At 46.2% G+C, this 130,819-nt stretch overlaps 3 protein-coding genes across 6 annotated transcripts in view; 1 reads left to right on the top strand and 2 right to left on the bottom strand.

Annotated features, from left to right (window-relative positions):
* Window positions 1-10,798: 10,798 nt before the first annotated feature.
* Window positions 10,799-55,640, top strand: RPGRIP1 (RPGR interacting protein 1; the record flags this gene model as incomplete). The annotated part of the gene is made up of 24 exons (XM_083378786.1): window positions 10,799-10,883; window positions 12,749-12,808; window positions 13,381-13,519; window positions 16,015-16,331; window positions 17,411-17,501; window positions 18,970-19,095; window positions 21,348-21,453; window positions 25,051-25,197; window positions 28,159-28,232; window positions 28,679-28,809; window positions 30,159-30,262; window positions 31,305-31,478; window positions 32,569-32,686; window positions 35,200-35,652; window positions 37,676-37,839; window positions 38,944-39,280; window positions 41,458-41,624; window positions 42,936-43,067; window positions 44,771-44,894; window positions 47,545-47,636; window positions 48,360-48,555; window positions 49,958-50,042; window positions 50,131-50,261; window positions 54,679-55,640. 24 exons carry the CDS (start codon window positions 10,799-10,801, stop codon window positions 54,915-54,917), a joined length of 3,792 nt encoding a protein of 1,263 aa, XP_083234912.1. The 3' UTR covers window positions 54,918-55,640.
* SUPT16H (SPT16 homolog, facilitates chromatin remodeling subunit) lies at window positions 55,039-88,100 on the bottom strand. The gene is made up of 26 exons (XM_083377657.1): window positions 88,020-88,100; window positions 83,114-83,206; window positions 82,821-82,991; window positions 82,117-82,269; window positions 79,850-79,996; window positions 78,884-79,035; window positions 77,906-78,078; window positions 77,690-77,780; window positions 77,530-77,603; window positions 75,503-75,615; window positions 73,015-73,080; window positions 72,175-72,270; window positions 71,624-71,739; window positions 70,613-70,766; window positions 69,133-69,260; window positions 68,513-68,648; window positions 68,206-68,332; window positions 66,446-66,564; window positions 64,914-65,039; window positions 64,705-64,817; window positions 63,323-63,398; window positions 61,454-61,623; window positions 59,940-60,069; window positions 59,137-59,266; window positions 58,352-58,429; window positions 55,039-56,405 (listed from the first exon to the last, which is right to left on the bottom strand). Exons 1-26 carry the CDS (start codon window positions 88,083-88,085, stop codon window positions 56,254-56,256), a joined length of 3,150 nt encoding a protein of 1,049 aa, XP_083233783.1. The 5' UTR covers window positions 88,086-88,100; the 3' UTR covers window positions 55,039-56,253.
* An 8,268-nt stretch (window positions 88,101-96,368) lies between these two features.
* The window catches only part of CHD8 (chromodomain helicase DNA binding protein 8), a 103,584-nt gene continuing 69,133 nt past the window's right edge, over window positions 96,369-130,819 (bottom strand). For 2 of the 4 annotated variants that reach the window (XM_083377611.1, XM_083377612.1), the window contains exons 20-38: window positions 129,248-129,427; window positions 127,714-127,824; window positions 124,537-124,748; window positions 120,199-120,398; window positions 119,663-119,855; window positions 117,596-117,685; window positions 116,580-116,683; window positions 114,635-114,749; window positions 114,292-114,367; window positions 111,397-111,451; window positions 111,062-111,257; window positions 109,923-110,131; window positions 107,256-107,825; window positions 105,671-105,819; window positions 103,325-103,576; window positions 102,439-102,546; window positions 101,869-102,048; window positions 99,299-99,421; window positions 96,369-97,685 (exon numbers count right to left, since the gene is read on the bottom strand). In XM_083377611.1, coding sequence (XP_083233737.1) covers window positions 97,206-97,685; window positions 99,299-99,421; window positions 101,869-102,048; window positions 102,439-102,546; window positions 103,325-103,576; window positions 105,671-105,819; window positions 107,256-107,825; window positions 109,923-110,131; window positions 111,062-111,257; window positions 111,397-111,451; window positions 114,292-114,367; window positions 114,635-114,749; window positions 116,580-116,683; window positions 117,596-117,685; window positions 119,663-119,855; window positions 120,199-120,398; window positions 124,537-124,748; window positions 127,714-127,824; window positions 129,248-129,427 — 3,603 coding nt within the window. In that variant the 3' untranslated portion in view covers window positions 96,369-97,205. The remainder of the gene's footprint in view (window positions 97,686-99,298; window positions 99,422-101,868; window positions 102,049-102,438; window positions 102,547-103,324; window positions 103,577-105,670; window positions 105,820-107,255; window positions 107,826-109,922; window positions 110,132-111,061; window positions 111,258-111,396; window positions 111,452-114,291; window positions 114,368-114,634; window positions 114,750-116,579; window positions 116,684-117,595; window positions 117,686-119,662; window positions 119,856-120,198; window positions 120,399-124,536; window positions 124,749-127,713; window positions 127,825-129,247; window positions 129,428-130,819) is intronic. The other 2 variants (XM_083377613.1, XM_083377614.1) reach the window with 1 other exon arrangement.

Here is a 130,819-nt window from a genome sequence, read left to right as displayed (position 1 = left end):
TATCTGTCATCCATCCATCCATCTCTCCCAGCCTTCTCTCTGTGTGTGTCTCTTTCTCATCTATCATTATCTATCTATCTATCTATCTATCTATCTATCTATCTATCTATCTATCTACCTACCTACCTACCTACCTACCTGTCCGTCCATCCTCCGTCCATCCGTCCATCCGTCCATCTATCCATCTATCTATCTATCTATCTATTTATATCCTCTATTGAACCATCCATCCATCCAGATATAATTCTGACATATTATGGAAATTTATTTATTTTATTTTAATTTTATTTATTTTAATTCCATTTATATCCCGCCCTTCTCCGAAGACTCAGGGCGGCTTACAAACTTAGCAGTAGCCTTCATTCTATGTATATGCCTGCTTATTAGGGCTTTCACACACACCCCAAGCGGCATTATTACAAAGTCAGCTTATTGCCCCCAACAATCTGGGTCCTCATTTTACCTACCTCGGAAGGATGGAAGGCTGAGTCAACCTTGAGCCTGGTGCGACTCGAACCTGCACTAATTGCAGGCAGCTGGTGTTACTTAAGGAGGCATTAGCCCATTGCTCCACCAAGGAGCACAGTTGCCTAGAACAAGCCTTGTTAGAGCTGTATGTTATTGGTTTATTTTTTATTTCAGTTTTTTTCTTCCCTTCCCCAGGAATTAAACAGGTTATTTTACGGCCTCTTTTTTGTCATTGTTTACGGTCTTATGGCTAAAAAATAATAATCCAAACCTGGGAATAAACCAATGTGCTTCTTTTTTTTCTTGCTATCGTATTGAAAACGACAAATCTTTGCGTTAAGATCAGAATAAAGTGTATCTCAACTGGAAACTGAAAGCCAAGCAGTAAGATTTTTTTTGTCTTTTTAATAACTGGCACATTTCAGTTTTTCTGCCTCTCTTCCCACGTATGAAAGTTTTATTTCAGTTCCAAAGAATGCAGCTTCTAGGTATCACCCAGCCATCCTTGTGCTGATAACATTTAGGAGGACAAATTTGACTTTACAGCATCTCAGCAAGGTTCATTGATGCTGAAAGATGTAGTTAGGAAAGTAAGCTAAGTTCCCTTATTTACTTAATTCAGAATGTTTGGCGGTTTCACTTCAGGTCTATAGTTCTTGTGGCAAAACGTCCTGCCTTAATGGATTTTTTTTCTAATGCAGAAAAACTAAAGGACTTCACCCCATAATTTCAGGAGCTAAACATTAAATTCAAGATTTGGCTAAAAGCTCTGCACATGAAATGAAACCATATTTGAACATCTTTGCCTCCAAAGCATGGGAACAAGGTTTTGTTGCCCAATCTGTGAACCAGACAGTTCTGGTTTGCTCAACAACTGCAACTGACATAAATTCTGGTTCAGGATGCTGTGTGATCAAAATCATTAAGCAATAGAAGATTTGGGGGAAAGCTCCCTCTTTGAGAAAGAAAAGGGGTTCAGAAATGTGAAAAAGAAAATAGATAAATGGATGAGAGAGAGAGGAAGATAGATAGGTAGGTAGGTAGGTAGGTAGGGAGAGAGAGAGAGAGAGAGGGGGGGGGGATAGATAGATAGATAGATAGATAGATAGATAGATAGATAGAGAGAGAGAGAGAGAGAGAGAGAGAGAGAGATGATAGATAGATAGATAGATAGATAGATAGATAGATAGATAGATAGATAGATAGATAGATAAGGAGATAGATAGATAGAAGATAGAGAGAGAGAGATTGATAGACAGAAAGACAGACAGACAGACAGACAGACAGAGATAAGGAGATAGTCAGAGAGAGAGAGAGAGACAGACAGAAAGACAGACAGACAGACAGACAGACAGACAGAGATAAGGAGATAGTCAGATAGAGAGAGAGAGAGAGAGAGAGAGAGAGAGAGAGAGAGAGAGAGAGAGAGATTGAGAGAGAGACAGACAGAGACAGACAGAGACAGACAGACAGACAGACAGACAGACAGACAGACAGACAGAGATAAGGAGATAGGGAGTCAGATAGATAGATAGATAGATAGATAGATAGATAGATAGATAGATAGATAGATAGATAGATAGATAGATAGATAGATAGACAGACAGATTTGCACTCTTGTAAACAAGGCGTCAAACTGCAAGCCTAACAAAGTCAGGGATTCCTATTGTTCTTTCTAAACAAAAATTTACCTTTTGAGAAACAATTGAAGCAAATTATGACTCCTAGCTACTTTTCACTACAGGACACGTAGTAGCCTCCCTGTTGGGCTTTGAAGCCGAGTCAAGTTTTATTCCACAATTTGAGAGAGAAAGAGAAATGGGCTGCAGAGTCAATCTGAATTGCTTTTATTTTTTTTCCTGTTAGGTTTTCCCCCCATATATCAGTAAATACAAATTAGGCACTCACCCAGCTTTTGCTGTCCCCCCAAAATAATTTTCCACCTGCTCCCTCAGGTTCTCTTCATCTCTACTTAGTCACATCCTCCTTCTGTGGTTCTTCAGCCCTACTGATTTGTGATGTGAACTTGCAGCTAGCGTGCAGAGGAGGACCAGTAGTTCCAGACCTTGTAATTTAACCACAAAGCTTTACAGAAGTGGTCAGGTTTGCTTGTTTTCATAAAATGAGGCATCTGTTTTTCTGATCCTGGAAGAGGGAGAACCGCGGGCTGTTTTGCCTAGCGTGGCTTGTTGCAAATGGGTTTTGCATGGCGGCGGGTTCATCTCAAGCCATGAAACCACGTAGGAGTGAAGTCCGACCAGATGCGTTTTTCCAGTATACCAAAAAGCAATCCAATTATGATGCAGGAGATCTATGAGAACCTTCTACACACCTGACCACAACTTACAAGAGGCTAAAACAATGACCTAGTCCTAGAGGAAGGCCTCCCAAGGAAAAACCAAATGCACAGGTATAGTCTAGGGGGCACCTTGCTCAATAGTAGCAACTGTGAAAGGGATCTCGGAGTACTAGAGGACAATCACTTAAACGTGAGCCAGCAGTGTGCTGCAGCTGCCAAAAAAGCCAACACAGTTCCAGGCTGCCTTAACATGGATAGAATCAAGATCACGTGAAGTGTTAATTCCACTTTATAATAGCAACAAAGATGATTAGGGGACTGGGGGGCTAAAACATGTGAAGACAGTTTACAGAAACTGGGCATGGCTAGTCTAGTGAAGAGAAGGACCAGGGGAGACATGATAGCAGTGCTCCAATATTTGAGCGGCTGTCACAGAGAGGAGGGGGTCAACCTATATTCCAAAGCACCTGAAGGCCAGACAAGGAATAACGGATGGAGCGATACAACCTAGAAATAAGGAGAATTTTTCTGACAGTGAGAACAATCAACCAATGGAACAGCTTGCCAGCAGAAATGGTGAGAGCTTAATCATTGGAGGCTTTCAAGAAGAGACTGGACTGCCATATGTCAGAAATGGTGTAGGGTCTCCTGCTTGGGCAGGCGGTTGGACTAGATGACCTACAAGGTCTGCTGGAATTAGGTACGCTGAGCTTGTTGATCAGAAGGTTGGCAGTTTGGCGGGTCGAATCCCGAGTGCCACGTAACAGAGTGAGCGCCTGTTACTCGTCCCAGCTTCTGCCAACCTAGCAGTTCGAAAGCACGTAAAAATGCAAGTAGAAAAATAGGGACCACTATGGTGGGAAGGTAACAGCGTTCCGTGCACCTTTGGCATCTAGTCATGCCAGCCACATGACCACAGAGACGTCCTTGGACAAGCGCTGGCTCTTTGGCTTTGAAACGGAGATGAGCACCGGCCCCTAGAGTCGGAAATGACTAGCATGCATGTGCGGGGGAACCTTTACCTTTACCTTTAGTTTAATGAAAAGAAGGGCTAGGGGGTGGCATGATAGCAGTGTTCCAATATCTCTGGGGTTGCCACAAAGAAGAGGGAGTCAAACTATTCTCCAAAGTGCCTGAAGGCAGAACAAGAAGCAATGGATGGATGGAAGCCTCCCTCTACATTTCTTTCTCTCTCTGCTATAGAGAGAGTAGATTCCACCGACTTTCCCCATCCTGCTTCCATTTGCTCTTGGGCTGATCCAAATCTTTCCAAGCCAGTGTTAAACTTAAAAACCTGGTAGGCAGAAGGCAGATCTGGTTTGAAAGTACCAGACTCACCAGCAATGGAGGGCAGCGTCCAGGAGTTGGAGAGGAGGAGAAGGCATGTGCATATCAACCTCAAGGGGTCAATAGGTACGGATTGACACCACTCATTAGATGTCACCTGATTGCCACACTGACCAAAACGTTGTGGAAGAATTAAATTGTATCCACAGCAAAAGCAAGGTTGAACTTCTCTGCCTAAGGAAGGACAACATAAGGCTGCCTCAGATATGGGCTGGGGATCAGAGGAAGGCCACATCATGACGACACAACCGAAAAAAGAGGTTGTGGGTTCAGGCCAGCATGAGATGCAAAGGAACAGAACAGAATAACAGAGTTGGAAGGGACCCTGAAGGTCTTCTAGTCCAACTCCCTGTACAAGCAGGAAACCCTGTACCATTCCAGACAAGTGGCTGTCCAGTCTGTTCTTAAAAGCCTCCAGTGATGGAGCACCCACAACTTCTGAAGGCAAACCATTCCACTGGTTAATTGTTCTCACTGTTAGGAAGTTTCTCCTTAGTTCTAGGTTGCTTTCTCTCCTTGATTAGTTTCCATCCATTGTTTCTTGTCTTGGCTTCAGGTGCTTTGGAGAATACGTTGACCCCCTCTTCTTTGTGGCAGACCCTCAAATATTGGAACATTTCACCCCTCATCCTTCTTTTCATTAAACTAGAGATACCCAATTTCTGCATCCATTCCACATGTGTTTTAGCTTCCAGTCCCCTAATCATCTTTGTTGCTTTTCTCTGCACTCTTTCTAGAGTCTCAACACATTTTTTACATCATGGCGACCAAAACTGGATGCCATATTCTTACTAAGGTATTATATAGTGGTACTAATACTTCACGTGTATTCCTTCAAAGGGAGGAAAGACCGTTTAAGTCTCATAAGTAACATAAGATAGTGTTGAAAGAAAAATTTTCATCAGTCCAAGCTGGGAATAAACAAAATGGAGACTGCTTTAGAAAAAAGGTTGCAGTTTATTGGAGAGCCAGAAAGCAATGTGGCTCTGGGAAAGCTGAACACATGTAGTAGGGAATGGTGGGTTTTTATACCTTAGTGGGCTTTTGTTTGGAGTTCTTCCTGTGGCATGAACTTTGACCTCAGCCTGAATGTGCCTTTCTGGTATTCTGATGGTGGTGGGTTAATCCTATTATGTCCCAAAGGTCATATCCTGCTTCCCTTGGGCTGTGGCTGATGGCTATGTCCTGTGTTGGATTTTTGGTGTGAGGGATTGTTGATTCTAGGGATCTTTGTCTTTCTAATCCCAGTTTCCTGGCTCCAATCTTTCTGACAAGATTATCACATCTGCATTTCTGCAGACCTGGTTTTTGTTTGGGGCAGAGAGACTTGTGTGTGTGTGTGTGTGTGTGTGTGTGTGTGTGTGTGTGTGCTGCCTTTAAGATCCTTTGGGGAAATATAATATTCTGCCTTTTAATATTCCCAAAAATATTTGTTTCTCGGGGGAGAGCTGACTTCCCACACTAGAGAATCCATCAATGTCACATTGTCCAGAGTCCTCTGGCAACCTATCCTTTCAGTCCCACGTTAAGTTGCCTTTTTCGTCCCTTAAGGAGCTTAAAGGAGGCTGGATTACAAATGGATTTTTCTCATTCGTTCCAGGAAGTGCCGGACAAGGGTGAGTCTGAGAAAGCAAAAGGCCAAACTCTTGTGAAGACCCAGCAAACAGAAATAAGGAGAAAGAGCAAGAAGGTGAATCAGCTGACAGTCCCAAGAGATTGGACAGGGGACAAACTCTCCCCTTCTCCTCTGGGTCTTCTGTGGAAATGGGAGGTGAGCCAATGAATGTTTTATTTCAATATGTTGAATGACTGTTTCAGATGAGCCAACAGATGGAGAGGTTTTCAACCTGTGGTCGTCACAGGGGGTCTGCGAAGGCTTGAAGAAATGTTGTGATTTAAATCTTGAGTCTTGGAGGGGGGGTGTCCGTGGCCATGGTCCATGGCCACAAAAGGTATTTAAAGGGGGTCCGTGGCAAAGGTTGAGAACCCCTGCAACAGAGGAAATCTAACTTTCTTTCAGAATTTCAGTTATTTCTATCACATTTAGTCCCTAAACATTACACAGTTCACGATGAATCGCAGCTGCCAAAAGGTTTTTTTCGCACACAGGAATCATATGACTGTACGGACTTTAGATTTGGCGGGATTTTCTATGGCAGGGTTCATTTTTCGATTGATCTAGCGGACGAGTCAATTGCAACACAACCTTCTCTTTCCACTCCTCACTGTCTACTGAACTACTGCACACAGCGCCATAGGACGGGGGGTCGCTACCCTTGCCTATTTCTCGCACACGCTCAAATGGAGTTTTATTTTTGAATTACCCTCCTATATGCTACTGGCTTGCCCTGTCAGTGTTGGTGGGATTGTTCCTGGCGTTTTTCTTGATTAGGCTATTATTTACTGTTTGTCTGTCTGAGTTGGTAGTTCCTTAATTGGAGTATTATTTGCTTCTTGATTGTTAATCTAGTATTAATTTTTTGTTTATCTGGGTGAGGAGTGGTTCTTTTTTGTTTCCTTTTTGGCTGATTGTTTCCTTTGAATGCTATGTACATGTTGTTTATCTCTATGTGTCTGTGGATGGCAGATTTGTCTGAGTGCTGGGCTTTTGAAGCTGGCTTGGTCTAGAATGCTCACAGTTTCCCAGCTGAAACTATGGTTAAGTCTGTCGATGTGTTGTGAAATTAAGGAATTTCATCGTGTCTTCTGGCTGCTAGTTGGCGTTATTTGATTTCCCTTTCAGGAACTTGAAAAAGGTTGACTCAGCCTTCCATCCTTCCAAGGTAGGTAAAATAAGGACCCAGATTGTTGGGGGCAATAAGCTGACTTTGTAATAATGCCTCTTGGGGTGTGTGTGTGAAAGCCCTAATAAGCAGGCATATACATAGAATGAAGGCTACTGCTAAGCTTGTAAGCTGCCCTGAGTCTTCGGAGAAGGGCGGGATATAAATGGAATTAAAATAAAAGAAATAAATAAAAATAAATAAAAAATTGTAGCTTTTTTCAGCCTTTTGGAGAAAATTTAGGTTTAGCATCTGTCTCTTTTCCTTATAGCAACCCTTGAATGATAGTGCAGGCTTGGATTAACTTGTCTAGACAGATGGCAGCTGATTATCAGACAAGAAAATCTCTAGGGATTCTCATGAATCTGTGGGGATGGGAAAGCCAGATTTTCTTTCGGCTTCTCTCGTGTAAGAGAAGAGACCTCAGTTTGCCAGTTGAAGCAGAAATAGAAGAGAATCACCAGCTAATATGATTACTCTCCTTTAATTAACTAGACGCAGAGAGAACTTCAAAGTATTGGGGGGGTGTCATAAACATGACAGTCACGTCTCAACGCTGCCTTTGTTCGTCATGCAAATATGGACATGTCTCTATGAAGACATTATGTCTGTTAGCGCCATAAAGAATCTCTATTTGCAGATTATACACTCCATGCAAATTCATGTTGATTTTCCAGATACCCTAAGACTCCCCCTCCCCCCCCTTTTTTTTTTGCTGCTGTTCCAGCAAGGCCAACTTCAGGGAAATTTACTTGTTGTTGTTGTTAGTTGCGAAGTCGTGTCCGACCCATCGCGACCCTATGGACAGCGTTCCTCCAAGGCCTTCCTGTCCTCTACCATCTTCTGGAGTCCATTTAAGCTCACGCCTACTGCTTCAGGGACTCCATCCAGCCACCTCATTCTCTGTCGTCCCCTTCTTCTCTTGCCCTCAATCTTTCCCAGCATTAGGCTCTTCTCCAATGAGTCCTTCCTTCTCATTAGGTGGCCAAAGTATTTGAGTTTTAGCTTCAGGATCTGGCCTTCTAAAGAGCAGTCAGGGTTGATCTCCTCTAGGACTGACCGGTTTGATCGCCTTGCAGTCCAAGGGACTCGCAGGAGTCTTACTTGTTACAGGTACCAAACTAACTCTAACTATCAGGATTCTGGGGAGATTTGGATTTAAAGGCCAATTTTTTTTAATTTTTAATTTTAAAAGAAAGTACTTTGGGGAAATGTCTACGGAGGTTCTTAGTCGACCAGGTCACGATTGTCCCAAAGGTGCTTTTTCAAAAGGCAACTGGACTTTTTTTTTTCTCTTGAAGACATTTTGCTTCTCATCCGAGAAGCTTCTTCGGTTCATCTGCATTACTGAGGAACTGAAGAAGCTTCCTGGATGAGAAGTGAAACATCTTCAAGAAAAAAACAAAACAAAGGAAGTCCAGTTGCCTTTTGAAAAAGCACCTTTGGGTGCTCTGGAGCGAATGGCACCCACGTATACTCCCTGTCTGCAACTCTCTGGATCAAGGGTACCTTTTCCTGGGATCTCGTAGCTTCCCGCTGATTGCAAAGCAATCCCATTTATATCCCGCCCTTCTCCGAAGACTCAGGGCGGCTTACAATCTAAGAAGCACAAATCAATGTGCTTAGCAATAGCCTTCATTCTATGTATATGCCTGCTTATTAGGGCTTTCACCCCCCGCCCCCAGCGGCATTTTTTTACAAAGTCAGCTTATTGTCCCCAACAATCTGGGTTTTGCTTCTGAAGCGGAAATATGGCCCCACACTAGTATCTAGGTAAGGCAGGTCTCCTTTGAACTGAACTGACCTCCTGTTGACTTTAAGGACAGGTCCATGCAATTTTCTCGAGAACAAGAAGGAAGGAAGTGGTTTGCCCTTCCTTGCTTCTCACGTATTGGTTGATCTGCTAGTCTAGCCAAAGCCTTGGACTTCCCGAATGTACCAACAAGGTCGATCCCATTTAGCTTTCCTGATCATTGAGATGGATGGAGCAGCTGCTGGAGGCAGGAATCTGTCTGTCTGTCTGTCGCCTGCCTGCCTGTCTACCTGTCTACCTATCGATCGATCGATCTCTATCTTTTGTGTTCCTTCACACAATGTGGACTGCTAGTAATTGCCTGGACAATAGTTTTCTTTGGCAGGATTTCAGAAAGGTCTGCCACTGGTTCCTTTCTACGGATGAAAGAGGGCGGCTGGCCTAATGTCATCCAACTGGCTTCATGCCTAAGATGGCACTAGAACTTACTGTCGGCTGGTTTTCAGCTGGGTCTCTTAAGCTGTCTCTCTGTTTATCTGTCATCTATATATCATCTGTCTGACTGCCTATCTATATCTGTCTCTATCTGTCTTTCTGTCTCTATCTATCTATCTATCTATCTATCTATCTATCTATCTATCTATCCATCCATCCATCCATCCATCCATCCCCCTCTCTCCTCTCTTAAATCAAACTCTTATAAAGATTATCTTAATTGCCTGGAAGATATTGGCAGTCCTTCAGATCCCTTGGAGACAAACATTCAGGCCTTCAAAGGTCCATATCACTATTTGAATTGCAGTCATCAAAAGTAGATACAAGTAGGGTAATATGTAATAGGGACAGGAATTGGATGGAATGGAATGGAACAGAACAGAACAGAGCAGAACAGAACAGAACAGAATAGAATAAAAATTAGGAATGGAATGGAATGGAATGGAATGGAATGGAATGGAATAGAATAGAATAGAATAGAATAGAATAGAATAGAATAGAATAGAATAGAATAGAAATTAGGAATAGAATAGAATAGAACAGAACATTACAGAACAGAACAGAACAGAATAGAATAAAAATTAGGAATAGAATAAAATGGAATGGAATGGAATGGAATGGAATAGAATAGAATAGAACAGAACAGAATAGAATAGAATAGAATAAAAATTAGGAATAGAATGGAATGGAATGGAATAGAATAGAATAGAATAGAATAGAATAGAATAGAATAGAATAGAATAGAATAGAATAGAATAGAATAGAATAGAATAGAATAGAATAGAATAGAATAGAATAAAAATTAGGAATAGAATAGAATAGAATAGAATAGAATAGAATAGAATAAAAATTAGGAATAGAATAGAATAGAATAGAATAGAATAGAATAGAATAGAATAGAATAGAATAGAATAGAATAGAATAGAATAGAATAGAATAGAATAGTTTTATTGGCCAAGTGTGATAGACACACAAAGAATTTGTCTCTAGTGCATAAGCTCTCAGTGTACATGCAAAACAAGAAAGTAATAGTAATTTATTTATTTATTTATTTGATTTGTATACCGCCCTTCTCCCTAAGGACTCAGGGAGGTGAACAGTGACATAAATATCAAAAATGCACAAATACAGAAATTGAAAACAAATTAAACCCTAATGCCGAAATGCAGAAGATAAGTTACATTAAAACAATAATTACAACAGAACCCGTCAGACCAGACCGGATTGCTCAAACAGATAGGTTTTTAGGTAATCATAATATCAGAGTAATAAGTTGTCATAATAATGATACCAATAAGAAAAAGTAGTGGAACATATGAGAAGGATAAAAGTAATACTGCCACACTACGTAGGTAAGTATGCTTAGACAGCACTGTGGGAATTAGGTGTTCAGGAGAGTGATAGCACAAGGAAAAAAACCCTGTCTCCGTGTCTAGTTGTTCTGGCATGCAATGCCCTGTAGATACGCGCTACAATAGATGAACACTATGGAATGGGCAATCCGCCAAAGGAAGCTTCGGGTAAAATACAAATGTCCAACTTCATTCTATTTCTTGCAGAGGTGTTATTGTCGGTGTTGTGTTTGTGGGCTTGTACTTTAGCCTCTTTGTGGGTTTTGTTTTTACTACAGCCACTTCCCACCTGTCCCAAGCCATGTCGGTTTTGCTGGATGAAATCGCAGGAAACATGCCTGTTCAAGACATGGATCAGAAGCCCTCAATACTAGAGGCCCTTCAAGGTTAGCCTTAAAGATAAAGAATTCCAAACTGGTAATCTCCTGATGTCTGGAACTGCAGTGTCTGTCCTGTGTGGAATCCCAGAAGGGGAAAAAAATCCTTAATTTCTTGCTTCTCCACACTATGGCAGTATCTCTGTCGTACGACTGTTAGCTTTGACGCGAAAAGTCAGACGGAGCCTCCTTTAAATTGAGGCTGACTCCTAGTGGCCCAAAGAGTACACTTGTGTTGTTGTTTTTTTGCAATAATACAGAGCTAATTTGGGATGTTTTATGAAGTCCCTATTGGCTTGGGATTTCCTTGTGGTCTCCTATTCAAGTATGGATCAAGTCTTCTGTCCAAGGATCAGCCACGGCTGGTTTGATGCTGCCAGCTGCTGAGACAATGACACGTCAACCATGATATCATTAACTGTAGAACTGATTGCAATGCGTAAAAGAATCTATCTTGCTCTTTCTCAAGAAAAATTAAAAAGTGCCATCCAGACAAATGTCATGCAATTCTGTAACGATTTAATGACTTGACTTATTGAATCCCTGAAGCAGAGAAGTCTACTCTGCAAAACCCTGAAATTTTGCTTATCTCCCATTTCATTATGTCCCACTCAACATGTCTCAAGTGACTGTGAAATTGCTTTTAATTTTTGCTTCTAGTCTTTGCCTTCATAAGGACATATTTGGCAAGAAGGGTAACAAAGCGATCAGTATTACCCCGTGTGTCCAAGTCTCAACCTGATCTTTATACACTATAATCCAAGGAACCACAGTGGAATAACAGGCAGCAATGTATAAACAATATTTGTGGGAGAATGCTGCAATATTTCGATGAAAATCTCTTGAAGTGTTTGCTGAACTGCATTCCGAGTCATGTATACATGGGCATGTATATAAACTAGATAGATAGATAGATAGATAGATAGATAGATAGATAGATAGATAGATAGATAGATAGATAGATAGATAGATACAGTAGATAGATAGATAGATAGATAGATAGATAGATAGATAGATAGATAGATAGATAGATAGATAGATAGATAGATAGATAGATAGATAGATAGATAATAGGACAGATAAATGATAGATGATAAATAACTAACTAGCTAGATGATAGATGATAGAGAAATGATAGATGATAGATACAATGGTGGGATTCAGCCGGTTCACACCACTTCGGCAGAACCGGTAGCTAATTTTTTGTTGCCCAGGCCCAGAATGGACTTCTGAAGTGCACAGAGAACCAGTTGTTCACATATTTGAATCTCACCACTGGATAGATAGATAGATAGATAGATAGATAGATAGATAGATAGATAGATAGATAGATGATAGATAGATAGATAGATAGATAGATAGATAGATAGAGATAGATAGATAGATAGATAGATAGATAGATAGAGATAGATAGATAGATAGATAGATAGATAGATAGATAGATAGATAGATAGAGATAGATAGATAGATAGATAGATAGATAGATAGATAGATAGATAGATAGATAGAATGATGGATGGATAGATAGATAGATAGATGAGAGATAAATGATAGATGATAGAGATAGATAGATAGATAGATAGATAGATAGATAGATAGATAGATAGATGGATGGACAGAGACAGATGAGAGATAAATGATAGATGAGAAGATTAGATAGATGATAGATAGATAGATAGATAGATAGATAGATGATAGATAGATAGATAGATAGATAGATAGATAGATAGATAGATAGAATGATGGATGGATGGACAGATGGACAGATGAGAGATAAATGAGAGATGAGAGATGAGAGAGAGAGAGAGAGTGATCTCATTATAGGGTTATAGTTCATTCACTCTAGTTTCTCTCTTTGCTTCTTTTTTCTCTAGGTGTGTCTTCTTCAGCACTCATTCCTGCTAAATCTGAAAGGCTGAAAATACAAATGACAGGTGGGCAGTGAGGGGATCTTAATGAAAAGCTGATGCTATTGATCCAATGGCTGACTGAGTGGGAGGGTGCAACTCACAAAAACCCAGAGTTCAGATAAATCCATTGAAAAGCAAGAATAGGAATTTATATACATGGAGAAATCAAGAAGCAATCAGGTTTGTTTCTGAGTGTTTAAAAGGTAAAGGTAAAGGTTCCCCCGCAAATGCGTGCTAGTCGTTTCCGACTCTAGGGGCCGGTGCTCATCTCCGTTTCAAAGCTGAAGAGCCAGCGCTTGTCCGAGGACGTCCCTATTTTTCTACTTGCATTTTTACGTGCTTTTGAACTGCTAGGTTGGCAGAAGCTGGGACGAGTAACAGGCGCTCACTCTGCTACGTGGCACTCGGGATTCGACCCGCCAAACTGCTGACCTTCTGATCAACAAGCTCAGTGTCGTAACCCACTAAGCCACCGCGTCCCTAGTTCTGAGTGTTTAGGGCTGAGCTAATGAGGAAATGCTAGATAGTCCCTAATTTTCCATTTCTTTCCCATGGCTTCCAGTTCGGATGCAATTATCACCTCCTCTTTCTTCCAGGATCGAACTTGTTAGCAAAGACTCGGCACCAGATCAACCAAGTGAGCCGTGCGGAGTTGACTGGCAGTTTTCTACGACTTCGTGATGAACATTTGCTGCTCAGGCAGCTCACTCAAAAGCAGGAGAACAAGATCAAAAGGTACTGGGAGGAACATGTGAATTTATTAAACCCTGGGGATCGATCTGATAGACCGGGGTTCTTCAAACTTGGCAACTTTAAGACTTGTGGACTTCAATTCCCAGAATTCCTCAGCCAGTCCCGACTGGCTGAGGAATTCTGGGAATTGAAGTCCACAAGTCTTAAAGTTGCCAAGTTTGAAGACCCTTTGGGATAGACTGGGTACCACCATTGACAGTACGATCTTTAATTTACTTGTTGGACCTGGATTTCATACTGAAATGAAGACTTTCAGAGGATGAATGAAGTATTATATGTAAGGTTTCTTCCAGGGTTAGTCCAACCATCATAGAATCATAGAATTGGAAGGGGCATAGATATCATCTATATCAACCCACTACAAGAAAAGAAATTAAACTAAATTAAACACGAGAGAAGATTGTTCAGTCTCTTCTTGGAAATGTCTCCATAAGTAGCACAGTTTGTTCCTTTGTTCAGCGGATCTTTTTCCATGAGGAAGTCAAACTGGTAAAGGTAAAGGTAAAGGTTCCCCCGCACATGCGTGCTAGTCATTTCCGACTCTAGGGGCCGGTGCTCATCTCCGTTTCAAAGCCGAAGAGCCAGCGCTTGTCCGAGGACATCTTCTGTGGTCATGTGGCCGGCACGACTAGACGCCAAAGGCGCACGGAACGCTGTTACCTTCCCACCGGAGTGGTCCCTATTTTTCTACTTGCATTTTTACATGCTTTCAAACTGCTAGGTTGGCAGAAGCTGGGACGAGTAACAGGCGCTCACTCTGTTACACGACACTCGGGATTCGACCCGCCAAACTGCTGACCTTCTGATCGACAAGCTCAGCGTCCTAACCCACTGAGCCACCGCGTCCCTCAAACTGTTAAAACAGCATACAAAATTGTACTCGGCTTACAACCACAATTGAAGCCCAAATTTCTGTTGCTAAGTGAGTTTTGCCCCATGATTCGCTGCAGTTAATTTAGGAACACAATTGTTAAGTGAATCTGGCTTCCCTATTGACCTTGTTGGTCATAAGGTCTCAAAAGGGGATCACGTGACCCTGGGACACTGCGACCGTCATAAATATGAATCAGTTGCCAAGGGTCTGAATTTTGATCATGTGACCACAGGGATCTGAAACAGTCCTAAGTGTGAAAAATGATCATGTCACTTTTTTCAGTGGTGTTGTAACTTCAAGCGGTCACTAAACGAAGTGCTGTAAGTCGAGGACCACCTGAAAGCGAAAACCAAAATCAACAGTGCAAACGTCCTCTTGAAAATGACATATTTTAAGCATCTTTTTAAAAAAGGATTAACGGCAGATGTTATACAACTCTTTGCAAGTGCAGTAGATCTTGCAGTAAATCTAGCTCTAGTGACCTCTTGGGGCAGAAAACAGGAATTGCAACATAGCATTGTCATGGAAAAGGGACGCAGTGGCTCAGTGGGTTAGGACGCTGAGCTTGTCGATCAGAAGGTCGGCAGTTTGGTGGGTCGAATCCCGAGTGCTGCGTAGCAGAGTGAGCACATGTTACTTGTCCCAGCTTCTGTCCACCTAGCAGTTCGAAAGCACGTAAAAATGCAAGTAGGAAAATAGGGACCACTACGGTGGGAAGGAAACAGCGTTCCGTGTGCCTTTGGCGTCTAGTCATGCTGGCCACATGACCACGGAGACGTCCTCGGACAAGCGCTGGCTCTTCGGCTTTGAAACGGAGATGAGCACCGGCCCCTAGAGTAGGAAACGACTAGCACGCATGTGCGGGGGAACCTTTACCTTTTACCTTTACCTTTACTGTCATATAAAGAAGTTACAACTAAATTAAGGAGGCAGGTGTTCCGTCCCAAGTTTATTTAAACACATATTTTGATGATGAGAGACATGAAATTCACGTTGTTTAGACTGCTACACAAAACATATAACAATAATTTCACTGGGCAGTGTTTGGGCATGTCTAGTTTATTGAAAAGAAGGACCAGGGGTGACATGATAACAGTCTTCCAATATTTAAGGGGCTGCCACAAAGAAGAGGCGGTCAACCTATTCTCCAAAGCACCTGAAAGCAGGCAGGACAAGAAGCAATGGATGGAAACTAGTCAAGGAGAGAAGCAACCTAGAAATGTCTTGACAGTTAGAACAATTAATCAGTGGAATGACTTGCCTCCAGAAGTTGTGGGTGCTCTAACACTGGACGTTTTTAAGAAGAGATTGGACGACCATCTCTATGAAATGGTATAGGGTCTCCTGTTTGAATAGGGGGTTGGACTAGAAGACCTCCAAGGTCCCTTCCAACTCTGTTATCCTGTTATTCTGCTATTTTCATTCATTCAAAGTTACTTGTTTCTTCTATCTTTTCCTACGTAATTCGTATTTGGCTTTTGTCACCCATGACAATTTTAAATAATGCTCACAGTTGAGTCCCTAAAGCAGAAACCCTGGCCTAACCCAAACCCAGAACTCCTTCAGAAGACCGAGATTGGATGTTCTTTCTTTGTTCCTCCAGGATGGGCACCAAACTATCAAGACTGAGTCACAAGCGAGCACAACGGGAGACCCGGAACAGGAGACCCAGAAATTTCATGCAGAACTCTATGCGGAATCTGGACTTAGAGGAAGGCCTAGAAGACATGCAGGAACGGGTTTGGGAGTTGGAACATCTCAACCAGCGTTTGAAGAGCCACCTGTTCTTCTACAAGCAACAGCTACAGCTACAGGGTTGTAGCCGTCACTGTCCCTACGGCCACGTCACAGCCAAAGTCAACACAGGCTTTCGTAGACCACATACCTCTCCTAGACCAGGGCCCAAGAAGTCACTGAAAGGTAAGAAGGTTGGAGAGCTTGATGTGTTCATTGCTGGGAAGGTTCTAGCTTGCCAACACTTTTGGGGGGAGGATGGGGTGGGAGGAGAATGGAATGCAGACTCCAGATACCAAGATGCCGGTCCGTGAGAACTAAGGACGCTCAATAGTTGTTGACTGAGAACTAAAGACATTCTCTCACAATAACTATCAGACTTATAATTGGACCATGTGACCTGTACTAATAGGGGGAGGGAGACCTGATGCTTTTAATGTAGTGATTTAGGCGGGAATTAACCGGAGCTGCTTGTTGTGATTCAGGGTCAGCCTGTGGGTTCGGCAGTTGGGTCGGATGACTCAGAGGAGGAGGGGGGTGTTGAAGAGCTTGCTGAGGGGGTTGAAGATCTTGCTGATGAGAGCCCTCAGCCAGGCCCCTCCCACTTGGTCACCACGGAGACCCAGCTGTGTGAGCCTGACAGTGTGGATGAAGATGACCCACAGCTGGCCCTGTTCAAGGACGCCCGACGCAGGAGGCAGTCAATTAGGAGTAAACAGAGGAAGGCAATGGGTCTTCTTGGAAGGAGGCAGAGAGAAGCCACGCCCTGAACTCTATATAAGGGGAATGTGTGGGGAGGGCTGGTTTGCTGAAGGCAACCACTTGGATAGTTCATGTTTCTTAAAGCTCCTGTTTCTTGGTTTGTCTTGTTCCATTTGTTTTTGTGGTAATAAATTTGTCAGGCGTAATTCCAGCCTCTTGCCTTCTTGTAAAAGGGTTTGTCCCTGTCTTTTCTGCAGGGCCGGTAGCAGGCTGGTACAGAACACTGCTTTTCCTTTCACCTGTGCCGAAATGATGTACTTAACAAAGTTTTGCATTAGAGTTGGATGGTCTCAGCTGTGCTTACTTTGTCGGGCTCGTCAGTCGGAACCTTGACAATAACAGCATTTAGATTGTCCTTGGAAATCATCGGGGGCTTTTTACGGATGCTCCCTCTTTGTTGAATGGTGGGAAGTCTATAGAGATTCAAGGACATTGCAGTCAGTCCATCCTTCTCTCTCTCTCTCTCTCTCTTTTTTTTTTCTTTCTTCTTTTTTGGGTGACAGAGATGCAGGTATCAAGAATGGCAGTCCGGCCAACCTCTCCCAGATATGCTGATGATGTTCTGGAAAGGTTCCAAGCAGAAACCGAAAGACTGTGAGTTCTAGTCCCGCCTTGAGTATGAAAGCTGACTGTGGGCCCATCACAAGGAGACTGTGCTTTCTAGTCTTGCCTGAAAGGCATGAAAGGTGCCTAAGTGACTTTGGGCCAATCATCAGGGAACAGAGAATTCTAGTCCTTCCTTTGGCATGAAAGTCAACTGGGTGTCTTTGAGCCAATCATCAGGAGACTGTAAGTTCTAGTCCCAGTTTAGGCAAGGAAGTTGACTGGGTATCTTTGGGCTAATCACCAGGAGATGGTGAGTTCTAATCCTGCTTTAGGTATGAAAGGCTTATGGATGACTTTGGGCCAATCACACTCTCTCTCAACCCAGCTCGCTTTACCAGGCTGTTGTTCTGGGGAAAAATAAGAAAGGAAGGAATATTCCCTACCTTGAATTATAAAAATAATAAAGGTGGGATAATTTTTATTGTGTCGTGGGTTCTTGGCTGCGTGGTCAGACAACAGACAAAGGACTCAGCATGGCAGCTCTTTATTGGTGGTAGTACTGAAGAGGACAAAGGGGTTACCTGTACCCCTTTATATACCTGGCCAGGTGCACTGGCAGCCAATCCCTTATTTGGGTTTTCCCGCCGAGCGCTTAACAGCCAATCCTGTTAGAGCACAGCGCCACCTGATGGTAACAATGAACTGCTGCTTATATTTTATTATTTATTTATTTTATTTATTTAATTTAATTTTTATACCGCCCTTCTCCCGAAGGACTCAGGGCGGTGTACAGGGCAATACAATAAAATACAATATATAAAAATTAAAAAATATTAAATACTACAGCCCAATTCAATAAATTAATACAATAGTGTTAAAATACCCCTAAACCCATCAGACCAGGCCGGCTTGTTCAAATAAATATGTTTTTAGGTCACGTTGGAAGGAGCGAAGGTCGGGAGCCATCCCGAGCTCCACCGGTAAACGGTTCCAAAGGTCTGGCGCGCCCACAGAGAACGCCTTCCCCCTGGGGGCCGCCAGTCGACACTCTCTGACCGACGGCACCCTGAGGAGGCCCTCTCTGTGGGAGCGCACTGGATGAAGGGAAGTTGATGCTGGCAGCAGGTGTTCCCTCAGATATCCCGGACCCAAGCCATTTAGGGCTTTATAGGTCATAACCAGCACCTTGAATCTTACCCGGAGGGCAACCGGAAGCCAATGCAGCTCACGGAGTAGAGGTGTTGCATGGGAGTATCGGGAAGCCCCCACCACCACTCGCCCGGCTGCATTCTGCACCAGCTGAAGCCTCTGAGTAGTCCTCAAGGGCAGCCCCATGTAGAGAGCATTGCAGTATTATCCCCATACATAACAATTTTTTTTTTTAAAAAAAATCTTGTTAGCCTGCAAGAAAGAAGACCAATCTTTAAAACAGTGGCGTGCATTTTAGAAACATCAGTTGTTTTCTTCTCTCCTTCCTATTAATGACAGAAAAACAAAACTATATTTCTTCTTTCAGGTCCCACAGTCTGGTGCTGGCTGAGTTAGACAAGGATCATCAGCTGCTGAGTTTCACACCTGATAAAGAAATTGATCTGGAACACATTCAACCTCAGAAAAGCTATCTAAACTTGCAGGAATACCGGTAATGTTTGGTTCTCTATTTCCCTAATATTCATACCTAATATTCTGTGGTAAGAACACACACACACCCCAAGCGTTTTTACTATGCCCGCCAAACCCTGGCTATTGCAAAAAGCAGAAACGTTGAATCGTGCCTGTTGATTCACAAAGAGAGCTAAATGGAGGCAATAGGCAGACTAAAGATAAGGTAGAATTAATTACATTTGTTTGACAGGATTAAAACCCAAGGAAGCCAGTATTTTAGACCAATTGTTAGCCTTTGAGAAACAAGCTAAACAAATAATAATAAAAGCACAACAAAGCAAGCCTTCAAATTACAAAGTGCTGTAAAACTGTGTAAAAATCCTTGTACTCATCAAATCAGCTGTCCCAGAACAGCATGCTGTTGTTGGTTCTGCTCATCAATGAACCTTCTTTCTTAAGCAGCCTCCATTTTATTCCCAGCTTGGAACTGGACCTGATTTTTCTCTCAACAATTCCTTCCTCTCTTATTTTCCCCAGAACAACAGCCCTGCAAAGTGAGCGGGGTTGAGAGAGTGATTGGCCCAAAGTTATCCAGGAGTCTTTCATGTCTAAAAGCAGGACTAGAACTCACCATCTCCTGGTGATTGTACCAAAGAAAGTCCACTTTGATTCCGCACAGTTCAATATTTTCTGAATTACTATTTGGTCGGGTGGGCTAACATCCATGTTCCAATATTGGGCCCATGCCAATCTTGCAGCAGTGGTTATATGTAACAACAGGTACCACGCAGTTCTGTTTATTTTTTGTGGTCTTATCCCCAATAACTGACTCAGCCTTCCATCCTTCCGAGGTAGGTAAAATGAGGACCCAGATTGTTGGGGGCAATCAAGCTGACTTTGTAATAATGCCGCTTGGGGGTGTGTGTGTGAAAGCCCTAACAAGCAGGCATATACATAGAATGAAGGCTACTGCTAAGCTTGTAAGCCGCCCTGAGTCTTCGGAGAAGGGCGGGATATAAATGGAATTAAAATAAAATAAATAAATAAATAAATTAAAAAAAATACCTCAGGACACAATTGTATATGGTATCCCCCTTACTATAATGTTAAGGGGACGAGGGGACACAGATTACTATTTGTCTTGGAGTCAATGGTACAATTGGATGTCCAAAAGAGCTATTAATTGAATTTCATTACTTGTTATATGCAATGATTTTTCCTTTCTTTGTGGTTGCTTTCTTATATGTAACGGGACAACCTTATTTCCTCCTCGCAATGTGATGTAAAGCGCTATTGACTTAATGTTTGCTTGATACACAAATAAACAAAATTGGGGGGAAAAAAAGAAAGTAAACTTTATGCCTAAAATGGGACTACGGTAGAACTTACTGTCTCCTGATTGGCTCAAAGACACCCAGTTGACTTTCATGGCAAAGGCAGGACTAGAACTCACTGTCTCCTGATGATTGTCCCAAAGTCGCTTAGGATTTGATCTAGGATTACAACTAAAATGTCTCCCAAGGCCTTGTTTTCTACAGCGCTCTTGATTCTTCTTCTGCTTTCGTTGATAAATTCAACGAAAGCAGAAGTTCGATGTTGGGTGTGCTTGTGGTTTTTGAAGTTTGGTTTAAAAAGAGAAAAATTCACAGGTCAAGGTTAGGTAGTTATTTATAAAATGGGGGTGTTATAAACGTTTGACCTGGAACAAGGAAATACAAGTCGTCCCCGACTTACAACAGTTCGTTTGGTGACCATTTGAAGTTACAAAGGCACGGGAAAAAGTGACACGACCGTTTTTCACAGTTACGACCTTTGCAGCACCTCTATGATCAGGTGATCAAAATTCAGATGCTTGGCAACCGGTTCATATTTATGACCATTGCAGCGTTCCGGGTCATGTGATCACCTTTTGCAGCCTTCAGAAAAAGCAATGGGGAAGCCAGAATCACTTAACAACATTATTAACTTAACAACTGCAGTGATTCACTTAACAACTGGGGCAAGAAAGGTCATAAAATAGGGGCAAAATTCACTTAACATCTGTCTCGCTTAGCAAAATAAATTTGAGGCTGAATTGTGATCATAAGCTGAGATCTGCATAACATCAAATTCTTGCAGGCTGCTATAAGTTAGCAGGACATTTCTGGAGACTAACCCACGGTTTTAGTGCCTGCTCAGCAAGAAATCTTTTCTCGAGGTATTGATTTTGCATAGATGGGGCTGATTGTGCATTTGTGCAGTTGGGACGAGATCACCGATCGGTGCCGATTTGTTTCCCTTGTTCAACAGAGCTGCCATCCAGAAGAATGTGGAGCTGATTCGTTTGCAGAAGCTGTTATGGGAGAAGAATTCAGAACTGGTGATCTCCAAAGCTCAGATTACTGTCTTGCATGAGGTAAGTCCTGGCACTTTCAGAGAGTGGGATCCTTGGTGCAGTCTGAGCTTGCTTCTTTTCTTGAAGACATTTCATTACCCTAAGGTTCTACATTTAGGCAGGAAAAATCAAATGCACGGGTATAGTATAGGTGGTACCTTGCTCAATAGGAGGAACTGTGAGAGAGATCTCGGAGTCCTAGTGGACAATCACTTCAATATGAGCCAGCAGTGTGCTGCAGCTGCCAAAAAAGCCAACACAGTGCTAGGCTGCATTAACAGAGGGATAGAATCAAGATCAAGTGAAGTACTAATACCACTTTACAATGCCTTGGTAAGGCCACACCTGGAATACTGCATCCAGTTTTGGTCACCATGATGTAAAAAAGATGTTGAGACTCTAGAAAGGGTACAGAGAAGAGCAACAAAGATGATAGGGGGCTGGAGGCTAAAACATATAGGGAACGGTTGCTGGAATTGGGTATGTGTAGTTTAATGAAGAGAAGGTTGAAGGGTTACATGATAGCAGTGTTCCAATATCTCAGGGGCTGCCCCAAAGAAGAAGGAGTCAAGCTATTCTCCAAAGCACCTGAAGGCAACGGATGGAAACTAATCAAGAAGAGAAGCAACCTAGAACTAAGGAGAAACTTCCTGACAGTTAGAACAATTAACCAGTGGAACAACCAGCCTCCAGAAGTGGTGAATGTTCCAACACTGGAAGTTTTTAAGAAGAGACTGGACAGCCATTTGCCTGAAATTGTATAGGGTTTCCTGCCTGAGCAGGGGGTTGGACTAGATGACCTCCAAGGTCCCTTCCAACTACTACTACTACTACTACTTATTATTATTATTATTATTATTATTATTATTATTATTATTATTATTATTATTATTATTATTATTATTATTATTTAACATCATCAATGATAATGTTAGGTAGGTACTAAGTAAGACCAACACTTACCTAAAGGTAAAGGTTCCTCCGCACATGCGTGCTAGTCGTTTCCGTCTCTAGGGGCCGGTGCTCATCTCCGTTTCAAAGCCAAAGAGCCAGCGCTTGTCCGAGGACGTCTCCATGGTCATGTGGCCGGCATGACTAGACACCAAAGGCGCACGGAACGCTGTTACCTTCCCACCATAGTGGTCCCTATTTTTCTACTTGCATTTTTACGTGCTTTCGAACTGTTAGGTTGGCAGAAGCTGGGACAAGTAACAGGCGCTCACTCTGCTACGCGGCACTCGGGATTTGACCTGCCAAACTGCCGATCTTCTGATCGACAAGCTCAGCGTCCTAACCCACTGAGCCACCGCGTCCCAACACTTACCTAGTTGAATAATGAAACATCTGCAAGAAAACAAGGACCCCCAGAGAGCATCAAAGACCCCACAAGTCAACCCTGGGCCTCAAATATTCTCTTCTCTTAGTATTTTCATGGAGTGTTTCCTAACCCAATGGACTTTGGGACAGAAAAATCTGAAAATGTGTTTAGATAGGATAGGGTGAGGGACTTGTTCTTCAGTTTTCTTTACCTGTATTTTCCTGCCAATTTTTCCATCCTGTCTTCTGCTAAGCCTGAGAGAGGCATTCCCTCTCTTTTCCTAAACATTCTGAGCTCCACCATTTGTGCTGAGTTGCTGCAGGTCCACCCCTTGTTGACGGCATCTTCTTGTTCTGTCCACCAGTGGTGGGATTCAAATATATGAACAAGCGTTTCTCTGCATGGATGCCGCTTCCAGAAGTCCATTCTGGGCCTGGGCAACACAAAATTAGCTACCGGTTTTGGCGAAGTGGTGCGAACCAGTTGAATCCCGCCACTGCTGTCCACCCGTTGTTTTTTTATTACAAATTTGCAGTATTGCAGGACAAGAAGCAACGGATGGAAACTAATCAGAGAAGCAACCTAGAACTAAGGAGAAATTTCCTGACAGTGAGAACAATTAACCAGTGGAACGAATGGCCTCCAGACGTTGTGAGTGCTCCAACACTGGAAGTTTTTAAGATGAGTTTAGACAATCGTTTTGTCTGAAAAGGTGTAGGGTTTCCTGCCTGAGCAGGGGGTTGGACCTCCAAGGTCCCTTCCAACTTTATTGTTGTTGTTGTTGATGATGATGATGATCATCACACAGTCAGCCAGATGTTCAGACTGGGTTTGGCATTTTTGTCTACCTATTGAGTCCTTACCAAGGACCTGGGATAGGCAGATGTGGATGTTTGATGGTTTTACAGATATCGTTGCAGGATGGAAGCAGTTCCTAGTAAGGCCGCCTTTTGCAATTTACTAATGGCAAATTTGACAATGCCAATGGTGTTTTTATTATTATATTATTATTATTATTATTATTATTATTATTATTATTATTATTATTATTATTATTATTATTATTATTATTATTATTATTATTATTATTATTCAGGGCTGGGAATGTTCCTGTTTCTACATTCTTGTAAAACAGAGGTCACATTTTAGGCCTCAGCGTGAATGCTAAGTGCTGCTGAGCATCTAACTGAAGGCTCGAATATTCATCAGCCTGTATTTCCAGGAATTATGGGGGAGAAGAAAGAGAGAGAGAGAGAGAGAGAGAGAGAGAGAGAGAGAGAGAGAGAGATCTTATCCACCCTTTCATAGCAACAAGATCCTTATTGTAAGAAATGCTGAATTTGACACCAGGAGATCTACAGAACAAAGAAAGTTCCTCTTGTCCTCCTTAATCTGTAATCTGCTCTCCTCTGTTTAGGCTTCTGAGGTTCACCTCCAGCAAAGATCTTTCTCAGTCATTATTTTTTTGGGTAGTAGATATAAGAATGGGACTCCTAGTCCACGGCTTTTCAACCTTTTCACCCATTGTACCACTTTTAGGATATGGCAACATCCGAGTTCTGCCAGTCGCCTAGCAAGGGGTCAAAAACTTGACCAAAAAAATAAATAAAGGAAAAAAGTGTTGAAGTACAGTTAGTCCTCGACTTACAACAGTTCGCTTAGTGACTGTTTGAAGTTACAATGGCACTAAAAAAAGTGCCCCCCAAGCCATAGCCGAGCAAGACACCTGCCTGCCTGCCTGGTGGCGCTTTTCCTCCTGTCCGAGGTTTTCATTGTTGTGACCATTTATGTTGAGGATTTGCAGCGGGGGTGGGGTGGAGGGTGTTTGGTTTTTATTCCCCACCTCTGCTGGGTGGTTGCAGCAGGTTTTGGTCACTTCACATGACCCTGGGACACTGTGACGGTCATAAATATGAATCAATTGCCAAGCATCTGAATGTAAATCACAAGACCCTGGAGATGCTGCAACATTCCAGCTGATCGGCGCTTCTTCTGGGCTCAGCAGAAGCGCCAGGATTAGTGCTCAGCTTCACCTGGAGCCTGGCACTGATCCTGGCACTTCTGCTGAGCCCTGACAGCCCTGCAGCTCCAGCCGTCTCTCGCTCAGGCTTGTGCTGTGCTGCCACCGGTTCAGCTCATTCCCCTCCCCCACTACCCCTTTTCTAGGATGGTCGCGTACCACCTGCTAGGTGCCAATGTACCACAGGTGGTACCTGTATCCCTGGTTGAAAAGCCCTGTCCTAGGCCATCCAGGACGCTAGATCTTATGGCCCCCTTTCTTTTCTTCTTGTCTACACCAGAACCAAGAGGCGTTGAGGTCAGCCAGTGAAGCCTTGCTGTCTCAGCTGGATGATCTGAATGCCAACCTCAAGGAGAAGACCCAGAAGGTGGCTGTGCTGGAAAGCCGATTGGAAATCCTTTTACCCTTGCGGGGAAAACTGGAAGAGGTGAGGAAGTATGGAAAGCCATTGATTACTGCCACACATTCGCCCTGGGGTTGCTTTTGAAAACTCCTGGGAAGCTTCAATTGCTTCAAAGTGCTGTGGTCTTTCTGCAGCTAGATGCAACCATGTGATGCCTATTTTATGACTGCTAATTTGCTCTGGTGTCCAGGTCAAATGCTGGTTATTCCCCCTTAAAAGCCTTTATGGCTTGTCTCCCAGTATCTAAAGAATCATCTCTCTCCTGCTGATCTGCTGTGCTCCATGCGTTTCTACATGGAGGAATCCATAAGTGTCCTTGTTATGTATTAGGCTTTTAAGAACACCTAAAGCATTGTATAAGAGTCACCACCAGGAGGCGCTGAACTGTAACTGTTTTGGCGGGAAGCAGTTTTGGCGGGAAACAGAGGTTCAATCCGATTGGTTAGCTGTGTACTTGGCCAGGTACTGGCCACGTATATAAAGAGTGCAGGTAGCCCCTATTCCCAGTACAGTCACTTCCACCTAATAAAGAGCTGTTATGTTGTACTCATCATCTCGGCGTCCTTCCTGCTCTCCAGAGCCCACTACACACAACAGTCCTCACCTCACCTGAAATAAAAAGAATGTCTTAGCTGGTGCTCTAAATCTAAAAATCTAAATTTTTCAAACCGGGCAACATTAAGCTGTGTGAATGTCTCCTCACAGAATTCCCCAGCCAGCAAGTTTCAGAGGGATACTTTACTTTTAGTCACTGGGACCCAGGCAGGATGACATGATAGCAGTATTCCAGTATTTAAGGGGCTGCCACAGAGAAGAGGGCATCAAACTATTCTCCAAAGCACCAGAGGGCAGGAGAAGAAACAACGGTTGGAAACTGACCAAAGAGAGAAGCAACCTGGAATTAAGGAGAAACTTCCTAACAGTGAAGACAATTAACCTGTGGAACAGCTTGCCATCGGAAATCGTGGGCACTTCATCACTGGAGGCTTTTAAGAAGAAACTAGACAGTCACTTGCCTGAAATGGTACAGGTTCTCCTGCTTGAGCAAGGGGAATGAAAATCTCCAAGGTCTTATTCTATTCTATTCTATTCTATTCTATTCTATTCTATTCTATTCTATTCTATTCTATTCTATTCTATTCTATTCTATTCTATTCTAGTCTAGTCTAGTCTAGTCTAGTCTAGTCTAGTCTATTCTATTCTATTCTATTCTAGTCTAGTCTAGTCTAGTCTAGTCTAGTCTAGTCTAGTCTAGTCTAGTCTAGTCTAGTCTATCTGATCTGGTCTCAGGAAGAATTAGAATCCCATCTTTCTAGGGTCTATAACAGGGGTAGGCAACCTTGGCTCTTTTATGACTCGTGGACTTCAACTCCCAGAATTCCTGAGCCAGCATGGCTCAGCATGGAAACCTCTCCATTTCTCCTCAGCGTGGCTGGCTCAGGAATTCCGGGAGTTGAAGTCCACGAGTCATAAAAGAGCCAAGGTTGCCTACCCCTGGTCTATAATATCTCAAGATTTAAAATGGACACCTAAACATCAAAAATGTCAACAAGAAAGCTCAACAAAGAAAGTTCTTCCTGCACCAACTCTGGAAGCCCAAACTGCCCAAGGAGCTGCTGATAGAGTTCTACAGAGGAATTATTGAACCTGTCATTTGTAACTTCTATAACTGTCTGGTTTGGCACTGCAACCAAACAAGACAGACACAGACTTCAACGGAGAGTTAGGACTGCAGAAAAAAACAATTGCAACCAGCCTGTCTTCCATTGAGGATCTGTGTACCGCACAGGCCAGAAAGAGGGTTGTGAATATACAGTATCTACAAACGCCTCACATCCTGGTCATAAACTGTTATGTATTAAGCTTTATTGCAGCACCTAAAGCTGTCTATAAGAGTCACCACCAGGAGGCGTTGAACTGTAACTGTTTTGGCGGGAAGCATTTCGGCGGGAAACAGAGGTTCAAACCAATTGGTTGGTTGAGTACCTGGCCAGGTGCTGGCCAGGTATATATAAGAGTGCAGGTAGCCCCTATTCCCTAGTACAGTCCTTTCAGCTAATAAAGAGCTGCTATGCTGTACTCATCGTCTCGGCGTCCTTCCTGCCCTACAGAACACACTACACAACATAAACGATTTCAACTTCTTCCCTCAAGACGATGCTATATAGGGCATTATACACCAGAACAACTAGACATAAGGACAGTTCCCCCCCCACTCTGCTTAACAACTAAGTCCTACTGTCAAACTACTTAGTAAAGCTGCATTACTGTGATACTCCTCGTCTTTCCTGTTAGCTATCATCTTCTTATGTCTATAACTTCGTTGCTTGTACCTTACAATTTATATTGTTTTTTAGTATCCTAGTATGATTTAGGTCCGTGGTGGTGAACCTATGGCACGCGTGCCACAGGTGGCATGCAGAGCCCTCTCTGTGGGCGCGCGCGCCGTTGCCCCAGTCAGCTGGGTTTTATAAAACCTTTTCACTTTAGGCCTCCGCCGTGGTGTGCAAAAAAAAAAGTTTCAATCAATCAATCAATTTCAACTTCTTGCCACAAAAAAAAAGATCTCGCAAAGTTGGAATTGATTGATTGAACTTTTTAGTCCCACCCAATCTGCCGTTACCACCGCAGCCACGCCCACCCAATGGGCCATGCCCACCCAATGGGCCACACCCACCCAATGGGCCATACCCACCCAATGGGCCATGCCCACCCTGCACCCGACTATACATAAGTGGGTTTTGGGTTGCAGTTTGGGCACTCGGTCTCTAAAAGGTTCGCCATCACTGATTTAGGTAGTTGGCTTAGCTAATATCCTATGACTATCCCTAAATGTTGCATCTTATGATTTATGATGAATGTATTTTAATGTTGCTTATGATCATGATTTATCACTATTGTATGTACACACTGAGAGCTCATGCACTGGAGACAAATTCCATGTGTGTCCAACCACACTTGGCCAATAAAGAATTCTATTCTCAGTTCCAGGAAAGAATCCAAGATTTGGAAGCAGAGCGAGATTCATTAAAGATGGATTATGACCGACTGTTGGACAGGTACAGAAGTGCTATCAAACAAAAGTAATCAAGTGGAATTTTTGGGAACACGAAATATTTCCATTACGCATTCACATTGAGCTCTTCTCTAAGAGTTTGGGGATACCTTAAAATGCAGACCAAGACCTCCAAAGTCCCTTCTAAGTCTCTTATTCTGTTGTTCTACCCTGTTTTCCTGAAAATAAGACCCAACCAGAACATAAGCTCTAGCCATGATTTTTCAAGATGCTTGTAATGTAAGCCCTACCCCAAAAATAAGCCCCAGTTAAGATCATCAGCCAGATGGATGCATTTAGTACCGTATTTCCCTGAAAATAAGATGTAACTGGAAAATAAGCCCTGATGCATCTTTTGGAGAAAAATATTAATATAAGATCCAGTCTTATTTGGGGGGAAATGCGGGTATCTTGCTTTTCCTTGATTTTCTATCACCCTTATGTCAACAGTTGCATCATTGCTGCTCCACAAAATCCAGACCAGGTGCCCCAAAAGGACAATGCTCCTTCTTTGGAAGATCAGCTCAGCTCAGCCATGGTAGAGAAGGGGATTCTACAGGAGCAGCTAAAAAAGAAACAAGGTAAGGGATTGGTTGAAACAAGAAGCTTGCAGTGACTCTATGAAGCATCTTCGTGCAAAATGCAAGCGATTTTTTTAAAAAAAATATATGCAAATTTTGATGAAGGGAATCTAAATATACAGGTAGTCCTCAATGTAGGACCACAACTGAGCCCAAAATTTATCTCGCTAAATGAGACATTGGTTAAGTGAGCTTTGCCCCGTTTTACAGTCTTTCTTGCCACATTTGTTAAGTGAATCACTGCCGTTGTTACGTTAGTAAAGGTAAAGGTTTCCCTGCACATGCGTGCTAGTCGTTTCCGACTCTAGGGGCCGGTGCTCATCTCCGTTTCAAAGCCGAAGAGCCAACGCTTGTCCGAGGACGTCTCCGTGGTCATGTGGCCGGCATGACTAGACGCCAAAGGCACACGGAACGCTGTTACCTTCCCACCGTAGTGGTCCCTATTTTTCTACTTGCATTTTTACGTGCTTTCGAACTGCTAGGTTGGCAGAAGCTGGGACGAGTAACAGGCGCTCACTCTGTTACGCGGCACTCGGGAATCGACCTGCCAAACTGCCGACCTTCTGATCGACAAGCTCAGCATCCTAACCCATGAGCCACCACGTTAGTAACTTGATGCTAATGATGCACGTATGGCTACTGTACCTGAGGCTACCCATCTTGCTGTGGTTTTTCTCCTTTCTTCCACCTTTCTCAGCCTTTAAGCCTTCTCCAGCATAATGTGTCCAGAGGAGCTGAGTGGCCCAAGTGGTCGGAACACTGGGTAGCAGATTAGCAAGCCCATGTTTGAGACCCGAAAGCTGCTGTGGGGAAGGTTGAGCTCCTGTCCTTCACTCCAGCTCCTCCAGGGACATGGAAAACACCTCCAACTGGGCTTCCCCAGGGCAATGGTGATGCCACTGGTTAATCCTTTCAACCCAGAAGCACCCCTGGCAATGTGTCCAGAGTAGGATAGTTACAGCCTGCTCATTAGTTCCTCAAGGGAGAATTTGAGTTGATTTGTTCCATGAACCATTGGGTTGTCTTCTTGACTGTTCATGGTATTCTCAGGACTCTTCTCCAACACCATAGTTGAAGACTATCCATATCCTTTCCATCTGTTTTTTTCAAAGTCCAACACGCACGCACAGATGCACATACACGAACACACAGACACGCACAACCTTTTTCTATACAACGCTCAAGATGACTTAACCAGAAATAAAAAAAAAAATACAGTGGATAAAACATAAGAATAACAACAATGTAATAACGACATAGCATAGCACCTTCAGTGAAGAATGTGTTGATTGGGCCAAATCCAATCCAGTTTTAAAATATCCTAATTTTCTTTGCTTTGTTTTAACAAGCTCAGAATGATGCGCTGAAACAGGAAGTCAACTCTTTTCAGGGGAGACTGGCCATCTTGCAAAACCAGGCACCAGAGGAACCGCCTCAGTCCAAGGCAACTCAGGTAGGTTGTTAGGAATCTAGGTTGAGCAGCAAAGGTAACCAAGCTTAAGCAAAGGGATGAGTGGTTTTTGAAGTAGTTTGTCTTCGTTCAGTCTGAAAAGGGTTCTCTGAAGGTGCTCCTGTCTGAACAAGCAAGAAGTAAGTATGCTTGTAACCTGGCAAAGCATTTCAGTGCAGAATAGGAAAGCAGACAATACCAAGGTAATATCGGTAGTAGATTATGTTTCCTGAGTGGTAAGGTATCACATTGAGTTGCTTCGACAGTTCCAAGCATTTTAAATTCCATGTTTTGTTTTCTTTCTGTTTCTGCTCCTTCCTTCCTTCCTTCCTTCCTCCTTCCCTCCCTCCCTCCCTTTCTTCCCTCCTCCCTCCCTCCCTCCTTCCTTCCTCCCTCCTTTCTTCCCTCCTTTCCTCCCTCCCTCCTTTCTTCCCTCCTCCCTCCCTCCTTCCTCCCTCCCTTTCTTCCCTCCTTCCTTTCTTCCCTCCTCCCTCCCTCCTTCCTTCCCTCCTTCCTCCCTCCTTTCTTCCCTCCTTCCTCCCTCCTTCCTTCCCTCCTTCCTCCCTCCTTTCTTCCCTCCTTCCTCCCTCCTTTCTTCCCTCCTTCCTTCCTTCCTCCCTCCCTCCCTCCCTTCATTCCTCCCCCCTCCCCTTCCTTCATTCCTCCCTCCCTCATTTCTTCCCTCCTCCCTCCCTTTCTTCCCTCCTTCCTTTCTTCCCTCCTCCCTCCCTCCTTCCTTCCCTCCTTCCTCCATCCTTTCTTCCCTCCTTCCTCCCTCCTTCCTTCCTCCCTCCCTCCTTTCTTCCCTCCTTCCTCCCTCCCTCCCTTCCTTCATTCCTTCCTCCCTCCCTCCCTCCCTCATTTCTTCCCTCCTCCCTCCCTCCCTTTCTTCCCTCCTTCCTTTCTTCCCTCCTCCCTCCCTCCTCCTTCCCTCTCTCCTTTCTTCCCCCATCCCTCCCTCCCTCCCTCCCTTCCTTCCTTCCTTCCTTCCTTCCTTCCTTCCTTCCTTCCTTCCTTCCTTCCTTCCTTCCTTCCTTCCTTCCAGAGTCTGTCAGCAGAAGTTCCAGAAAGAGATCAGGAAAAGATTGAAATCTTCATCCAGGACAGCCTCAAGCGACAACTTCATGAGGCTGAGGCTGCGCATGCAGAGACAGTGCTGGAACTGGAGAAGACACGCAACATGGTCATTTTGCAGCATCGCATTAATCGGGATTATCAGGTGCAACCAAAAGATATCCAACATCTAAGATGGAGGACCTTGAGGATTAGCAATATATACAAATAAAATATTACTTGAGCAACAAGGTCGCTCTAGATGTATATTTACAATCTCCCAGTTAGATGAACAATGTTCTGTCTGAGGTTAAGCTTGGTTAGAACCCAATTTTGGAAATTTAGATTTTAGTTGTATATACATAGAATCTGTTGACTAACACTTAGGATGCAATTAGCTAAGGTCCATGATATTACCAATTCCCACCTCTTGGAAGACGCTCTCTGCCTCTTGTATCTTCCATTGGATGAGGAGAGCACCTCTTTCTCCTTCTGTCCTGGCCACTTTTTACAGAGGCATGATGGAGATCATCTTAACAAACTGCATCGCTATCTGGTTTGGTGGTAGCAGAGCCTCAGATAGAAGGTCCATATAGAGAGTGGTAAGGACAGCAGAGAAGATTATAGGAAGCTCACTTCCCGTGATTCAGGAACACTGCTGATAAGCACTTATATGTGCTTAGAGCTCGAAGCATTGCTAGAGACCCTGAACACCACTTCATGGTCTGTTTCTATTGCTCCCCTCTGGGAGGAGGTTTTGAAGTATTTATAGCAGGACTACTACATTCTGTAACACCTTGTTCCCTATGCCATTCCTCTTGTAAATTTGCGGGATTCTTTTTTTTTTTTTGCCATACATTCGAACTAGACTGTGATGTTTCTCTGTGTTATATATGTGTGTGTATGTGGGTATATGCATAAAGGTTATCCTTTGAGAGTGGAATGCAACAAAATTTCATTTCAATGTATGCCGATACATATGTATTGTCACTTTAAATGTACATTTAAAGTGACAATATCACTTTAAATGTACATTTAAAGTGACAATAAAGTTTCTGTTCTACTCTAACTCTACTCGACTTGACTCGACTCTGTTCTGTTCTGTTCTATTCCTTGGCCAATGATTGGGCCAGTTGGAAGGATAATAATTGTGAATTAATAGAGATCATTGATTATGCTACAAGGCAAATAGGTGGAATGATGAGGAAGTTGATATGGGTTGTAGTTGAGTCTGCTGACTGCTCTTTTGGTTGGAGGTGGAATTAGAGAAGGTGCTGACACAGTCCAGACAGGAGAAACAAGAGCATGAGGATCGGCAAAAGGAGATGGGCCACCTTCTGGACCTGCGCAATGCTCACATTCATCAACTTGAAGGTATGCAGATTGTCTTCTACTGCTCATTTTTAGGAATTCTACAGATCAAGAAGATTGAAAACACTGTCCCACAATTCAGGAAGGAAAGATGTAGTACAGAGGGTACAGAGAAGAGCAACCAAGATGATTAGGGGGCTGGAGGCTAAAACATATAGGGAACGGTTGCTGGAATTGGGTATGTGTAGTTTAACGAAGAGAAGGGTGAGGGGTGACATGATAGCAGTGCTCCAATATCTCAGGGGCTGCCCCAAAGAAGAGGGAGTCAAGCTATTCTCCAAAGCACCTGAAAGCAGGACAAGAAGCAATGGATGGAAACTAGTCAAGGAGAGAAGCAACCTAGAACTAAGGTGAAAATTCCTGACAATGAGAACAATTAACCAGTGGAACAACCTGCCTCCAGAAGTGGTGAATGTTCCAACACTGGAAGTTTTTAAGAAGAGACTGGACAGCCATTGGTGTGAAATGGTATAGGGTTTCCTGCCTGAGCAGGGGTTGGACTAGATGACCTCCAAGGTCCCTTCCAACTTCTTCTTCTTCTTCTTCTTCTTCTTCTTCTTCTTCTTCTTCTTCTTCTTCTTCTTCTTCTTCTTCTTCTTCTTCTTCTTCTTCTTCTTCTTCTTCTTATTATTATTATTATTATTATTATTATTATTATTATTATTATTATTATTATTATTATTATTATTATTATTATTCTTGAGGTACACAACCTTGCCTTTGAGACTGAAATCCAAGCATCCTTCTCTCATGGAACTGAGAAAGCTGGCAGGTGTATTTGAAGCATTTCCTTTCCTTGAGGCTTAATTTCCTTCTCCCTACCACCCACAGTTGTATTGTACCTTAGTTTCTAAAGTGAGAGGTAGATAGATGGGTTTTCCATTTCAGCAACCAGACAGTTCTTGGGTCACACATGTAGAGAATTTGGATTACCAGTTGCTGATTGGTGGTAACATGGAAACAGATTTTCTCTGGCTTATGGAAAAATAGAAATAAATAATAATAATAATAATAATAATAATAATAATAATAATAATAATAATAATAATAAGAAGAAGAAGAAGAAGAAGAAGAAGAAGAAGAAGAAGAAGAAGAAGAAGAAGAAGAAGAAGAAGAAGAAGAAGAAGAAGAAGAAGAAGTAGTTGGAAGGGACCTTGGAGGTCATCTAGTCCAACCCCCTGCTCAGGCAGGAAACCCTATACCATTTCAGACAAGTGGCTGGCCAGTCTCTTCTTGAAATACTTCCAGTGTTGGAGCATTCACCACTTCTGGAGGCAGGTTGTTCCACTGGTTAATTGTTCTAACTGTCAGGAAGTCTCTCCTTAGTTCTAGGTTGCTTCTCTCCTTGACTAGTTTCCATCCGTTGCTTCTTGTCCTGCTTTCAGGTGCTTTGGAGAATAGCTTGGCTCCCTCTTCTTTGTGGCAGCCCCTGAGATATTGGAACACTGCTATCATGTCACCCCTCACCCTTCTCTTCATTAAACTTTTTTAAACTCTTAATAAAACAGAATAACAGAGTTGGAAGGGCTCTTGGAGGACTTCTAGTCCAACCCCTGCTCATACAGGAGACCCTATAATGTTTCAGACAAATGACTGACCAATCTCTTCTTAAAAACCTCCAGTGTTGGAGCATCCACAACTTTTGAAGGCAAGCCATTCCAGTGATTAATTATTGTAACTGTCAGGAAATTTCTCCTTATTTCTAGGCTGGTTCTCTCCTTGATTAGCTTCCATCCATTGCTTCTTGTCCTGCTTTGGAAAATTGGTTGATCACCTCTTCTTCGTGGAAGCCCCTTAGATTTTGGAACACTGCTATCATGTCATCCCTACTCCTTCTTTTCATTAGAATAGACATACAGTACGCAATTCCTACAACCATTCTTCAGATGTTTTAGCCTCCAGTTCCATAATCATCTTCATTGCTCTTCTCTGCACCAGAAACTCAACTGGAAGGAGAATTGACTTGACTTGAGCTTGACCTGTTGAAGAACTCCTTTTCACTAGAACCTTAGAAGACAATTGCCAGCACTTTGCTTATCAATTTCAGGGGTCTCCAAGTTTGGCAAATTTAAGACTTGTGGACTTCACAGCTGGCTGAGGAATTGTGGGAGTTGACGTCCACAAGTCCACAATCTTAACATTGTCAGGTTTGGAGACCCCTCATCAATGACTGTCAATGGTCCAGGTTGTCTGCAAACATCTCCCTTGCAATTAATCAACCTTCTTACCCCATCACATAAAAAAGGGTGCACTCTTTGTGTGTCTTAATATCCGTACTGTGACAATCATTTTGTGAATGTGGAAGTTCCCCTTCCTTGTCAACCATTTTGTGGCAGAGCCTCACAAGATCAAAATATCATATCTATCAGTAGGTGACATTCTGCTCCGCTGGATCTGATGCCAAACCTAATAAGTTGAGTTCTCTTGAGAATTCCTTCTCGGGAGTCAGCAAATATGTGTGAATGTTTGTGGGGACTTCTAAGGGACAAAGTTTCCTTTTTTTTTCCTGCCCCCAGAGAAGTTGAAGGATGTGGTGTATGGAACAAGAGTTGTCCGACTTCGGCCACCCGACAGTGATGTTGATGATGAAGGAGTCCCTAGCAAGGTTCTGAAATTGCAACATGGGGAGAACCTCTTTGAGTTGCACATCTCTGGAGCAATTCTGTCGGCTCAGGCCGTCCAACTTCTGGGAGACCCCGAACTTCTCACCTTTTGCACCTATGCCTTCTATGACTTTGAGACCCACTGTACACCTCTGGCCCACGGCATTCGGCCCCACTACAACTTCACTTCCCAGTATGTGGTCCAGGTTGACTCTTTCTTCATGCAATACTTGCAAGGGGCCACTTCTCGCCTGGATCTCCACGTGGCCTCTGCTGTTGACCACACCACCCTGGCCTCCTGCTGGTTGCATTTTGGCCAAGTGCTGAACACTGCAGAGCAAGTTCATTGCACAGCAGTCTTGCGTGGTAAGAAGAACGACTATGATTCCAAGTCACCCATGAGATGAGTCTTAATTTTCCACATTTGGTGCTTGTATCCTACATGTATCCTACTTATGTAGTTGAGATTGTACCACTTTTAGGAAATGGCAATATTCGAGTATCACCAGATGCCTAGAAAGGTGTCAAAAACATGACGAGCAAAAAAACCTGATGAAGTACAGGTAGTCCTCAACTTACAACAGCTTGCTTAGTGACTGTTCACACTGAAAGATGTGGCTTATGACCATTTTTCACACTTACGACCATTGTAGCGTCCCCAAGGTCACCTGATCAAAATTCGGATGCCTGGCAACTGTCTCATATTTATATATTTATATTTATTTATATTTTATTAGATTTATATACCGCCCTTTCCCGAAGGACTCAGGGAGGTTTACAGGGTATTTATTTATTTATATTTATTTATTTATTATTTAGATTTATATACCGCCCTTTCCCGAAGGACTCAGGGCGGTTTACAGGATATTTAAAAGAAAATCAATACAAAAGTTAAAAACAAATTTAAAAAGATTAAATGAAACCCTGAGAAAAATAAAAACCCAGTTAAAATTAAAATTAAAAAAAAATTCTCAGCCTGGGCCAGAGAGCTCGAAGAGCCAAGTCTTCAGGTCCCGGCGGAATGAACGGAGGTCGGGGGCAGTCCTAAGCTCCACGGGCAGCTGGTTCCAAAGGGCAGGCGCGCCCACTGAGAAGGCCCTACCCCTGGGTGTTACCCGCCGGCAATCTTTAACTGGCGGCACCCTGAGAAGACCCTCCCTGTGGGAGCGCACTGGACGAAGGGAGCTTGATGCTGGCAGCAGGTGTTCCCTCAAATATCCCGGACCCTCGCCATTTAGGGCTTTATAGGTCATCACCAGCACCTTGAATCTCACCCGAAGGGCAACCGGAAGCCAATGCAGCTCGCGGAGTAGAGGTGTTACATGGGAGTATCGGGAGACTCCCATCACAACTCGCGCAGCTGCGTTCTGCACCAGCTGAAGCCTCCGAGTGGTCCTCAAGGGCAGCCCCATGTAGAGATGACGGTAACAGCATTATGACGGTAACAGCATCCTGGGATCATGTGATCCCCTTTGGCGACCTTCTGACAAACAAAGTCAATGGGAAAGCAAGATTCACTTAACAACCATGTGGCTAGTTTAACAGCTGCAGTGATGTGGGAGAATATCTAAGGAAGCCTCCTTTATGGCATCTCCTGGAAGTTTAACCTCTTCTTTGAAATCAGAGTGAACTTTTGAACTGAATGGAAGAAGGGAGGATCAGCTTTAGAGCTCAAAACAGCTTTCTTATAGCTGTGTTTTCCCAATCTGTTAAATCTAGATCTGTGTATTACAAATATTTGATATTATATTGCACAATAAGGAGTCTGGCACATCAGAAGCTTTACACAATCTGCAGGAGATCAGATTGGGAAGGGGTGCTTCACACAGGAGCTCTATAAAAATCAAATTCAGCCCATTTTGCACAGTTTGCGCGTCCGATTCTTGTAGACAGCTGAAGCCTACAATAAACCTTTGAACTGTCTGGATCTTCTGATTTCCCTGGTGTTTGACAGTTTGTCACACAATAAACCAGATGTTCAGACTGGTTTTGGCATTTTTGTCTACCTATAGAGGACCTTCCCAAGGACTTGGGATAGGCAGATCTGGATGTTTGATGGTTACAGATATCGTCACAGAATGAAAGCTGTTCTGAGTAAAGCTGCCTTCTGCAATTGACTGAAGGTGAATTTGTCAATGCCCATGTTGTTCAAGTGGTGCTCCAGATGTTTTAGGATTGCACCCAAGTCACCTAGTACTTTTGGTACTACCTCTGCCTTCCTTTGCCACCGTTATTCTATTTCCATGTGCAGGTCTTCATATTTTGTTATCTTCTTCACTACTTTCTTGTGTATTCTGCTGCCTTATTATTACTACTTGTATTCGGCTCCAACTCATCCATCCAAATGTGGCTTTCTTTTCCAATTGTTTCCCTACCCTTATCTCTCCAGGTCCCAAGGGTGAGGATTATGGTCTTTTGGAATATGGGATGAGACTTCACTTTCCATTCAAGCAGATTTCGCAGCTGCCCCACCATCAAAATCAAACATATCTCTCTGCTGGAGTAGGAACTCAGATTGCAGCCTGGCCGAGCCGGCAACCACAAGGCGACAGAGTAAGAAAAAGGAGTTTGATGTACTGTTCAAAAATAAGACCTGTGGTCAGGGTTTAATCCTTCTTGGTTTTTACACAAAAGTATTAGGAGCAAACAAGCCAGAAAGCAAAGCTACAACTCAACAGAAACCATTAGTGGAAAGTCAATCCATCATTCTGCCAAAGACTTGACTATTAAAAATTATTTTAAAGAGTTTTCAAGTTCCCCTAAATACCCTATAGTAGTATTTCTCAACCTTGGTCACTTGAAAACGGTTGGACGTCAACTACAAGAATTCTCCTGCCAGCTGTTGAAGTTGAAGTTTACCCATCTTAACAGGACAAAGGTTGAGAAATACTGCCCTACAGCAACTTTAGGGCATCTCCTCTTCACATGGTACAAGTAGGTCCTGATTACTATGATCATGATTTATGAGGTCTTGATGACTATGATTTATCAAGATTGATGATGTTTTGATGACTATGATCATGATTTATCACTTATGGCTTGTATGTACACTGAGAGCTTCTGCACTGGACATAAAATTCCTTGTATGTCCAGTCACACTTGGCCAATAAAGAATTCTACTCTACTCTACTCTACTCTACTCTAACTATTCTATTCTATTCTATTCTATTCTATTCTATTCTATTCTATTCTATTCTATTCTATTCTATTCTATTCTATTCTATTCTATTCTATTCTATTCTATTATTCTATTCTATTCTTGCAGTTTGTGAATCTCACGAAATGGTTGCATTGCTCAAAGTTGCCCTGCAGGTCATCCTCAATTTATGACTCTTTGTTCAGTGGCCATTTAAAGTTATGGTATTGGAAATATTCCACAGCTTCCATTCACACAGAACAACAGTTGTTTCTTCTCCGTTGTTACCTTGCACTATTCAAAGGCCTATCTCTTCCACAGATCACATATTAGGGTTCAACCACTGACAGGCTGAAAGAATCAGTGCAGGAAAACACTACTGTGTTTCTATTCAGAATCAGAATCCCACTTATTAAAACCTCCAGCAAGAAATGAATATTTTTCGACTTGAAAAAACTGTGAACTGAACAACTGCTGCTGCTTCCCTGCTGCATCACCACCATTCCTTTTTTTCCCCTTAGAAGACCGAAGGCGTAAGCTGGAATGAGCTGTGCATCCAGATCAAGAGCTGTGCCAATTTGAGAAGCTGTTGGATTGGCTCCCAGCCCAGTCCATATGCCATGTACCAGTTCTTCACTTTCCCAGATCACGACACACCCATCATCCCGTCCAGCAACAACCCTGACTTTGAAGATGTGCAGATGTTTACTGTGCACATCACTCCTGAGCTGCACCATTATTTGCTTGTGGAGAGTTTGTGGGTTTATGTTTTTGACGATGAGCAAGAGGAACCTGGAAGCTATTTGGGCAAAGCCCAGATCCCACTAGTACCATTAGCGCATGGACATAGCATCAAAGGTGAGATCAACGAAGGATACTAGATAGATCTACCTTTGCTTTTTTGAGCTGTCTTCTGTGCTAGACCCTTCTGGATCTAGGACAATAGTTCACAATTTGGAAGCTCTCCAGGTAGGTTGGGGTGGCATGGTGGCTCAGTTATTAAGACGCTGGGCTTGTCGGCTAGAAAGCCAGCAGCCCAGGTTTGAGACCTGAGCATCAAGCGATGGGGTGAGCTCTTGTCCTCACCCCAACTCCTGCCAACCTAGCAGTTCATAAGCATGTAAATGTGAGTAGATAAATAGGTGGAAAAGTAACAGCATTCAATGTGTCTTTGATATGTAGTCATGTTGACTACATGACCGTGGAAATGTGTTTGGACATTGCTGGCTCAATGGCCTTGAAACAGAGAAGAGCACCGCCCTCCATAGTTGGCAATGACCAGCAGCAAAATTCACAGGGGGATTCCAGATAAGTTATGACTCCTATCAACCACAGCCATATTGGTTAGGAAAAGGACAGGAAGGACAGTATAACAACATAGAGGGGAGGGTTAGAGAGTGTATGGTTCAACCAGTGGACAACTGCTGGTCTCTGGTTTTCCCTTTAAGCCCTCCAGCCCCTCCTCTCAATTAGATGACTGACCTTTGGATGCAGAACACCCAAATCTTTTAAGCTGAGACTGAAAGAAACCCTAAGCTTCTTTTTACAAAGTTAGGAGACTTTCTGAGTCTTTGTAAAGGAACTTAGAGATGAACTTAGGGAAAGAACACAAGAGCCGTTGAAGAGAGAGGTCGAGAAGCAATCAGTTAGTCCAGAGATTGAAAGAAGGGTGAGAAAGAAATTCAAAGATAATCCGTCTTGATTTTATTTAGTGTAAACAGGACACAGAGAAGCTTGGATAGGCTTCGTTATTGATTTCAGATCTCCTATGGGTGATCGGGAAACAGACAGCGGAAGGCTTCCAGGAATTGTGTTGGGTTAAGTAACAGGTATAGGGAGGCGGTGGCTCAGTGGGTTAGGACGCTGAGCTTGTTGATCAGAAGGTCGGCAGTTTTGAGGGTCGAATCCCAAGTGTCGCGTAACAGAGTGAGCGCCTGTTACTCGTCCCAGCTTCTGCCAACCTAGCAGTTCGAAAGCACGTAAAAAAAATGCAAGTAGAAAAATAGGGACCACTACGGTGGGAAGGTAACAGCGTTCCGTGCGCCTTTGGCGTCCAGTCATGCCGGCCACATGACCACGGAGACGTCCTCGGACGAGCGCTGGCTCTTTGGCTTTGAAATGGAGATGAGCACCGGCCCCTAGAGTCGGAAAGAACTAGCACGCATGTGCGGGGGAACCTTTACCTTTACCTTAAGTAACAGGTTCTTGAAAACCTATCAAGGCTTGCTCTGTCCTACCTTACATTCAACAAAATCAAGGCAGGTTATTTTGAGTTTGTTTCCCACACTCCCTTTTTTCTTAAGACTGTAATCTTTTATGCGAGTCCCTCTTAAGGGTTCTTCCATGGCTTCTTCTTGGATTCTTCCATAACATCTTCTTGGGTTCTTCTTCCAAGGTCGTCTCTAAATTCCTTCACAGCCTTGTCTAAAGGGATACGTCAACTGACCTCACTGAAGCCCTGAAAGTTCTTTCAAAGCCTCCAGGTCAACCACTCTAATAATATCAGAGAGGAAATCTTATATCAGCCCCCACCTCCTCACAAGGACTTCTTTGTGTTGGAGGTTTCTATATCTTCACTGGAAGGCTCCAGAAAGCCATGCTTGATCCTTTGAAATGGAACACATGTTATGTATCCAGGGTGAAGAGTACACATACACACTTACATAGCAGTCACCACCAGGGGGCGTTGAACTGTAACTGTTTTGGCGGGAACCCAGTTTCAGCGGGAAACAGAGGTTCAAACCCATTGGCTGGCTGCTCACCTGGCCAGGTATAAAAGGAGGGCAGATAACCCCTAGTTCCCAGTACAGTCACTTCCACCTAATAAAGATCTGCCATGCTGTAGTCATCGTCTCGGCATCCTTCCTGCGCTCCTGAACCCACAACACAACACACAGACGATACTTCAAGATAATTCAGTGCAGATTTAGGACACCTAGGCTTCACCATTTCCCAAACTAGAATGTCTTTAGCCCGTATCCAGATGTTGTTCCAGATGCTGTCTTCTTTTTTTTTCCCCTCTCCTCTGTCTCCAGGAGACTTTGACCTCATGGACCCTGCAGAGAAGCCCAACGGCTCCATCCACCTCAGCCTAGAATGGAAGGTCCTTTATTTTCCTCCTGAAGATGTTCGCTATCAGACCATCCAGGCACGTTCCTTGAAGATGCAGATTGCGCATGAGCAAAACCTGTTGCAAAGACAGGTATGGAAGCTTGCAGAGTGGAGAATTCACCCCAGTGGTGGTAGTGATCCATGGGAAAGTGAAAAAAAATGTTGCACTAAGATCTAAAATGAAGGCTCAGAAGATTTTCTTAGGTAAAAGAGCAATTTTTCTGGGATTCTGAGTTCGCACTACTAAGAGTCTCCTTCTTGTCCGTGAAGGCTCTGCTTGGAAAATGCCCCCTCAGTACAGGTAATCCTCGATTTATAACTATTCATTTAAAAACAGTCCAAAGTCACAACAGCACTGAAATAAGTAAGTTTTGATCACTCCTCACACGTATGAAACAGGCATGTGATCAAAATTTGGCAACCAGCATGTATTTATGAGGGACGCGGTGGCTCAGTGGGTTAAGACGCTGAGCTTGTCGATCAGAAGGTCGGCAGTTTGGTGGATCAAATCCCGAGTGCCGCGTAACAGAGCGAGCGCCTGTTACTCATCCCAGCTTCTGCCAACCTAGCAGTTCGAAAGCACGTAAAAATGCAAGTAGAAAAATAGGGACCACTACGGTGGGAAGGTAACAGCGTTCCGTGCGCCTTTGGCGTCTAGTCATGCCGGCCACATGACCATGGAGACATCCTCGGACAAGTGCTGGCTCTTCGGCTTTGAAACGGAGACAAGCACCGGCCCTTAGAGTCGGAAAAGACTAGCACGCATGTGCGGGGGAAACTTTACCTTTACCTTTATGTATTTATGACAATTGCAGCAGTCTGGGGTTATGTGCATTTGCAAGCTTTCCAGCCAGCTTCTGACAAATAAAGTCAGTGGGACAAGCTGGATTCACTGAACGACTGCATGATCCACTTAATAACAGAAGTGATTCGATTAACGACGGTGACCAGAAAGGGCATAACACTGGACACAACTCATTCGACAATCACCTTGACTGGCAATGAAACTCTGATCCAAATTGTCGTTGTAACTTGAGGACCACCTGCACATTTCTTTAGCCCGTTCACCAACATATTTTCAGTTGCAAGCTAAGTCATTCCTTATCTTCAAGGCATTTTTATAATTAGATTTAGATTTTATTCTAAGGATCACATCACCGTAGAATCGTGCCCTTTCTACAGTTCTGGTCTTGTTATTTCTACCAATACCTTCTCAAGGTTATAAAGCAAAGATTTGTAAGATGCTCATAGTTTTAGGAGCACGTTTTTTAATGTCATAAATCATTTTGGAAAGCCTGTCCAAGACTGGATAAAAAAAATAATCACCTGCCAATGCCGAGGATTCATTTTGATTGCAAGAACTGTTTCTTAGCTGTCTTATCCTCTGAAATCTCCCTTATAGGTGACTGAAAAACACTTTCAGAAAAGCAGAAAGGTAAAAAATGAGCTGGAACTCCTTTCTGCCCAAGTGATTCCAACACGAGAACTCAAGAGAAGAAGGACAAAGAAGAAAGTGGACAAAACTATCCCCAAGGTAAGGGATAAAAGAGCCAGTTGGTATAGTAGCTTAAAGCACCAGGCTAGAAGCCAGGAACCCTGAGTTTTAGTCCTGCCGTAGGCATGAAAACTGGCTGGGTGACTTTTGGTCAATGGCCAGGAGACTGAGACTTCTGGTCCCGCCTTAGGCATGAAAGTTGGCTGGGTGACTTTGGGCCAATGACTAGGAGATTGGGAGTTCTAGTCCCGTCTTAGGCAGGAAAGCTGACTGGGTGACTTTGGGCCAATAGCCAGGAGATTGGGAGTTCTAGTCCCATTTTAGGCAGGAAAGCTGACTGGGTGACTTTGGGCCAATGGCCAGGAGATTGGGAGTTCTAGTCCCACTTTAGGCATGAAAGTTGTGGCAAAAGAAGTGGCAGAGAATGAAGTTAGGAAGTTTTTGCCAATCAAAAGTAGAAAAAGAGGACAAAAGCCTTTGCTAAATTCTCATTAAAGCATAAAAAGTCAGCTTTCTTCCCCGGCAATTGACAAATGTCAAACAGGAGAGATGGGAAACAGATGTGAATTGGAGATGCTTTAATAATAGATTCATGGAAAACATTCCCAATACAGTTGTAGTTGCAAGAGCTTAGATATGAATTGTAATTATAATCATCCGGATTTGTGCATTGCAGTAAGCCATGATGCAACTGTGATCTTTTGAAATGATGAAATGAACCTTTACTGTCAAAGTAATTGAGATTAGCTGAGCCTCCCTTTGTGCTCCCACCCCCCAACACACAGTGACAACAAACCCCCATCTTACTACACCATGTGAAACAACTACACCACACAAGTCAATTCTGCATAAAATTCACAAAAGTTCACAAAAGTTATTTCTCATTCAAAAGCCTAACAGCCCATGGATAAAAGCTGTTTTTCAGCCTGTTGGTGCGGCTGGCTATACTCCTATATCTCCTACCCGGTGGTAGGAGAGTAAAGAGATACCGTCCAGGGTGTGTCTCATCCCTGAGAATTTTCCTCACTCTTCCAAGGCAACGAGCCCTGGCGAGGTCATCCAGTGGTGTCAGGGGACAGCCCACAATGTCTTGTGCTGTACTCACTACCCTCTGTAATACTTTCCTGTCCGCGGCTGTCAGACCAGCATACCAAACCACAATACCATATGAGAGGACGCTCTCTATGGTAGACTGGTAAAAGAGGGTCATTAGCCGTTGTTCTACCCTGTTCTTCCGCAAGACCCTGAGAAAGTGAAGCCTCTGTTGGGCCTTTCTAGCCACCTGGGTTATAACCTAACTAAGCTATAATGGGCTTGGTTCTCTCAAAACAGATCTTATTAATCACTACTCCAAAACCAACAGATTCCATATTGGTTTGCCAATTAATCATGTAACTGAGAAGTCTTTAAGCCTACCTTTTGAAGAAACAAGTTTTTGTTCCTCCTGTCCTGTACACCACGCAGGACTAGAAACATGTGCTTTTCTTTATTTTTTTTTGAAATCTATACTTTCCCAGGATTCCAGAAAGTGCTACTTTGGTTCTGCTTTCTGTATTATTAGACAGGATTTTGCCACATATGATGTGCAATCAGCTTCAGTTTCTTTGAACCGTGACAAGAGAAGTTTTTTTTTTAACATAATAACATCTAATTGAAATGTATTGCTGCGTATTTGCTTATCTGGCACCAATTGTTGTCCTAAAGTCCATTTTGTGAGGAAACTGGGTTTTATATCTGGGCAGATGGAGCTGGAAGAGACGATAGAGGAGGAAGAAGAAGCACAGAATGTCGAAGAGACAACAAGGATGGCAAAAACCCAGGAACTGGATGATGAATCGATTCTAGAGTCTGTACCAAAGGACACTGGTATACTGTTACAACTCATAATGTTGGTGAAGGACAAACCTAGACCAGTGTTTCTCAGCCTAAGATGCGTGGACTTCAACTCCCAGAATTCTCCAGTCATCACGTTGGCTGAAGAATTCTGGGACTTGAAGTCCACACTTTTAGAGTTGCTAAGGTTGAGAAATATTATGCCCCAGATGTTGAATTTGATACACTTAACAACTGAGGCAAGAAAGATCGTGAAATGGGGGGGGGAATAACTTAATTGCCTTGCTTAGCAATGGAACTTTTCAACTTGACTGTGGTCGTACGTCGAGGACTACCTGAAGATTTTGTTAAATTGTTCCGTGCCATAGGAGCACTAATGAATTCCCTGACTTTTACTTCTGGGAACCATCACTTCACTGGTGTCATGGCTGAGTTTTTCAGGTTGTGTGAAAGCCCTAGTCTATTCATTAAACCATAACTGGGATGGTTACTATAAAAGACCAGGGTTGGGTAGCTCACAATCTCTGGGCTTAATGTGACCACCTGCACCTTTTCACATTTTGTTTGCTGGAAATAGGTGACCGAATGGATGAACGTTGATTAATTTGAGTTTCTTGTTCATAAGAATAAATAGGATCTTCTATTGGATCTTAGATCTCCAGCGTAGATCTCTTGGGATGGCAGCGAAAATGTAACTCAACAAGATCTTGATGGGGCAAACCCAACAGAGGATGTTTGTAGCTCACAGTTGAGCTGTGGAGTCCTTGGCGTTTGGTTGTTTTCTTGCAGATGTTTCATTGCCCAACTAAGAAACACCTTCACACTTTCCTTCTGAAAAGGCATGGCCACGTGAGAGTGGACCTGTTGTGATTCAGGGTCAGCCTGTGGGTTCGGCAGTTGGGTCGGATGATTCAGAGGAGGAGGAGGGGGTGTTGGAGAGCTTGCTGAGGGTGTTGGACAGCTTGCTGATGATGGCCTTGAGGCTTTGCAGAGCTCTCAGCCAGGCCCCTCCCATCTGGTTACGATGCAGACCCAGCTGTGTGAGCCTGACAGCTTGGATGAAGATGACCCACAGCTGGCCTTGTTCAAGGACCCCCGAAGCAGGAGGCAGTCAATCAGGAGTAAACAGAGGAAGGCAATGGGGCACCTGGAAGGAGGCAGAGAGAAGCCACGCCCTGAACTGTTTAAAAGGGGAATGTGTGGGAGGGCTGGTTTGCTGAAGGCAACCGTTTGAATAGCTCTTGTTTCATGGTTCGTGTCTTGTTTTGCTCTGTTTTATGTTAATAAATTTGGCAGGCTTAGTTCCAGCCTCTTGCCGTTTGTAAAGGGGTTGTCCCTGCCTTTTCTGCAGGGCCGGTAGTAGGCTGGTACAGAACAGGACCTCCGCTCACCATGGCTAGTTTCTTCCTGCTTGGGGGACCCTAGATGGGTCCGAAGTTGCCCCGGAGAGGTGACCGTGAAGGAGGGGTGCCCCGTTGATCACGAAGCGATGGCAATCACTTTGTTTGATCTGGGGAAAGCTCTCCAAACCCAACAGGAGAAAGGCTAGCGTTTAGCCCAAGCTAAGCAGTATCCTGAATCACGGGAAGTGAGCTTCCTATAATTTTCTCCTTACCACTCTTTGTATGGACCTTCCATCTGAGGCTGTGCTACCACCAAACCAAACACTGATGCAGTTTGTTAAAAAAACCCGCTCTCAATCATGACTCTGTAAAAAGTGGCCAAGACAGAAGGCGAAAGAGGTGTTCTCCTCATCTGACACAGGAAATGCAGATGCTGTTTGCATGCTTCACTAAAGTTAACGTATGAAGAGGACCAAGTCAGCTTGTTAGTTATCTGCACATCTAGGTACCTAATACTATTGACCACCTCCACAGCTGCAGCCTTGATACAAAGCTGTTTTCCCTGTTTTCCCCCCGTTTCCCCAATCGGGGATCATCAAGGTGAGCAGTAACGTACTCCAAACACAGCCAAGCGATCAACTCAGACAAGCAATCAAATAGTAAACAACAGCCAAGGAACTACCAAGAAGAACACCACACTCCCACCAACACTGACTGGGCAAGCCAGTAATACAGTAGATAAATAGAGAGCAAACCCTACTCCCTTCTAGCACTGATGATGTTACCTAGTTGGATAATGAAACGACGGCAAGAAAACAGCCAGGCTCAAGAGAGTACCACGCACAAAACCTAGATAATATCCTTCTTTGATCTCTGCAGGAAAACAAATGAAATAGCGGTGGGCTCATTTCAACACTGATGATGGGCTCTCATCTTGTTTGATGCGTTCATTTCGCCGGGATCTGAAAACCTGGTTTTTTGATCTATCAGGCTTGGCCTGGACTGAAGGGGTTTTAGCTTTTAATATTGTGTTAATTGTTGGGCTTATGTAATTTAATCTATTTTAATTTATACTATTTTTATATTATATTTTATGCTGCCCTGTAAACCGCCCTGAGTCCTTCGGGAATAGGGCGGTATAAAAATTTAATTAAATAAAATAAATAAATCTTGCAACAGGTCGATTTAAAGGGAAGGAAGGGCAGAGCCCTAGTTTTTCAGACACGAAAAGAAACGAGTTTAGATTGTATGCGCATTAACAATACTACTTCCCCCACTATTTGACCTCATCACTTTACTCAGTAGGTGTTACAATTATCTTCTCCCTTCCTACCTCCCAGACGGAGAAGAGCAAGAGACGAGTGAAGCTCAGACCACAGATAGTGACGAAGTGGTGGTGGGGTTCCCCACCCTGCTGGGGTATCCTGGTCTGGTGAGTAGCTATCACATAATTCCAGGAGGAAAAACTCGCTCAGAGGTTGCTTACAATGTATAACGGACTGACTTGGTTAACACCCTGGGGCAAAAGCTGTGCTTGGAGACAGAACCAGTTAGCTCTAGTGGTTAAGGAACCAGTCTAGAAACTGGGAAACTAGGAGTTCTAGTGCCATCTTAGCCATGAAAGCCAGCTGGGTGTCTTTGACCCAATCACCAGGAGATTGGGAATTCTAGTTCCATTTTAGAGATGAAAGCCGGCTGGGGGACCTTGGGCCAATCACTGTCAGCCCAACTTACATCACAGTGTTGTTGTTGTGGGGAAAATAGAAGGAGAAAGGTGTGTTGGATATGTTTGCCACCTTGAGTAACTTGTAAAAAAAATCATAAAGGCGGGATACAAATAAATAAAAATTTGCTTGCTCGTGGTTTATGAAATAAGCTGCAATTTGCTGGGCTCAAACATTGCATATCCTGATAACTAGAGTTTGCAAAGCTTAACAGCTGGATTCAGATGACATTGGGTTACACAGGTGAGGAAAAAAAAGAAGACAAGATAACATGAAGTATAGAAATATAATGACAGTGGCGAGAAAGGTTGACCTGAAGAACTTTTTATCTGCAAGAAAACCATCAAACTCAGAGAGCACCAAGGACCCCACAATTCAATCCTGAGCTACCAATGTTCTCTTCTATTGGTTTAATTCTTTTCTACCCTTAGCAACCTTCAGACTGGATCCGGGTGGAGGTCATTTCCCTTGGCCTTTTGCCGGACAGCTGGCCTGTGGCCGATGAGACCATCCAGCAACTGTATGTCGAATTCCACTTCCCTGGCGTGCCTCTGGAGGAAACGGAGACAGCTTTCTCTTTGCGGAAACCTACCTGCGACCAGGAGATCTATTTCCACTTCAGCAAGGGTGAACACATGCACACAGATCCTGGTTGTTGTTGTTGTTTTTAATTTGCTATGGGAGAAAATAGAGGGGAAAGAAAGGTTCTCTAACTTGAATTCCCTCTGGGAGCGTTGTGGCCCTCTCAGAGGTCAGTTTGGAGGAGGAGGAGAGTGTTGGAAGCTGGGACCGTTTGACAGGAAAGGCACGCCAGGAGCTGAGGACGAAGCTGTCCCGGGGGGCCCCCTCAGGCTTTGGGGGAGGTGGTCGACCGGACAGATTGCTTCCTGCCTGCACAAACTCAGGGGAGGATCGGCTGCTGACAGGCAGTGGTGCCGACAGGCAATCTCCTCTGATGAGGAACAGCTGCCTACTCCGCTGGATCCAAGGGCAAGGAGATCGGCAAGGAGAGCGGAGCGGAGGCAGGCTCAGAGAAGGGCTGCAAGGCTACTGGGGAGGAGGTCAGTCCATTCCCTCCTCACAAGGAACACCTGGAGGGGAGTAACATAAGCTGTGGGGTGTTAAGTCTATGCCAGGAGCAATTGTTTGCTTTGGCTTACATCCCCCCTTTTACTCATCCCTGTGGCCGTTTGCTGTGCCTCACTTGGAAGATGGCTCCTCACGTCTTGTTTTGGACCTCACCCTTCTTTGGTGGCCTATGTTGGGCCTTTGCTTCACTGGGGCTTTGGAACGGCTTCTTTTCTGGGGCCTGTTTTTTTTTTCCTTTTTCACTAGAGGACTGCCCTTGTCTTGTGTCTGGACCCTGCCTTGTGGATTGGACTTGGAACCCTGGACCTCGTCCTGTGAGCTTGCCCCTACTCCGTGGCCTTTTTTTCTCTCTCTCTCTTTCTTTGAAAACATTTAAATTCTCATCCAAATAGCTTCTTCAGTTCCCTTCCTGGATGAGAAGTGAAACATTTTCAAGAAAAGAAAATCAAAAACAAAACCAACAAAATTTCAGTTGCCTTTTGGGAAAAGCACGTTTGGGACCAGCATGACCTGGATAATTGAGACTCTCCATAGATATCAGGGACGCGGTGGCTCAGTGGGTTAAAACGCTGAGCTTCACGATCAGATGGTCGGCAGTTTGGCGGGTCAAATCCCGAGTGCTGCGTAACAGAGTGAGCGCCTGTTACTTGTCCCACCTTCTGCCAACCTAGCAGTTCAAAAGCACGTAAAAATGCAAGTAGAAAAATAGGGACCACTACGGTGGGAAGGTAACAGCGTTCCGTGCGCCTTTGACATCTAGTCATGCCGGCCACATGACCACGGAGACGTTCTCAGAGAAGCGCTGGCTCTTCGGCTTTGAAACAGAGATGAGTACCGGCCCCTAGAGTCGGAAACGACTAGCACGCATGTGCGGGGGATCCTTTACCTTTTACCTTTATAGATATCAGAATAAATACTTGCTAAATTCTTTTTGTCGCAGTGATCAAAGTGGACCCAGATCCAGGAAGTTTTCAGAGGCAAATGCTGCTTTCCATGCTGGTGGCTGAGGACTCCGCATGGAACAAGTGAGTGTCGGATCTGCTGTTCTCCTTAAAAAGTTGCGGGAAAGAAATTCCCAGGACATCTGTTGACCAAGTCTCCCCCTTGGCACAGGCTGCTTTTCATAGTGGTGAGCGAGCCTCTCCCTGGGGCCAGAGGGGAATGTGAAGACGTGGGTTTTTCCAGCGTGGACTTGCGAGAGATTCTTCTGACTGGAAATGACATCTTTGAGCAAGATTTACAAGGTAAAGCAGTTGCCCACCCTCCCTCCAAAAATGGAAGCAATCTTAAGACACAACCCAAGGCAACTTAAGCTTAAGTGCTTAAAATCCAAACGTGGTTTGATTGCTTCCTAGTCATCGGGGGTGGAAGCTTTGCAGCTCCTCGGATGTGGCTGGATTTCAAAATTCCAGGAACTAGTTTCCCAAGGCCAGAGAGAAATAAAAGCACAGACTTCAACTGAAGTTTGGATAGCTTCATTTAAAAATACGTTTGAGAGTTCTCGGAAGACCAAACCAACAGTTAATGGGTACAGATTTATTAAAATCATCATTAAAATGGTCCCCGGTATCTACAGTAGTCCTCGACTTACAGCACTGCATTTAGTGACCATCTAAAGGAAGGGGTCTTCAAGCTTGGCAACTTTTAAGACTGGTGGACTTCAACTCCCCAGAATTCCTCAGCCAGCCAGGGTTGGCTGAGGAATTCTGGGAGTTGAAGTCCACCAGTCTTAAAGTTGCCAAGTTTGAAGACCCCTGATCTAAAGTCACGACAGCGCTGAAAAGTGTAACTCATGACAGATCCTCACATTTAGGACTGTTGCAGTATCCCCGTAATCAAAAAATTTGGGGCATTTGGCAACTGGCATGTCTTGGCAACGGTTGGAGCGTCCTGTGGGGTGACCATCTGCTTAGCTTCCCAGGTGGCTTTTAACAAGACATCGGGGAAAGCCAGATTCATTTAACGACTGGGTGATTCACTGAACACCTGCGGCATTAACATGGCAAGAAAGGTCATCAGATTCGGTATACAGGTACTCCTCGACGTGCGACCGTTGAGGCCAAAATCCCTGTGGCTAACTGTAACATTTGTTAAGTGAATTGTGCCCAGTTTTACGATCTTCCTTGCCACTGTTGTTAGGTGAAATCACTGCAGTTGTTCGATTAGTAACAAGGTTGTTAAGTAAATCTGACTTCCCCATTGGCTTGGCTAGTCAGAAGGTCAAAAAAAGGTGACCACGCAACCCGGGAACATTGCAAGCATCATAAAAGACCCAGCGTCTGAATTTTGAACACATGACCATGGGGATGGGATGCCGCAACGGTTGTAAGTGTGAAAAACGGTCGTTAAGTCATTTTTTTCTCGGTGGCGTTGTAACTTCGATCACTAAATGAACTGTTGTAAGCCAAGGATCACCTGTAACTCATTTATCACCTGCCTTACTTAGCCATGAAAATTCTGGCCCCACTTGTTATTTATATAAGTGTTACTTATACTTATACTTGGCCACACTTGGAATAATGGATCCAGTTTTGGTCACCACGATGTAAAAAAGATGTTGAGATTCTAGAAAGAGTGCAGAGAAGAGCAGCAAAGATGATCCAGGGACTGGAGGCTAAAACATATAAGAAACGGGTGCTGGATTTTGGCATGTCTAGTTTAACGAAGAGAAGGACGAGGGGTGACATGATAAGCAGCGTTCCAATATCTCAGGGGTTGCCACAAAGAAAAGGGAGTCAAGCCACCCACACCTCTATTTGGAGCATATTATTCAGATTCAACTATTTTTCAGGAGCCATTTGGGGAATGTCATGGAAGCCTGGCAGGTCCTTCAATTAGATGCTGCAGTTGCCAAAAAGCCAACACAGTGCTAGGCTGCATTAACAGAGGGATAGAATCAAGATCAAGTGAAGTACTAATACCACTTTACAATGCTTTGGTAAGGCCACACCTGGAATACTGCATCCAGTTTTGGTCACCATGATGTAAAAAAGATGTCGAGACTCTAGAAAGGGTACAGAGAAGAGCAAAAAAGATGATTAGGGGACTGGAGGCTAAAATATATAGGGAACGATTGCTGGAATTGGGTCTGTGTAGTTTAACGAAGAGAAGGGCGAGGGGTGACATGATAGCAGCCTTCCAATATCTCAGGGGCTGCCCCAAAGAAGAGGGAGTCAAGCTATTCTCCAAAGCACCTGAAAGCAGGACAAGAAGCAATGGATGGAAACTAGTCAAGGAGAGAAGCAACCTAGAACTAAGGAGAAACTTCCTGACAGTTAGAACAACTAACCAGTGGAACAACCTGCCTCCAGAAGTTATGAAGGCTCCAACACTGGAAGTTTTTAAGAAGAGACTGGACAGCCATTGGTGTGAAATGGTATAGGGTTTCCTGCCTGAGCAGGGGTTGGACTAGATGACCTCCAAGTCCCTTCCAACTTTATTATTTTTATACTACTTATATTAATGCCACTTAAATTAATTCCGGCGGGCTGGAGAAAACACCTTGCAGACAGTCCTTAACTTACAATCACAACCGAGCTCAAAATATCCATTGTTAAGCAAGGTAGCTATTAAGAGGAATTGTACCACCTATTTTGCCCCAGTTGTTAAGTGAATCACCACAGTTGTTAAGTGAATCATGCGGTCATTAAGCAAATCTGGCTCCCCCCCCCGACTTTGCTTGTCAGAAGGTCGCAAATGGTGATTGTACAACTCCCGGGGCAGTGCAACTCTCATACCAGCCTGATAGCTAGTGTCTGGATTTTGACCACATGCCTGTGCGGGATGCTGCAACGAAGGTGTGATAATTGATTGATTATATTTGCTGGTAATGACCTATAAAGCCCTAAATGGCTTGGGTCCAGATTATCTAAGGGAACACCTGCTGCCGGCATCAACTTCCCATCGTCCTGTGCGCTCCCACAGGGAGGGCCTTCTCAGGGTACCGCCGGTTAAGGAATGCCGGCAGGTTATTCCCAGGGGAAGGGCGTTCTCTGTGGGCGCGTCGGCCCTATGGAACCAACTTCCCACGAAACTCAGGACTGCCCCCCCGACCTTCGCTCATTTCACCGGGACCTGAAAAACTGGTTCTTTGAGCTGTTTGGCCCAGACTGAGGGGTTTTAATTTAATTTAATTCAATCGGGTTTTAGTTTAACTTCAGGGACTGTGATTTAATTAATAGTTTTAATTGATTTTAATTTTGTATACTATGTATTTTAATTTTCCCTGTAAACCGCCCTGAGTCCTACGGGAATAGGGCGGTATATAAATTTAAATAATAAATAAATAAATAAATAAATATTTATAATGGGTTATAAATAACTTTTTCCAGTATTGTCACAACTTTGAACAATCACCAAACAAATAGTTGTAAGTTGAGGGTTACCTCCATAGCAGGGGGTCTTCAAACGTGGCCCTTTTACGACTTGTGGACTTCAGCTCCCAGAATCCCTCAGCCAGCGTGCCTGGCTGAAGAATTCTGGGAGTTGAAGTCCACAAGTCGTAAAAGGGCCACGTTTGAAGACCCCTGGTCTATAGGATGTAATTAAGTCTGGACCATTTTATGGCCTCTATAGGCCACATCCAGCCCCTTTGGCTGTCGCTGTCTGGGCCACGTGAAGTCAATCAGAAATTAGAAACCAAATGTAAATTAACAGCGAGGACAATGAACCAGTGGAACAGCTTTGCCTTCAGAGGTTGTAGCTGCTTCATCACTGGAGGTTTTTAAGAAAAGACTGGATAGCCACCTATCCGAAAGGCTATAGGGCCTTCTGCCCGAGCAAGGGGTTGGACTAGAAGACCTCAAAGGTCCCTCCCAGCTGTATTCTGATTCAAGTGCATGCCATGCACACCATACAACCGTATTGCTTTTATTCCGAAGGCAACTATATTTCCCCCCCCCCCCACACTTTATGTATGTACACCCATGCGTGCTTACGCAGCTTCAGTCTTATTAGTTCAGCCCTCCACAAGAGTCTTTTGTTTCTCTCCTGGCCGCTGGGGAAAATTAATCACTGGTGGATGCTGTATACAAATTCCTGCCAGGCTAAGGTGATAGCAGTTACTGGTAATGACCTATAAAGCCCTAAATGGCTTTATAGGATTATCTAAAGCATGGGTCTTCAAACTCGGCCCTTTTATGACTCATGGACTTCAACTCCCAGAATTCCTCAGCCAGGCACTCTGGCTGAGGAATTCTGGAAATTGAAGTCCATGAGTCATAAAAGGGCCGAGTTTGAAGACCCATGATCTAAAGGAACACCTGCTGCTGGCATCAACTTCCCATCGTCCCGTGCGCCCCCACAGGGAGGGCCTTCTCAGGATACCGCCGGTTAAGGAATGCCGGCGGGTTATTCCCAGAGGAAGAGCGTATGGAACCAACTTCCCATGGAACTTAGGACTGCCCCCGACCTTCGCTCATTTCGCCGGGACCTGAAAACTTGGCTCTTCGAGCTGTCTGGCCCAGACTGAGGGTTTGTTTTAATTTTAATTGGGTTTTAGTTTTAAATTTTGGGGACTTGAATTTAATTAATTGTTTTAACTGGTTTTAATTTTTGTATTTTATGCTTTTAATTTTCCCTGTAAACCGCCCTGAGTCCTATGGGAATAGGGTGGTATATAAATTTAATAAAATAAAATAAAATAAAATAAATAAATACTGCCTGGAGGATCAGCAAATGTCCACGTTCAGTCTAAAAAGATTCCAAGTCATTTTTCTCCTCCTCCTCCCCACAACTTCATGAATCGACTTGCCAGACTGGGAAATGACATGATCCTTGTACATTTCGTTTCTTATCGCCCAGTTTTCAGTTCTTTAGACCACGCCATCAAGATTGGGAAGCTGAAAGTCTCCGTCGAAGCAGCTGCCGTCTTGCGCGCTATCTACCGGGCAGGTGAATGAATGGCTGTGCGGCCAGGACAGAGTGGTGAACGGGCTTCCGTTATGGAAAGGATCGTTGCTACTTTCTTTGGAATGGCGAGCCAAGAAGCCGGCAAAATAGACTTTCCTATTATTATTATTATTTAAAAAAAACATTTTTATTGTTCAGTTTCTCCAAAGTCAAAAATATCAAGAGTGCTAACGGCTACCGGAAAAAAAAAAAAAGTTGAGAAAGCCCATGCCCCCAACTTCCCCTCCCCCCCCCAGCTTAGATCAGGTGGAAACAACCCCGCCCCCCCCCCCAAAAAAAGGGAAAAAAAAGGGAGGGTTAGGGCAGGAAATGCACTTAATCCGTTCCCCTCCTAGCTCATTCACTGGAAACCAACGTGGCAATCCTGGAAACAGATAAAATACAAACAAAGAGCTTGACAATTAGAAAAGGGGGTGGGTGGGAGGGGAAAGAGATCCCGTAAAAGGGGGAACAAAAATAAAAAAAAATAATAAAGAACAGAAAGAAGCAAGGATCTTTTCTTTCGCTCGTGTCCTAACTCCCCAGTCCTGGTGGCTTGCGTATGTATAGAAGCTTTAATTCCTTTCCGTCGCAGTTCCGAGGTGTTTTTCCCGCCGTTGCTTGCGCTGGAAAAATTGCGGCCCCAATTCCGCTCTTCCCCGTCGGCTCCAAAACGCCGACGGAACGAGCAGTTGGCACGAACTTTCCCTTTCTTGACATGGGTGTAATACTTTTTTTTAAAAAAAGTCAACCGGCTCCTCATTCCAAGGCTGCGGACACGGGGTGGGAGAGTGAAGAAGCGTCCCTAGGCAGAAGGGCGTTTGGAATCGATATACCCACCCCCCTCTCCAAGGAGGATAGTGGAAAAGGGAGGGTGGGGTTGGGGGGCGGCCAGGCGCTGCAGAGGAGCATGGTAGTAAAGTCACGCTTAAGATTCCTGAGTCCTGCCCAAGACGGCCTCCGTGCACCACCACCCCTTCCCGGCACAGTTTTTCGTCCACCGTGAACACGGCCTGGAATTCTCTCGCAGCGGATTGGTCCATGCGAACGGTTCAGAAAAAGACGCCGGGGGGGGGGGGGGGAAAGAAAAACTGAAAGATGCTCCAGAGAAACAAACAAAGGGGTGGGAGGAGGAGGAGGAGGAGGAGGAGGGGGGGGGAAGGAAATGAAGGTGGTGGGGATGTGGGAAAGGTGGGAAAAAGCTTACAAGGAGATGCTGGTTGCCTCCCCGGGGCCCTAAAGACTGGCTGAGAGAGGGAGGCCTCTGCAGCCCCAACTTCCCCGCCCCTCCCTCGCCTCCCTGCCCCCAGCTGACTGATGGGAAAGGTTTGTCATGTCCCCCCCCCTCTACTTCCTCTTCTTCTTAGGCGGGGCGGAACTTCGGCCAGGACTGCGACTGTGGGAGCTGCGTTTGTGTCCTGAACTCTGGACGGGGGGAACTTTCCTCTTGCGGCTCATGGTGCGTTCCTCCTCCTCCTCATACCGACTCTCTCGATCAGCTGCGGGAGGAGAGGGAGAAGTCAGAACTTCCACAGAGGGAGGGGTGGGGGACATGACAGCGGTCTTCCAATACCTCAGGGGATGCCCTAAAGAAGAGGGAGTCAAGCTATTCTCCAAAGCGCCTGAAGAAGGCAGGACAAGAAGCAACGGGTGGGAACTCATCAAGGAGAGAAGCAACCTGGGATTCTGGAGAAACTTCCTAACAGTGAGGACAATTAACAAATGGAACGATTTGCCTCCAGAAGTTGTGAATGCTCCAACGCTGGAAGTTTTTAAGAAGAGACTGGACAGCCATTTGTCTGAAATGGTATAAGGTCTCCTGCCAGAGAAGTGGGCTGGACTAGAAAAGCTAGAAAGTCCCTTCCAATTATTCTATTCTATTCTATTCTATTCTATTCTATATTCTATTCTATTTATTCTATTCTATTCTGTTCTATTCTATTTATTCTATTCTATTCACTCTATTCTATTTACTCTACTCTATTCTATTCTATTTATTCTATTCTGTTCTATTCTATTTATTCTATTCTATTTATTCTATTCTATTCTATTTATTCTATTCTGTTCTATTCTATTTATTCTATTCTATTCTATTTATTCTATTCTATTCTATTCTATTTATTCTATTCTGTTCTATTCTATTCATTCTATTCTATTCTATTCTATTTATTCTATTCTATTCTATTCTATTCTTATTCTATTCTATTCTAATTCTAATTCTAATTCTAATTCTAATTCTATTCTAATTCTGTTCCATTCCTATTCCATTCCTATTTCTATTCATCACGAACACGGCTATGAATAAAGACCCGTGGCTCTGATTTGATTTACATGGCTGCCCACACAAAACGACTCGGAAGCAGTGCTCAATTCCAGGCTAAAATTAAACTATCTTCAATATAGCAAGCTTCATGGTACAAATTCCGTCAGCCAATACAACAATCAAAAGAAACCCGAGTTTTGTTTCCTGCCAATGCCTGGCGGAAAAGCCTTTTGCAAGGCCCATGGGATCGGGGCCCTTCGGATGCAGCCACAGAGGAAGATGTTCTTTTGCATCCCTCCAAGGGGCACCGCTTAAGACAGACCAGGGCATTCTTTGGCTCCGGGGACACATCCGGCCCTTTGGCTGCCCATGTCTGGCCCGTGGGGATGGCAGTAATCGTCTAATTCAGGGGTGTCATACTCAATTTCATTGAGGGCCATATCAGCATTGTGGTTGCCCTCGGGGGGGGGGGGCTGGGTGGGTATGGCCAGGGTGGGTGTGGCCTACTGGGTGGGCGTGGCTAGAGTGCGTATGGCCTACTGGGTGGGCGTGGCCAGCTCTACATCATTCGCATCAAGGGTGCCTATGGGGGCCCGGGCAGGAATGGGACAGATCTGAGGGTCTCTGGGCCAGGGCCAAGGCAGTGGGGGCTGTTCCCTCACTGTTTCCAGGATAGCTTCGCGGTCCACATGAAACCACTTCGCGGGCCGGATCCGGCCCCCGGGCCTTGTGTTTGACACGTCTGGTCTAATTGGTTCGTCCCTCCACAACAGTCCCAGTTTTACATGTGGGCCCTTGGGAAAATTAATTGCCCACCCCTGGCTTAAGAGAACGGACCTACAGCATGCCAACGCTCAGATCTTATTGGATTGACTTGAGAGGTTTGGGAAAAGAAGGTCCCAGAAGCACTTGGTCCTGTGCCAGGATGGCGATCCCTGTGCCCTGAATTACCTAGATCTACTTGTGCTACTGATTTCTGGATTGGCTGAATCCACATGCCCAAGTTTAATTTTCTCTTCCCACTGTCGAGAAAACAGAAAATCTTTTTGAGATGAGCAGCCAGATAAAATTGAATGGATGGATGGATGGATGGAAGAAAAAATAGGCCCAAAGCAGCTTCACAAGTCCAAGCTGATCCCAAGAGTTTTCCAACAGAGAACTGGAAGACGGAAGAATGTTTACCTTTCCGTGCTTCTTCCTCCAGTTCGTCCCAATCTTTCCCGCTCTCCTCCTCGCTGCCCAGGGACTCTTTGGAGTAGTCTGTCAAAGAGAAGTAAGAGTCAGGATTGGCTGCTGTACAGAGAAGCTAATGTAAAACACAGAGAAGAGCAACGAAGACGATTAGGGGACTGGAGGCTAAAACATACAAGGAACGGTTGGTGGAACTGGGTATGTCTACTTTAACGAAGAGAAGGGTGAGGGGTGACATGATGGCAGTGTTCCAGTATCTCAGGGGCTGCCCCAAAGAGGGTAGGAGTCAAGCTATTGTCCAAAGCACTTGAAAGCAGGACGAGAAGCAACAGATGGAAACTAGTCAAGGAGAAACAGCAACCCGGAACTAAGGAGAAACTTCCAGACAGTTAGAACAATTAACCAGTGGAACAACCTGCCTCCAGAGGTGGTGAATGCTCCAACACTGGAGGTTTTTAAGAAGAGACTGGACAGCCATTGGTCTGAAATGGTATAGGGTTTCCTGCCTGAGCAGGGGGTTGGGCTAGATGACCTCCAAGGTCCCTTCCAACTTTAATTATTATTATTTATTATTAAGGCGTGAGAGAGAGAGAGAGGGAGGGAGGGATGGAGAGGAAGAGAGATGGGGGGAAGGGGAGAGAGGGATACAGAGAAAAGGAGAGGTGGAGAGGGAGGAAGAGGGGGAAAGAGGGAAGGGGAGAGAGGGAGGGGAGGGAGCTTACATGACAAGGAATCCTCCAGAGAAGTCAACAGTGACCCTAACCTTCTTTCCTCACCTGATTCTTCTGCCTCTGAAGAATAGTCTTCATCGCTGTCCTCTTCCTCATCTTCATACTCTTCCTCGGAAGGGTTGAATGTCTCGTCCTCGATTTCGGACTCAGATTCCCCAGCTTCAGCATCGCTTCCCTGAAGGAAAGGGGGACAGGAGTGGCATCTCTGAAGGAAAGCCAAGCAATTGAGGTTGAACTCCTTTATTACTTTTTATGGCTTACTACCAGGCAGTGATTGCTCCCCTGTCCGGGTTCAAAAAACCAACACAATATAACAAGAATCTGAACAATTCCAACCTGCTAGTGAAGAACAACTTATTATTATTATTTTTTTTACAGATTTAGGACCCTTATGAAAGAGATATGCCTGAGGCTAGGGAAGGCATGCTACAATTCTAGATCTGTTAGACCAGGTGTAGGCAACCTTGGCTCTTTTATGACTCGTGGACTTCAACTCCCAGAATTCCTGAGCCAGCACAGCTGGCTCAGGAATTCTGGGAGCTGAAGTCCACGAGTCATAAAAGAGCCAAGGTTGCCTACCCGTGTGTTAGACGAATGCCCTGCAGTGCTATCTCCACAGTGTATAAAAAACATGCATTACATTATATAACACCAAACCACACACATCACAGCATCCAACACAACCCAGCCCACAATTTTCTCCATCCTCTAATAATCCTTTCAATCCCTGGTGCTGACACCGCCCCCTCTTAAGCTCCAAACCAAGGGAGTGTGCTGGGGTGTGTTTGTGTGCGTGCGCGTTTGGGTTCCACACCTCCCTTCTGCCCAGGTTGATTCATCCAGCCTACCTCTCCCTCTGGCTCAAGGAACGACCAGCCACCTTGCTCAAAAAATCCTTCTGGGTCATCCACAATTGTTTTCATGATTTTGGTCCAGTTGAGAGATTGTACCCCTTCGGTGTATTTAATGTCGCAAGAGCTGATGCAAAGGAAGAAGGAAGAAAAGAGAATGAGCATATAGCCTTCATCACAGGGTGAACGGCCGCACCCACTTCTCAAAATCAGCTCTCTTCACAAAGCCCGACGCCAATGTATTCCATTTCTGTGGCAAATATAAACTAATAAGGGCGGAAGTAAACTAACCCACCTTCCCCCCCCCCCCCGGATTTTTCACTGGCACTGGAGAAACACAATCAGCAGCATGACAGTAGAAACATTGCCTTTGAGACAATGAGCTTTTTTAAAAAAAATCGTGTAAAATGTCCCTTTTGTCACAAATTCTAATGAACCACCTATCAGTGTCGTAGAATCGTTTATTTGATTCATAGGCCGCCCGTCTTTGTCTAGAGACGACTCTGGACAGCTTACAAACATTAAAACCAGTAAACATTAAAACGATGTAACAATAACGTTATGGCTGCCCAGATAAATAAATAAATAGACAGAGGGAAAGGGAGGGAGGAAGACGGAGTGGGAGAGGAAGGAAGGAAGGAAGGAAGGAAGGAAAGAAGGAAGGAAAGGGAGGGAGGGAGGGAAAGAGAGAAAGGCAGGGGAGGGGAAGAAGGAAGGAAGATAGGAAGGAAGGAAAGCAAAGAGAGAGAGAAATAGAAAAGAGAAAGAAAGAAAGAAAGAAAGAAAGAAAGAAAGAAAGAAAGAAAGAAAGAAAGAAAGAAAGAAAGAAAGAAAGAAAGAATTTACAATTGAAAGATGGTGGGAAGGGAGCATAAAAGTACACAGGACGAGATGGGGGGGGTCTTCATTTAATCGGACAGCCACTTCAGAGTGGTTAAACCCCCATTGGCGCCCCCAGCCAGCTAGTAGAACTAGGATTTCAGCCTTTACGGAAGGTCAGGAGGGTGCGTGCAGATTTCATCTTGGGGAGGGGGGCGGGTTATGATGTTCCAAAGGGCAGGAACTATGGCAGAAAAGGCTCCTCCCGGAATCTGTCAGTCAAAATTCCTGGACTGACAGGGTCTGCAGTATGACCTTCCTGACAGCCAGTTCCATCGAGGTGAGATGGTTCCTCAGACAGTCTAGATCAGGGGTAGGCAACCTTGGGGCTCTTTCATGACTGGTGGACTTCAACTCCCAGAATTCCTGAGCCAGCATGGCTCAGCATGGAAACCTCTCCGTTTCTCCTCAGCGTGGCTGGCTCAGGAATTCCGGGAGTTGAAGTCCACGAGTCATGAAAGAGCCTCAAGGTTGCCCACCCCTGGTCTAGACCTATGCCAGGAAGGGCGTTAAAGGGGGCAAGCTTTGCAGGGCTGGAAGGGACCTTGGAGGTCTCTTAAAACCTCGACAATTACCCACGAGGGGAAGTTGCACCCATGCAAGGGATATAACCCATCTGGGTCCATACTCACTTGAGCCACTCCTTGATGGGGTCGAGCGAGGCCACAGGGATGGCGTTAATCATGGTGACCTTCTTGCTGTAATCCTTGTAAACGATGACCATGTCGAAGTTCTTCAGGTGGAACTGCACACGCTCAAAGTGAATCAGCTCCACCTCGTCCAGCGTCACCACAAATGGAGGCTGCAGGGACGGAGGAAGGGAAACTGGATCGGTCTTCCGGACCTTTGAGCGCACGGGAGCAATGCCTAGACCAGGGGGTCTCCAAAGTTGGAAAAACTCTGTGGACTTCAACTCCCAAAATTCCCCGGCGGGACAAGGCTGGCTGAGGAATCCTGGGAGTTGAAGTCCCGCAGGTGCTTAAATTGCCAGGTTTGGAGACCTCTGCCCTCGACTGCAATAGTCACCGACTTTTCTTCTCAAAGCTCGACCGTGCTGCCACTGAGAAGGACCGAGGCGCTCCCGGGTTGAAAGAATCAGCAGGGATATGGCTCTTGCCTGGGGGCACCCAGTTTGGGGGTCTTTTCATGTTCCCGGCACAAGCTGGAGCAAAGAACAGGAGCTCAACTCTGCCCCATGACAGCAATTGGGTCTCGAGCATGGGCTTGCTAACCTCCAGCCCAGCGTCCTAACCAACGCTAGCCACCATACTCCCACCATGCTACCGCCACCTTAGCATATTGAAGACAAAAGCCAGTAAATATCACTTAATGGGAATGCAGATTAAGAGAAGGTAAAACAGTATGCGAACCACATGAGGATTTGAGAAGGCCTACATCAGGGGGTGGTCTTCAAACTTGGCCCTTTTACGACTTGTGGACTTCGAACGGTCACTAACCAAAAGTCGGGGACTAGCTTTTTTTTTAATGGCTCAAATGAGCAGCACCTACTGCAGGGGTCTTCAAGGTTGGAAGGTGCCTGGCTGAGGAATTCTGGGAGTTGAAGTCCACAAGTCATGAAAGGGCCAAGTTTGAAGACCTCTGCTTGTGGACTTCAACTCCCAGAATTCCTCAGCCAGCGTGCCTGGCTGAGGAATTCTGGGAGTTGAAGTCCACAAGTCATGAAAGGGCCAAGTTTGAAGACCTCTGCTTGTGGACTTCAACTCCCAGAATTCCTCAGCCAGCGTGCCTGGCTGAGGAATTCTGGGAGTTGAAGTCCACAAGTCATGAAAGGGCCAAGTTTGAAGACCTCTGCTTGTGGACTTCACCTCCCAGAATTCCTCAGCCAGCGTGCCTGGCTGAGGAATTCTGGGAGTTGAAGTCCACAAGTCATGAAAGGGCCAAGTTTGAAGACCTCTGCTTGTGGACTTCAACTCCCAGAATTCCTCAGCCAGCGTGCTTGGCTGAGGAATTCTGGGAGTTGAAGTCCACAAGTCATGAAAGGGCCAAGTTTGAAGACCTCTGCTTGTGGACTTCAACTCCCAGAATTCCTCAGCCAGCGTGCTTGGCTGAGGAATTCTGGGAGTTGAAGTCCACAAGTCATGAAAGGGCCAAGTTTGAAGACCTCTGCTTGTGGACTTCAACTCCCAGAATTCCTCAGCCAGCGTGCTTGGCTGAGGAATTCTGGGAGTTGAAGTCCACAAGTCATGAAAGGGCCAAGTTTGAAGACCTCTGCTTGTGGACTTCACCTCCCAGAATTCCTCAGCCAGCGTATTTGGCTGAGGAATTCTGGGAGTTGAAGTCCACAAGTCATGAAAGGGCCAAGTTTGAAGACCCCCGGCCTACATAGGAGGAGCCCTGTCCTCTTTGTGGGTGGTAGGGCAACTCAGCGCCAGTTTGTCGGAATTGCAGCTTTCTAAGCTCGGAGGGTCAGACCCGAACAAAACCAAGGCCATCCCTTTCCCAATATTATATCCTGCCTCTCCTAGCCAATGCACACTCACCCATTCAGTACAATTCACCAGGGCGCTGCTGGTTGGTTGGAGCAGGCAGGTGCTTCGGTAGGGGGCGCCGTTAAACCTTTCGCATGAGACGAGGAAGGCAAAGAGCAGACAGTGATAATCCCATTATAGGAAAGATTTACATAATATCAAAGAGAAATCAGAGACCAGCCCTGCCCTCTTAGTCGGTGCCAGCAGGACCTTTTACAAAGGCAGAAAGATGTGTCAAGAGTGCACAAAGAATGTCCTTAACCCCTTGTTGCAACTCCTTCAAACGGCTGTACACTCCTAGGGAAAGATGTGGCTGCCTTAAGAAGTCTTGGCAAGTTGCAATGTTTGTGTTGAAAGGCAGCTTCTTTCTAGGGAAATTCTTCCTGGCACTAGCCACAAGGCTTCTTTCCTAGCCCAATAACAATTTACTGGACCCTTGGGAAGAATGGAGTGGAATGGAACAAATAAAATACAATACAGAGGTAGCCCTTGATTTATGACAGTAATGGAGTCACACCATTACAGGTTGTATAGCAGGTCATCCGCTGGACTGACCTGATTTCACAACCTTTTTTTTTGTGGAGGTCATCAAGTGAACATGGTGGTCAATAAAGCCAATGCCACGGTTGTAAAGGAAACCCTCTGTTCGCTAGGGGGCATTTTTGTGAAATGCCGGTTTTCAGCAAAAAAAAATATATCTTCAAATGAGGTCAGATGACTGAGGGATGCTACAAAGGGCCACAAATATGGGCTGGTTACTGAATGCCTGATATGGATTTACAGTTCTTCAGAACTGGGTCGTAAGTCCCTCTATGGGGGTCTTTTGTAACTTCGTTGAATGGTGGTAGGTATAAGCAACTTATTTCTGGTTTGTCATATGGATGAGTTCTACTACCTATTATCCATCTATCCATCTATCTATCAACCTATCATTCATTCATTCATCCATCCACCCACCCACCCCAATTATCCATCCATCCACCCACTTATCCATCTATCCACCCACCCACCCCTTATCCATCCATCCATCCACCCACCCACCCACTTATCCATCCATCCCTGTCTGTCTATCATCTATCTCAGGAGTCTTCAAACTTGGCCCTTTTATGATTTGTGGACTTCAACTCCCAGAATTCCTCAGCCAGCATGCTTGGCTGAGGGATTCTGGGAGTTGAAGTCCACAAGTCACAAAAGGGCCAGGTTTGAAGAAGACCCCTGGTCTATCTGTCTATCCATCTATACCTCACCTACCTACTTAATCTACCTAATCTATCTATCTAATTTGTCGCCCATCTCAGGGGTGCCTTGAAAATTGTGCACTCTTTCTCTGTCTCCAGCAAACGGCCTCTTGCGGCGCTCAAACAAAAGCCACCAGGCCACTGAGCAGTCCTCACCCCAGCTCTCGGAAAGGAACCTCGAATTCCAATTCCTCCTTGGTTAGAGCTTCTACCTTCTCAATGAAATTCTTGAAGGCTGTTTTCAGCTTGTGTCTCATCTCCCGTTCCATCTGGGGCAAAGAGGATCAGTCAGTCACATGGCCCCAATTGGTCTCCCGGCACCCAACCCTCCCGGTCCCACAGGGCTTCAAGCAGCCCATCCTCACCTGCTCGGCGTAGAGATCGTCCCGATCGTGCATGTGCTGGTGCTTGCCCAAATCGGTGGTGATTTCGCCCACCTCCGTGTAAAATTGCACGTCCGTGTGGCGTTTCTTCCCAAACATGATAGCGTTCTGCAGGGCAGATAGGGCAGGGTTCACCCATTGTACCACTTTTAGGATATGGCAACATCCGAGTACCACCAGTCGCCTAGCAAGGTGTCAAAAACGTGATGACACCCCCGCCCCCCAAAAAGGAAAAAAAGTGATCAAGTACAGGTAGTCCTCGACTTACAACAGTTCGCTTAGCGACTGTTTGAAGTTACAATGGTACTGAAAAGTCCCCCGCCCCAAGCCATAGTCGAGCAAGACACTTGCCTGCCCGCCCGGCGGCACTCTTCCTCCTGTCCGAGGTTTTCATTGTTGTGAGCATTTCTGTTGAGGATTGGCAGTAGGGGTGGGGTGGGGTGTTTGGTTTTTATACCCCCCCCTCTGCTGGGTGGTTGCAGAAGGTTTTGGTCACTTCACATGAGCCTGGGACACTGTGACCGTCATAAATAGGAATCAGTTGCCAAGCGTCTGAATGTAAATCACAAGGCCCTGGAGATGCTGCAACATTCCAGCTGATTGGCGCTTCTTCTGGGCTCAGAAGTGCCAGGATCAGCAGTGAGCTCCAGCTGGAGCCTGGCATTGATCCTGGAGCTTCCGCTGACTCCTGACAGCCGCGAAGAAGCGCTGATCCTGGGGCTTCCGCTGAGCCGACAGCTCTGCAGCTCCAGCCATCTCTCACTCAGGCTTGTGCGGTGCTGCCACCGGTTCAACTCATTCCCCTCCCCTGCTACCACTTTTCTAGGATGGTCGCGTACCACCTGCCAAGTGCCAATGTACCACAAGTGGTACCCGTACCACTGGTTGAAAAGCCCTGAGATAGGGAATCGATAAAGCTTCAACTCTCAGCAGAATTATAGTCCGGAAAGTCTGTGCTTAGGTAAAGAGTGGGAGCTATTGGTCATGGGGAGGGGGGAGTGGAGAAGGATAAGAGCTCCTTGGTACTCTCTGAGCTTGGCTGTTTTCTTGGGAGATGTTTCATTAGCAAACTAGGTGACACAACCAGTGCTAGGGATGCATTAGCACGGATGATGCTATCTAGTTTGGGTCGTGAAACGTCTGCCAGAAAACAATCAACCTCAGAGAGCACCAAGGATCCCTCATTTCAACCCTGAGCTACAAATGTTCTCCTTTAGTGGGTAACAATGGAAGCGAAAACAGGGCCAAAACAGCTTTCCCCCCCACCAACCATAAACCAAGGGCCAAGCTTCTCCTCAAGGTAAGGCTGCGTTAAGCAGGAGATGCGCGCAACGTTTTCAGAATTTGCACCACCTCACAAACCACAAAGCGTGGGGCTTGCAGTTCAAGGGCAGCAGGTTGTGTTAATGGGAGGAAAAACCAAGGTCCTCGTCTGTCCTTGCTACCCACTTCCACCAGGGAGAGGGCCTTCTCAACCCTCCGGCTTCTCCTAGCTGCCCAAGGCCCACAGATACCTTCAGATGGAAGTGAAGCACGATGATCATCTCCCCGTCGCAGGGCTGGAACACGGCATGCTTGATGTTGTTGTACAGGATGTCCACTTTGTCCCCCCGCACCGAAGTGAAACGGAAACCTGTGGAGGAAAAGCCGCAGTGAGGGGCAAAGGCCATCTAATGCTGGTGTCGCCAGGTTGGAAAGGCCAGTAGCACCTCCCCGGGCACGGAAATCCATTTTCATTCATTTTATTGAGAGCGTGGCGTTGTTACATCAGCTAGGTGACTACAATGTGAATGCATAGCAGTAGCTTGGCTGCCAACTGACCAGCTCTGTTATGGGACCCAAAGGTGCTTTTTCACGAGGCAACTGGACTTTCTCGTTTTTCTTTGAAGACATTGCACTTCTCATCCAAGAAGTTTTCTTCAGCTCTGACTGGATGGTGGAGAATGGAAGGATTTATATTCCGTGCAGACAGCTGGTCATTTGCCTTCTTTTAAGCGAGTCACAGAGGCCCCATGTCAACGCTGCTAACATCGAATGTTCTTGCTTGAGAAGAGATGAAGAAGCAGCTATTTCATATGTTAAACTTGTGCATTGCTTTAAGAGGTAGGGCTAAGGTTGGGAGGAGGGCGGAGGAGGATTGTACCTCAAGGGTATATGAAATTAAAGAAGATAAGAATTTGGCGGGTTGTCTAACGGAAGGGAAACCGATTCTTTAAATTAATTGGAGAATATGATTAATGACAAAATTAGAAAGGTGGGGAATTGTGTTTAATATATTGTGCAAAGGGGCGGAGATTTCAGATTCCAGCTCCCTTCGAGCAAGCATTTGCCGGTGTATTAGGCTAAATAAAGGACTTTTAAAGGTAAACAATCCCTCAAGAGTCACTTGAAAAGTCCATACGTCGGAAGCTTGACAGGCCACTTGTAGGTTTATCTGTGTTTTCAGGGTCACTTGAGTGGTGCAAATGGGTGTGGAGCCTTCTTGGAAGTGTTGAAAGGACTTTGTTGTAGACTGGAGGTAGATGATGTCGTATCCCTCCTGCCCCCAGCTGTCTGCAAGGAGTATAAATCCTTCCATTCCCTATCGTCTAGTCAGAGCTGAAGAAACCTCTTGGATGAGCAGGAAAACGTCTTCAAAGGAAAAACAAGAACATCCAGATGCCTCCTGAAGAAGCACCTTTGGAACAACTGTGACCTGGATGACTGAGAATCTCCACAGACATCTGTTATGCCTGGGACACACTTGTGCGCTTCCGAAGATGTGCCACAGGAGGCCGAGACGGCTTCGCACCCAGAGAGACGAGCGGCTCTTCCTGCAGTGTCATCCAAGGCCCTCTCCCTCCACCGGAGCTGCCTTGCAAACGGGTGCTGCAAGCAGGAAGCTGGCAGGAATCTGACTGCCAGCACGGGACACCAGCTCATCTCCCCAACGGAACTGGTTATCTGTTTTATCTACTTGCACAGAACATAAGTTTCAAACTGCTAGGTGGGCAGAAGCTGAGGTGAGTGACGGGAGCTCACCCTGCCACGTAGCGCTAGGGCTCAAACCTCGGGAGGAGAGACCACCTCCAGCACCATGAAGCCAGGGCCAACGCGCCTCTCGGGCACGGAAATATGGAAGACACAATCTTAGGCTGGCTGGGCAAGATTCCAGGGACGGGGTTGCTCAAGAGATGGTGGTGAAGCCCAGAGGCAATGTTCTTTCTGCTTTCGAGCTACCTCTTAGGTGGCGGTTTATCCCAGAGGCAAAGCTCTGTGCGCGCCTCGCAATTACCGTTGACGTGGGCTTCCAGAGATCCCTGCATCCGCTTCTGGGCGATGTTGGGACGGATGTAGAGGTCCTTCAGTTTGGGATTGCTGCGGTTCAGGTTGATCACCAGAGAGTCTTGTTTGACAATTCCCTGCGGAAAAGGAAAAGGTTCAGCTGCTGCTGCTGCTGCTCACAAAAGTCTCTGCCGTCTGCTAAAGGTGCCGCTCCTGGTGGTTGTCCTCAGCAAACGCATCTCTTCAGTTTTTTCCAGCCGTCTTTGGGAGCTGCTTGCCTGGGAAACCCCTGCCCCGGGGCGGGGGGGGGGGCTCACCTCCTTTTCTTTCTCCTCGGCTTCACGGGTTTTGTAACGCTTCTGCACTTCCTTGATGATGCGGAAGGCATTCTGGAGGTTGAGCGCTGGGACTGTCTGTTCCCCAGGCGTTTTGATGTTGGATGCCCGGTATGTTCTGAAGGAAGAGAAGGGTTCAGGTTAGCATTAGCAGGGACCCAGTGATGACGCTGAAGTTCAATTGATTGGGCTGCTAGGAGCCTCTTTTGAAGTCTGGAGCACAAAGGAGTGTGAGGGAAACTGCCCGGGGTCTACGCAAGGGGTAAGCAACCTTGGCTCTTTTATGACTCATGGATTTCAACTCCCAGAATTCCTGAGTCAGCTATGCTGACTCAGGAATTCTGGGAGTTGAAGTCCATGAGTCATAAAAGAGCTAAGGTTGCCTACCTCTGGTCTAGACCTTTAAGAATTCCCATTCATTAAATCCACCAAATCCCAGAAGGCCTCTGTTTTTTTTTTTTTAATCAAAGCCTAGGCTCCAACTCAAGACAATCCAAAGTCAACGAAAGCCCCGAAGCCCAGGTATAAACAAAGGCAATCTGCCATCACTCTTAAGGACAACACCTTCCTAACTGCAACGCCCAGGAAGGCAATTTACTCACATTTCTTTTACAAAAGTGGCTTCTGGGTTAGGAAAGATGTTGCCTTCGTTGCGACCCAAGGCACTGCCCGGGCAGTAGAAGTTGATCCTCAGGTAAGTGTAGTCACCTTCTACTGACATGCTGATGTTCTGTATGAGAAAACCAGAATAAAAAAAATTAACATGGTTGGAACAGATCTTAAGAGGTCTTCTAATCCAGCCCCTCTGTTCCAGAAGAAGACCCTATAACATTCTGGACAAATGGCTGTCCAATCTCTTCTTTAAAAAAAAAAACTTCCAGAGATGGAGCACCTAGGGTATCTGGAGGAAAGCCATTCCACTGAGTAATTGTTTTAACTATTAGGAAATTTCTCCTTAGTTCTAGGTTGCTTCTCTCCTTGATTAGTTTCCATCCGTTGCTTCTTGTCCTGCCTTCAGGTGCTTTGGAAAACAGCTTGAACACCCCCCCCCTCCCCCGACTCTTCTCCTCCAAAGAGGAGAGCACACTCTTAAACATCTGAGGTCTCCTGATAGGGTGGTCCTTTCTACGCCCAGCCCTCTCCTAAAACCACAACTATACAAAGAAATACTCTCTGTTTATTTCTTCGGGGCATCGCAATAGTCACATTTCAGCAGTTTCCCTTTCAAAACCATCACCTGCTCCTACTTCTACGGCAGACATGTCAAACATGTCCACGAAGTGGTTGCATGCGGCCCGCGAAGTGGTTGCATGCGGCCCACGAAGCCTGTTAGATGTTTTGTGCCAGCCATTGGCAGTTCCCCAAAAGGGTCATCAGATGGGAGCAAAGAGGCTTCTTTGCTTCCACTGATGAGCCAAGGGTCTCAGACCCGACAGCCCCATTGGTGAGAGAGTTTTATGGTCAGGGAGGGACCAAGACCCCCCATAAATACCTCTGCACGAGGGGCTGCTCTTTGTTCTAACTCTGCTTCTACCTCTACTCTTAGCTCCTAGTACTTCTCCTGTTTTAGTTATGTAATGCTAGCTTGCTTTTATTTTATTTCTCTCTCACATGCAGGCATGAATGCTTTCATGCCAAGTATTTCTTTCTCTTTGATCTATCATTGAATAAAGCTAATATGATTGCATCTCTGCGTGATGCGTTTACTTGGAAGCACCTTTAACGATCCATCGTGAGATCACCTCACAAAGCCATCCTGGAAAAAGTGAGGGAACGGCCCCCACTGCCTTGGCCCTGGCCCAGAGACCCTCCTCCTGCCAGAGAGCCTCAGATCTGTCCCACTCCTGCCCAGGCCCCCATAGGCACCCTTGATGCGAACGATGTAGAGCTGGCCATGCCCACCCAGTAGGCCATACGCACTTTAGCCACGCCTACCCAGGCCACACCCACCCGGCCCCGAGGGCAACCGCAATGCTGATGCGGCCCTCAATGAAATTGAATTTGACACCCCTGTTCTACGGAATTGCACCTTCCTAAGTCTTGAGTAAGCTACCCTTTCCCACGGAACAGAAGTCCTCATACCTTGATGGTAGCAATGTGGAATGGAGTAGCGATGCCAAAAACAGGCATGATGACAGTTTCATACTTCTTGTCAATGTAAATCTTCATCTCCCGAATATAAGGCTCTTTAGGTAGCAGAGACGGATTCTTATAGGACACGTTCGACTTGCGGGCCCTGTGAAGAAGCAGAAAGGGAGAAGAAATCTGGTAGGGTAAAAGGGTTGCAGGCTTCCAGTTTTGCGCAGTAGCGCAGCGGTCGAAGGATCGTGGGGCTCTACACCCTACGGCCTATTTCTGTTAAAGGTAAAGGTTCCCCTGCACATGTGTGCTAGTCGTTTCCGACTCTAGGGGCCGGTGCTCATCTCCGTTTCAAAGCCGAAGAGCCAGTGCTTGTCCAAGGACGTCTCCGTGGCCATGTGGCTGGCATGACTAGACGCCAAAGGCGCACGGAACGCTGTTACCTTCCCACTGTAGTGGTCCCTATTTTTCTACTTGCATTTTTACGTGCTTTCGAACTGCTAGGTTGGCAGAAGCTGGGACGAGTAACAGGAGCTCACTCTGTTATGCGGCACTCGGGATTCAACCTGCCAAACCGCCGATCTTCTGATCGACAAGCTCAGCGTCCTAACCCACTGAGCCACCGCGTCCCTTTCTGTCTGTTAGGGGATCCTAAATAGGCCTTGCAGAGAGGCAACCAAGCTGAAATATGTGGGTCCTTGCTTCTCGTGCTTGATGGTTGTTTTGCAGACGTTTCATCACCAAACTAGGTAATGTGATCACTGCTGATGATGTCATCTAGTCAGGTAACAAAACGTCTGCAAGGAAACCACCAATTTCAGGAAGTATCAAGGATCCCAAAGCTCAATCCTGAGCTACAAATATTCCCTTCTATCTGCAAGTTCAAATGTTTTTGGAAAGAGGGATGCTTTCTTGTCCCATATGACCAGTAGAAGATCTTTGGCTGCATGTGACATGGCCCCCAGGTAGAAACAGGAGAAACCCATTATTGCACCCGTCGCATGCAATTCTTACTTCTGGATCTGTTGTTCTCCTTTTTGTTCCGTTAAGCGTCTCCGGGCTTCTTCGTTTAGCTGCATGGCCAGTTCTTTCTGATGTGCCCGGCGTTTCTCTTCAGCTGTTAGCTCATTCTGGAAAGATAAGTGAATGATGCTCAAAAAGCATCGGAAGATCCCTCTCTCCATCCTTCCTTTAAATTTGACTACCTCCGCCTTCTGTGATCTGGCCTGCTACTGGCCGTGCAGACAAATCTGGGAATTGTAGTCCCAACAGTTTTGGGATGGTGGTGGGGAAGGGCTTGAGGAAGTATCGTCCAAGCAGTGAGCTAAGCTAGGGGGTCCCCAACTCCTGGTCCGTGGCGTGCCAGAAACCAGTCCACGCAAACAAGAGAAACCACGCCCCCTCCGATCTGCAGAAAAACCTCTCTCCACGGAACCGGTCCCTGGTGCCCAAAAGATTGGGGGCCTCTGAGCTAACCAATAACTCAAGACCTGCCAAGTCCTTTTTCAGTGTTACATGATACAACTCCCTCCCCCTCTGCCCCCAACCCATCTACATTTCTTTACCCGTGTTCTTTCTGGCAGTAGGGCTGCCCGTGAACCACGTCCAAGGAGGATTCCTTCCGTATCATCTTCTTCTTCCTCTTCCTCCTCATCCTCTTTCTGGGACGAAAAGGGAGCAAAACGATATAAACGTTTGTTAAGATCTCATTTGAAAAGGGGCAGGTTTTTTTGCATCCAGACTTAATTGTGCAATACAGGTGGTCCTTGACTCCTGACTGTAAGGAAGCCTGCCCATCACAGTTATGATGACCATGATACAGAACCTCCGTGTGACCGGCCTGATTTCATCACCAATTTTTTGGAGGTCATTAAGTGAATGCCAAAGCGAGGCAATGGTTGGTTTACTATGGTCTGGCTTTGGACAAAAGCATCGTAAAATGTGGACACGTGACCCTGGGATGCTGTGAACAGCTGTAAATGCAGGCTGGCTGCCGAGTGCCCAAAATACAGTCATATGATCACGTGGGAGGGCGGGGGGGGGGTGTTTCGTCATAACTTTGAATAGTTCCGAAGGGACCGTTCCTAAGTCGAGGATTACTGTATTAGAAATTTCTCATAAAACGCAGAAGCTCTTCCCTGTCTAAAAGGCAAGTTTTAGGAGGGGAATATGTTCTAACCCTGGTTGCTAAAGGCCCTTTTTGAACTGATGTTTGAAAATGTAAAACAACCCACCAAGCCCTTCTCTATGAGACCTGAGGACTGAAAATGTGACATTCCCCCCACCCCACCCAAAACATGGCAAAGGAACCTAGGGCTCACATTTTGTTCTACCCTGCACCTCTCTTCAAATTCTTTCAAGCTCTTTTGCTTTTCTGCACCCTGTTGTTGAAGTTTTGGACTCACCTTTAATAAAATGCTGACATTCTTAACCTTCTTTTTGACAGATGTGAGGAGAGTAGCAGGACCGTCCTGAGAGGAGGGAAAAAACAAATCAACAAACCAACATAGCAGAGAAACAGCTGCAAGCTGGACTTCCTGACAGACCAGGTTCCCTCCCTCAGCTGGGAATTAGCAGTTGCCCTTCTAGTCCAGCTGCCTGCAATTAGTGCAGGTTCGCATCCCACCAGGCTCAAGGTTGACTCAGCCTTCCATCCTTCCGAGGTAGGTAAAATGAGGACCCAGATTTTTGGGGGCAATTAAGCTGACTTTGTAATAATGCCGCTGGGGTGTGTGTGAAAGCCCTAACAAGCAGGCATATACATAGAATGAAGGCTACTGCTAAGCTTGTAAGCCGCCCTGAGTCTTCGGAGAAGGGCGGGATATAAATGGAATTAAAAATAAAATAAAATAAATAGTCCACGGCTTTTCAACCTTTTCACCCATTGTACCACTTTTAGGATATGGCAACATCCGAGTACCACCAGTCACCTAGCAAGGTGTCAAAAACATGATGACCCCCCCAAAAAGGGAAAAAAGTGATGAAGTACAGGTAGTCCTCGACTTACAACAGTTCGCTTAGTGACTGTTCGAAGTTACAATGGCACTGAAAAAAGGGCCCCCGAGCCACAGCCGAGCAAGACGCCTGCCTGCCCGCCCAGCGGCGCTCTTCCTCCTGTCCGAGGTTTTTATTGTTGTGAGCATTTCTGTTAAGGATTGGCAGTGGGGGTGGGGTGGGGTGTGTTTGGTTTTTATTCCCTCTGTCTGCTGGGTGGTTGCAGCAGGTTTTGGTCACTTCACATGACCCTGGGACACTGTGACCGTCATAAATAGGAATCAGTCGCCAAGCATCTGAATGTAAATCACAAGGCCCTGGAGATGCTGCAACATTCCAGCTGATCGATGCTTCTTCTGTGCTCAGCAGAAGCGCCAGGATCAGCGCCGAGCTCCAGCTGGAGCCTGGCGCTGATCCTGGTGCTTCTCCTGAGCCCTGACAGCCCTGCAGCTCCAGCTGTCTCTCGCTCAGGCTTGTGCGGTGCTGCCACCGGCTCAGCTCATTCCCCTCCCCTGCTACCACTTTTCTAGGATGGTCGTATTCCACCTGCTAGGTGCCAATGTACCACAGGTGGTACCCGTACCCCTGGTTGAAAAGCCCTGTTCTAGTAGACCGCAAGACAAATGGAAAGAAAAAAAAGGTGGTTTTGGTTGATCTTGCTAAAAGGGGACATATCTGCCTTTGATGCTTTCCAGCTGCTACTTCCCCCCTCTTTCCTGAATCCCAAACACTAATTTCTGAGTTTTTATTCCTCCCTCTTAACACATACAACGTAATATAAGAACATTAAAAAAAATATGCTGGACAAGTTACACGTAGTCCTCGACTTACGATCACAATTGAGCCCAAAACTTCTGTGGCTAAGTGACATAGCCAAGTGAATTTTGCCCCATCCTAGGACCTTTCTAACCACAGTTGTTAAGTGAATCACTGCAGTTGTTAAGTTAGAAACACAATTCTTAAGTGAATCCGGCTGCCCCCACTGACTCTGTTTGTTAGCTGGTCACAAAAGGGGATCACCCGACCCCGGGATGCTGCAACCGTCGTAAATAGGAACCCGTTGCCAAAAGCATCCAAATTTTGATCACGTGACCGTGGGGGGGTGCTGCTGTGGTCGTGTGAAAATCAGTCCTAGGTCAGTTTGGTTTCAGTACTGCTGTAACGTTGAACTGTTACTAAATGAACCGTCGTAAGGCGAGGACTACCTGCACTTAGAATCCAAACCAAGCTAATATACCGCTCGCCTGAAACTGAAAATTCCTCAGATCACCTGAACAGCGGCGACTGACCTGCTGTTAATCAGAACCGTGTGAGTCTGGCTTGCTTTCTTGCTTTTAAACCAGGATTGCTATTTTGTTCCTGGGGAATGGATAATTAGGAAAGTGGGTAGCTAAAGGGCAAATGGGCTATTTGACTCTCCATGCTTGGACGGGATGGTGAAGCATCCAACAAGGCAAAACCACCAGGATAGTTCTTTCCTAGCAAAGGATGCAAGTCCCTTCTTTTCCCCCACCCCAACTTCGAACGATTGCTAAACAAACTGCTGTTTTAAGTCGAGAACTATCTATACGTGGAATATATGGAATAAGGGTGAATACGTGAATGTGACCCTGAAAGTAGGCCAGGGGTGTCAAACTCGCCGCCTCACGTGACCTGTCACGACACATCGTGAATTTTTCCCCCCCTTGCCGAGGCTGGGTTGGGCACAGCTTCCGCGTGACGTATCTGCCCCATGGGCCGGCAGTTTGACACCCCTGACCTTGGCTTTAACAGTAGAGGAACTGCTGTCTTTGCAGGGGGAGATGACCAACTTAAGAGAAGAACAGAGCCAAAACTTTCAAAAACTTTTGTCTGCTCCAGTCACATCTCCAACTGACTTCTCCCTGTCCTTGCACCCACCTCTTCCACCAACGCGGTATCCCCAATGAACAGAGCGTAGGTTTTCTCCTCGGGTTTCTTCCCCTCTCTGTTGGGCAAGTCAGAGAGGCCGACGTTGAGGCTGAACACCATCCCTGGGCGGAGAGAACACAGCTTCATCAGTCCACAAGCTGCCCCACTTAAATGCCCCCCCCCATATATAACTCCAGATAAAGTTATTGTTGTTGTTGTTAGCTGCGAAGCCATGTCCGACTCATCGCGACCCCATGGACAACGTTCCTCCAGGCCTTCCTGTCCTCTACCATCTTCTGGAGTCCATTTAAACTCACGCCTACTGCTTCAGAGTCTCCATCCAGCCACCTCATTCTCTGTCGTCCCTTTCTTCTATTGCCCTGAACCTTTCCCAGCATTAGGCTCTTCTCCAGTGAGTCCTTCCTTCTCATTAGGTGACCAAAGTATTTGAGCTTCAGGATCAGGGTTGATCTCCTCTAGGACTGACCAGTTTGATCGCCTTGCAGTCCAAGGGACTTGCAGGAGTCTTCTCCAGCACCAGAGTTCAAAGGCCTCAATTCTTTGGCGCTCAGCCTTTTTTATGGTCCAGCTTTCACTGCCATATAAAGTTATTAAGAACGTATAAAGGCTTTCCGAACGAACGTTGGAAACGTCAAGAAGAGACCTTTTATCATTTATGGTGGATGCGTGATAAAGCAAAGAAATATTAGGAGTGTGATTCATATCTTAATACAGAAAATTCTTAAAAGCGGATAGAGAAAGAAAACCAGAGACTTTTCTCTTGGGGTTAATGGACAAAGACTTAGAAAAAAGTATTTTTTTTTGGAAATGATGGAACTAGCAGCGATGGCTAAATTGATTAAAGAAAAACAAAACAAAACACAAATACTTTTATTTCTACGTAGAAGCCGTTTCTGGACTTTGTGCTTGAGGTGGGGGGGGGAATAATGAAACGTCGATTTGGGGTTTTACCGATTAGATCTGTTGTTATTGAAATGGCTAGTTTCTGCTATTATGTAGGAGTAAGAAGTTGAGGTTTGATGTTATTGTTTTATTCTACTCTACCAAAAGGAGCTGGGAATGCCTTTTTTTTTCCTTTTCCCCCTTGCGTCCCCCCGCACTTTTCCCTTCCCTTTCCTAACTTCCCTACTTATTTACTTTTGCATTTTCTTTGTATGCTAGATTAAATTTGTACGCGTGCTAGTCGTTTCCAACTCTAGAGGCCGGTGCTCATCTCCGTTTCAAAGCCGAAGAGCCAGCGCTTGTCCGAGGATGTCTCCGTGGTCATGTGGCCAGCATGACTAGACACCAAAGGCGCACGGAACTCTGTTACCTTCCCACCGTAGTGGTCCCTATTTTTCTACTTGCATTTTTTACGTGCTTTCGAACTGCTAGGTTGGCAGAAGCTGGGATGAGTAACAGGCGTTCACTCTGTTATGCGGCACTCGGGATTCGACCTGCCAAACTGCTGATCTTCTGATTGACAAGCTCAGCGTCCTAACCCACTGAGCACCGCGTCCCTTAATAAAGGTTCCTCCACACATGCGTGCTAGTCATTTCCGACTCTAGGGGCTGGTGCTCATCTCCGTTTCAAAGCCGAAGAGCCAGCGCTTGTCCGAGGACGTCTCCGTGGTCATGTGGCCGGCATGACTAGACGCCAAAGGCGCACGGAACGCTGTTACCTTCCCACCGGAGTGGTCCCTATTTTTCTACTTGCATTTTTTTACGTGCTTTCGAACTGCTAGGTTGGCAGAAGCTGGGACGAGTAACAGGCGCTCACTCTGTTAGGCGGCACTCGGGATTCGACCCGCCAAACTGCCGACCTTGATTGACAAGCTCAGCGTCCTAACCCACTGAGCCACCGCGTCCCTTATGCTAGATTATAAACTAATAATAAAAAAATATCCATTAAAGTCAACAAGCTACTGCAAAGGGCCTCTGGGGACTACCTACCCACCGTCTAACTGTACGTCGAGTGAACTGAGGACACGGGACCCGCCCGGTCACCCCACAGGACCCACCTACCCGAGTCTCACCTTTCTTGAGGCGGTACTGGTTTTTGCTATTGATCACAAGGGATCCCTCTCGGAACTCGATGCCCATGGCAAACCTAGGGAAGAAGAAAGAGCGATTCCTCCTAAGCACGCCGTAGCTGAGCTTAGGTCTGCAGTTGCTCGGGGAGGAAAAAGCCGTTACCCCAAGTTCTTGGTGATTTTGCTCAAGAGCTCCGGCTTCTGCTTCTTCACCACATCCATCACAGCGGCGTAGACCTCGCACAGCTTCGCACCTAACACAACGGGAAGCAGATCAGAGGAAACAGAAGACGACGCCACCTCGGAGGAGATACTCCGCAGGCGGCTCTTTGGGATCATGCGCGGCGCACCCTGGAGGCTACCGCACTTTCCCACTCACCGTGCCGCAATTCTTTCAGCATTTCCTCCTGCAGTTGTAGGAGGAAGGCGTAGTTGTCCTGGGTTTCCTGAGGCGGGTCCACCATGAGTGTGCGCACCAGGTTGGAGCAGTACGATTTGTAACGTATGCCCATGGCACAAGTGACGGTCCCAAAGTGCATATAGCTCTTCTCGCTGAGGGCAGAGAAACCCAAGGTTAGAAACGTGATAGCGGCACGGCATTTCGACCTTTAGAGGTCTCCTTCTGACGATTTAGGTTGCTCTGAAATTTCTTGGAATCAAGAGGCAACTGGGCTTTCTTTTTCCTTGAGGACGTTTCTCTTCTCATCCAGGAAGCTTCTTCAGTTCTGACCGGTGGTTTGTGACCTGTCAGAACTGAAGAAGCTTCTTGGATGAGAAGTGAAACGTCCTCAAGGAAAAAATCAAAGCCCAGTTGCCTCTGGAAAAAAGAAGCACCTTTGGGATACCCACGACCTGGATGACTGAGACTCTCCATGGACATTTGGAAGGAGAAAATGGAAACACGGCACGAGCAAATAAAAGCCAATCCCATGGAAATATTTTTAATTTCTGTCTTCTGTCTTCCCATTCGGTGTGCAAGGGGAATATGGACTGCATAGTTAAGAGACTGCAAATTTGTAAACAGGATTTATTTTAATGGCAAACCAGGACCCATTATTGGTTGGTTACAAACCACTAGCAAACCAGAGTGAGGGGTGCTCCGTTCCTGGAGGCTTTCAAAAAGAGACTGGACGACCATTTGTCTGAAACGATATTGGATCTCCTGCTTGGGCAGGGGGTTGGACTAGAAGACCTCCAAGGTCCCTTCCAACTTCTTATTACTCTCTGTTCTGAACCTGTCTGCATGTGATTTCATTCGGAAGACATGAGCATTAACTCCAGAAACTTCCATTTAACACATCGACCTGACGATAAAATAATCGCCTAGGAGAAGTGAATTTTACACACATTTGCCTACCTGACAACACTGAACTTGAGATTGTAATTCCCTCCACTTTGGATAATCGGAGGGTAACACATCTCCACGGTGGAAGGGTCAGCTCCAGAGAGATATTTCTTCTCCTCAATGGCCTTCTCTACAGACTCGGCCAGCTTGCTGTGCCGCACTTTCTGCCAGATGATGAAAATCGGGAGGTCATCAGACACTGGAGGAAAAGCCCCCATGAACTATACTTGACGAAGGGGTTGCTGGGCGGAGGCTGCCACGCACCCACTGGACTTGGGGAGGACTGATTTGCAGAACTCCCAGACCTGGCCAATATTGGTGAGACAGGCATAGCCAATCGGAGGGCGGTAAGAAAGCTCTCGTCTCTTGACCTTAAAAATATCAACTCTTTCTCTTACCCCTTAAAAGAAAGCAGCCAGCATAGCCCTGTGTAATTTTATTACCCCTGTCGGGGAAAAATCAGGACAGCCGGGATGCCCCAGTAGGACACCCGAGGTTTAAAGGACCCAGGATAGATATGAAGCATTGACAGGGCATCGTGCCCAGGTTGAGACAGGAGAAGGAAGCAGAAGGACAAGTTAGTCCACCAGGGACCTGTAGTGGCGCAGTGGTTAGATTGCAGTATTGCAGGCTCACTCTGCCCACTGCCGGGAGTTCGATCCTGACCAGCTAAAGGTTGACTCAGGCCTTCCATCCTTCTGAGGTCGACAAAACGATGACCCAGACTGTTGAGGGAAATATGCTAACTCTGTAAACCACTCAAGAGTACTGTAAAGCATTATGAAGCAGTATTTATTTCTAAGCGCTATCGCTAGTCAATGGCCACTATGGGAGGAAACAGGTAAAGAACAATGCTTGGATCCAAGGAGAAAAAAAAATTGACCTTCCTAAAACGTAAAAAGCTCCTCTCCCACTTTCCAGAAGACCACATAATCCATTTTGCCCAGAAGCTATTAGTGGCCAGGTTTCTCCCCTTACCTCATCAGCGTCCACAATCTCCATGACTCGCTCCTTCAAGAACTTGTTGAAGACCTCTGAAGTGATGGCAGCCGCTTTTCGCATCAGGCCGAGTTCCCCATCCTCTTTCACCGCCATGGTGTAGGCCACCACGGCACTGATGTCCGCCTGCAGCAGAGTTGATTGATTGATTGATTATATTTATACAGTCATGGCTGAAATTGTTGGTACCCCAGAAATTTTTCCAGAAAATCAAGTATTTCTCACAGAAAAGTATTGCAGGAACACATGTTTTGCTATACACAGGTTTATTCCCTTTGTGTGTATTGGAACACAACAAAAAAAAGGGAGGAAAAAAAGCAAATTGGACATAATGTCAAACAAAACTCCAAAAATGGGCCGGACAAAATTATTGGCACCCTTTTAAAATTGTGGGTAAACAAGATTGTTTCAAGCATGTGATGCTCCTTTAAACTCACCTGGGGCAAGTAACAGGTGTGGGCAATATAAAAATCACACCTGAAAGCACATAAATAGGAGAGAAGTTCACTTAGTCTTTGCATTGTGTGTCTGTGTGTGCCACACTAAGCATGGACAACAGAAAGAGAAGAGGACTCAAGTCTGAGGACTTGAGAACCAAAATTGTGGACAAATATCAACAATCTCAAGGTTACAAGTCCATCTCCAGAGATCTAGATTTGCCTTTGTCCACAGTGCGCAACATTATCAAGAAGTTTGCAACCCATGGCACTGTAGCTAATCTCCCTGGTCGTGGACGGAAGAGAAAAATTGATGAAAGGTTGCAACGCAGGATAATCCGGATGGTGGATAAGCAGCCCCAAACAAGTTCCAAAGGAATGCAAGCTGTCCTGCAGGCTCAGGGAGCATCAGTGTCAGCGCAATCTATCCGTCGACATTTAAATGAAATGAAACGCTATGGCAGGAGACCCAGGAGGACCCCACTGCTGACACAGAGACATAAAAAAGCAAGATTACAGTTTGCCAAAATGTACTTGAGTAAGCCAAAATCCTTCTGGGAAAACGTCTTGTGGACAGATGAGACCAAGATAGAGCTTTTTGGTAAAGCACATCATTCTACTGTTTACCGAAAACGAAATGAGGCCTACAAAGAAAAGAACACAGTACCTACAGTGAAATATGGTGGAGGTTCAATGTTTTGGGGTTGTTTTGCTGCCTCTGGCACTGGGTGCCTTGAATGTGTGCAAGGCATCATGAAATCTGAGGATTACCAAAGGATTTTGGGTCGCACTGTAGAGCCCAGTGTCAGAAAGCTGGGTTTGCGTCCGAGATCTTGGGTCTTCCAGCAGGACAATGACCCCAAACATACGTCAAAAAGCACCCAGAAATGGATGGCAAGAAAGCGCTGGAAAGTTCTGAAGTGGCCAGCAATGAGTCCAGATCTGAATCCCATTGAACACCTGTGGAGAGATCTTAAAATTGCTGTTGGGAAAAGGCACCCTTCCAATAAGAGAGACCTGGAGCAGTTTGCAAAGGAAGAGTGGTCCAAAATTCCGGGTGAGAGGTGTAAGAAGCTTATTGATGGTTAGAGGAAGCGACTGATTTCAGTTATTTTTTTCCAAAGGGTGTGCAACCAAATATTAAGTTAAGGGTGCCAATAATTTTGTCCAGCCCATTTTTGGAGTTTTATTTGATGTTATGTCCAATTTGCTTTTTTTCCTCCCTTTTTTGTTGTGTTCCAATACACACAAAGGGAATAAACCTGTGTATAGCAAAACATGTGTTCCTGCAATACTTTTCTGTGAGAAATACTTGATTTTCTGGAAAAATTTCTGGGATGCCAACAATTTCGGCCATGACTGTATGCCGTCCTTCTCCCTAAGGACTCAGGGCAGCTCACAACAATAAAAACTAAAAAAGAACATGAAAATACAAAATTTAAATAAGAATTAAACAGTAGATATGTTCAATACATAGTAATTTAACCCCATAAAACCACATATAATGTAATATTTAACATATACACGTACACACGTACCATAGTTTTTATACATGTGTGTGTGTGTGCGTATTGAAATTTTTTTAATATCGATTAGTTGTATTACTTCTCCCCCGGTTTTCTTTTTCCCCTTAATGATATAATTATTCCCCAAGGACATGAGGGCTCCCATAAGGATTGACAGAGATAGATATAGAGCAGGGGTAAGGCAACCTTGGCTCTTTTATGACTCGTGGACTTCAACTCCCAGAATTCCTGAGCCAGTAAAGGCCCCATTGTGCTCTGGCACCCGGGTGCCTGTTCTTCTCACCTTCTCAAAGCCTTCCTTGCTGAGAGCCTCGTTCCAGCTGTTCATGAATTCCCCAGGGAATTTGTCTTTGCTGAAGACCCCAATGCGCTTGCCCTTCTTGCTGTTTTTCAGCGCGTCGATCATCTTGTCAAAGTTGGCCTTGTTGCTTTCATTCTAGAGCGAGGAGGCGGGGGAAATCAGAACTGAGGGAAAAGCAACTTCTCAGCCCCCTCTGTAAATTTCAACCCCCCAAACTTGCTTTATTCCATACAGTACACCAGGGATGGATCGTCTGGCACACTACACCCCTCCCCCCTTTTTGCATCCCTGAAAACCCCTCCAAGTACACCTTCACCCCATTGTTTTGAAACAGACAGTGTGTCACGCAGCATAACTCTAGAGTAGCCTTAACATGCACAAAAAAGGACCCCTCCTCACACTTCCTCAAAACTCTCAAAAGCTTCACCATTCAAGGTATAACACAGAGATCCTTAGAAGAGCCATGGTTAGAATGCAGTATTGCAAACTGCCCACAGCCTGGAGTTCAATCCGGCTCATGGTTCACTCAACCTTCCATCCTTCTAAGGTCAGTAAAACAAGGGACCCAGATTGTTGGGGGCCATAGGCTGACTCTGCAAACAGCTTGGAGAGGGCTGAAAAAGTACTGTGAAGCGGTATATCAGTCTAAGGGCTACTGCTATTGCTATTATCCGAGTGCCATTTACCTTTTCCCGTACAAGCAGGGTGACAGCTGGCACCCCGTTCGTATTCTCGTTGCTTTTGTTGTTTGCAATCTGCTTCAGGAATTCCACTTTTTTTTTGCTGGCCATAAAGATGATCTTGTCTTCGCAGAAAATCATGATGGTGTCCGTGAGTTCATAGCCAAAAAGCCACGTCTGGGGATTGGGGGCAAAGAGGCAGGTGATCTGTCAGGGCCTTTTCCCACTACACATCCGAGAACCCCTGCCTTTCTCAAACTTGCTGGAGGCAAGAGCAGGCCAGCCGCAGCCTTGCTTACCTGCAGGGCTGTGGACTTGGCATACACGGTCTCTTCGTCCACTCCCACAGCGACCACAATAGCATCAATCGTCGCATATTCATCCTCTCCTTTCTGCAGGGAGACAAGAACACCAACGTCAGGCAATGGAATCCCCCCTCCCCTTACATTAAAAAATGGTGGCATTATGTGGAAGATCACACACATAGTTGCTAAGTGAATCAATTTCCCCAAATGGGCATTTTTGGCTGGACCCAGAAGGTAAATGCAGGAAACAGGCCAAAGAACGTAAAAAGTAAATAATCATGGTCATATGACCACAGGATGCCTCAAATGGCCATAAAGGTGAGTGGACTGCCAAACGCTCAAAATGTCATCGCCTGATTACAGTGTTCGTGTTTGCGTGTGTGCATCATTATTTTAAAAAACAGGTCCTTTTGAGGGGATCCATTGTAACTTTGAGCAGAGTTTAAATGACTGATTGTAAGTCAAGGAGTATCTGTATTGATGGGCCTCTGCATATATCCTGTTCCAGCCGTTACATTTTATATTGAAGAACATAATGCCAGGTTTTTTTTCCTCATTCAAAGTCACTCACCCAATTACTTCCCTGAATTATTATATAAAATATTAGTTGCTTTGCTTGTGTTTGATCTGCTTGATACCTTTTTCCCTGGAGAGGTTTAGGTACTTCTGTAAATTCAGTAGCCTTCTTGTATACAGGTGATGTCCATTTGTCTATTTAAGTACAGCTTGAGGAATACACTGATGTAGATTTTACTGCAACTACAGATGATTATAATGGCTGACAGGTTTTTCTCTTTGAATATCCAACATAGTGGCAGGAAGGCAAGAAAACATGATCTGAGGCAGGCCATTATCTTGTTTTTCCACTGTACCACGGCATAAAAAAAAGAAACTCAGAAACTAAGAAAGTCCTAATGTTCTTAATGCCTTAGATCCAGCCTCCAAATGGGAAATAAAGGCAACAAGCAAATGACCACATTTGCTACCTGGACCGTTAAAGAACTTTTAAAAGAATAGAAATGGGTAGGAGATCATTTGGCCTGAGAGGTGCCTACAATCCATAACTGGGAGGTCTGAATCCTCACAGCTTAAGCAGGTGGTCCTCAACTGACAACAGTTCCATTAAGTGACCATCCAAAGCTACAACGGCACTGGAAAAAGTGACTTTTTTAAAAAAAATCCCATTTATATCCCGCCCTTCTCCGAAGACTCAGGGCGGCTCACAATCTAAGAAGCAGAAATCAATGTGCTTAAGACTTATCACACTTATAACCACTCCAGCATTCCCCACGGTCACGTGATCAAAATTCAAAGGCTTGGCAACTGGTCTGGGTTTGACTTTGACAAGCAAAGTCAGTGGGGAAGCCAGACTCACTTAACTACCAGATGACTAACTTAAGAAACGCAACGATCCACTTAACAACCGTGTCAAGAAAAGTCGCAAAATGGGGCAAAATGTTTCGCTTAGCAACATAAAAGTTTGGTCGTAACGTGATTATCTATAATTGAGCTTTACACGAAAAGGCAGTGCTTTATATAATAATATAAAGTTGGAAGGGACCTTGGAGGTCATCTAGTCCAACCCCCTGCTCAGGCAGGAAACCCTATACCATTTCAGGCAAATGGCTGTCCAGTCTCTTCTTAAAAGCCTCCAGTGTTGGAGCATTCACCACTTCTGGAGGCAGGTTATTCCACTGGTTAGTTGTTCTAACTGTCAGGAAGTTTCTCCTTAGTTCTAGGTTGCTTCTCTCCTTGACTAGTTTCCATCCGTTGCTTCTTGTCCTGCTTTCAGGTGCTTTGGAGAATAGCTTGGCTCCCTCTTCTTTGGGGCAGCCTCTGAGATACTGGAAGACTGCTATCATGTCACCCCTCGCCCTTCTCTTCATTAAACTACACATACCCAATTCCAGCAACCGTTCCCTATATGTTTTAGCCTCCAGCCCCCTAATCATCTTGGTTGCTCTTCTCTGTACTCTTTCTAGAGTCTCGACATCTTTTTTACATCGTGGTGACCAAAACTGGATGCAGAATTCCAGGTGTGGCCTTACCAAGGCATTGTAAAGTGGTATTAGTACTTCACGTGATCTTGAAGGGTCTTTGCTTTTAGATTAGAAGGTTTCCATCACCACAAACTGGTCACTATACCAAAACTAGCCCAACAACACCACAATGATGGACATAGAATTGATTATATTCCTAAAACTCCATTACTCCACCTCTCTCACTCCAGAATCAGAGATAACAGGTCATGACCTCCTTTTCAGGTATTTGAAGAGTGGTGTTATATTCCCCCACCCCTTTGTTGTCTTAAGCTTAAACATCCCCATCCCTTCACAAATCTTATCTTCCAATCCCCTGACAGTTATTGTTGATCCTATCCAAATCCTTCTGAAAGTGTGGTCCCCAGATTGGATGACAGTTAAGGTGAGGTGTCCAACCAAAGCCCCAAAATCATTAATTCCTGTCTTATCTAGAATGTTAGGTTTAATTATTGGATTATTTTTTTAAAAATAAAGGTGCTATTAACATGGCATCCATGACTCCTTTTGAAAAGAAGTTCAGGAAACCATGTTTTCTTTTTTTTTACCCATAGCCATTTCTTTTTTAAACACACCAAATCGAGCCTCTTCAGAAACTGAACAATACGGCGCATATTCTGGAAGTCTTTGAATATGCTTGCAAGGGTTAAGGAACAAATTCAAACTGGGAAAAAAAGTGATGCAATCCATAAACTTGGCATTTGTTGAACATTATCTAGAATCAATGTTTGCTATGGTTTAATTTTAAGGTCTAATTTTGTCTTGTATTGATTACCGTACTTGGTTTCAGACACATCACATATGCCAAAAGTATCTATCCTTCGTTTTTGTAACCTATGTATCACCTAAATAAATGCCTTTTACTTTGCTTGAAGTATAGGTAGCCCTCAACCTAAGACCACAATTGAGCTCAAAATCTCTTTTGCTAAGTGAGACATTTGTTAAGTGAATTTTGTCCCATTTTGCAGCCTTGCTTGCCCCATTTGTTAAGTGTATCACTGGAGTTGCTAAGTTAGTAAAATGGTTAAGGGAATCTGGCTTCCCATTGACTTTGCTTGTCAGAAGGTTGCAGAAGGACTCATGAACCCTGAGACATTGCAGGGGTCATAAATATGAGTCAGTTGCCAAGCAACTGGTCTGGTGACCATGGTGGATGCTGCAACAGTTGTGTTAAAAATTGGTCATCAGTCACATCTTTCGAGTCATTGTAACTTCGAATGATCACTAAACAAATTGTTCTAAGTGAAGAATTACCTGTACTTGTGTTTCATTCGTGTGTGCGTGTGTGTGTGTGTTTGTAAAAGCCACTTTGCAAAGTTGGTGACTCTCTCCCAAATTCAGAAAAGTTCTTACTAGCTCCACACCAATTTGGGTGCCTGACCTTAAAGGCAACAACAACTGCAATTTGGAAACAAGACTTGTGTCTTGAAAAGCTAAAACCACACTTCTTTGCACATTTATAACACATTTTCCATTTGCCTAGTCCTCAAACTGCTATTCCAGGATCTTTTCTGCCAGCACCACATCCTAGACTTAAGCTTTGTATTTTGGCTTCCCACGCAACAACATTTCACACCTATCACTGCGGAAGTGCATTTTAACCTGTTTCTGGGGCAACAGCCCACCCAGCCCATTTCTCCAACCCATCAACATCCTTTGAAGTTTTGCTCTGTCCACTGGGAATATCCCATTAGCCCCAATCTAGCACCATCTGCGACCTGCACTAATAAGAGAAATACAGGTAACCCTCGACTTACAACAGTTTGTTTTAGTGACCGTTCAAAGATACAACAGCACTGGGGGGGAAAAAGTGACTTACGCCCAGGGCTTTTTTTTCTCATAGAACGCTCAGAACGGAGTTCCGGCACCTTTTTTTGAATGGAACCTTGTAATGTAGGCAAGGCAGGTTGTATGACACGTGTGAGTTCCGGCACCTTTTTCTTTTACAAAAAAAAAAAAGCACTGCTTACGCCCGTTTTTTTTCAGTTACAACTTTTGCAGCATTCCCCACGACCACGGGATCAAACCCAGCAGACATTTGGCGACCTTGCAAGTCTCCCTGGGTCAGGTGATCCCTTTTTTGGGGGGGGACCTCCCGATCAGCAAAGTCAAAGGGGGGGAGGGGGGGGGAAAGCCAGATTCACTTAGCAGCCGTGTTCCTAACTTAACAACTTGTTTAATTGTTTTTTTAACTTTTGTATTTTTGTATTTTTATATATCTGCCCTGTTCACCGCCCTGGGTCCTTCGGGAGAAGGGCGGTATATAAATAAAATTAAATAAATAAATAAATAAACAAATAAACAAACAAACTGCCGCCATTCACTCAGCAACCGCAGCAAGAAAGGTCGTAAAACGGGGCTTAAGCTCACTTCACCAAAATGTCTGGCTTAGCTACGGGGGAAATTTTTTTGGGGGGGAGGGGGGGGGGCTGGCTGGGCTGCGGTCGTAAGTCGAGGACCACCTGCCTAAGGAAAGAAATTCTTCCTTTTGCTGAATGGGCCACGTTGTTAAGGCGACTTCCTGCAGCCAGCAGCCATTGAGGGGGGGGGAGGGACCGATCTGGCAGCTGCCTCCCCCCCTCACACACACCCCCTCCCGGTTTAATCGTGCTTTTATTACTTCTTCGGCCTTCGGGGGTCACAAATTCCGGCCTTCAAACTAGCCCCCCCCCTCCCCAAGAGTCTCTCAGTGAGGCGATGGGACCTTCGGGAAGGCCGCCGGTTTCCAAGGCAGCGGATCGGGGGATGCGCTAAAGGCCACCCCCCGCCTCCCACCCAAGGCAGATTCGGGCCTGTTTCGGAACCCCCCAGCCGGCTGCTCTCCCGGGGCTCCCCTCGGCCGCCGCCAGCCGAGGCCGCACCTGCCAGTTGCTGTAGAGGCGCGTGACGCGGCGGTAGTAGGCCTCGCGGTCCAGACTCAGCGCCATCAGAGCGGCTCCGGCGTCGCCCCGCCTCCCCGCCCGCTCTGCCGCTCGCGCCGCCGCCGCGACCTCGCTCCTCGCGGCGACCCCGGAAGTGGAATGTCTTCTCAGCTCTCTCTCTCTCTCTCTCTCGCTCTCTCTCTCTCTCTCGCTCTCACTCCTCGCGAGAGTTAGCGCAAGACTTCTGCTTCTGTTTAGGCGCGTCCTCGTTCACCTTTAGCGGAATAGAAATGGCCCCACACGTTGTCACCCGTTTTCCGCCCCGCCCCCCCCTCACACTCCTCTTTATTATTTCAATTTGGTTGCTTACAGTATTGATTGGTGTGTCTGCCTCTATTCAGGGGTAAGGCAACCTTGGCTCGTTTTAATGACTCGTGGACTTCCACTCCCAGAATTCCATGGCTCAGCATGGAAACCTCCATTTCTCCTCAGCAATGCTGGCTCAGGAATTCTGGGAGTTGAAGTCCACAAGTCATTAAAAAGAGCCAAAGTTGCCTTACCCCTGCTGTATTATCTAGCTCTGTCGATCCTTATGGAAGCCCTCATGTCCTTGAGGAATAATTATATCATTAAGGGGAAAAAGAAAACCGGGGGAGAATACAACTAATCGATATTAAAACATTTTAATACGCGCACACACATACATGTATAAAAACTATGGTACGTGTGTACGTGCATATGTTAAATATTACATTATATGTGTGTATGTGCAATATGTGTGTGTGTGTGTGTGTGTTGACAGATAGCTAAAATATCGATCAGTTTTATTCTCCCGCGCTTTTTTCTCCGTCAAAGCGACGAAGTGAGAGGAGCGCGCATGCGCGTGCCGTTGGGTTTTCAACGGGTTCCCGCTCTTTACCAAGTTCAGCCTCGCGCGCGCCGACCGCGTGACCGCGAATGGCGCGAAGGCTTTGCCGGTCACGCGACCTCTTTCCGCTTTCTTTTGGCCCGCCTCCGACTGTTCTGTAGGCCGCCCCCTTCGCTATTGCCAAGCGGACACGTGATATCGGGCCTAACGTTCGTGGGGAGAAAACCACGCATGCGCATAAGGCAGAGCCCTAGCTTCCTCTACATAGAGATAGGGCGGTATACAAATCCAATTAAATAAATTAAATAAAAATAAATAAATAATAATAACAACACGTGGTCTACAACTTTTGGAGGGGTCAGATTTTTTTTAAAAAAAAACTGCGTTCACAGCTGAAAAGTCAGGGCAACTCAACCCTTTTATTTTCTATTTATCTTTCCACATTCTGCTACCTTGCATAGTTGCCCTAAGCCAAATTTTTCTCACCCTCCGTTAACCTATCTGTAAAAATGAAGGACATAAAATCTATGGACAGATAGATCTAAAAGCAATTCTATGACTCCCTGCTACCCGCTCGTCACCCCCTTCCCAACATAAATAATATAACAAAACATAATATATTAAAATTAAAATAGCATTTTCTGATATGACAATGATGCTACCAAGTGATCCCGGAAGTATTGTATCCATGCATTGGGATGCTCTAGTGCAGGGGTCTTCAAACTTGGCCCTTTTACGACTTGTGGACTTCAATTGCCAGAATTCCTCAGCCAGGTGCCTGGCTGAGGAATTCTGGGAGTTGAAGTCCACAAGTCATAAAAGGGCCAAGTTTGAAGACCCCTGCTCTAGTGTTTACTTCTCGTGTCAAAGCCAGGGGGCGACCAGATTACTATTTGACGCATGCGCAGAGCATATTCAGACAGGGCTCTGGTAGACTAGCCCAGGGTTAGGCAACCTCGGCTCTTTTATGACTCATGGACTTCAACTCCCAGAATTCCTGAGTCAGTTGACTCAGGAATTCTGGGAGTTGAAGTCCATGAGTCATAAAAGAGCCGAGGTTGCCTAACCCTGGACTACTAGCCAAAGAGGACCTGGTTTTTTTCAGTGGCTGCTGCTTAAGGACTGAGAAGTTCCAAGGGGAGAAGTTTGCACCTCCACAGTCTGTGTGTGCCATTTTACGACCTTGCCACAGTTGTTAAGTTAGTAACGTGGTTGTTAAGGGAATCTGGCTCCCCCCTTGACCTTGCCTGTCAGAAGGTTGCAAAAGGGGATCAAGGGTCCCTCTGGATGCTGCGACCGTCATAAATATGAGTCAGTTGCCAAGTGTCTGCATTTTAGATTACGTGACTGTGGGGATGCTACAATAGTTGGGTGAAAAACGGTCATAAGTCACTTTTTTCAGTGCCATTGTAACTTCGAAGTCACTAAATGAGCTGCTGTAAGTCAATAACTACCTATATTCTCTCTCTAGGTTCTGGAAGGAAAAGGATATAAAAATATAGTAACTTTTACTTGATGCTTAGATTTAGGGGACAGGCAATATGTGACTTAACCGTTTATCTAGTGACTGTTTGAAGTTACAACACAGAAAAAAATGACCTCCGATTGTTATCAAAATTCGGATGCTTAGCAACTGACTCGTATTTATGGTGGTTGCAAGGGCTCTGGAGTTCTGTGACCCCCTTTTGTGACCTTCTTGACAAGCAAAGTCCAAGGGGAAGCCAGATGCGCTTACCAACTGTGTTACTAACTTAACAACTGCAGTGATTCACTTAACAATTGTGACAAGAAAGGTCATAAAATGGAGCAAGACTCCATTCAACAACACTCTTCGCAACAGAAATTTTGGTCCACCCCATAAGCCACGGCTATGACAACAGCCTTAGGTCAATCTCAGAATCCTGAAGTCCTCAAGAAGTAAACAACAACAACAACAAAAACTGTCATGCCTTTCCTTTCTATCTCAGGTTTTAATAAAATATACCAGACTCCCAATGGCTGGCTGACTTAGAATATCATGGAACCCAAGAGACCCAAGTGAAGGGAGTTTTCTGGAAACTAAGCAGGCCATGGGTAAGGTAAAGGTTCCCCCGCACATGTGTGCTAGTCGTTTCCAACTCTAGGGGCCAGTGCTCATCTCCGTTTCAAAGCCGAAGAGCCAGCGCTTGTCCGAGGACGTCTCCGTGGTCATGTGGCCGGCATGACAAGACGCCAAAGGCGCACAGAACGCTGTTCCCTTCCCACCGTAGTGGTCCCTATTTTTCTACTTGCATTTTTACGTGCTTTCGAACTGCTAGGTTGGCAGAAGCTGGGACGAGTAACAGGAGCTCACTCTGTTATGCGGCACTCGGGATTCAACCTGCCAAACTGCCGACCTTCTGATCGACAAGCTCAGCGTCCTAACCCACTGAGCCACCGCGTACCTAGAGGCCATGGGAGACAGATTTAATAATAATAATTTTTAAAAGCACAAGAGGAATAAAAGGAAAAATTTAGGGCAAGAATGAAATCACAGGAGATAAAAGTAGTAAATTAAAGTAAAAACAAAAAACTAGCTGCATTACTCTTCTGTTCCAAGAGGCAGATTCTCTCTTAATCTAGCTGGGTAGTAGAGCTAACCATTATTGATTCCACTATGAACAAAACCAGAAAAAGTTTGAAATGTTTCATATTTGTACCCTATATTTCTTAGGGGCCAGCAACCCTGTTGCTAAGCTTTGTGGTCTTAAAATAAAACAGGGGCGTGACAGTGCCCAATCTGTAAGTTTAGTTCTGGGTTCCTTATCTACTTTCTTTATGGGAAGTGTTAGAAGTTAAAAGCCCTCTGTTTTGCCTCTCCCCTCCCCCTTTTTTGGCACCTCACTGGATCCATGGTTGGGGGAGAAGATGTCTGACAGCAAGGGCAATCTACCTTTTCTAGATTTCACACAGCATCAAAGCTCCAAGCATGAGCATCCCAAAATGCACAGGGGACACGTGGAAACCAACACGTACACAAAAGGTTAAGATAAAGGTTCCCCTGCACACGCGTGCTAGTCGTTTCCAACTCTAGGGGCCAGTGCTCATCTCTGTTTCAAAGCCGAAGAGCCAGCGCTTGTGCGAGGGTGTCTCCGTGGTCATGTGGCCGGCATGACTAGAAGCCAAAGGTGCACGGAACGCTGTTACCTTCCCACCGTAGTGGTCCCTATTTTTCTACTTGCATTTTTACGTGCTAGTTTGGCAGAAGCTGGGACGAGTAACAGGCACTCACTCTGCTACGCGGCACTCAAGATTCGACCCGCCAAACTGCCGATCTTCTGATCGACAAGCTCAGCGTCCTAACCCACTGAGCCACCACGTCCCTTACACGTACACAAACTACACCCCAAGTTCACAGAAAGGACCAGCCCCCCTATTAAAACCAAGTCCCTGCACCCCATTTTCTCCATAGCCTACCCTTGAGAAGAGAGCTTTTGTTCTTGAGGAAAAAATCTCCTTTTTCAGTGTGTCTGGATTTTTTTCTTTTGATTTGTTCTTGCTTCACACAAATTTAACGTGCTTTCGAACTGCTAGGTTGGCAGAATCTGGGACGAGTAACAGGCGCTCACTCTGTTACGCGGCACTCCGGATTTGACCCACCAAACTGCCGACCTTCTGATCGACAAGTTCAGCATCCTAACCCACTGAGCTTGTGGGCTTGTGGAAACCCCAAAATTATTCTTCTAACAGAAACTGGCCGTCAGGGTCACCAATGGTGACCATGTGATTGTAGGATTCTGCAGCCCTTGTAAATGCATGCCAGTTGCCAAAGGCCCAAATCGTGACCATATGAACGCAGGCATGCTGTGTCAGCTGCCACTTCAAGGAACAGTTGTAAAGTCTTTGTTTTTCAGCACTATTGTAACTTCAACCGATTGCCGAGAGGTCGGTAAGTGAAGACTACCCAAATGTTTATAGAGTCTGTTGAAAAGTTGCACCGGTTATGACCCAATTAATAAGGATAGGAAAAAAGAAACATTGTCCTCCCAGCAAACTAGAATCCCAAGGGCAGGGGTAGGCAACCTTGGCTCTTTTATGACTGGTGGACTTCAACTCCCAGAATTCCTGAGCCAGCATGGCTCCGCATGGAAACCTCTCCATTTCTCCTCAGCAATGCTGGCTCAGGAATTCAGGGAGTTGAAGTCCACGAGTCATAAAAGAGCCAAGGTTGCCTACCCCTGCCCAAGGGACACAGTTGTACTTGCTAGGAATAGAAGTCACAACACTACTTAAATTGCCTGTGAAATTCACAGAATCATATGATTGGAAGGGACATTGGAGGTCTTCTAGTCCAGGGGTCCCCAACCCCCGGTCCGTGGACTGGTACCGGACCGCGGCATGCCGGCAACCGGTCCGCACAAACAAGCAAAGCCCCATCCGTGGGATGCAGGCAGCACACAAAACCACGCACTCTCTGGTCCGTGGAAAAGCCTTTCTCCACGGAACCGGTCCCTGGTGCCCAAAAGGTTGGGGACCTCTGCAGTAGTCCACCTCCCACTTCCATTGGTTTTGTGGAAATGGCCAATTATTTCACAAAAACTTCCCAATTCAGGGTGGAGATGCCTTTAAAAAAAAACACCCACAAAAAATAAAAACTTCAAAGTCTCTTTTCTAAGAAGCCAGTAATAACTTTTGAAAGCCAGAATAGTTTCGGTGGGTGTCTGAAATTTTGCAGTCCAGATGGAGAGGTGGAACCTGGAGCAAGCAAGCGATTGTGTGAATACCGATGTTGGTAAGCCAATTACATTAATACATAACCAAGCTAGTGTGTTGGAATACATCTTGTCCTTATTTTCTTAAAACGTTAAAAGTCATGCTGAAGGCGGCAGCTCTTACTCCCGGCTAAATGTTTTAGAGGATTGTGGTTTAAATCAGGTCTTTTCAACCTTTTCACCCATTGTACCACTTTAAGGATATGGCAACATCCGAGTACCACCAGTCCCCTAGCAAGGTGTCAAAAACGTGATGACCCCCCCCAAAAGGAAAAAACTGATGAAGTACAGGTAGTCCTCGACTTACAACAGTCCGCTTAAGTGACTGTTCGAAGCTACAATGGCACTGAAAAAAGTCCCCCCCCAAGCCACAGCCGAGCAAGACACCTGCCTGCCCGCCCGACGGCGCTCTTCCTCCTGTCCGAGGTTTTCGTTGTTGTGAGCATTTCTGTTGAGGATTGGCAGCGGGGGTGGGGTGGGGGTGTGTTTGGTTTTTATCCCCCCCCCCCTCTGCTGGGTGGTTGCAGCAGGTTTTGGTCACTTCACATGACCCTGGGACACTGTGACCGTCATAAATATGAATCAGTTGCCAAGCGTCTGAATGTTACTCACAAGACCCTGGAGATGCTGCAACATTCCAGCTGATCGGCGCTTCTTCTGGGCTCAGCAGAAGCACCAGGATCAGTGCCGCTTTCCAGCTTGAGCCTGTCACTGATCCTGGCGCTTCCGCTGAGCCCTGACAGCCCTGCAGCTCCAGCCATCTCTCACTCAGGTTTGTCCCCTCCCCCACTACTTTTCTAGGATGGTTGGATACCACCTGCCAGGGGCCAATGTACCACAGGTGGTACCCGTACCACTGGTTGAAAAGCCCTGGTTTAAATGAAGGTAGTAGGTCACTTCCAAATGAGAGTCCAGCTGAAGTTGGACACCGTTTTCTGACCACTGAAGCTGCTTCCCTTGGAAGTTACCAGCATTAAACATCTACTCCAAACCCAAGCTTTTCCCCCCAAGGTGCTGGATTAGAAATGCCATGCAACTTGGAATTAAACATGGGAGTTGGAGTGACATTTCCAGAAGGCACTAAGGTAAGAAATGATGTTTCTAAAACGGTAGTTTGTTCCTCAGATTTCTAAGGCTGCTTAATAGTTAACCCCTTAATGCTCCTGGGAAGGGCATTATGTTAAGAAATGGGATTCCTAACCAACTTTGGTTTCTGATGGCAAATGCTCGTTGTGGTTTTCACGCCAGACTTATAATAGCCCGTGTCTCTCAAGAGAGAGGAAGGCAGGAGAGGAGAAGTCCTGGGGGGCGGGGGGAAAGAGAGAGAGAAGCCTTCCATGTAATTATCAATCCAAGCTCAGATCTCTCTGGACATCAGCCTGATTTAAAGAGGACTAGCCTTGGAGAGGTATTTCCTGAGGTTGACTGAAGCCCAAGTGACAGGACTATGTCCATTTACCTTTCTCCCCTCGTTGCAACTCTGAAATATCCTACAGCTGTGGTGGCGAACGTATGGCACGCGTGGCACAGGTGACACGCAGAACCCTCTCTGTGGGCACGTGCGCTGTCGCCCCAGTCCTAGGCCTTCAGCTGGCTTTTATCAAATTTTTTCACTTTAGGCCTCCGCTACCGTGTGCAAAAAAAAAAAAAAAAAAAAAAGAGGTTCAATCAATTTTAACTTCTCGTGGGAAAAAAAAAGATCTCGCAGAGTTGGAATCGATTGATTGAACTTTTCAGTCCCACACCCACTCTGCCTTTACCACCGCAGCCACGCCCACCCAATGGGCCACGCTCACCCGGCACCCGACGATACATAAGTGGGTTTTCGGTTGCAGTTTGGGGCACTCGGGTTTCTAAAAGGTTTGCCATCACTGTCCTAGAGCAGGGCTTTTCAACCTTTTCACCCATTGTACCACTTTTAGGATATGGCAACATCCGAGAACCACCTTGCAAAAACCTGATGACCAAAAAAAAAAAAAAAAAAAAAAAAAAAAGTGATGAAGTACAGGTAGTCCTCGACTTACAACAGTTCGCTTAGTGACTGTTCAAAGTTACAATGGCACCGAAAAAGTGCCCCCAAACCACAGCCGAGCAAGACACCTGCCTGCCCACCCATCCGAGGTTTTCATTGTTGTGAGCATTTCTGTTGAGGATTGGCAACGGGGGTGGGGTGGGGTATATTTGGTTGTTATTCCCCCGCCCCCTCTGCTGGGTGGTTGCAGCAGGTTTTGGTCACTTCACATGAGCCTGGGACACTGTGACCGTCATAAATATGAATCAGTTGCCAAGTGTCTGAATGTAAATCACAAGGCCCTGGAGATGCTACAACATTCCAGCTGATCGATGCTTCTTCTGGGCTCAGCAAAAGCCCCGGGATCAGCGCCGAGCTCCAGCTGGAGCCTGGCGCTGATCCTGGCGCTTCCGCTGAGCCCTGACAGCCCTGCAGCTCCAGCCGTCTCTCGCTCAGGCTTGTGCGGTGCTGCCACCGTTTCAGCTGGTTCCCCTCCCCTGCTACCACTTTTCTAGGATGGTCGCGTGTCACCTGCCAGGTGTCAACGTACCACAGGTGGTACCCCGTACCACTGGTTGAAAAGCCCTGTCCTAGAGGGAAAGAAACCCAAACGGATTAATTCCCCAGGTATTCCTAAGATTACTTTCGTTTCGATTGATGCAGCTCGTAAACGGCGCCGCAAAAGAACGGGGTGGGCGAGGGAGGGCTCACGTTTTTGTGCATTTTCTTCCTTTTATTAAAAAAAAAAAAAACAAAAGGAGAAAAAAAAAGGGAGAATCCAGCTACAGGAAGCTCTATTGTCTCTCCTTCCCCCGGCCACCCAAAACACCCGCCCAACGTGACGTTTTTTGTTTTGAAACTCCCTCACAATTCATTCTTTCCCACAGCCTCGGCCCATATTACACAAGACATATTACATATTTATAAATATAAACCCCACCCGCACGGAGACAGGGGTATGGAGGGAAAGGAAACGGCGTCCTCCCCACTCTCCTTTTGCACTTATATTACAGCACATGAACCCGGGGCGGTGGTGGCGGCAACGGCGGCGAATGGAGCCGGCTGTGGGGAGACCCACAGAAAAGGGAAGGAGCTGCTACCTAGATCCAGGTCGTCTTAGCTTAAGGTGGGGGGGGAAGAGGAGGAGGAGGGGGAGGAGGAGGAGGGCTGGGTGGCCTTCGCCGCCTCGGTTTTGCAGCCAGGGGAGACAGTTCTCGGGGCGACAGTTCCAAGTGCTGCGGGAAGAAGGGGCAGATCTGCTCACCCGACCGACAGCCACTTTTTAATTTTTTCTTTTTCCAAGAAATAAGCCCCGCACGAGCACCCTTGGAGGCAAGTCGTGGTTTTTCCCCGCCATCCAACCCTTGCTGGGTTTGAAGGACCCTGCTTTGTCCTCCCAGCAACCGACGTGGGACGAAGGGAACCTGTCTGCTGAGTGGGGGGGGAGGCCCAACGCCCCCCTCCCGGAGTCTCTGGCCTTTCAAATTCAATGTCATGAGGACGGCTAGCCCCTCCCCACCCCCGGGGAAAGAGCTGGCCCTGTCGGAATCCGCCCGTCTGCCCCTCGAGACGTCCGTTCAATCTTCTCCCTCCTCCTCCCCTTCGTCGCTGGAGTCGGAGTTGGCTGGCATCATGGGGTCGTCGTCGAGCAAGGAAAAGTCCCGCTCCGAGCTGGCGTAGCCCTGAGACAAGTCGTCCATCTCGTCTTCCTCCTCGTCCTCGTCCACACGCTGAGGGTGGCCCAGATGCAAAGGGGCGGCGGCGTAGCCGGCGTGGCCCAGTCCCGGGTGGAGAAGGCTGCCGGAGGAGGTGGCGGCGGCAGCGGCGGCGGGGAATGGCATGTATTGCAAGGCAGAGCCGTGGGCTGAGGGGGCTTGGAAGTGTGCGTGGTGCAGAGAGAGGGGCCCCGTGGCTCCTAATTGGACCCGGCCAGCCCCCATCAGAGCCATCATGTTGGAAAACTCCATCGGGGTCTGGCGACCGCGTTTCTGTGCGTTGTCGGCAGCCCCCACAGCTCCCGGAAGGAGGCGATTCATCGTCGGATCTGGAAGAAAACCCTGCAGAGAACCAGAGACTAAATTAAGCCGTGTTCATACCCCATGGCTGACATGGTTAAGTGGCTCCCTCCATTGATGGGCTGACTCTGGGCATTGGCAAGCATGGGATCTCCAGGGACCCGCTCAAGTGGGAGGAGCAAGCCTTTTTTTTTGGAAAAAGAAGAGAAAAAAATAAATACAGGTGGTCCTTGACATACGACCATTTGTTTAACGACCGTTCAAGGTTATGACGGCCCTGGAAAAAAAATGATGGCTGGTCCTACGCTTACAACAGTCGCAGCGTCCGCAGGGGCGCACAATTAAAATTCAAGTGCTTGGTAACCAACAAGCATTTGTGACCTGGCAGGGTCCTGTGATTAGCAGCTGTGACCCTCCCAGGAAGCTTTTGACGAGCAGTCTCAGCAAGGGAAGCTGGACTCACTTAATGACTGGGGCAAAAAAAACGGTTGTAGGATCCGGCACGCTTCGTTTAACAACTGCATGACTTAGCAATGGAACATCCAGTCCCAATTGTGGTCATAAATCAAGGATTACCTCTCTCTCTCTCTCTCTCTCCATCAATCATCCATCCATCCATCTCTCTCCATCATCCATCTCTTATCTATCATCTATCTATAACTATATGCCTGCCTGCATCCATCTCCCTCTCTATTTATCATCTATCTATATCTGTACACCTGTCTGCCTGCCTGCTTCATTCCATCCATCCATCCATTTTCTGTCTGTCCTATCTATCTATCTATCTATCTATCTATCTATCTATCTATCTATCTATCTATCTATCTATCTATCAATCTATCATGTATCCATCCATCCATCCCTTCTCTGTCCTATCTATCTATCATCTATCTATCTATCTATCTATCTATCTATCTATCTATCTATCTATCTATCTATCTATCTATCTATCTATCTATCTATCTATCTACTGTATCTATCTATCATCTATCTATCTATCTATCTATCTATCTATCTATCTATCTATCTATCATCTATCTATCTATCTATCTATCTATCTATCTATCTATCTATCTATCTATCTATCTATCTATCTATCTATCTATCTATCTAAAACTCAAATACTTTGGCCACCTAATGAGAAGGAAGGACTCACTGGAGAAGAGCCTAATGCTGGGAAAGATTGAGGGCAATAGAAGAAAGGGACGACAGAGAATGAGGTGGCTGGATGGAGTCACTGAAGCAGGAGGCGTGAGCTTAGATGGACTCCAGAAGATGGTAGAGGACAGGAAGGCCTGGAGGAACATTGTCCATAGGGTCGCGATGGGTCGGACACGACTTCGCATCTAACAACAACAACATCTATCATCTATCTATCTATCTGTCTGTCTGTCTGTCTGTCTGTCTGTCTGTCTATCTATCATCTATCTATCTATCTATTATCTATCTATCTATCTATCTATCTATCTATCTATCTATCTATCTATCTCTATCCATCCATCCATCCAACCGTCCACACCCTCTGGGTGTGAGCATGAATTCTTAAACAGTGTCTGAGATTGTGCACTTAAAGCGTTTTTATCAAGCCCTGAAAAACTGAAAGATCTTTTGTACCATTTTTTTAGGAATGTTATCGTTATCTCCATCTTAATTACCTTTTTACCGTTGGCAGAAATACCAGCTACCTGCATCCTCTCCAGCCCTACCAGACAGCTTGGCTCTATTGGAACAGGTTTTGGGAACCGGGGCCATCTGTGCTTCCGGCGTTCTTCCATGTACTGGAGAGAAGGGAGGGGAAAACAGGTTGAGTTAGATGTTGCTCAGTGTGTACCTGATTACCTGCGTCTTATATAGTCATCCTCTCTTATTTGGGGGATTCATTCTTTTTACTCAGCAAATCTGGGGTTATCCATCTCAAACAGTGTTAGAAATATTTAAATATCCTGATGAAAAAAGGCAAAGCTGACTCAGTCTCCCTGGCTGTTCAGTGAGGTAATTTGAAGTGGGTTGTTTTTTCCCCCCTGCATTTTCTCCTCATGGCTCTGGGAGAGAGACTTGCAGGATCCCAAAAATGGGAGAGAAGCTGCAAAAGGCCAGAAAAGGCCAGGCAGCCATATATTTTTTTGGGGGTCAATTCTGGCAATAGGAAGAAGGATGCATTTCCCCAAAGTCCAAAAGTATAAACCAGATAAAGTCTAAGAATTACTAAGGCTGCAATTTCGTGACTCTCTTTCTCCATGTTCTGTCATACTACCTCCCTACTACTGCCACTTGCGGCTTTTAACTTCCATCTCTCCTTGGGCTATGCTACACCCTTTCCTTCCCGAAGCGACCGGCCTCCGCCCCAAGTTAACTGCATCGGGCACTCTGCTTCTTCTCAGCTACATTAGACAGAAGGAAAGTAACTCATTGCTCCTAGCTTGGATCTTGAGATCTCTGGACACGTGTTTGGCTAGAATTGCTGACTGTTTTGGTAGGGACAGTTTTAGCAGGGTGCGTGTGAATGTGTGAGAGAGAGCCCAACACCCCCATGCAGGAGAAAATAAAGTGTGTGTGTGGGGGGGGGAGAGAGCAAAGATGGATGAGGATTCTTTCTGTTGGATGCATACAGGGAGTTCATGACTGTTCTGTTCCAGCCTATGACCAGCCCTGTTTGAATGTCAGGGACAACCCCTTTTTATAGTCAACAGGCTGGAAAAACCCAGCCAAATTTATTTACAAAGAAATCAAAAGTTCAAACGAGTTAAACCAAAAGTTCAAACAAGAGTTAAACAGGAATAACAGACCAGGACTCTAGCAGAAGATCTTCAAACGGTTGCCTTCAGCAACCAGCACCTCCCACACCTTCCCCTTTTATCAGCAGTCCCAAGGTGTGGCTTCTCATTGCCTTCTCCTCCTCTCACTGAGTTGCCTCATGGCCTTTCTCTGTTCTACTCTGCTGGATTGCCTCCTGCTCCTAGCATCCCTGAATAGATCCAGCTGTGAATCATCTACATCCAATACCTCGTGCTCACAAGGCTGAGTCTGATGAGGAACATGACGGGAGGGGCCAGGCTGAGAGTCAGAGCCTCCCTCTGACACCAAAGGCTCTCCAAACCCATCCTCCTCCTCCTCCTCTTCAGAATCATCAGACTCAGCTGCCGGTATCATAGGCTGATGCTGAATCACAACGACTTACAACCCTCTGTCCAGTGACTGTTCTAAAGTTACAACGGCACTGGAAAAAAAGGGACTTATGACCGCTTATCACTTGCGACCTTTGCAGCATCCCCATGGACATGTGATCAAAATTCAGAGGTTTGGCAACTGTATTTATGAGAGTTGAAGTGCCCCGGTGGTGGTGGTGGTGTGTGTGTGTGTGTGTCATATGATTCTCTTTTGCGACCTTCTGACAAGCAAAGTCAATGGGGGAAATCCCGATTCACTTAGAAACCGTGTCACTGATTTAGTGATTCTCTTAACAAACGCGGCAAGAAAAGTCGTAAAATGGGGGCAAAACTCGCTGAACCACCGTCTCGCTCAGCAACAGAAAGCTTGGGCTTACAGTTGCGGTTGTAAGTTGAAGATTACCTGTTAACACCCACCCGCCACCCCTCTCTCTACTCAAAGAGGGCTTTAATCTCTCCTGGAGATTGGGGGGGGGGTTGTTAGCCTAATGCTGGAAAAGATTGAGGGCACTAGAAGAAGGGGACGACAGAGAATGAGGTGGCTGGATGGAGACACTGAAGCAGGAGGCGTGAGCTTAAATGGACTCCAGAAGATGGTAGAGGGCAGGAAGGCCTGGAGGAACGTTGTCCATAGGGTTGCGATGGGTCGGACACGACTTCGCAACTAACAACAACAACAAAGGCAGAAGCCTGGGTTCTTGAGACTAGGAGCGCACTTGCAATTAGAAGCAAGCATTTAAAGTCTCACTCAGAAGAGGCAAATTGTGGCCCCTTTGCAACGTCTGGTTAGGGCAGATCAGTGTGCTGGCTTTGAAGACTCTTGATTTGGCTTCAACTGTTTCAGCCTGGTGGCTCTGAGAGTTTCTTAGAAGATGAAAGAACAAGACATCTTCTTAAGAGAAAAAGTAGGACAATATCTTAGCAGGTTACGCCACCTTGCGGGAGACGTGGAGGGAGAAACGATGTCTGGGGATGGAAAGGAAAGGTTTCCCAAAGGGAAAGGCAGAAGATTAGCACCCCATGGGCAACCAAAGACATATAGCTGAGCCAATGCTTACAGCCAGGAAGCGAGGATCTACCGCATACTCAGGATGGGCCTGCAGCCACACCTCCAGATCAGCCCGGCGGGGAGCCGCGTCGCCCACCAGCAGCGTCCCATCGGTCTTGTTCACCACTGGGATACGAGCCTCCAGGTCAATATCTGGGCCCCTCAGTGCTTCCAGACACTGCAGTTCCAGCTGAGAAAGAAAAGAAAAGAAAAGAAAAGAGAAAAGTAAAGAAAAGAAAGAAAGAAAGAAAGAAAGAAAGAAAGAAAGAAAGAAAGAAAGAAAGAAAGAAAGAAAAAGAAAAGAGAGAAAGAAAGAAAAGAGAATGAATGAAGGAAGGAAGGAAGGAAGGAAGAAGAAAAAAGGAAGGAAGATGAAGAGGGAGGTGAAAAAGGAAAGAAAGAAAAGAAAGGAAAAAAGAGAAGAGAAGAAAAGCTGAAAAGTTAGGGCCTCTAACACAGCTCTTCCACCTCCCTTTGCATCGCAGTGGCACCAACGTGCTTCCTTCCGCTGACTGATGGGATCGGAGGCCTGCGGCCGCCCCTCTCAGCTACTGACTCTCTGCAGCTAGCAGTTGCTTACCTCCACCATTTTTTTGCTACTTTTCTTCTGGGTGAGAGCAGGCCGATCCCGAATGGTGCCATTTGGGACCAGCTTGTGCTTTTGGAAAGTCAGTTTGATTCCTTCTTCCTGGAAAAAAAAGGCACAGAGTGTTAGGGCAAGGGTGGAGAATTCAGGACCCGGCTCCACCCTCCACCACATACCTTCCCGATTAAGCCTTGGGGTGGTTGGAATTCAGGGGGGGGAACCCAAATAATGTAAATCGGTGGCACAAAAATATGTTGATTATCCACAGGATAATCTAAGCTTCTAGACAGGCTTGGAGGGAGTGCAGAGTGGCGGCGCGGGGCGGGAAGAGTAGGGGTCTTAGCAGATTCTACCTCTGTCTTTAGCAATGGATGGAGCCTAATCAAGGAGAGAAGCAACCTAGAACTAAGGAGAACTTTCCTGACAGTGAGAACAATTAACCAGTGGAACGACCTGCCTCCCAGAAGTTGTGGGTGCTCCAACACTGGAAGTTTTTAAGAAGAGACTGGGACAACCATTGGCCTGAAATGGTACAGGTTGGACTAGAAGACCTACAAAGGTCCCTTCCAACTCTTTGTTATTCTCACCAAATGACCTGAAACTGTGGCCTACAAAAAAAGGGTGGTCACACAACAAGCCTTGAGGAACTGGACAAGAAGTTAAAAGGTGGAGTGGGAACAAGAAGCTGCTTTTTCCAAAATGGTCCCCCGTGGAAATTTGGCACATTTTGCTGCTTTACTTAGCAGCTAAATCTCACGTTTCGTCAATTTTCAAATTTCCGATGACACAGCCGTTTGGTTCGCACAGGGACGCGGTCCTGGCATGCGGGGGAAATGGGGGAGGGATTGATGCTGTTCTTCCACACCTATCTTCAACTCACATCTTTGATCTGCACGGTAAACTCCTTCTCTTGGCCACCGTGTCGGAGGCGGGTGAAGGAAGCTGTGCCTTCCTCTTGTGATGCCAGAGGGCAGATGTGAGGGATGGGGGAGGTGGTGTACTCTCCGTGCAAGTGGGGGAGGCCTTCTCCCTGGCCAACACAGGACACTACCTGGCCCTGCTGTGGGGAGGGCCACTTTCCGGACAGCACAGCCTGGCACACCAAGTCGATGCGGTTGATGAGGACACGGTCCTGCAGAAGTAAGAGAAAGAGATACTACTAGTCTGGGCAAAAGAGGCCAACATCTGCAAGGTTCCTTCCAATTCAATCCACATTTTCCCATTTGGGAACTGGGTCTCTCCAAGACAGCTCAACTTCTCTCCAACACTTAATGCTTTGATGGTGCTCGCTAGTCAACCGAGCTCGGAGAGCACCACGGGCTCCACACTTAATAGCAACAGCCCTTAGACCAGGGGTAGGCAACCTTGGCTCTTATGACTCGTGGACTTCAACTCCCAGAATTCCTGAGCCAGTCCTGCTGAGGGGAAAGGGAGAGGTTTCCAAGCTGAGTCATGCTGGCTCAGGAATTCTGGGAGTTAAAGTCCACGAGTCATCAAAGAGCCAAGGTTCCCCACCCCGGCCTTAGACGTAAGACTTTACAGCCCTCTCTGAGTGGTTTACAGAGTCAACACCTTGCCCCGAACAATTGGGGTCCTCATTTTACCAACCTCGGAAGGATGGAAGGCTGAGTTAACCTTGAGTAGGTCGGGTTCAAACTGCTGGCAGACAGTACAATTAGCTTGCAATTCTGCATTCTAACCATTGCGCCACTACGATTCTTAATGCTTTTCTGTCGGAAAGACTGTTATGTGTATCATGGAATGGGAACACTGTACCTCTAAGACAGGCATGTCAAACTCGCGACGTCATGTAACGTCGCATGACGCATTGCGACATTTCCCCCATTCCCGGCAATGGGGTGGGCACAGTTTTGGCCTGATGCATCCAGCCCATGGGCTGGCAGTTTGACATGCCTGTTCTAAGCACTCTTGTTGGGTAAGGTTTCCCCCCCCGCCTTGCCCCTAATTAAAAAATTACCATGCTCTCATGAAATTGGCAGTATCTCAGTGAAATCTCGAGATTTTTCGCAGCTGAAAGACCTCACAAAATACATAGTAACTCACAAAAAACGGTAACACCGCCCCCCCAAATATTTTTAAATGCAATCATGTTAATAAGCTACCTTTCAAATATGAAATATCTCCAAGGCAGGGGAGAATAAAGAGTTTTATTGTTTAATTTATGAGCGTGAAGCACAATAATTGCTCATTCTGGAAAAATTACTTAGAAGTGCTTCAAAACTCTGAACACAGCCATTCTTTGACATTCATTAAAACAGCCGTATCTTTTTTTCAGGCTTCTGCTGGAGTCTGTAAAGAGATGCTGCTGCTTGAGGGAAGGAATTCACTTAACTCAAGATGTCTCTTAAAGTAACTGTGTCTATTTCTCAGACTCACAGAGACATTCGGAAAAGGAGGTGGCTGCTTTAAAGAGGAGTGTAAGGTGTAAAGCACTTCTGCATCATTTCTAGGCATGCTCAGACCAAATAAATTGGGTCAATCCTGTTTAAATGGCGAGGGGGAAATTTCATGGTCTCAAAGAAGCCACAATATATTAAGTACTCCATTGCAGAGATATGCTATTTTTTTAAAAAAAGAATTTCTAATGGCTGCTTAGATACGCAGAATTCTACCAAGAATTCAGGCTGTAGTCAGAAGCAGAGCAGGGACAAATACAGGTAGTTCTCGACTTATCACCGTTCTTTTAGTAACCGTTCAAAGTTACAACGGCATTGAAAAAAGTGACTTGTGACCGTTTTCCACGCTTAACGATTGCCGTAGCATCCACATGGTCATGTGATCAAAACTCAAGACGTTTGGCAACTGGCTCGCATTTACGACCGTTGTAGTGTCCCCTTTGGCGACCTTCTGACAAGCAATGTCAATGGGCAAACCAGATTCACTCAACAACTGTGTGACTAACAACTCCAGTGATTCACTTAATGACGGTGGCGAGGGAATGCGGTAAAGGGGGGGAGCAAGACTCACTTATCAAATGTCTCACTCAGCAACAACAAAAAATCTGGGCTCCATTACGGTCGTAAGTCGAGGACTACCTGTAAAGCAATCAGTGGCCAGGGGTAAACATTCCTATGCAATTATTTCCTCTGAATCCGACGGAATTGAGGAAAGCAAAGCCCGCTCAGGGTCGGAAATGGAGGAATGTGCCCCTTAGTGCAACATGCAACTCCAGCATTATCCCTGCTTTCTCGGGCTCGCCCGTTACCTTTGGCCACTCGTGGGCCCTTTGGCGCTCCTGCAGCAGCAGATCTGAGGCACTGGGCTGCGGTGAGTTCCCCTCGTGAGAAGTGGGCAGAGAGAGCAGCGAGGACTCCTCCTCCTCAAAGAGCTTCCCGCCACAAGAAGCCTCTTCACCTGGCAGGAAGACAACGACGAGAAGGTCGGAAGGGATTTGGGATGGAAAGAGGAGAGGGTTTGCTCCAGATGAGGAGGGGTCAAGAATGAAACTTTGGCAGCTACCTGCCTCTTTGTTTCTTCTTGCCATTAGAGTTGGGGTGGTGGTGTTGCTTTGAAAGGGTTTAGATCAGGGGTGTCAAACTCACAAAGTCACGTGACGTGTTGTGACCTATCGCAACTTTTTTTTTGCCATTGCTGGCAATGGGGTGGGCGCGGTTTCGCTATGATACATCTGGCCCGCGAGCCGGCAGTTTGACACTCCTGGTTTAGATGAAGAAATGAAACTTTGTTGATTCTGCTGAAATTACTGTGAGAGCCTGAGCCATTTCCAAGGACACTGAAGCAGGTGTGGAAGAAAAGCAGACGGTTCCCATAACAAAGGGAAATTGTTTACAGTGACTATGGGAAAGGGCGGGGGCTTGGACGATGAGACTGTTGTTTAATTGTTTGATCTGTGGCTGGGAACCCCAGAGGGAATTTGGCTTCGACAAGAACTATGCCGTATATCCAATAAACAAAAAGAATTCCAGAACCGGAATGTTTCTGGTGATTTATTTGGATTTTTAAGCTGTTGACAGGAGAGAAGAGAAGGACGTGGGTGGGCAGGTTACACAGCACCATCCCAATACTAAAAGTACCCACAGGGGATGTTTTTTGGGTCTGTGTGTATGTATGTATGTGCTTCTAAGCAAGCTCACGTACACCCTTTTGCTAAAGTCAATCCACGCTGCATTGATTCAATGCTTGGCAGGAGGGCCAGCTGAAAATCTCCAAGCGTGCTGCTTACGAGTCCCGTTACCGGAGAAATAAAGGACAGAAAAGGCTATTAATAAAGCTGAGTGGCAAAAAGTAATCTAATATGGAATGCTGTATTTTTTAAAAGACTGCATTAGGGCATGTCAGGTGCAACAATCAAGAAAGGTTTTATAGAAGAGAATTGCAGATTGATCCAGAAATGGTAAAGACTCACGACTAAATCAATGCACAAATGAGACAGGCTAAAGATACACTCATTCAGCCATTACTCCACTTTGATAATATGCCCCAGGCAACAAAAGGAAGCAAGTAGGTATTAGTAACGAATAAATTGCGTTTCGGTTCTGTGATGTGCCTCTGTCAGGATAATTTCTCCTAGGTTTAAGATAACCTATTGGATTATTACGAATTGGCCGGGGGGGGGGGAGGAGGAAAATTCTCCTGAATTCCCTAGAAGAGGGCGCAAAATATCCTCTTTTGGATTTTGTTGCTCCTGTAAAAAGGCAAGGTTTTTTTTTTTAAAAAAAACAACCTTCCCACTAATAGGAATTTCTCATTTTTAGTAGAAAAAGGCGGTCTTCTAGGGCCAATCCCGCCAGGAGAGGGAAAGGAGGGACACATCTGAAAAAGCAGCTCACCCTCACTGTCATCGGAGCAGCCCGAGGAGGATGAACACGACGACGAAGCAGAAATCTTGCTGAGGTCAAGTTCGGAGTCGGAGTCCTCGGCCGATTCAGGTTTGGGGGGCAAGGCGAGGGGCTGTTGCGGAGCAGGTGGCTCGTTCAAAGGCGGAGCGAGGAGCAGGGGGGACGGAGCAGCAGCCGTGCTGACCCCCGGAAGGGCTAGCCCTGTAGGCTGGGCTGGCACCGGGGGCGGAAGAGGGGGTGTCCCTGGGCCCCCTGCCCGACTGTGCAGGTGGCTGAGCCGCGCCGCCAGGAAAGAAAAGTCTGGGTCTTGCATGATGGTGGTGTCAGTCTGGCTAAGACCGTGGCGGGCCACGCCCCGCAGCAGCTCTCCGTCGTGGCGCCCGCACTGCCACCACAGCGGCATCTCGGGGCCAGGAGGCTGGCACAGGGCAAGGCGTTCCTCCAAGAGGGGATGGCACAGCACTTGCTCCCGCAGACGGCGCAGGAGATCGATGCGGTACAGGGTGCGGGAGGCCCGCTCTTCCGTGATGGGTTCGATGAACAGGGTGGGGTCGGGAGACTCTGGAGAGGAAAGGAAAACCAGGTGAACCTGGAAATCTTCCCGTTTCACGCTTTTTCCCCAAGTTGTTTCTCTTCTGCTCCACCCCATCCCTCTCGGCCCACTGCCTGAAGCCCTTATAGCAGCGATGGCGAACCTTTTAGAGACCGGGTGCCCAAACTGCAACACGAAACCCACTTATGTATCCTCGGGTGCCTGGTGGGCGTGGCCCATTGGGTGGGCCTGGCTGCGGTGGTAACGGCAGACTGGGTGTGGGACTAAAAAGTTCAATCAATCGTTTCCAACTTTGCGAGATCTTTTTTTTTCCCGCGAGAAGTTGAAATTGATTGATTGAACCTTTTGTTTTGTATTGTTTTGCACACGGCGGCGGAAGCCTAAAGCGAAAAGGTTTTATAAAACGCAGCTGAAGGCCTAGGACTGGGGCGACGGCGCGCGTGCCCACAGAGGGGGCTCTGCCTGCCACCTGTGGCACGCGTGCCATAGGTTCGCCACCACGGCCTTATAGCATTGTTTCTCAATTTTAGCAACATTAAGACGTGTCGACTTTAATTCCAGTAAACCTCTGGAATTCTGGGAGCTAAAGTTAATCCATATTAAAGTGGCTGAGCTTGAGAAAAACTGATTTACGGCAGGGGTCCTCAACACCCAAGCCGTGACCCAGTGCCGGGCTGCAGCCCGTTTGGAACCAGACCGCGGAAGTGGTGGAGGCAAGTGCACCTATGCGCACAACACTGCATTTGTGAAAGCAGCACTTGTGTACATGCAACCATCCCCTCCCTCTCCCTCCCCCGCCGCTCCAGAAAGACTGCTGCCTTATGGCTTACTTTTCAGAGATTCGTTCACATCTCGATCAGAATGATAAAACACTGATTCGCTGATCTCCAAGGATCTTGGGCAAGACTCACAGAATCTCAAACAATACCACCGGACAGTTTATTGCCGTTATTATTATTTTTTAAAGTGAAATGTAAAAAAATGGGGACGACTTAATTCAAGACTAGTATATATAGAGACAATCTTGGAATCTGTAAGAGTGACTTCCCAGCCTCACTTAAAGTGAGTTAAACAGGGCAAAGTCTTTTTGCATGCTTTGAAAAGCTTCTTTCAAAAGCTTTCTCTACTTGGACTAAATTGCCCCTTTTTGGAAAAACTGTCAGTCGACTTTGCTGTCTCTTGATTGTTTGTGTCCGTGTTTTTCTCCATTCCTTTCCCAGTCTTCCGGAACAATTTAGAAGAAGTACTTGGGAAGTCACAAGAGTATCTAGTCCAGCGGCTCCCAACCTTCTGTATACCCCGCGTGCCCTAGAACGCTTCTGATATATTCTCTCACCCCTTACAAAAGTTCAAAATAATGAATTATGCATACACACTATAATTTTGAAACTTCTAAAGTCGAAGTTTTTGCACCTCCTGGAATATCAACTCACACCCCCAGTTGGGAACCCCTGATAATAGTCTATTGCTCCTGTTGATTAAAGCAATCTCTCTCTAACCCTAACCCTAACCCTAACCTCCCCAAAATTGTAACTGTTTTTAAAGCTGCATTAACTTTAATGAGTGCCTTCTAATTGTTTCTCAGGCTCATGCAGAAGCTAGAGAAGACAGAAATATTTTAATAAATGGCAAAAAGGTGCTGAACGCACGTTCACGTTATATCTGAACCATTTTTTTTAAAAAAATGTTCTTTTCAAAATCTGCACGGCCTTAATAAATAAAATGAATGTAAAAAGCTTTCTGCCTAATGCAAATGGCACGTTAGGCCAACCCTGGCTGACTGCAAAAAACATCAGAAATGAAAACTTAAATTTACAATAGAACGATATGGATGAGTCCATCAAATCAGTGGAATAATGTTCAAGTTTTTTTTTTAAAAAAAACTTCCTTGAAAAAAAAAAGCAACCTGGTATTCCCCAAAATTGTGGCACCCAACTGCTGCTGTCTATCTCATTCACAATTCTTCCTAGGTCTGATTGTAGGTCTGAATTTTCAGCAATTAGATCAACAGAGGACTCGAGGAATGCAGATCAAGAGATGGCTAATCCAAACCCAGTGCTCAGGCATCCTAAAGATGTTCTACCCATCCAGACTCCGCTACTCACCATCGCTTGCAGCAGGAGGAAGACGGCAAACCTGTCGACACATGGCTACAAAACCGTGAAAATACTTGGCTAGGCTCTCATCGGTCTTCTTGTCTAAGCGGGCAAGGGTCCGAAACCGACTCCAGTGAAACCGCATCGTGTCTGGATCATACTCCACTCCAAACGTGGAAACCACACGATAGAAATCCGACTGTTCACGGCGTGTCCACCTTTGGATACAAATGATCATTGAACTCCCTCACTGCATGCTGGACCAATGGGCCAAGCACTCTTGCCCAATGCTCGTCGACTGAAAGAGTCATCTAGCTTTTCTCTCAAATGCCCTAGCTAGACAAAGTTGGGGATGGAAAGCCTCCACTTCTTCTTCTTCTTCTTACCTTTTCTCTCTACAATGACGTAGCTGGTTTGGATTAAGACAAGGCAACTGACTCAAAAGTGGCTCAACAACTCCATGAACTGATGATGTATGACATGGGTGTCAAACTCAATTTCATTGAGGGCCGCATCAGCATTGCGGTTGCCCTCAGGGGGCCGGGTGGGTATGGCCAGGGTGGGCGTGGCCTAATGGGTAGGCGTGGCTAGAGTGCTTATGGCCTACTGGGTGGGCGTGGCCAACTCTACATCGTTCGCATCAAGGGTGCCTATGGGGGCCTGGGCAGGAGTGGGACAGATCTGAGGGTCTCTGGCAGGAGGAGGGTCTCTGGGCCAAGGCAGTGGGGGCCGTTCCCTCACTGTTTCCAGGATGGCTTTGCGTGCCACATGAAACCACTTCACGGGCCGGATCTGGCCCCCGGGCTTTGTGTTTTGACATGTCTGATGTATGAGAAGAGCAGGCAGAGCTAGGGTTGGCGTTAAGCGAGTCATCAGCCCAGAATCAGTACATTCCCACAAATGGTCCAATTCTAACTCTTCTTGAATTCTGTGGATCCTTGTCTGGCACCAATTCAGCACTGAACTTTAGTTGACTAGATTCTTTTGTATAGGCTTGAGAAATAAATCTTCTTAACTACAACTTAACACATGAACTTGATTCTTTACGAGGACTTGAACTCAATCGCAGGTTCAAGTACCCCTCCTTAACCGGCTTCTCCAAAGAAAGGGGGAAAAGACGAGGCTACAAAGCAGGTCCCAAAGATTACCTCTGCTGCTTCTCTCGACGCACCATCTCCTTCAGCTTGAAGGCGGCCTCGCAACGCCGGCGACGCCGATCCCCCCGCTCCGCGGCCTCCATCTTCAGTTGCTCACGCTTGTAGCTCCGCTGGAAGGCCGTGATTAGTCGCCGCAAACGGGCTGTGAGCGCGGAGGCTGGAGGCCAGAAGAGATTCCCCGGCTGACCTAGAGAATGATGACAGGGATGGCCATGTGACTCTGGCATCCTCCAGGCTTCCACTTGACCCTTCTTCCCAAGGTTGAGATGCTTTTGAAGCTTAACTGCCACCCCCTCCTTCACCAAGCTCTTTCAGACAGTAATTACCTTCCTCGCCATCCACCACAGATATGTCTTCATCCATCATCATTAGTGCTTCACCCTGGAATGGAAAGGTTAGTGCTATTAAAGTGGCTTGCCACAACTGGCTATAGTCGGGGTTGATGGATTTTGGCCTAGGAGTCACAAGCTGCAGCCCGTTCGGAACCGGACCGCAGAAGTGGTGGAAGCAAGCACACCTATACGCACAACACTGCATTTGTGAAAGCATATACGCTATAATTTTGAAACTTCTAAAGTCAAATTTTTGCACCTCCTGGAATATCAACTCGCACCCCCAGTTGGGAACCCCCGATAATAGTCTATTGCTCCTGTTGACTAAAGCACTTTCTCTCTCTTTTTAAGCTTCAATCTGAACCTCCCAAAAAATTGTAACTGCTTTTAAAGCTGCATTAACTTTAATGAGTACTTTCTAATTGTTTCTCAGGCTCATACAGAAGCTAGAGAAAAGAGAAATATTTTAATAAATGGCAAAAAGGTGCTGAAAGCACATTCACGTTATATCTGAACCATTTTTTTAAAAAAAAAAGTTCTTTTCAAAATCTGCACGGCCTTAATAAATAAAATGAATGTAAAAAGCTTTCTGCCTGACGCAAATGGCACGTTAGGCCAACCTTGGCTGCCTGCAAAAACATCAGAAATGAAAACTTAAATTTACAATAAAACGATATGGACGAGGCCATCAAATCAGTGGAATAATGTTCAATTCAAGGTTGTTGGGTTTTTTTAAAAACTTCTTGAAACAAACAACAACCTGGTAGTCCCCAAAATTGTGGCACCCAACTGTTGCTGTCTTATCTCATTCACAATTCTTCCTAGGTCTGAAAACATGGAAGCTGCTGGAAGTTTTCAACTGTTTCCCACATGTCTCTCCATAAACTCATCTAGACATGAAACAGCCTTTTTTTTGCCTTTAAGACGTCTCTCTGGCATCCAAAGAAGGATGGGTAATAAGGTGAAAGGAGGAAGCAACCTTGCAAGGTGCAAATGGGCCCCCACGTAGCTTACAGGCTACTTTCTCCTTGTTTGGTACATCTGCTTGCCGTTTAATTCATGTTAAGTCATCCAGCTCATAGCTGTTTCTAAGGTGCTTTTTTCAAAAGGCAACTGGACTGGGTCTCCCCTCCGCCCCCACCTGCCACCCGGAGGAACGAGAAGAAAAAGATGGTTCTGGCAGGATGGTGGGGGAAATGGAAGGATTAATTCTGATAGGGTGGGAAGGATTGACTGGATGACTTCAAAGAAATATGTATCTTCCAAACACCCCACACCCACACCCCAATCCTGCAAGAACTAATCCTTCCATCTCCCCAACCATCCTGCCAGAACCGATGAAGCTTCTTGGATGAGAAGCAAAATGTCTTCTTCCTTTTTCTTCCTCAGGGGAAAAAAAACCCAGCAACAACAGTACTCCGGTTGCCTTTTGAAAAAGCACCTTTTGAGATCCTGAAGGATATTCTAATGTTCAGACCTCTACATTCGACTGGCGGGAATCTGGGCATGTCCCCAGATCGCTCATCTACCACTCCCGGCATGCCTCCCTGTCAAGTCTTATTGGCAAAGGATGCTGGGAAGGGTATTTCTGGGATCTCCGGTCCTTTCGCCGCGGCCTTAAAACATTCCTTTTTCCATCAGGCTGACCTGGACTGACAGGGATTTTAAAAATGTTTTTAATTTTATTGTTGGGGCTGCTAGTTTAATTCTTTTTTAACTTTTGTATTATTGTATTTTTTTATTGTGGTTAGCCGCCCTGAGTCCTTCGGGAGATAGGGCGGCATATAAGTCCCAAAAATAAAAATAAAAATAAATAAATAAATAAATAAATACATACATACATACATACATAAATAAATAAATACATAAATAAATAAATTTCAGCTGCGTCGGAAGGACCACAGGTTCCCCCTCCTTTGTTCCAAAGCACAGTCGTGACATGGCAGGTTGCAGGTCCACGAAACGGTGGAGAAAATTTATTTATTTATTTATTTAATTGGATTTGTATACCGCCCTTTCCCGAAGGACTCAGGGCGGTTAACAGGGTAATTAAAACAAGAAATACAAGAAAAACAAAAATTAAAAACAATTAAAAAGATTATAACAGTCCCTGAAAAAGTAAAAACCCCCCAATTAAAATTAGAATTAAAATTCTCAGCCTGGGCCAGAGAGCTCGAAGAGCCAGGTCTTCAGGTCCCGGCGGAATGAACGGAGGTCGGGGGCAGTCCTCAGCTCCACAGGCAGCTGGTTCCAGAGTGCAGGCGCACCCACTGAGAAGGCCCTCCCCCTGGGTGTTACCCGCCGGCAATCTTTTACCGGCGGCACCCTGAGAAGACCCTCCCTGTGGGAGCGCACTGGACAAAGGGAGCTTGATGCTGGCAGCAGGTGTTCCCTCAAATATCCCGGACCCTCGCCATTTTGGGCTTTATAGGTCATCACCAGCACCTTGAATCTCACCCGGAGGGCAACCGGAAGCCAATGCAGCTCGCAGAGTAGAGGAAACCCCCATCACAACTCGCGCGGCTGCATTCTGCACCAGCTGAAGCCTCCGAGTGGTCCTCAAGGGCAGACCCATGTAGAGCGTTGAAGTAGTCTAAACGGGAGGTCACGAGCGCATGAGTGACTGTGCGTAGGGCATCTCGGTCCAGGTAGGGTCGCAACTGGCGCACCAGGCGAACCTGGTGATTGATTTCTTTCTTTAAAAAAAGGAGTACGCTGGGATAGGGGCGGTGTTAAATGTTAACAAATAAATAAAAACAAGGACCAGAAGCATCGGTGAGATTTGAACGGCAATAAGATTTCAAACGTCTCGGCCCTTTCTTTTTTTTTTTTAAGACTGGGGGAGGATGCCAGCGATGGATGGGCAGTGCAGCCGGTTTAGGATCCCACCTCCTCGTCGTGTTCCTTGACGGGGGCTCCGACGGGCTTGTATTCTGGATCCTCGCAGTCCTTGTCAAAATCCACCCTGCCGGGGGCAGAAGACCAAGTCAATTACTGCGGCGGAAATACCGCTTCTTTCCCACCCACCCGCATTTCCAGACACACCTCAGGACTTCCTCTGAGAAGCAACGTTAACTCAAAGACACCCGAGTTTAGGGCCCGTTGTCCCCCTCGGTGCCTCGGTATTAGCATGGCATGTCATCATGGGTGTGCGTCTCACCCGCCACCCCAGCCCATCTAGCCCGTCCCCTAGCCTTGGGAATGGCTCGGCTCAACCCCAGCAGCCTCTTACCCCTCGCCCACATCCGGACGGTGCTCAGCAGCGATGGCCTTATCATCCGGGCGGCCGGCTTTCTCCAGGAAGCAGAGCGCCGGGTCGGCCCGCATGGTGTTGTACTTCTCGTAGCCTGTAGGAAGGGCCAAACATCAGTGCCTCCCCATGTAACCTCAGGCAGAGGTTAGAAATAGAGTCAAGCTTCCCAGTTAAGCCTCTATCTAGCCCAGGGGTAGGCAACCTCGGCTCTTTTATGACTCGTGGACTTCAACTCCCAGAATTCCTGAGTCAGCTATGCTGACTCAGGAATTCTGGGAGTTGAAGTCCACGAGTCATAAAAGAGCCGAGGTTGCCTAACCCTGGGCTAGTCTACCAGAGCCCTGTCTGAATATGCTCTGCGCATGCGTCAAATAGTAATCTGGTCGCCCCCTGGCTTTGACACGAGAGCTAAACATTAGAGCATCTCAATGCATGGATACAATACTTCCGGGATCACTTGGTAGCTATGCTGACTCAGGAATTCTGGGAGTTGAAGTCCACGAGTCATAAAAGAGCCGAGGTTGCCTACCCCTGCTCTAGCCCTTGGGATTCCTTAGAGGTCTCTGATTCAAAGAGTAATGAGGTCCAGTTTAACTTCATTTTCAGGTCTAAAAGTTGGTCACATGCCGCCACTTGCTGAGATTTTAGATTCTAGAGCTCCTGGCCCAGGAATCTTCAGTTGACTCTTGGCCAATGTTTTCATATCATTTTTTTGTCCGAAAAGCATGTTTGCCTTGTGCAAAATTCTTCTTGCGTGTCTCTTATCTTCTACTCCCTAGCTCAGGGCTTTTCAACTTTTTCACCCGTTGTACCACTTTTAGGATATGGCAACATCCGAGTACCACCAGTCGCCTAGCAAGGTGTCAAAAACTTGATGACCAAAAAAAAAAAAAAGGAAAAAAGTGATGAAGTACAGGTAGTCCTCGACTTACAACAGTTCGCTTAGTGACTGTTCGAAGTTACAATGGCACTGAAAAAAGTCCCCCCCCCCAAGCCACAGTTAAGCAAGACACCTGCCTGCCCACCCGGCAGCGCTCTTCCTCCTGTCCGAGGTTTTCATTGTTGTGAGCATTTCTGTTGAGGATGGGCAGCGGGGGTGGGGTGGGGTGGGTGTTCGGTTTTTACTCCCCCCCCCTCTGCTGGGTGGTTGCAGCAGGTTTGGGTCACTTCACATGACCCTGGGACACTGTGACCATCATAAATAGGAATCAGTTGCCAAGTTGTCTGAATGTAAATCACAAGACCCTGGAGATGCTGCAACATTCCAGCTGATCGGCGCTTCTTCTGGGCTCAGCAGAAGCGCCAGGATCAATGCCGAGCTCCAGCTGGAGCCTGGCGCTGATCCTGGTGCTTCCGCTGAGCCCTGACAGCCCTGCAGCTCCAGCCGTCTCTCGCTCAGGCTTGTGCGGTGCTGCCACCGGTTCAGCTCATTCCCCTCCCCCGCTACCACTTTTCTAGGATGGTTGCGTACCACCTGCCAGGTGCTAATGTACCACAGGTGGTACCCGTACCCCTGGTTGAAAAGCCCTGCTCTAGCTGGATCAGCAAGTGCATGCTTTGGAGATGCAAAACTTCCTTCTGGTACATTTACTGGCAGGCTGTTGTTGTTTTTTTAAAGTCCTCTAGATTACTTAATGTAGATTTAGTATAATTTAGATTTGGTGGCTTCTCTCCAACGATAATTTATAGGTAGTGCTTGATTTATGACCACAACAGGAACTAGAATTTCCACTGCTAAAGAAGGCGTCACACCCTTTTTATGATGATCTTTTTCGTTACAGCTGTTAAGGAATCTGTCAATTAGGTGTAAGCAAATAAAGGACTGAACTTGACTGGATCTGCCTCATCTCTGGTTTTGGGCCTCACGGTTTGCCCGTTCCTCGTTGCGAAAGAAGGGCCGTACCTGTCCAAAAGTATTACTCACCATGTTTGAAGACCCCAAGAAGCAAAGATTTGTCTGCTTCCGTATCCCACCAGGCTGTGGGGACTTCTGCCTGATCCACAAGCGGAAACCAGATGTCAATTTCGCTGCAGGAGTTAAGTTTGGAAACAGAAACAAAAGGAAACACGCAAGGTGTTGTGAGGTATTAAACAGGAACCAATAAATCTTGAAACTCAAATCCTTTGGCCACCTAAGGAGAAGGAAGGACTCACTGGAGAAGAGCCTAATGCTGGGAAAAGTTGAGGGCAAGAGAAGAAAGGGCTGACAGAGAATGAGGTGGCTGGATGGAGTCACTGAAGCAGGAGGCGTGAGCCTAAATGGACTCCAGAAGATGGTAGAGGACAGGAAGGCCTGGAGGAACGTTGTCCATGGGGTCGCGGTGGGTCGGACACGACTTCGCAACTAACAAAATAAAACTTTCCAAAATTCAGGCTCTGATCTGATAGGTCTTACTCATAGCATAGAGTGGATTGCCCTTAAGATACACCGTAGTAAATCATTTACAGCAGAAAAAAAAAGAATGAGGGGGAGCTCTTTTGCCGGGGACAAAATCTCTCTTAACAAAATGACTTGACTTGGAGAAGTAAATATACTTAATGAAGAAATAAATGGCCGCAGAATTTGCTAAGGAAACGCCGCGATTGCTCATCGTAAGAAGAGCTATCTGGTGGCTGGGCAGCCTTAAAAAATCAGAAGAGAATGACAAGAGTGGAAAGGGACCTTGGAGGTCTTCTAGTCCAACCCTCTGCTCAAACAGGAAACCCTATACAGATGGTTGTCCAATCTCTTCTTAAACCAGAAATCAAAGCAGCACACCCGTAAACTAAAAGGTTCCTATCATGACATCCACTGAGTCAGTGACTGCTTCCCATCCCAACTAAACTCGTCGACTTGTGGTAACGGCAAAGTCGTCATACAGAAAGAAAAGGTGGGCATATCGGTAATTGGTAAAAGCACACAGAACCCCGCAGGAAACCTTTGCAGAGGTGATTTTTTACCTGGAAACAGCACTTGCCAAAACTTTCTCGGCCTGGTCCCCAATCACCTCCTGACGCAGGTAGTAAAGCATGCGGACCCTGAGCAGCACCCTAGGAGGAAAAATAATGCCTTTCGGTTGGAAGGACCAATTGATAAACTGCATCCACCCATCTTCCAAGACATTGGCTAGCCCAGAGGTAGGCAACCTTGGCTCTTTGGTGACTCGTGGACTTCAACTCCCAGAATTCCTGAGCCAGCCATGCTGAGGGGAAAGAGAGAGGTTTCCAAGCTGAGCCATGCTGGCTCAGGAATTCTGGGAGTTGAAGTCCACGAGTCATAAAGCGGCCTAGGCCACAGGTAGGCAACCTTGGCTCTTTGATGACTCGTGGACTTCAACTCCCAGAATTCCTGAGCCAGCCATGCTGAGGGAAAAGGAAGAGGTTTCCAAGCTGAGCCATGCTGGCTCAGGAATTCTGGGAGTTGAAGTCCACGAGTCATAAAGTGGCCTAGGCCAGGGGTAGGCAACCTTGGCTCCTTTGATGACTCGTGGACTTCAACTCCCAGAATTCCTGAGCCAGCCATGCTGAGGGGAAAGGGAGAGGTTTCCAAGCTGAGCCATGCTGGCTCAGGAATTCTGGGAGTTGAAGTCCACGAGTCATAAAGCGGCCTAGGCCTAGCCCAGGGGTAGGCCACCTTGGCTCTTTGATGACTCGTGGACTTCAACTCCCAGAATTCCTGAGCCAGCCATGCTGAGGGAAAAGGGAGAGGTTTCCAAGCTGAGCCATGCTGGCTCAGGAATTCTGGGAGTTGAAGTCCACGAGTCATAAAGCGGCCTAGGCCTAGCCCAGGGGTAGGCCACCTTGGCTCTTTGATGACTCGTGGACTTCAACTCCCAGAATTCCTGAGCCAGCCATGCTGAGGGAAAAGGGAGAGGTTTCCAAGCTGAGCCATGCTGGCTCAGGAATTCTGGGAGTTGAAGTCCACGAGTCATAAAGCGGCCTAGGCCTAGCCCAGGGGTAGGCCACCTTGGCTCTTTGATGACTCGTGGACTTCAACTCCCAGAATTCCTGAGCCAGCCATGCTGAGGGAAAAGGGAGAGGTTTCCAAGCTGAGCCATGCTGGCTCAGGAATTCTGGGAGTTGAAGTCCACGAGTCATAAAAGAGCCAAGGTGGCCTACCCCTGGGCTAGCCCGACTGCTAAGTCAGTGACAAGGGCAAACGCTTTCTTTCAACCAATAGAGAGGCCTGTCCGTGTGAAAGCACCAAAGAGCCCTCAATTGCCCCAGGTTGCCATTCTTTCCTCTTTTGCAGACAGAAAGGCATGAGCTGAAAAGGCCAGTTTGGTGTAGCTGTGAATGTGGTGGCCTAGAAACCAGGAGACTGGGAGTTCCAGTCCCGTCTTAGGAAGAAAAGCTGGCTGGCACCAGGAAGCTGGGCATTCTAGTCCCGTTGTAGGTGTGAAAGCGTCTAGATGACTTTGGGCCAATGACCAGGAGATGGTGAGTTCTAGTCCCACCTTAGGCATGAAAGCCAGCTGGACGAGCTTGGGCCAGTCACCCTCTCTCAGCCCAACCCACCTCACAGTTGTTGTTGTGGGGAAAAAGAGGAGAAGAAGGAACATTATGTAAGTTTGTGGCCTTGAGTTTAGTATAAATAATAAAGGTGGGGTAGAAATTAGATAGATAGATAGATAGATAGATAGATAGATAGATAGATAGATAGATAGATAGATAGATAGATAGACAGACAGATAGATAAGATGATGGATGGACAAATAGACAGATGAGAGATAAATGATTGATGATAGATAAACAGAGAGAGAGAGAGAGAGAGAGAGAGAGAGAGAGAGATGGATGATGTGGACAGCAGTACCATGCAATTATTTTTCAGTGGACCACACACATGACCTCTTCGATACCAAATTTAGAAAATGACAAAACCAGAATTCTGAAGAATGAGGTTGGGATCTGGCACTATTTGTCTACCATATTGGATCTCCCACTTTTTCTGCCTGGAAAAAGATTGAGATCTAGGGGTTGGCTTTACAGAAGTCCCAAGCTGGTCCGCCCTTCCCCTGCCCATCTTACTTGTTGCACTGGTGCTTGAGATGTTTCTTGTAGCCTTCGTCTTGGAAGAGTGTGTCCGGGTTGTACTTGTGGATCCATTCTGCTTTCTGGAGATCAAAAGTGGTCTGGGACTTGACTTTCTTTCCCTTGCGGCCCCGTGGAACTGGGATGGACAGGCCTGCCCGAGGAACAGGAAGGGAGCTCAGAGCAGGGGCTAGGTACAACATGGAACCAGTGCAATAGGGATTAGGTCACCCCAGCTTTTGCAGAGTAGCTCAACTCACACAGACATATAGACAGACACAAAACAGAGGGAGCCACTTAAGGACTCTCTAGAGGGCCCACCAACGGCAAAAGGACACTAGTGGAATCAACATGATTCTATTTCCCAAGGGTCCACCACCCCTAAATTTCCTCCACCCGTGGAAAGGGTTAGGTGGCCAGAATCTGAAGACTGGATGAAAGTCTTCCTAATCAACAGAATGGACACAAGGGTGTGGGTAACATTCTCAAAGGACATCAATGTAGGGGGATGTAAAAGGAGCCTCTCCACTTACCCGAGTGATTCTGAAGTTCCTTGGCTTTGCCGTTCTCAACCGGGCTGATGAGATCCCAGATGAATCCTTTGATGTTCTCATCGCCCCGATAATGCATCAAGCAATAAACCAGGATGGCGCGGCAGATGGTCTCCACGTCCCGCTCGGACATCCGCCGCTTGAAACGTCCATGCGAAAGGATCTCCCTCCAGCGGCCCCAGCTGCCAGGCAAACCCACAGAGACATTGCTCAGAACTGGCTGATAAGGACGGGGAGCCCTACTTACGGCAAAAATCAAGGGGTTCCTTTCTTCAGGAACTGCAACTACAGGACTTCTTGCTTCTCGGGGGCGGGGGGGGGGGAGAAAGAGAAGGAGGCAAGAACAGGACTCCATCTTCAAGGGGATTTAGGTCTGGTGGAACAGAGAGGAAAACCTTTTGAACATTAAAGGTAAAAGGGTTCCCCTGTCCAGTCGTGTTTGATTCTAGATCAGGGCTTTTCAACCAGTGGTACAGGTACCACCTGTGGTACGTTGGCACCTGGCAGGTGGTACGCAACCATCCGAGAAAAGTGGTAGTGGGGGAGGGGAATGAGCTGAATTGGTGGCAGCACCGCACAAGCCTGAGCGAGAGACGGCTGGAGCTGCAGGGCTATCAGGGGTCAGCAGAAGCGCCAGGATCAGCGCCAGGCTCCAGCTGGAGCTCGGCGCTGATCCTGGCGCTTCTGCTAAGCCCAGAAGAAGCGCCGATCAGCTGGAATGTTGCAGCATTTCCAGGATCTTGTGATTTACATTCAGATGCTTGGCAACTGATTCATATTTATGACGGTCATAGTGTCCCAGGGTCATGCGAAGTGACCAAAACCTGCTGCAACCACCCAGCAAGGGGGGGGGGAAATAAAAACCAAACACCCTCCCCCCTTGCTGCCAATCCTCAACAGAAATGCTCACAACAATGAAAACCTCGGACAGGAGGAAGAGCGCCGCCGGGTGGGCAGGCGTCTTGCTCGGCTGTGGCTTGGGGGGGGGCTTTTTTCAGTGCCGTTGTAACTTCGAACAGTCGCTAAGCGAACTGTTGTAAGTCGAGGACTACCTGTACTTCATCACTTTTTTCCTTTTTTTTTTTTTGGTCATCAAGTTTTTGACACCTTGCTAGGGGTCTGGTGGTTCTCGGATGTGGCCATATTTAAAAGTGGGTACAATGGGTGAAAAGGTTGAAAAGCCCTGCTCTAGAGGGCAGCGCTCATCTCTTGTTTCCTAAGACAAGGGAGCCAGCTTTGTCCGAAGATGCTTCTGTAGTGACGTGGCCAGCATGAAGGTACGCCAAGCTGTTACTTTCCCACGAAGTGGTACCTACTGATCTACTTACATTTGCATGCTTTGGCATTGCTAGGTGGGTAGGAGCTGGGGCAAGCAATGGGAGCTCGCCCTGTCGCGTGGCACTTTGGTCTCAAACCCGGGCTGTCAGCTTTCCAGCTTACAAACCTGAGGATCTTTAACCGCTGAGCCATCATGCTCCCCCTGTTTGAACCACTGAAGGAGTTCTATTGCCTATTCACGTTCGTGTGGCACCCACGTTTGAAAAAATAAATAAAAAATCAATGCTTTCAATAAGCATTTTGCCTCCTAGCCTTTGTGCTCATTCAATTATACGTGAGGGAGCCAGTCATTTCTCCTTCAGTCACAATGGGTTGGACTTCGCAGCTAGCAACAACAAAAAGCAATTTAAACTGATTAAAGCCTGACTTTTTTTTTTTTATAAAAAAAAGCTTCCTCCCCTGCACTGATCTGACTACGGACTTTGGGTGTGTTTCCAGATTCCAAAATCAAGTTAACCCATAATTCAATACTTCCTATTCTCCTGTCTGTGGAGATTCTTAATCATCCAGCTCATGGTTGTCCCCAAAACTGAAGAAGCTTCTTGGATGAGAAGTGAAACATTTTCAAGGGGTGGGATGGATGGGGTGGGGAAAAACCCCAAGGAACTCCAGTTGCCTTTTGAAAAGCACCTTTGGGATTCCTATTCTCATCCTCCAAGAACGCCAGGTTGAAATCTTTCCGAAAAACCACCTACCTTGAAGTCCACAAAGGCTTTTGGGGTAGCAAAGAGAAGATCACAAGTCCACCATCCAAAGCCCAATGCAAATTAGCAGGGAGGTGGGCACAGGAACACCCAGTATTTTACTTGTGTTTTTTTTGTACTTATTTATTCGCATCCCTCTATTATTATTTTTTACAATTCACTCAAGAAGGCAAACAGCACAGGTAGTCCTCGACTTACGATCCCAAACTGAGTCCCGAAATTTCTGTTGCTAAATGAAACATCCGTTGGGTGAGTTTTGCTCCATTCTGCGACCTTTCTTGCCGCAGCTATTAAGCGAATCACGGCGGTTGTCAATTTGGTAACATCCTTTGGAAGTGAAGCTGCCTTCCCCGTTAAGTTGGCTTGTCAGAAGATCACAAAAGGGGGTGGCACACCACCCCGGGACACCGCAACCGTCATAAATATGAATCAGCTGTCAAGCGTCTAAATTTTGATCATGTGATGCTATAAAAGGTAAAGGTAAAGGTTCCCCCGCACATGCGTGCTAGTCGTTTCCGACTCTAGGGGCCGGTGCTCATCTCCGTTTCAAAGCCGAAGAGCCAGTGCTTGTCCGAGGACGTCTCCGTGGTCATGTGGCCAGCATGACTAGACGCCAAAGGCGCATGGAACGCTGTTACCTTCCCACCATAGTGGTCCCTATTTTTCTACTTGCATTTTTACGTGCTTTTGAACTGCTAGGTTGGCAGAAGCTGGGACGAGTAACAGGTGCTCACTCTGTTATGCGGCACTTGGGATTCGACCCGCCTAACTGCCGACCTTCTGATCGACAAGCTCAGCGTCCTAACCCACTGAGCCACCGCGTCCCTCTATGGGGATGCTACATGGTTGTTAAGTGTGAAAGATGGTCTTAAGTCCTTTGTTTCAGCGCCGCTGTAACTTTGAACGGTCATTAAATGAACGGTTCTAAGTTTAGGACTGCCGGTATGAATGATGACTCCTTTCGACATACATGCAATCCAGGAATTTATTTCTGTATTTCTGCATCAGAATTTTATTTAACCGCCTTTTCTTTTTTCTTTTTTCCCTTTTGGCAAACAAGAAAAAGCTACTGTTTCTTGCCTCAATCAAACTAACTGTTAAGTTTAAATTTGGAATTAAAATAATTGGGAGTCGAGCCAATTCTCAACCTGCACAGGTAGTCCTCGACTTACGACAGTTCGTTTAGTGACCGTTTGAAGTTACAACGGCAATGAAAAAAAAGAGGGCTTATGACCGTTTTTCACACTTACGACCATTGCAGCATCCCCAATCAAAATTCAAACAGTTGCCAACTGACTCGTATTTTATGACAGTTGCAGTGTGTCCTGCGGTCCCCTTTTGTGACCTTCTGACCAGCAAAGTCAATGGGGGAAGCCAGATTCATTTAACAACCATGTTACTAACTTAACCGTTGCAGAGATTCACTTAACAACCTGGGCACAAAAAAAGACGTTAAAAAAAGGGCAAAATTCACTTAACAAATGCTTCACCTACCGTGTTTCCCCAAAAGTAAGGCCTACACCAACAATAAGCCCTAGCTTGATTTTGGGGGTTTGGCCTAATATAAGCCCTACCCCAAAAATAAGCCCTAATTTTGGGGTGAGGTGGGGATGTGGAGCTGCCCCACCCATTTACCTTGCAGCCAGGCCTCTCCTTGCCAGCCCACTTCTTCTGAGGCCTCTTCTGCAGCCAGGCCTGCATTTCTCAGTCACAGGCCCTTCCGGAAGGCCTCTGCAGCCAAAAACCGAACTATGGATTCAATCCATAGCTCGGTTCTGCAGGACCTCAGCAGCCAAGCACCAAGCTATGGATTGAATCCATAGCTCAGTACTCGGCTGCTTAGGCCTTCTGCAAAGGCCTGACTGTAAAATGCAGCCCGAATGCAGCTGCAGAACTTCGGCCTCAGAAGAAGTAGACCGGCTGGGTGGGACTGTCGGTGCCGGAGGTGAGATGAGGCCTACCCCGAAAATGAGACCTGGTGCCTCTTTTGGAGGCAAAACAATAACAACAACAACAACAACGACTAAAACAAGACCTGGTCTTATTTTTGGGGGAACACAGTAGCAACAAAAAAATTGGGCTCAGTTGTGGTCGTGAGGACTTCCTGTACTACAAGGAAGCCAATCCGCCATGGCTTTCTCTCCTTGAGGAACTCTCAATAAGCTACCATGTTGCCCCCTCCTTCCCAACACACATCCTCCCCTACAACTCCCACAATCCTTTTTTTTTTGCACATGCCCCATTGCTTTTTCGTGAGGCCTCCCTCCATGCCACATACCCATAGACCAGCAGTTGTTTCTCCACCTGGAAGCAGTCGGTGCGCCCGTACGAGTGGTGGAGGGGATGGTGGTGCCGGTCGTGGCGCCGGGAGCGTGGCCGGTCATCGTCGTCACTCTCCAAATCAGAGAACTCAACCAGGTCATCATCCTTCAGGGTGCTGAAGTGGCGAGTTTGCTTGCGCACACGGGGCGTGTCGATCACCAGGTTGTTCTGCAGGAAGCGGAGAGGAAAAAACACTCTGGATCTCTGAATGTGTGTCACTTCCTCCACGAACAATTCCCACTTCTGCCGTGTCTTCATCACTAAAGCTTATAACTTGGAAATGGCCTTTCAGACCATAGAATCTAAGTTCAACTCAGCATAGGAATGTCTGTGGAGATTCTCGGTCCCGGTTGTCCCATAGGTGCTTTTTCAGGAGGCAACTGGACTTTCTTATCCACTTTGGCATGAATGCCCTTCGAATGGGGCGGGAGTATGAACTGGATTTCCAGAAAACATTGCAGACTACAGGAACCGTTGGCGCTTCAGTTTGAGAGGCAGACAACACAGACTCATCCCCAACAGTCTGCGCCTGTCTTCAAGCGTGAAGGGACCCAGGGCAGAAAACATCCTGCAGCCAAGAAGGCTCCACACCCATTTGCACCGCTCAGGTGACCCCGAGGACACAGACAAAACTCCAAGTGGCCCCCAACGACTCTCTAAAAGAAGGCAAATGACCAGCAGTCTGCAAAGAGTATACCGTATTTTCCAGCGTATAAGACGACTTTTTAACCCATGAAACTTTTTAACCCATGACTTTTTAACCCATGAAAATCCAAAAAGGCTCCACACCCATTTGCACCGCTCAGGTGACCCCGAGGACACAGACAAAACTCTTGAGTGGCCTCAACGACCCTCTAAAACGGGTAGGCAACCTTGGCTCTTTTATGACTCGTGGACTTCAACTCCCAGAATTCCTGAGCCAGCTATGCTGGCTCAGGAATTCTGGGAGTTGAAGTCCACGAGTCATAAAAGAGTCAAGGTTGCCTACCCCTGCTCTAAAAGAATGCAAATGACCAGCTGTCTGCAAGGAGTATAAATCCTTCCATTCCCCACCATCCAGTCAGAGCTGAAGAAGCTTCTTGGCTGAGAAGCGAAACATCTTCAAAGGAAAAACAAGAAAGTCCAGTTGCCTCCTGAAAAAGCACCCTTGGGTCAGCATAGGAATGCACATTAAAGCAACCAACCATGATGGCCCTGATTTTTCTTGCTGAACAGTGCATGCACCACCCTCTTGCTTAGGGGTCTCAAAACGTGACGACTTCTCGACTTCAACTCCCAGAATGCCTCAGCCAGCCAAGCCAAGTTGGCTGGGGAATTTCTGAGAGTCGAAGTCTACCAGTGTTAAAAGTTGCCAGGTGTGGAGACTTCTGTTCTTGCTAACTCATCCCACAGTTGAGCTGCTATGATTAAAAAGAGCGGTTTTTCCCTAACATCCAACTGGAATCTTGCTTTTCTAAAATTTAGAAACACGACGCCATGCCAATAAAGGAGAATATTTGTAGCTCAAGAGTTGAAACAGGGAGTCCTTGGTGCTGTCTGGGCTGGGTTGTTTTCTTGCAGATGTTTCTGTTCTGTACCAGCCTGCTACCGGCCCTGCAGAAAAGGCAGGGACAACCCCTCCACAAACGGCAAGAGGCTGGAATTACGCCTGCCAAATTTATTGCAACAAAAACAAACAAGACACAACCAAGAAACAGGAGCTTAAAGAAACATGAACCATCCCAGTGGTTGCCTTCAGCAAACCAGCCCTCCCAGACATTCCCCTTATATAGTTCAGGGCGTGGCTTCTCTCTGCCTCCTTCCGAGAAGCCCCATTGCCTTCCTCTGTTTACTCCTAATTGACTGCCTCCTGTCGGGCGTCCTTGAACAGGGCCAGCTGTGGGTCATCTTCATCCACACTGTCAGGCTCACACAGCTGGGTCTCCGTGGTGACCAAGTGGGAGGGGCCTGGCTGAGGGCTATCATCAGCAAGATCTTCAACCCCCTCAGCAAGGTCTTCAACACCCCCCTCCTCCTCTGAGTCGTCCGACCCAACTGCCGAACCCACAGGCTGACCCTGAATCACAACAGTTTCATTTCCCAAACTAGGGAACATTGTCAGCGCTCAACACTATCAACATTGACTAGCACTGATGATGTTACTTAAGTTTGGGAAATGAAATGTCTGCGGGAAAACAACCCAGCTCAGACAGCACCAAGGATTCCTCACACTATCCCATGTTCCGTATTTGAAGGCAATAGCCTCTTGAGTTTCCATTTTTTTTGGCAGCCGTATTTTTTTCAATCTCGTTAACAGAATTTTGTCTCCTGATTGCTCCCTCTGCTCCTTATCGAATCCTCCTTAAAACTAATGCCTAGATTTGACAGCAGTTCTAGGAATGAGGTCTGAAACCATTCCTTCCTGTGATCTGAAAACTTCCATTGATGCAGCATGGAAACAATTTGTTTTTAGTTTTTCTGCAGCTACGTGACAGTCTTGGCTTAGGTTGAATCTGTAATCAACCACTTTTCCACAATTTCCCCACCTCCACCACCACCACAAGAACTGTTGTAAAGCCAGTTATATTTCATCCTGCACTGCACATTTGCCTTCTCTTTCTTGAATGAAGAGCTTTGCATTTTCCTGTGTTTTGAATTTCCTTCTTGGGAAATTTCAAACGCATGAAGATCTTGCATTTCCCTCTAATCTCATTCCGCAAATCTGATCAAGGTCATTCTGAATTTAACTGGCGTCCCTCCGTATGTCAACTCTCTCACTCAATGTTATGCCTTCTGCAAATCAGGCAGGTAATCGCAACACCCCTGAGTTACAACTGTACTACTGCCTGCTCTAAAGCAAAGCTCTCCAACCTTTTGGGCACCGGTTGCATGGACCAGAGCGTGTGGATCTGTGTGCTGCCTACATCCCATGGATGGGGCTTTGCTGGCATGCCACGGCCCGGGACCGGTCTACCGACCGGGGGTCGGGGACCCCTGCTCTAAAGATCCAGTTTTGGTGTGGAGAAAATAAATCTTGTTGTCCTACACAACAACTGTGAAAGACTGAACTTTGTGCAACCCTTTCCCGATTCTTCTAATACTCACCCAGACAATCGTGCAAGTTGATGGCATCCCTCTTCCCAACCCAACACACCTTACTATTCAGAAGATCCAGATCTAGGTCTGCCTTCTTGGCCCATTTTTGCCAGAAGTTGGGGTCATCCAGAGCAATGTCTGTCCTGTTTTCAGAGGCCACAAAGCTTGCCTGCGAAAGGAGCAGAGGCAAAACAAAGGAGGAAGGTTTGGATATCGTACTTACTGTAAAGCAGACTTCACACACACACACACTCTCCATATACACGACGTTTTGCTAGATTTGTACAATCCACCAGAATAGCAGTGCTTAGATACTTTGTGGCTCAGTTTGTTGTGGGAAGCCCAGTCATTGTCTTGATGTGTTTTGTGAATGATCAGACAGACTTTGCTTTATTTGCTTGATCAAACTTTAAGCTGCCAGAATGAAGCCCTCTTCGTGGCTTTGTCATTGGCCAAAAATAAATCATTACCGGTACGTTCCTGGTAGTAGCCGACATACAAGAAGATGGGCTGGGTTCTCTGTTTCTCCACAAGCATGTTGCTATCCACCAAGAGCCTCCATTTGAGCATATTGGTTTTACACTCAGGCACCCCAACTCTCAATGTATTTAGGGGCCTCCGCATAGTACAAGGAGAGGCCAGATCCTTCCACCATATCCTCCTTTAATGTTATTCCTTGCTCGGTGGTCTCCTTCCTCCATCTTTTAGTTTGATTTTGTTTTTGTGTACCCTTAAGAATGTTTGTTTGTTTGTTAGTTAACTTGGACCTAATATATATTGTGTGAACCCACACGTTGTTTTTCCAAGGAGCGTAACATCCCCAGGGTGAAATCTGGTTGGCCTTTGTCTTAAAAACAAGTAGATTTTTGGAGCTTATAGCTGTACAGGCTGCTCTTTAGAAGGCCAGATCCTGAAGTTGAAACTCAAAATACTTTGGCCACCTAATGAGAAGGAAGGACTCACTGGAGAAGAGCCTAATGCTGGGAAAGGCTGAGGGCAAGAGAAGAAGGGGACGACAGAGAATGAGGTGGCTGGATGGAGTCACTGAAGCAGTAGGCATGAGCTTAAACGGACTCCAGAAGATGGTAGAGGACAGGAAGGCCTGGAGGAACGTTGTCCATGGGGTCGCGATGGGTCGGACACGACTTCACAGCTAACAACAACAAGAAACTGTACAGGCCTTTTAAAGAACAGGCGAGTACAACTCCATAACTTATTTCAGTAGACTCTGGGCTAGTGTTTTTGCATCTCAGCAGCTTCAAAATGTGTGGTGGCCATCTTGAAATCCACGCATCTTGAAGTTGCTGAGGTTTCAGAAACACTGTTCCAGGCCCTTTGGAAAGCCTCCTTAAGCTCTGATTAGTGCCCAATGTTCCGTCAACTATTACAGATCAGAACAAGCAGCATCTTTTAGACAATATTAAGGAGTACGGGTGACATGAACAACCTCGCTTCTTTTTTGGTTCTTGCTTTCTTCTCTGTACACATCTACCCATCAGCCTTCTCCGAATGGAGTTGGCCTCACCCTGAATCACACCTGAACTCTTTGGAACGCCTGATTATTCGGAAACAGAATTAAGGAATAAGGATACCTTGGCAAAGGTGGACCCTTTTCCTTCGCTCTCAATGGTGATGGTGGTGGTGCGCCGAAGGAGGATCTGGTCAATATCTTCTTCGCAGAACTTGGAGCCTTCGTCATCCTCTTCCATAATGGCGGCGTAGGCCCCTTTGCGTAGCAAGTCCTCAATCTCTTTCTTCGAGAACTGCTGAATCTGGGAGAGGTGGAGAAGGAAGAAATGACAGGTTTTTTCTCTTCTCTTTGGTCAGTCCAGAGTCAGGAGCAGCATAGGAGAGAGACCAGCTGTGCAAGCCAAAGACGTTTGAAGTGATACGTAAAACCACATAAAACTAGGGCAGAAAAAAGATCGACCGTGTTTCCCCTAAAATAAGACCCAACTGGAAAATAAGCCCCAGCATGATTTTTCAGCACGGTTATAATATAATGGTAATGACCTATAAAGCCCTAAATCAGGGGTGTCAAACTCAATTTCATTGAGGGCCGCATCAGCATTGCGGTTGCCCTCAGGGGGCCAGGTGGGTGTGGCCTGGGTGGGCATGGCCTACTTGGGTGGGCATGGCTAGAGTGCATATGGCCTACTTGGGTGGGCATGGCCATGTTGTGACTCAGGGCCAGCCTGTGGGTCCGGCAGCCGGCTCAGATGTATCGGATGACTCAGATGAGGGGGAGGAGGAGTGTGTGGGAGACGAACCGGCTGATGATGGCTTGGAGGCGTTGCAGAGCCCCCAGCCGGGGCCCTCTTCTCAGCTGCGTGAGCCCGATAGTGCGGAGGATGATGACCTACAGCTGGCCCTGTTCAAGGACGCCCGACGCAGGAGGCAGTCGAGCAGGACCAAGCAGAGAAAGGCTGCGGGTCTCCTCGGGAGGAGGCAGAGGGAGGCCACGCCCTGAACTCTAAATAAAAGGAGTGTTTGGGGAAGGGCTGGTTGCTGAAAGCAACCCTTCCGCTTGAGGATTCAAGTTCCAGTGTTTTTGTTTCTTGTCCTGTTGTTCGTGTAATAAATCTTGGCAGACGCTTTGCAGCCTCAGACGCTCTCCAGTCTCTACTGTTTGAACAGGGGTTTGCCTTATTACAAGGCCGGTAGTTGGCTGGTTCAGAACAGGCCAGCTCTACATGGTTTGCATCAAGGGTGCCTATGGGGGCCTGGGCAGGAGTGGGACAGATCTGAGGGTCTCTGGCAGGAGGAGGGTCTCTGGGCCAGGGCCAAGGCAGTGGGGGCCGTTCCCTCACTGTTTCCAGGATGGCTTCGCGCGCCACATGAAACCACTTCGCGGGCCGGATCTGGCCCCTGGTCCTTGTGTTTGACATGTCTGCCCTAAATGGCTTGGGTCCGGACTATCTAAGGCAGACATGTCAAACACAAGGCCCGGGGGCCAGATCCAGCCCGCGAAGTGGTTTCATCCTGTGGCTGTGAAGAGACACAGGGCAGAAAACCTCTTGCAGCCAAGAAGGCTCCACACACATTTGCACTACTCAGGTGATCCTGATGACACAGGTAAACCTCCAAATGGCCTCAACAACTCTCTAAAAGAATGCAAATCACCAATTCTCTGCAAGCAATATAAATTCTTCCATTCCCCACCA

The sequence above is a fragment of the Vipera ursinii genome (genome assembly GCF_947247035.1).
Source record: "Vipera ursinii genome assembly, chromosome: Z".
In the NCBI taxonomy this organism is placed as follows: domain Eukaryota; kingdom Metazoa; phylum Chordata; class Lepidosauria; order Squamata; family Viperidae; genus Vipera; species Vipera ursinii.
The sequence above is the reverse complement of the archived record's forward strand: the minus strand, read 5'-3'. Positions and strand labels throughout refer to the sequence as shown.

Bases quoted from the DNA above. Each gene is read 5' to 3' on its own strand.
- SUPT16H (XM_083377657.1), bottom strand. From the start codon at position 88,085: ATGGCGCTGAGTCTGGACCGCGAGGCCTACTACCGCCGCGTCACGCGC. The intron at 75,616-77,529 runs GTGAGACTCGGG...CTCTCCGCCCAG, and splicing joins CCAGTACCGCCTCAAGAAAG to GGATGGTGTTCAGCCTCAAC. The intron at 58,430-59,136 runs GTGAGGAAAGAA...TCTCTTTGACAG, and splicing joins TTCAGAGGCAGAAGAATCAG to ACTACTCCAAAGAGTCCCTG.